The sequence below is a fragment of the Trachemys scripta genome, chromosome 2 (genome assembly GCF_013100865.1).
Source record: "Trachemys scripta elegans isolate TJP31775 chromosome 2, CAS_Tse_1.0, whole genome shotgun sequence".
Taxonomy (NCBI): Eukaryota; Metazoa; Chordata; order Testudines; family Emydidae; genus Trachemys; species Trachemys scripta.
The window spans coordinates 152,140,205-152,265,791 of record NC_048299.1 but is presented as its reverse complement, the minus strand read 5'-3'; the positions used below and the strand labels follow the sequence as shown (position 1 = coordinate 152,265,791).

The 125,587-nt window shown below is 49.0% G+C and overlaps 1 protein-coding gene across 1 annotated transcript; it reads right to left on the bottom strand.

The window, feature by feature from the left end:
* Positions 1 to 22,474: 22,474 nt before the first annotated feature.
* On the bottom strand, positions 22,475 to 122,229 carry GFRA2 (GDNF family receptor alpha 2). Its single transcript, XM_034761938.1, has 9 exons — positions 120,934 to 122,229; positions 106,380 to 106,679; positions 94,374 to 94,457; positions 78,216 to 78,564; positions 39,873 to 39,982; positions 38,306 to 38,446; positions 32,157 to 32,332; positions 25,361 to 25,414; positions 22,475 to 23,928 (listed from the first exon to the last, which is right to left on the bottom strand). Exons 1-9 carry the CDS (start codon positions 120,971 to 120,973, stop codon positions 23,800 to 23,802), a joined length of 1,383 nt encoding a protein of 460 aa, XP_034617829.1. The 5' UTR covers positions 120,974 to 122,229; the 3' UTR covers positions 22,475 to 23,799.
* Between the last annotated feature and the right edge of the window lie 3,358 nt (positions 122,230 to 125,587).

The following is a 125,587-nucleotide window of genomic DNA, read 5'->3' as shown; positions in this document are numbered from 1 at the left end:
AAAAATCCTAGAGCCTGCCCTGACTCCATTGAACTGAATGGAGAGACACCCATTGAGTTCAGTGGACTTTGGATCAGGCCCGCATGCCTCAGTCGTCACGGCCTCTGAGCACCAAGAGTCGCATGCGGCACTTGCAGGCTGTCACATACACACCTTCTGATAGATGTGTAATCACACGCATTCCCACCGCAGCCTAGATACCATGGTGATGGGTGCCCCATGAGCACCCCAGACAGACAGCATGTGGATACCTATGCTCACCCACAGCCTCCGCATACAGAAGTGTCAAATAATTGCAAGGAAGGCTGTGCTGAGTGTATTTCTAACCCAGCCAGAGTAGAGGAGTCTCTTCTCATGGGATCTACAGCCTAAGGATATCTTGGAAAGATTCTGGGAAGTGTCTGAAGTGCCTGAGGTTTTCCCCATCACCTATTAGCTCCTTTCAGGTTTCAGAGTAGCAGCCGTGTTAGTCTGTATCCGCAAAAAGAACAGGAGTACTTGTGGCACCTTAGAGACTAACAAATTTATTAGAGCATAAGCTTTCTAATAAATTTGTTAGTCTCTAAGGTGCCACAAGTACTCCTGTTCTATTAGCTCCTGACACCCAAACAAACTGGGATTTTCAGCAGCACTTAAATGGGCTGGTCCTTGTCAACACCCAAAAATTGCACCTATTTAATTAAATCAGTTTAGAGACCAGTTTAGTAAAATGGGTGCAACCCCTCATTATAGACACTGCAGTTTAACTTGTTATAGCAGTTTAGCTTGTGCCTGGAAGTGCACAAGCTAAATCAAGATAAAGCTCTCAGAAACCGATTTATACCTGTCTACACAAGGGGTTGCTCCCACTTCAATAAACTGCTTTAGTTAAATCGGTGCAAAACTTGTGCATAGGCCAGGCCTTAGGCATCCAACATTTATTTAATTTCAGTGGGATTTCTCCTTTGAAATCTCAACCTCAAACCTGGCACCCTCTGTACCAGCCCAGTCCTCCACACTGATACTTTGGGGAGACCTCAGTGGGGGGAAAAAAGCAGCTGTCTTCCTATTTGCTGGGGTTTCAGGGCCTTAAAAACTGAAGAGCCTCTGCTCAAATTAGGAGCAAGAGTCAAACAAGCAAGGTTCTTAATGAATGCCAAGGAGGAGAGGCGTTTGTATGCCTCTCAGAATTCAAAGTGGTTTTATTATTCTGAAGGGTCCTCCAAAAACTTGTCAGTGTGAGAAGTACAACAACTTGGGTCTTACAGTCAGATCTCATGAATCCCCTTCCCAATGTGAGGTTTGGGCATGATGATTAAAACCCGGCTCTGAGCTGATTAGAAAGAGGAGAGTTTTTTCTCTGCTGGTGGCATGAGGGAATCAAGGCAAAAGGAAGTCCATTGTGGCAGGAAAGGAAGGCTTGTGTGAGCCCCAAGGCAGGAATAGCCTCTGAATAAGTGGTAAGAAAAACTGGGACTCGGAAAAGCTGGGTTCAATACCAAGCCCTGCATTGCAATCAGTGTATAACCTTAGAAGAAAGTGTTTAGCTTTTCTCCGATAAAACTCAGCTTTCTAAAAATTACCATAATACATAAAGCCAGTGATGCCATAAAGGGCAGACTGTGCATATATAAAATTCTCTCCATATGGATTTAATTATGTACAGTAATAAGCATTGGAAAGCTTTAATGCATTGTGTGATATACTGTGTGTGTGTGTGTGTGTGTGTGTGTGTACACACGATTGGACATACAGGCAGCTACAGCGCTTTAAAGTGTTCTCTGGCACCATAGGGTCCTCCTGTGTTTCTTGACAGTGTCATAGAAATTCCTGTCCGTTCCAGCTGAGGAATAAGGAGAGACGGACACAGCTAATCAAGCAAGGAGACCCGGGAGGGGCGATCCATTTATTTCAATTGCAATTGGGTTCGAGCTCATAAGTCAGCAAGAACAAAGAAAACACTTACACCAAAGCATTATATGCAGTTGACTATGATAATCTATCGCTCCATAATTGGTTAAAATTTGCCATCATTAGCGTACATAATTAGCAAGCTACATATATCTGCCCCTCTTATGACCCCTTATTGTTCATCTACTTGCTCCCCCCTTGCGTTATTTTGCAAACCAAGCAGTTAGTTATCTACAGGACGCAGGCACAGAAAGTTCCATTGTCTCCAGGTTTGGAGTTTGGCTACATTTTCTCTTGAAGGAACTTCCTGAGTTAGGACTATGCCTAGCTGTGCTATATATCTTCCATGTGTACGTGACAAATTTGCCCCCTGGCAGTTAAGTAGAATAATAGTATATCAACAGCATAAAGCTTTTTCGAACCACACAGGTAGAATATTCTCTACCAATCTGGACGGCTGTGTGCCCCCCATCACAATGGTATCTGTTCATTATGAGAACTTAGGGACAGATCCCTGCATGGGACAGTGTAGAGCCCTGCAGCAGGACTAGGATCCCATGGGTCCTGCTACCACCATTTTTTTTTCCTCCTGCTGATAGCTCATCTCAATCGATTGGCCTCTTACAGTTGGCATGGCTACTTTCACCTTTTCATGTTCTCTGTATGTATAAATATCTTCTGTCTGTCTGTTCCATTCTATGCATTCGAAGAAGTGGGCTGTAGCCCACGAAAGCTTATGCTCAAATACATTTGTTAGTCTCTAAGGTGCCACAAGTACTCCTGTTCTTTTTGCGGATACAGACTAACACGGCTGCTACTCTGAAAGCTACCACTATAATCAGGGCCGGCTCCAGGCACCAGCCTGGCAAGCAGGTGCTTGGGGCAGCCGCTCCAGAGAGCGGCAGCACGTCCAGGTATTCGGCGGCAATTCGGCGGACGGTCCCTCACTCCCGCTGGGAGCAAAGGACCTCCCGCCGAATTGTCGCCGCAGATCGCGATCGCGGCTTTTTTTTTTGGCTGCTTGGGGCGGCCCTGACCATAATAGCTGGAGAGGGATGGGAACAGGATTAAAAACAGGTCCGCACAGGGCTCTATTTAGGACTACCAAATTATATCAGACCAACTATTCCAGGTTCTCCCCTTCCCAGGGCTTGTACCAGAGGCACAGGTCACAGAAATCCAGTTCTAGTTCTCCTTTCCATGCACTCAGGCTGCTTCGGTGAGCACCAGAGCCCAGCTGTGATCCTTTACTGCCTTATCTTCCCTTGCAGTGAGCAGACTGCCATGCCAGCGCTAAATTCATGACGTCACCCCCCATAGGAAATCTCTGCCAGGATTCTTGGGCTGTCTCACAATGCCTTTTGGCCTTTCCCCTCAGTCTTGTATTCCAAGTTGATTTCACAGCCTTACCCCTTGGGATCGTCCCTTTCCCATATTTGAACGGGAAGGATAGAAGCCCTGAATTAGCTCTGAGAAATACCTCTCATCAGACACTCATGGTCCTGACCTTTTGCGGTTGTACACAATTTTATCCCCCGCCACCCCCTTCCCCTTGATTTAATTCATTGTTAATTGGCTGTGGTAATTATATTAGGAAGCTGTAACGCAGGACACGGGAGTCCTGTGAACGCTGCTAACTGTTACTGGAACGACGCCAGCCAAGGAGTTAATTGAGAGAAATGCAGCAGCTTCTACAGACCAGAGGAGAAAGAGGGGCCTTCTGGGGAAAAGACTGAACTGAGGAAAGTTTCTGCAATTACCTACACAACAACCTGCCCTGTGCGAGCTACAGCCCAGAACTCGTTAGCTGCTTCCCTAATTGGATGCAAAGATTTAGGGGTACAGTTTGAATTCACTGAGTAAATCCTGGATTTGGGGGTTAGTTAAGATTAGGCAAATAGTCACAGTTACAAAGGTGTAGTGTTGCCCAATCTCAATTTCTGGAGTTTCTTTTAATTCCCCAGTTCCTGCAGTCATGTCATTACAGGACAATCTCAGGTCTCTTTGAAACACCAAGAATGTTTCTCATAGAGCTGGTCAAAGAAAATTTGACAACAGTCTGCCATTAAATATCGCAGTTCTGTCAGAATTGAAAATGGTTCAGGGGAACATTGATTTCCATGAAGTTTTCAAGGGGAAAAAGCTGAAAAAAATCATTTCACTTTTCGTCTTTCATGTTCAGAATGTTAAAACATTTTGTGTCAATAAGATAAAGATGTTTCATTTTGACTTGATTGTTCCAAAATATTTCATTTTGACTTTTATACTAAAATATTTATTTTATATTATATTACATTTCAGATAGAAATGTACACCAATGCGATAGGAAGACTGTCATGAGAAGCATGAAGAGCAAAGGTCTGGCGCTCCAAGACGTACAAACACACACTATGGCACCTCTGACCCCATCTAAATGAGAAAAGGAGTCAATAAGCGAAATGAGGTGATATTGCCGTTTATATTTTAATATATATGAAATATGATAAAGTCAAAGTGAAACTAATTGAAATGCTAGTCGAAACATTTTGACTTTTAGAAATGAAATGTTTTGACGTCATCAAATAAAACTATTCTACATTATCAAAACAAAGCGTTTTGATGGGGTCCTGAACCAAAACGTTTGTTTTGTGGAAGAATTTGAAAAATTCAGCTTGTTCCAATTCAGAACAAAAAAAACCAACAGCAGCTAGTCAATTTCCTAGGACACTGAAATTCTGATGTCCAACCAGCTCCAGTTTCTAGCCAGAGTTGCATAGAAAAACTGGAAAAGTGGCTCACAAAAGAGAAGGCACGTTGAAATATATATTTGTAAGTCTCATTATTTGGGGACAGGGAAGGGGGCTGACTCCTGGTTTTTGAACATTTGGGGTTGGCCATCCTGAAGGCACAATGAATATTGCACCAAAGGGCACAGTTAGAATCATAGAACTGGAAGGGACCTTGAGAGGTCATCTAGTCCAGTCCCCTGCACTCAAGGCAGGACTAAGTATTATGTCCAGTTGGGCCTGGGGGTGCAGATAGGATGGCTCCTATCCTAGGCTTTATATACTTGGTTGGGTAATATCTGTGACTTGTATTACCGTAATGTCAGCTGAGATGAGGGTCCCATTGTGCTAGGGAAGAGCCTGAATACAAGTGCTCTACAAGCCTCATATGGGGTGTGTCCACACTACAAGCAGGGGGTATAAATGCAGCACATATAGCCGTACCTGAGTTAGCGTTAATCTAGCTAGCTTGTGCACTGATGTGCTACACTAGCATGGACTTCAGCAGCATGGATTTCAGCATGGTCTAAGCCCTCTGTGATTACTCAGGCTTACGCAGCCCGTGCTGCCGTGGCTTCACTGCTATTGGTACTCGCAATAGCTCGATTAAAGCTAGTTCTGGGAAGTCTGCACCCCCTGCAGTCACACACCGCAATTATAGTGTGCATATATCCACAGAGAGACAGGTCCTGCCCCGTGAACTTATAGTCTAAATACACAAAAGGTAGGAAGGGAAACAAACACAGGGAGGGAAGTGGCTTGACCAAAGTCACACATTGAAGCCAGGAATAGGCCCCAGTTGTTCCAATTCCAAGCCCAGTGCACCATCCATTGGGCCACCCTTATTCTCAGGTGCACCGGCTAAAGCGAGCGAGCTAACAACACTGCTTGGAGCTGGGAATGGTGAGGACAAGTCCTTTGCTAGCGTCTTGCATACACAGCTTATTCATTGCCAGAGCTGCGGCGGGGATAGCTCACCCAACCCTGCGCTTTGCTCCAGCCTGAGCTACCATCCCAATAAAACACTAATTCAACCCATCTTTCAAAACTCCAGCTAATAACACCAGAACTGCACACTCAGCTCTCCCCAAATCCTTTAAATCCCTGGGCCTCCGGAGGCCTTGGGACCTGTACTAGTCCTCTGAGCTCCATTCATAATATTAAAGATAAGCAAAGAAATCGATTCCGCCTCCTCCAGGACCTCATCAGACAAATGATGGCTTCGCCCAGGCATTATCCCCTGGGATTATCCAGAATAGACTCCAGTTAACCTGGCATTAGAGAGACTCCTTCCCCCTAATAAAGTGCCTGCTATGTGCCATCATGCTTAAATCCACAGGCCCCGCTCTGAGCTATAAGCTGCTGCTCTTCCCTTTCATGACCTGTTTGATGCATAAAGGCCCTGTTCCCATTGTGGCACTGACTAAATCCACCCAGCTCCCTTCAATTACATTAAGCAGTGGCCATTATGTCCATGGAGCTGTATGTGCCCTATTCCTTCCTCTAATTACAGCTGGCTTATGGGTACAAAGCAATTGAGGGACAGGAGGAGGGGTCTTTCCCATAATAAGACAATGAGATGGAGCCTCTTGTTATTTCCTTCCTCCTCTCCCAGAGTTTACTTTCCCATTGGCCTCTTATCCCATTCAACGGCTCCTGCTTCATGCATCTCCAGACAGGCATGCGAAACAGCCTTTGTCCTGGTGAAATCTTGGCTGGGTTACTTGGCCCCCAGGGCCAGAAAAAAAAAAAATCAAGCACATAGAGGAGAGGCAGGACTCGGCTGTGATGACTAGAGAGAGGATGCTGTTGGATACAGACATACCATATGGTTCCACCTGGCTTTTCAGCTCCCAGCTGGACTCATGCAGCCCATGCCGCCCAGGGGCTAATTCTCAGTGCTAGCCAAGCTCCATTCCAGTACAGGAAATGGGACACACAGAAGTGGCACGTTTGTGCCTTCCCACATCATGGAAGTGGCTGGCAGTGGGGGGGTGTAGCAGGGTGGACACCCACTCCTGCCCTGAAGGGCTTGAAACCAGCCCTGAAAGAGGGCTGCAGGGGTTAAAAGCAGCCCTGCTGAGGGCTGCAGCTCTAAAAGCTGGGCTGATTGGGGAAGTGGCTGCAGCTGGGCCATGCCCCAATCAGGCCCCAGCTGGCCTGTATAAAATGGCTGTGAGCCAGAGGCCCAGGATAGTCTCTCTCTGTGTTCAGAGAGAGAAGGGCTTGGCTGCAGGGAGCTTAACTAAGTGCCTAGAGTGGAGCAGGGCTGGGGAAAGGCCTTGGGGGCAGGGAAGCCCTTGGCCAGCAACTCCCCAGGCTGCAGGGCCTGGTCCTAGGTCCACCTAGGTATTGGGCTTGCAGGGGGCAGCCCATGGGTAGGCAGAGGCAGCAGGTTGGAACCACTTTGCCTGTGATGAGTGGCTGATACTGCAGTCTGCCCCAGTGAATGGGGGCTAGATGGAGACTGGGCAGTAGCCAAGACTGAGGTGAAGTGGGGGTAGTGGGTGGGGGTTCCCCAGGGAGGGAAGACCCTAAGACTCAGGGGTTACTACCAAGGGGCAGCACCCCAAGTACAAGGGCACCAGCGTCCTGGGAGGGACAGGGGGCCACAGGCAAGGCTGATCACTAGCCTGCAGGGGGCGCTACGGATGCTGGAAGAGCTAATTCCCGAAGTAACCAGCAGGAGGTGCCACAGGGGTGAGTCTGCTCCTCTACAAGGGGTGTCTCACCACCGCCTGACTTAAGTTAGAGCATCCTCACAGCAGCTGTAGTTGATACACTCAACTGGCCACAGTACTAAGGTTTTTACTCACGAAAGCTTATGCCCAAATAAATCTGTTAGTCTTTAAGGTGCTACCAGACTCCTTGTTGTTTTTGTAGAGTCAGACTAACACGGCTACCCCCTGATACTTTAGTCCATACCACACAGCCAACCAAGTCCCGCTGGTGGCACAAACACCACACATCCCTGGGAGCTCGCTGACCCCAATTCTGCCCCCAACCAATGTGCTGCAGTCGATCACTGAAGAGGTGCTCGGAGCCCGGCTGGTATCTCTGCATAGTGCCTTTACACCTTTCACTGCCTCATGTGGGAGTGTGTTCCCATGCCAGGAGCGCAGAGCCTGCACAACCTCCCTATGGGATGTAACGCTGGTTGGCACAGGCCCAAGGAGCGCAAACCAAAACAAGGCTATTGGGAACTTAGCAGCTGCAGCACAGCTGTCTCTTTGTGGGAACGCAAATTGGCCAGTGCCAAGAGAGCTGGCTATCTGATGCTGGAGGATCCTGGAGAAGAAGTTATTAGTTAATATCTGAGCTAGCCACAGCTGGAGACAGGTGTGCAAGAGATCCAGGAAAAAAGGGAATGGGCTTGCTAGGTATATCAGTTGTCCAAGTGCAGCCGGGATGTGAAATATTGCTCATACCAGACCCAGGAGATGGAGCTGCTCTTCCACTTTGTAACTAAAAGATCTCAGGGAAGCACTGCAGATCACTGAAGCGTGGGCTACATTGGCGAGAGGTTGGCCTGGGAGCTAAGGTACATGGCTGGAACTCAGGAGATCTGAGTCCAGTTCCCAGCTCTGCCACAGCTTCCCTGTGATACCTTGGGCAAGTAATTAATCTCTCCCTTCCCCACTTCCTATCCCCACTCTGGGATAACAATACTTCCCTTCTCTCACCCTTTGTCTTGTCTATTTAAATGATAAAGATTTTTGGGCCTGCCTTTTACTGTGTGTCCATACAGCACCAAACAAAATGGGACCCTGTTGCTGGTTGAGGTCTCTGGGTGCTACTGTAACAAATAATAGCATAAGTAAGAGTGACAGAATTTGCCCTATGTAAGTTCTACTTATTTTATATGCCATACCTATCATCATGGCACCTGCGTGGAGCTGCTGTTTACAAGTAACCACAGGTCTTGCTTTTTCTTTAAATCTCTTCAAGGTTTGCAATCTCTCCCTTTCTTTCCCACTGCTTCCCCTCCTGCCCACAGATGGTGGAGGCTGAGAGACAATTACCATAAGGGAAGCAGTTTGGCGCAATAAGCGATTTTATGAAGTTCTGTTTGTTCTCTGCGCACGTTAGAATCTTTCAGTTTCATCGTCCTCCCGAGATTGGATCTATTTCCTTCCTCATTTGGACAGGCAGCTGTTGAGCTCACGTGTAATGGGCATGGTGATTTCTAACAAGCACCACAGCCTGGCCTGTGAAGCCCTTTCGCAATTACCTACCTAAAGAAGTGAGCTCTGATTTTTTTTATTTTCCTCTTAAACAAAATGAGCTACTTCTTCCATTTGGTCTCTTTAACCCTGCTGCTGCTGGACTTCCACAGGGATCATAAAGTAAGCTGCAAGCTGAACTGGTGTGGCCAGGTCAAGTGGGGCCATGTTTTTCTCCCCAAAGAGCTCAGCTGTAGGGCTGGTGGAAACACCTCCCTCAAAAATTCTTCAATGGATTTATTTATTTATTTATTTATTTTTGACAAAATGACCAGTTCCATGGAAAGTGCCTGTTTGCCTGAAAGTTTTTGATTATTCAAAACAGCACAAGAATGTGCGGGGTGATGTTTTCAGTCAAAAACTATTGGATTTATTTATTTTGGTGGGGGAAAAGGGGTGATGAAATGTTAGAAATTGCTGGCGAAAACTTGAAATTGTCTGTGGGGGGAAAAAAACCCTTCTCCTGACCAGCTCTGCTCAGCTCCCAGGGCGCTGAACGGCTGGAAATCAGGCTCTTAGGGGTGTTCTTACTCCTGGGAGGCTATCCAGCACTTTGCAGAATCAAACCCTCAATAATTCTGTGCCTTGGTTCCTTGTGCATAAAATGGGGGAGAATAGTCTGTTCTTAGCCCCCCCCCCCACCTTCTCTATATAGACTACAAGTTTCCCAGGGCAAGGACAGTCTCTTACTGCAGCACCTGGCCTAATAGCTCTCTGGCCTCTTGGCTGAGGCCTCTAGCTACCATTGCAAGGCAAGCAATGCCAACAGAGTGTGTCCCAGCCCCCTTTTAAAGGGCCTGGGCCCAACTTGGGGAGGAATAGCTCAGTGGTTTGAGCATTGGCCTGCTAAATCTAGGGTTGTGAGTTCAATCCTTGAGGGGGCCACTTAGGGATCTGGGGCAAAAAATCAGTACTTGGTCCTGCTAGTGAAGGCAGGGGGCTAGACTCAATGAACTTTTGAGGTCCTTTCCAGCTCTATGAGATAGGTATATCTCCATATTAAAAAAAACAAACAAACAAAAAATACTCTGTCTAGTCACTTCAGCTCAGGCTGCCTCCCAGCAACTCCCTCTGAAAGCCCATTCAACACCCTGAAATCCTGTCCATCTCTGGGCTCTCCCCAGCGGGCACCAGAATCCCATGTCAGCCAAAGAAGAAATAGATATAGCATATGCTCATTGTGCAAAGTCCTTTGGGACTTCCATCACTGCTGTAGATGGCACTAGCCAGTGCCACCCAGCTGAGACCTGTGAGTTAGGATTCATGGGTTAGACCCCAGCTCTGTTATCAGCTTGCTGCATAGCTTTGGGCCAGTTACTTCCCCTTCGCTGGGCCTCAGTTTCTCCCCTTCCGGAATGTTAGTGGTATTTATCTTTTTGCAAAGCAGTTTGAGGCCTGGGGCTGGAAAAAACACCATGCCCATGCAAAAGGCTATTATTGTGTCTTTAAAATTAAACACAGCACAATGGAAAACAGTTCCTGGGAAGTGAAGCAGCTTGGAATTGTTAATGAGGCAAAAGTATCTGCTCACAGGAAAGCGAGAAGTGTCAAGAGAGCCCCAAGGTGATAACTTATGTAATAGAGAATTAAGAACAGGGGGGCAAGAGGGCACCTGTCTCAGCATGCTGGCTCTGGGGTGCTTATTAAAGTCTGAATGATAACATCAAGTTAATTAGAAGGGGGCAAAGGTGCCATTCCATCTATTTTAAGTACCTCTGCATGTTGCAAAGGTCGTCGGCTGTCACCAGTATTGCCCTCACTGTTTGAGTCAGGCCAAGGCTAAGCGCTCTCCGTGGCAGATGAAATAATCACTGGTTGGATTTTGTTTATTTGATCGAAGGAGCTGCCTCCCTTTGCAGGAAGAGGCATGGATATTTCTCCTTCTTACCTGCAAGAGCCGCTGCATCCAAGGTAGCCATAACAAAGGGATAGCAGAGACCATAGAAAAGAAGGGGGGTTGGCCCTTGGGACTACAGTGATGGGTGTGAGATGGCCATCAAAAGAGAGAGGCTGTTCTGTGTGTCAGGCTTTTCATGGGCACTCAAAAAACCTGGGCCCAGGCAAGTCACATGCATCAGATTTTGAAGAACTCAGGGTCCAAATTTCAAAGGCTCAGAACCCACATTTGGAGCTGTGTTTTCAGAGGAGCACAGTTCCCATTTAGGTACCTAAATAAGGGCCAGATTTTTAGAAACATTCAGAACCTGGCAGCTCCCATGGTGACCTTTATGGCCAGATTTTCCATAAAGCCCAGCACCTGATGGGTACACACGTCAAACCTTTTGGAAGGGCTGACCACCTTTTTCAAGTGCAAAAATGAGATGTGATCTCTCCCCGTGACCTCAGTTCTCCAGCTGTGAAATGGGGCTAATAATGCTTCCTCCCACCCTTTGTCTTGCCTATTTCGATTGTAAACTGTTCAGAGCAGGGACTATTTCTTCTAATGTGTCTGTGCAGCACCCAGCACAATGGGCCCCGGATCTCAGTTGTGGTCTATAGGTGCTACTGGAATACAAATGCATAACTATAAGCATTGGGGTGGAAATGCATGCTGTGCTCATAAAGAAGACTGGAAGAGAAGTCTTCTGTTCTCTCTCTCTCTCTCTCTCTCTCTCTCTCATTTCCCTGCCTTTTAAGAGCTGCATCCAAACGAGAATGGTGAAGGAAGATTTCTGTTCTTCTAGCCGAGCTGAAGCTGAAACCGGCTGAAAAACGCCAGAGCATTTTCCCTTCCCTCAGAGGATTTCTCTGAACTGCAGGGCCTGGCTCAAGACGTGAAAATTTGAATGAGAGAGAGAGAGGGGCGAGAGAAATTATGAGGGAGATTCTCAGTGGACTGCACACTACAAAAGCTTCCATTACCAGAGGGAGAGATTTGAAAAGCTGCCTAAACATTAGCCCGAGATGTGGGAGTCTTATCATAGGGTCAGAAGGGACCCCCAAGGGTCATCTAGTCTAACCGCCTTTTAGCCTTCTTCCAGCTCCCTAGGAGATGAGACTAGGCCACGGTGGAAGGGAGAGCTGCTCCACACAGCTTGAGTTCCTTCCATTCATGCCTCTCCTCAGAAAGGACAGTTCCAGAAAGTTTTATGTGACACGTCAACTTCCCATCCCTTCATGTGACATACAGTCCAACCTCATTCTTCCTTGTGACTTCACTTCCCTTCTTCTTGATATGCTGTCTGATATTATTGCCTTTCCTGTGACATCACTTGTCCTCCTGTGACATGGGAGCAAACATCCTTCCCCTCATATCACATGCTCTTTGTCCCATCAATCTAATGAAATCAATGCTGCCAATTAAAAGAAAATAACCTAACCGTGATAAGATCCATGCTCTATAAAATCTGGTAACCCTCCCATCACCAAAGGAAGGGGCTGTGGTCACACCTGCCAATCACCAAAACATACATCAGGAATTTATTGCAAGAGTTTGGCTTAAGACTCACCATCTTTGCCAGGGTGGCTTCACAGTGTTCCATGAATGGCTGAAATACAGCCACTAAAGTGTTCTTCTAAAGGGACTAATAAGCATATGTCCCTTGCCCAAACTCCACTTTACTGCCTGCATAGGATTTGATGTCTGTCATTGAGATAGAGCAGTGTTGAAGTCGCCATGGTAGCATCACAGCCACACAGTTAAAAAATAAAATAAAAAAATCACTCACTTTGTCTCCTGCTACATTAGCTCTGGGGAAAGAAGGAGGGGGGTGTTATATTTCCCCCGTTCTTTTAACAAGAGGGAAGCTGCAAAGTTTCACAAAGGGAGTTATGATGGGCAATTTGGCACCAGGCTCATTACACAAGACAAGGGGTGTGTAGCGAAGCGACGACTCACCGGCGCGGCGCCTCCTGCTGGTCTTCTTGGGAATTAGCTTGTCCAGCACCCAGAGCGCCCTCTGCTGGCCGATGTCTCACTTGCCTCAGGCCCCTGTGTCCCTTCCGAACCCCGGTGCCCCTTACTTTGGGGTTCTGACCTCCGCAGTACCCCCGCTCTGGATCTCCCCTCCCAGGGGAACCCCCAACCCTCTAAACCCACCTTGCCTCAGTGGCTACTGCCAGTCATCTAGCCCCCTTTCCCTGGGGCAGACTGCAGTCTGTAATGGCCACTCATCATCGGCAAGGGGATAGGACCTGCTGCCTTTGCCTATTGCCAGGCTGCCCTCTGCAGCCCCAGTACCTTCATAGCCCTTCAACAAGGCCTGCAGCCTGGGGGTTTACCACGCTAGAGCTCCCCAGCTCCCTTTGCCCTTCTCCAGCACTGCTCCGCTTCAGGTATCTTGCTCCCAGGCAGCTAGCCCTTCCCACTCCAGGACTAGTAAGGGCATGTCTTCGCTACCCGCCGATCGGCGGGTACTGATCAATCTATCGGGGATCGATTTATCGCATCTAGTGTAGATGCAATAAAATCGATCCCCGATCGCTCTGCCGTCGACTCCAGAACTCCACCGCAGCGAGAGGTGGAAGCGGTCGACTCGCTGCCGTCCTCACAGCCAGGTAAGTCGACCTAAAATACGCAAGGTGCGTATCTTAGGTTGACCTCCCCCCCGTGTAGAACTAGCCTAAGACTCCCCTGCCTTCTGGTCCTGCAGCTCTTTTATAGGGCCTAGCCTGGCCCTGATTGGCTGCCTCCCAGCCTTTTCCTATTGGCTCCCCAGGACAGCCCTTTCCCAGGGCTGTTTTTAATCCCTTCAGGGCTGGAGCAGGGTGATGACCCCGCTACAGGGTCATTGAATAAAATTAAAAGGTGGCACACCCAAAACAAATAAAAACTGTGGAACTCGCTGCCACAGGAAGTCACTGAAGCCAAGAACTTAAGAGTCAAAGAGGAATTGGACATTTCTATGGAAAAAAATATCCAGGATTATCATGATTGAAAACAAAAATATCAGCAGGGATCTTAAAACTCATACTTAGGGCTGAAGCCAACTTTTAACTCAGAGATCACTATGAGACCTCTGTGGGGGGCAGATTACCCCACATCTGCTTTGTTTCTTGTATGTGGCCACTGTCAGAGACTGGACACTGGACTAGATGGGCCAGGGGTCAGACCCTATGTTCCTATGCTTCCCTAGCAGCTAGAATGGGTGCCTTCCATCCCTGCTCTTTGTGACATCAGAGGAACACTCCCTTCAGTTTATCTCAGCTGCATCAGGCAGTCAGCACTTTGTTCCTCATGCCGACTCCCTGCTTTGACAAAAAGCAGTTTGTTTAAGAAGAGAGGCTTAGCAAGGCTTCGGAGGATATTGCCAGGATTTTTCATCCTAAACCTGCTGCCGTCAGCCCCACAACAAATATGTTCCGCCTAGAAGCTACAATGCATTCAGCGGCACAGTAGGTATGAGCTACCTGAGTGGAATTGGCACATTCATCAGTACAGCAGATATAGTCTGATCTCGGATATAAATATTTAGCAGTGCCGGTACAACCTGTGTGGCTGGAACTGAGTCAGAGAAGGTATAATTACACCTACATGCATGGGGGGTGTTCAGCTGCACAACAGATACATTCCACCTGGCTGAATGGGGAATGCTTGGCAGCACTGCTGGTGGGTAGTACCTAGTGGTACTCAGAATAGCCAGCAGCACAGAGAGGGTGCATGACTTAGATACCCTAGAATAGTGCTTCTCAAAGCCGGTCCACCGCTCATTCAGGGAAAGCCCCTGGCGGCTCCGGGCCGGTTTGTTTACCTGCCGCGTCCGCAGGTTCGGCCGATTGCGGCTCCCGCTGGCCGCGGTTCGCCACTTCAGGCCAGTGGGGGGCTGTGGGAATGGCAGCCAGCACATCCCTCGGCCTGCGCCGCTTCCCGCAGCCCCCATTGGCCTGGAGCGGCGAACAGCGGCCAGTGGGAGCTGCGATTGGCCAAACCTGCGGACGTGGCAGGTAAACAAACTGACCCGGACCCGCCAGGGGCTTTCCCTGAACGAGCACCGGCCCGACTTTGAGAAGCACTGATCTAGAATGTTTGACATCACAGAGGTGTCTCCCAACTGGAGCATTCAGACAGCACAGTGGGTACAAGCCACTTGGTGTTGGAACTATTAATATTAGATATTATTAACATGGGGGGAAAAGACACTAATTTAACCATAAATTCCTTTCAGTCCAAAGGCCAAATGGCATGCTATACAATAGCTCTAAACATGCCTAACAGCTTAAACATAAGCAGTCACTACGTCCAATACAGTAATATAGTATTCCTAAGCATGTGATCAGTACACTTACAATTAGGCCAGACCTGGGGGAAAACCCTGTCATCCTGGTGTGCGCCAGTATGATCAGATAGGGTTTGACTAAGCACCCTCAAAGTCATAACTCTTTTTAGAGCCTTTAACTAACAAATGATGTCATTGCTAATTACTGACTTCAGCTACAAACCAATTTGAGACAATTTACCCCTAGTTTCCATCTTAATCCAGATAAAAACCACAGCCTCTTTTCTTCCCAAGGCCTTTCCTCCCCTCCTGGTTGCTGTCCAACAGTTTTTCCATTGCGCCTGGGTTCACATAGCCTTTACTTTTAAGAGAACATTGGTAGGTGGGGTGGGAAGGTCCATGTTGGCTCCTTTTGTCTTATTTAAAAAGGCCTGAAGTCACCTCAGAGACCTTCTTTTTCAAACCTTCCCCTTATCTCAATTATGTGAGCCAGGCATCCTCCCTACTCCATCCCTTCTGGCTTGATCACTCATTATTTTCAAGGCCTTCTTTCACTTGCTAATCAGGGTCTTTATTTACAACACATAGCACCAAACTTAAGCTAAACGGTTCTTTAATTTCATATTTTGCCTGCACTCGGGCACATGGAATGTTTCGCAGCAGCCAGTCAGTCAAGACTAAAAACCCAGCGACATTGGCTTCCTTGGCCATGTCTTCCTTTTGGAACAATGAAGATTTCAGCATCTTGCCTGGCACTTTGAAAGGACGGGGTGGTATCTCGTGTTATGGGAGTTGCAGGGATATCTGAAGGAGGCACATCCTTTTTGTTTGGAAAGTTACATAAAACCAATGACATTATCTGGCAGGACGAAAGGGAAGGGGAAAGCCTCACCATGGCTCAGTCAGGCCTCCCCTTGTGAGTGGAGCTTGCTCTGAACAACTGGATGGATGGTCCATAACGTTAACACCAGTTTACTTCCTCAGCTTCCCTTCCACACTAGCTGCAAGCTGCCTTTGATGTGCTACACAAAAACCCCAGCACGTTGTGCCATTGAGTTACAAGCACGTTCCAGCACAGCACCTACCAGCCCCCGCCAGGAAACCACCGCCATGCTGCCAGAGTAATTGAAATAGCTTGAGATCTTTGTTCAGCAACCCAAGGCCGTGCTCTCTGTTTAGGAAAAAATACTCAGTGAGTTTGCAACCTCCTGAACTACTCTGAAGTGAGAAATACAGCCCTGCGGGAACAAGCCTCTCTCTGCAGCAATGCCATCTCAGGAGCAAACAAACCCAAGATCACTTTATCCCTGGGCACATGAGAAAGGAAAAGGGCTGAGTACTGCAGTGTCCATTGACCTCACTGAAAATCAAGGGTGTTCATCGCCTATTGGAAGTGGGGGTCAAAGTTCCCAAGAACGCTGCTCAGCCCAAGTGATTGCAATCTCTTGGGGCAGGGACCACCCCTTTGTTCTGAGGTTGTACAGCACGTGGTTCATGACTGGGGCTCCTAGGCACGACCACCATCTATGCAAGAAGATTCCAGGATTGTCTCTCTGAAGCCTAGACTAGCTATTGAATCAGCGTGAAGCATAATTGGGAGATTTTTTTTTGTTTAAAATAGGACTAGGCTTAATCATCACTGGGCCCTGGAAGAACCAGATGGAACAGAGGCAAGAGGTTCTGGGATGGCTGGAACGTGACAGCTGAGCAGAGAAAGTGGGGTCTGGGGAAGTCATGGTTTGTGCCTTTTGTGCTTCTTCATATTGGATGGAGAAGGCCAGAAAAAGTCAGGGATGGGTTTGGATTTTTTTCTATTAGAAAACAAGACTCTATGGAGGACCAAATTCAATAGGGTTATGACATCAGAAAAGCCATGCAAGTGAAATTCAACTAACCAAGAGAGGGAGTGATTCTTGACTCTGGCTCCTTTAACCCTTATGTTTCCTGGTGATTATCTCTTTAATGCTAATGCCTGAGAGACTCTTAAGGGAAAGATCCTTGTTAAAGACGTGCTTAGGGATTGAGAGAGCTCTCAGTCCATATTTCCAGCTAAGACCCCCTGCAAAAGATAGCAAAGGAGAGTGCACTCACCGATAGCATACTCTCTCGTGGCTGGGCGTTGGCATAGTAGGCTTTTCTCCATCTGGCTCCCTCTGCTGACAGCTGTTCCCGCCTTGCAGTGGTCTCTCTTCCCATAACTCAGCCCTCTGGCAGAGTCACGATTCAGTCCCACCCCAGTCTCACAACTAAAAGTCCAAATGTTCTTTTTAAAAGGGGCTTGAGCCAGATTCTGGGCCTCATGGTCATCACACCCTTCTCTCGGGGCTCTCCATTAACTCCCCCTCTCAGGGCCCCACACGACCAGCTAACAGGGGAATCCAGCCCTCCAACCTCCTCCACTGGGCTCCAATCAAAGGACCCCAGGACAGGCACCCAAGGTTCATGCCACCAGACTTCTTCCTACTGGGCCTTTCTCAAGCCCTCTCCCCCACAACCGCTCTAGGTTCACCCAACTGTCAGTGTTGGGACTCACAGAGCCCTCCCCTGGAATCTCCCAATAAAATCACAAACGAACAAGTGTATTTAAACCTACTGCCACCTTCCTTGGGCTTGACCTTGCATCCCTCTCCAGCTTCCCCTCCTCTATTCCCCAGTTAAACGCCTCCCGGGTTGCTCCCTAGCAGTTCAGCCCCTGCTCTCTTTTCAGGGCAAATCACCAGAGCCTGCTCCACCCTAGATCATTTCAGAAAAATTTGGGGAGGAGGGGAGGGCACAGGGGCAGGGCACAGCTCAAAGTTGCATTAACATAGAGAATATCATATGTGATTATATTACATCCTGCAAGGTCAGCTGGGGGGCACCCAAAATATGGACATAATGGAGAAGATAGGCCTATGAAAAGTCTGGGTGTGGCAATTGCCCCCCTTGTTCCATAGTAAATGACATCACTACACCCTGGCTGCTTGCCAGCCTTCTCTACTCCGGCAAGGACCCCATGATTAGCAACTCTCCATCTGTCTATCCCCCAGTCTTTCTCCTTGACCCACTCTCATCCCCAACACTGCTTGTAAGGTTCCTCTCACTTTCCCTCCAGCCCCATTTCTGTGCCACTCTTTCCCGGTGTATAGTCCTCGCTCAGCCCCTTCCCAGCTGGGCTTCATCTTCAATTAAGCAGCTGTGTGTTAGTTGGCTTGCAGGCTCACTTTAACCCTTTCATCCCTTGTGTAGGGAATACACCCCACCACTGATCGAGATGACCATACTGGCTCAGCCCGAGAAGGTGCAAGCAGCTCTGCAGTGGGCAGATATGGAATAACCTGCCTCTAAGAGAAGTTTCTTTCTGACCCCCCTCTGTTAGGGGTGACAGGTTTCAGGGTGGTAGCCATGTTTGTCTGTATCAGCAAAAACAAAGAGTCCTTGTGGCACCTTAGAGACTAACAAATTCATGCCTGGAAGCAGCAGGGTTGATATTTCCTTCCAAAACTTGGATATTATTTTGAACAAGGCTTAATATTCCTGATATTTCTAGGGTTAAAAAAAAAAAACAAGCAGGGGAAAAATTCAGATTTCCCCAAAAGAAGACCCAATCCAAGTTGTTTTTCCTTTTGAAAATCAGCTTTAAGGGCAAAATCCTTCAGTCCTTTCTGAGGCCTAAGTCCTGCTGATTTAATTGGAGTTTAGCCAGCAAAAGGCACACAAACTTTGGCCCTAAACACCCCACATGCCAGGCATTCAATTACTCCCTCTCCCCCGTCCTCTGGAGTCCTGGATAGCTGTTGATATTTTTCAGCACCAAACTGCTTAGCACATCTGGCTTTCTGTTTACAGTGCCTGTCATTCCCTTAGCTGTTATAGGAGTGAATATATTAAAGAGCAGTCTGGGTTTGCAAAGTGACTTCTGCAAGAGATGTGACATATTTATCTTCCCCTTGGCAACTTCCACATCAAATTTGTTTAGTTTTACAAATTTCAAAGGGGACATTTATTTCTCCCCACTAAATTTTCTGGCTCCAACTCACTCCTGGAAAACTGAGCTGTGCTCTTCTTGCTCTGCTCTCTGCATCATCTCTGACCATGAAGATGAGGATGGGGGAAGAGAATCAGAATTTAGTGGGTAACTGGGTTAATGCAATTGAATCCTGCTTGCTCTGCTGAGAGTGGTAGCTACTGGTTTTGTCAGTAACCGAAGCATATGTGACACATATGGCTCAAATAGTGAGAGGCAGTGTGGTCCAAAGAGTTGAGCACTGGTCGGAGAGTCAGAAATAATGATCTGTTCCTGGCTCCGCCACTGGCTTGTTGGGTGATCTTGGGTGCACCATTTTATCCCTCCCCCCCCGGCCATTTGTTTTGTTTATTTAGCCTGTAAGTGCTTTGGGGGCAGGCACTGCTGTCTCCTTCTATGGGTGCATCTATGCTGCAGCTGGAGGTGTAATTCCCAGTGTGGGTAGATGCACATGCTTTAGCTCTGCTCAGGCCATCTACTGGAGTATGCACCTAGGATCTCAGATGGGTTTGTACTCTGGCAGCTTGCTTGAGCCGCCCTCTGTGCCGATGTGGCCACACAGCTAAGTTGGCTTGTCGACATGTATCCGAGCTGGGAATTACACCTCCCTGCTGTAGTGCAAGGATACTATGTGTATGTGCAGTTCACAGCACAGGGGAGCCCTGATCTGTAACACGGATACTGGCATCCAAGAAATGATCAGTTTCACTTTTTGTTCCTTGGAGGAGGGGCTGTGCAGTGCTTGCTGCTTACTGTTCACAAGGGGATCCTGTCAGCTAGCTTCATTCCACGCAGCACAGCAAACACAGCACTCGGTGCTGAGGGACTGATGCTGAGCAGCTGTAAAGTCCGTTGAAGTCAACTTGCAATGCAGGTGCTCAAGGCATTGTAAGGGGTGAAATTCACCCTGTGCGGAGTGCCAGTGCAAAGCCCAGGCATCAACTAAGTCCCACTATGTAACGTGATGCTGGTCCTATACACCGGAGTGAATTTCACCCTCCCACTACTGCTATGGGAGCTCTGAGCACAGAGCAGAGAGCAGCCGTTTGCTCCTCGTCACAGAGTCCTAGGGTTTAAGGCCAGATGGGACCACCAGATCACCTACTCTGACCTTCGGTCGGGCCACGAAACACCATCGTTACACCGAACCCAACGGCCAGAATTAGACAAAGTATTACAGTCCTCAAGAGAATAACCTGTTGTTTGCCACCGGCAGAGAACTGGAGGGACCAAGGTTCACCAATGCCTGACACCTCTGCAATCGTGAGCTATATCCAGATGATCCCTGCAGGTGAACTATAGCCCACGCTGCAGAGCAAGGCAAAGAACTCCAAGATCACCAACAAGCTGACCTGGGGGAAAATTCCTTCCCGACCCTGAATCTGGTGATCAGTTAGACTCTGAGCCTGTGAGCTAGAATCAGCCAGCAAAGCACCTGAGAAAGAATCTCACTGCCACCTCAGAGCACCAGTCCACCCCATCCATCCAGTGTCCAGGGCCATCTATGTGTACAAGAGATCCCCTTTCTTAACGGGAACTTTGCTTATGAAAAAGCTTGATCAGTTGAGCCTCCCTCAGCTCATAAGGAGTTATAGAAAGCAGGGGTGCAGCCCAAATTGTTCTCAGAGGATGCACAACACGGTGATAAAAAGAGGACTGTGGAATTGTGATTGTGCAGGATTCCATTCCTGCAGGAGGCTGGGGACTTGTGGCTAAACAACAGGGCATCTGGTGTTCAGTGCAGGCTCTGAGAGGGCTTATCTCACTGCTCTTTGCAAAACTCCTCCCCTGGCAAATTTCAAGTAGCCTTGAGGATAACATGATTCTCCTCTTTGGGGGCCTTTGTCGAATGTGTTCATGCTGAGGGTGGGGGCTTGCGTGTGTGTAGTAGGATTCGGGGAAGAATTCTGTGATTTTCTGCCCCACTCCATTGAATCACACAGTTCTGTGTTTCATAAGGAAGGAGCCGTTTCCCCTCCAGTGAAGGGGGCCCATTTCTGCAGAGTAAAGAGTCCCCTTGGCCATAGCAGTGGCTCTTCCTCCCATAATGCAACTCTCTCATTCTGCAGGGAGCCGTCTCTTGCAGAGCTATAAGGTAGCAGGGGGAGACCCAAAGCAGAAGGAGGTTCAGTCTCATCTCGCCCTGCAAACTCCAAGGGAATCCGATAACCAGGACACAGACCTGGCTTTGCAAAAAACCCTCTCAGATCTGATCAACTGTGTTATGCAAACCCTAAACCATGCTTCGTTCTGCCGAATCTGTATCACACAGCTCCACCGCGTCAAGCCCAGGGACTGAAGATAGCAGGCACCAAGCTCTCTCCCTAAGACGGGCACTGCTGAGGGTACTGTTAATGCCATCAGTAACAGGTGTCATTTCCAGAGAGTGCTAGGGATCCTTCACGTACAGCATATAAGTAGGCACGTGCACGAGTAGCTCCTCATCCCCAATCATTGACAGTGGGAAACACCTGAAGCCACTCACACGGGCATTGAGAAGCATCTCTAAACAGTAAACGCAAGGAGATGCAGGGAGAGGAGCTTGACGGATATACAAACCACCCGTACAGGAGTCGTTCTACAAGGAAGGGTCACAGGGAAAACCCAGACCCCTCCAAGCAACGAATCCTGATGGGAAACCTGAAGAGGTAGGGTGGGATTCCAGAGTGGATGGGCCAGTACAGCTAAAGGTGGGGTTATGGGAAAGGATGGGGCAGCATTTAGGTGACAGGACTCAGGAGAGCTGGATTCACTTCCCTGCTCTGTCACAGTCTCCCTGAATAAGTCACTAGAGGCCAGATTTTTAAAGGTGTTTAGGTGCCTAAGGATGCAGCTAGTACCTAGTCAGTGGGAGTTGGGCACTTTTGAAAATCCCATGAGGCACTTAGCTTTAAAAATCTGGCCCTAACTACCTAGCAGACTTAGGAGCCTGGGAGAAGGGACTTGGGCACTTTGAAAGCCAATAGAACTGAGTCTCTCAGTACCTCAGTCAGGTTTGAAAATGAGACATAAGCTCCTAAGTCACTGAGATGCTTTTGAAAAATCTTCCCTTTAGCCTTTCTGGGCCTCAGTTCCTGGGGATAACAGCAGTGCCCAGCCTTATATGGGTGTGGTGAGAATAAATGCATAGAGACTACGAGGTGAACAGACACTGTGGTAATGGGACCATATAAGTACTTAAAATAGAGAGAGAACCTGATCTCCCACGGAACGTAAGATATCTGACTACCGAGTGTGGACAAATGCCTTCTCCCTGCCAGCCCAGTCATCCCTCTGCTTCCAGTTTCCATGAATGTGCCACAAACGGCCATTTAGAAGCCACCCTCCTTGACCGCTGCTGCACTTGGTGGGGGCACTGGCCACAACCAGCACAAGGACATCCACGGAGCAGCAGGGGCCAGGCGCTTTGAACTAAACAGGACACCATTTGCTTCCTATGATGTTTATTTTAGCCATTGGTTAAACTTATGGGTCGCTCTCCTGTTCCCGAAGCCCCATCAGAGGCTGGGAGAATTAAGGTTTCGTTTTTGTTCTTGGTTTTTTTTTTTTCCATTATAGACATTATTAAAAAAAATAAATTTTACAATAATACATTTTTGTTGTTGTTTGATCATTTTAAAAAAAGGAAAGAAAGGAATTACAAAAAAAAGTCACACAGTATATGTATATGGTTATGTATATACATACATATATGTAGATATAGGCTGTCTCTATATACATACACTATATATGTATATATAAAACAAAAGAAAATGGAAAGAGAGTAATATACAGAGGCCTCCATCCATGGATGGCCTCTCCAATCCAACCCAAACCCAACAGGATAAAAGGAAAAGATCCCCATCGAAAGAGCAATTTGGAAACATCGAGACAACCTTTTAATGGTGGAGGTTTTTGTCTTTGATTTTAAAATTTTCGCCAAACCCAGGAAAGGAAAAGATTTAAAGAGACACCCCCCTCCCCTTGGAACTGGCAAAAGAATCCCCTGGGTTCCAAGCTGCCTGCATTCTGATCCAGTGTTCGCCCATCTAGTCAGGGATGCAGCCTCAAAGGGGAGATTGGGGTCTGCACGTGAAACGTTCATTGTCCCCCCACACACACACCTGCCCCACCGTGATTTGAGTGTGGGACGTAAAACACTAGCATGTGGATCTCCCAGGATACAGAATACCAGACTTCATCTGTGGTGGGAATTAAACATAGAATTCTCAAGCAGCAAAGAGAAACTGAACATGGGGAGGGAAAAAAGGTCTCTGTTCTTCGTTCCATCCTCCTGCAAACAGCTATAGTGATCCTGGCACTGCCAGAGTCCATCCAGGAAGTGGCAGGTCATTCTCTGTCCCTTGGCCTTCACCAAAGCTTCAGTAGGTCACCGCCTGTTCCCCCTAGTTCTGTTCACAGCTTTGGATCCATTGTTCGTGTGTGCACGCGTGTATGTGTGTGTGTTCCGGTTTGTTGTGAGTCTCAGGCTCTTGCTTCAGAAAGGAAAAAACCATAAGTATCTATAAAAGAAAATGATCAAAGTTCATCCGCTGGGATGCATGTCCACCCAGAGGTCGGTGCTTCCAGGGCCAGCATTAACTCTATTCTTGCACATTAAGTGTCTGACACAAGGATTCTCTTTTATTTAATTTCTCAAAAGCAGAAACACTGGGAGAACACAACTTGAGAGAGAGAATTCTTGCAAGAGTTTTTGGGAGTGTGCGCGCGCGAGTGTGGGTTTTGTTGGCATTTCCTTCACAATGCAGCTCCTCTCTCCTTTATAACGCCAGTTTCACGAGAAGGAATGGGAGAACAGAGAGGATACCCCTGGCTGAATGTCGGCTGCCAGATGCCTTCTGGTCCACAAAAGTCTTCTGGTCTGGCATAATGTCTGTGGTCAGCTGTGTCTGTGGGCAAAGGAATGGAAAACAGGAGTTTAGTTCAGTGGCAGAGCTCTGTGTTTGCATAAGGGAAAGCATCTGATCTTATCTTGGAATAACGTATCTGCTATAATAAACACTGTTTCATGCATCTGACGAAGTGGGTATTCACCCACGAAAGCTTATGCTCCAATACATCTGTTAGTCTATAAGGTGCCACAGGACTCCTCGTCGCTTTTTACAGATCCAGACTAACACAGCTACTCCTCTGATACTTGACTGTTTCTAACTGCTCATAGATTTTAAGACCAGGAGGGACCAATACATCTTCTAGTTTGACTCCTGCATAACTCAGGCCAGAGAATAACAGCCAGTTATCTCTGTATTGAGCCCGGTAACTTGTGTCTATCTACAGCATATCTTCCAGCAAGGGATCCAATATTAATTTGAAGAGATCAAGAGATGGATAATCTACCACTTCCCTTGGTAGCTTGTTCCAGTGGCTTTTCCCCTCATCGCTGAAAAATCGTGCTACCAACTGTAGCCAGATCTGGTTGGCTACAGGGGTGGGGTGGGGATCTTTGGGAAATAGTTTTTAATTTTCTTCTGAATTTGGGAGGGAGTTCAAAGAAATCAAAGAACTTGCATTTTTCTCTAAAATTGGATTTTCCCCCCACATTTTTGATTTTTTTCAAAACTAAATTTTTCATTTCAAAATTTTGATTTTTTTCCCGAAATTTTTTAGGGGTTTTTCCCCCCCCAAAATTTTGAAAATGTCAACCCTACTCTATAATTTGTTGGGAAAAAAACAACAGGTGATTTTTTCTGTGAAAATTTAGTCCAGAATTTCCCCTTTTTTTGGTATTTAAAAATTCCATCAACATTTCAAGATCTGAAGAGAAAAAAATATCATGTCAACCAGCTCTTCACAAATCTGCCAGGTCACAGCTGTTCTGAGCCAACTCTGCTTCAGCGGATCTAATCAAAACACCCTTTGAGTCTCTGTAAAATTGCAGCGTAGACACTCAGGCTCAGGCTGGAGTCCTATAGGAACACTTCAGATTGAACATATAGAACATTGCAGAGTCGGGCTGTAATTGGGGTTAGCACATATTCTAGAGCCCGCAAAACACAACAGGGGTGAGTAGGTGTTAGGGATACACACATACAGTGCCACTGAGATGTGGAAATGGAGTAGGGACAGGCTCATGGGATTTTAAAAGCTTGGCTGTTTTCTTTAATTCCTTGTCGCCCTGTAGATACAACCCTGGAAAAACAGCTCAGCTTAGAGAAACCTTACTGTCCCAGTAGATATGCTGAGACTCATTTGTAACTCCATCTGACTCCATCTCTTGCCTCTATTGGCATGTATGCATGGCAAAAAGCACCCCCATGCTCACACTTCCATGCTCTCCAGCCTGCCCCTTTCTCTCTTCCCAGGAGATGCCATGACACATACCTCCGAGAAGCAGAGACTGTGCTCTTTGGATTTGTTTAGCTTCGGTCCATGTTCCTGTGGAGGAGAAAGAACAAGCCAGGAGGTCTTGCCAAAGGTCTCAGGGTTTCAAGCAAGCTGAAATCAGACCTGGTAGCCAACTATCATTACCCCCATTTTATAGATGGGGAAACGGAGGCAGAAAGAGCTAAAGTGACTTGCCCAGGATCACACATTAAGTTTGTGGCAGAGGAGAACAGAGCACAGGAACCACTATATTACATTCCTTCACAGAACTGGAAATAGAACCCAGGAGTCCTGACTTCCAGGCACTTGCTTTAAGTAATAGGCCATCCATGCTGCACCGTGGACAGGGCCAGCGCTTCCATTTAGGTGATCTAGGCAGTCGCCTAGGGCAGCAGGATTTGGGGAGCGGCAATTCTGCGGTGGGGGGTCCTTCCACGCTCCGGGTCTTTGGCGGCAATTCTGCGGTGGGGGGTCCTTCCACGCTCTGGGACCTGCCGCCGAAGTGCCCCGAAGACCGGGGGCGTGGAAGGACCCCCCACATAGGGCGGCAAAAACCCTGGCGTCGCTCCTGATCGTGGACAGACTGTGCTTGGTCAGAGATTAACACCTGTAACCGCCATGGAACATCACTGGTCACTCCTCACAGTCTGCGACAGAATAAAGGGGGTGTGAGGAACTATCTTTGTCAGGCAATTCCCGAGCAAGCTTCCTCCTTCTTGTCATTTCTCTTTAATCTCAAAAAAAGCAGTAAGATCTACCTCTGGTGTTACGTTGCGGATGAGACAAATCATTCCCTTTAGCTGGTAAGAAAGGAATGTGCTGGCCTGTTCCGTACCCTGGGTTCTAAAGACCTGACTCATTCCACCAGCCCCGCTCAAACAAGCTGTCCCTCCGGAGCACACTAAGCCCAATTTCATTGGAGCTGAACTTTTGTCGTTTTCCACTGTCCTTGCAGAGCCGGCCTACAAGGGCATCCCGAATTGTTTTTATTCTGATCACAGGCCTGCAATTACCAGGGTTCCACATTTGCATGGGGCATTTGAAGGCAGTTCAGAGTGTGTGTCTGGTGTTGAAACATTAAGTCTCTCTGTGTGCTCTGTGTACGCTGGGGCTGCCAGAAAAGCTTTGAGAAGGAGAGAAGAAAGAAAATTCTCATCCCTCGCTCCCTGGGCTGCTTAGCCTCTCTGCTGGACTCCTGCCTAGATCTGGGCAGATAGTGCAAACAAAATAAATCTGCAAATATTCATTCAACTTCTGCAAACTCGACTGACTACGTGTTCCTTGCCTGAAAGTCTTCAAGCAGATGAATCCAGATATCATTATTATTTTTTATATGGCAATACAGCTACCAGGCCCCACCCGAGTTGGGGGCCCCACTATGTTAGGTGCCATACAAACATCTAGCAAGAGACAGTCTCTGCTCTGAGGAACTCACGGCACAAACACTCATGATGTAAAATTTCACACACAGGGTACGTCCACACTGCAATTAAAAAATCGCGGCTGGCCTGTGCCAGCTGACAGGTTTGCAGGGCTCGGGTTGTGGTTCCGTTTAATTGCAGTGTAGATGTCCAGGCTCAGGCTGGAGCCCGGGCTCTAGGACCCCGCAAGGTGGGAGGGTCACAGAGCTCAGCTGCAGCCCATGCCGAATCATCTACACCTCAAACAAACAGAGCCACAGACCGAGCCCTGCAAGCCCGAGTCGGCTGGCACAGGCCAGCCGTGTCTAATTGCAGTGTAGACATACCCTTTGAGAGGAAATTCTGAATCTGCATCAGGATGGGCTAGTTATCTAAGGGCCTGTCTTCCCAGCAGTGTTATCTTGAGGTAAACCAATTTCCATCCACACACACGCATCTCTAGCTTAAGATAAGTGTTGCTTTCAACTGAGGCTAGCTGGCTTGTTGGATGGGGGCTGGAGTTCGAGCGCTGCAGATGCTGGAGCTAGTGCAACTCGAGCGTTGTTTGCTGTGTGGCCACTTGCACTTGAGAGGCGTTAACTCAAGTGTCAATAGCTCAAGCTAACCCTGCAGTGAAGACAAACCTGGAGAGGAGACCTTGCCTTCACTGGAATGCCAGGTTGTGTTAGAACACATCCTTGACGAGTCATGTTAACTGACATGCCGTCAAACATGACTTTGCTGGGACTATTGCATTCAGCATAGTGTTATGGGCGAACCCTCCTGAAACGATATATAGGCTCAATCTCTGACGTGGTATTAAACACAGAGGCCCCTGTGGACCCTGACTGCAAGATGTGTTAACATTGTGTTGGTTAACGTGACTCCTGATGGCTGTGTTCTGACATCACCTACATTTCTAGTGAAGACAAACCCCACATCAGAATCCAGCCAAGGAGCAGAAGCAGTTCAATGTAGCTTAGGAGCGAATGGCGCTTGTGGCATGCTGCAGGGCAGGGGCTGTGGGGATGGGGAAATAGCCCTGAGAAGAGTTCAGATTCTGTATCAGGTGTGTTGCCCCTACAGACTATTTTATGCCTGGTCTCCCACCAGCAACAGCCCCGACTCAGCCATTATGGGCCAGCACAAGCACACAAGGACAAGTTGGGATTTGCACGAACTGAGCTAACTGGTGGTGATTCCAATTACAAGTTTCCATGGCTTCAGAGGCCTGAGCTAAAAACTGGAGCATAAGTACCTAGAGGCCACTGCCGCTGCTTGTGCTGCACTTGGGTTTGGCAGCGGTGCAGTTACTCCGACTTCGGGCCATCAGGGCTACTCCAGAGTGTACAGAAGCCTAATTATCCTTCCATTTTGTGTCAGTCTGAAAGGGGCTGTGGGTTTTGCCCAATTTCAACCACTGGTTCTAAGCCTGCGGACTGGCCAATCATACATAAGCCATGCTCTCCCATGAAACTCTTGTGAGAGAGATCTGAGAAAGGTAAGCTGAGGGAGGGGAATAAGCCTCTGAAAGGAGCACGTACAGTTCAAGAACAAAAGCACTAACAAGAAGCTCTCCCAATCCCGCTACAATAGGCCTTTTAGTGCTGAAGATGGCCATAAAAGCACTGAAGTCTCTCAATGTGAAGTGAGATGGGGCCATTAGACTCATCTCTTCCTTTCATCCTTTTGCGACTCAAACAGAGTTAAAGGGAAAGTGAACAGACTCAGGAAAGTGGAATTTGTACTATGGAGTGAGTTGCTGGGGCACGGGATTTTCATTCACACTTCAGAGCCCACAGTGCTCCCAGGGAGGCCACCACTGCACAATGGTCAAGCGCACGCACATCCACAAATACACACGAGGACACACACATGGGGCTATCGCTACTCGTCCAAGAAAACCTTTTACAGAATTTCAAAAAATACAAGCTAACTTTTTCTTTTCATTTTCTTGCCTGGTGTCAGATAGTGAGTCAGTAGCAGACCTAGACCTGAATCCCAGGAGTGCTTTCTAGTCCCCTGGCTCTCACCGACAGAGCACACCTTAATTCTTGACAAAGTAGTACGACCTGCAAAGCTAAGTGCATATTTCTCTTCTCAGCTACACTGGTGTAAATATGAGTAACCCCAGTAAGGTTAATGTTGGTGTAACTGCACTGGGCTTAGTTCTATTCTCACTTGCATTAGTGTATATCTGGAGTAACTCTGGTGAAGTCAATGGAGACACCCCAGTGTACATGATAGGAGAAATAGGCCTAATGACTTTAATGGAGATACTCCTGATTTACGCAGCAGGTTGAATCCAGACTTGCTCACTTGGGGTCAGATTCTGATCTCACACAGGTATTCATCAGGAATAACTCCATTGACTTCCATGGAGCTATTCCTGATTTACAAAGGAGTGACTGAGCCTGATTTTGGAGTAAATCCAGTGTCACACCTCTGAAGTCAGTGGAGTAACACAGGCCAAGTCCTCTGCTGGTATATTTGGGGCAGCTTGACTGAAGCCAATGGAGCTGTGCCTGTTTTCACAAGTAGAGAACATGACCCTCCTCACAGTATAGAGGATCAGAACCAGGCCCTGTGTGTTACTCAGTTTTTACTGAGGTATCACTCCTATTACAGTATTGCTAATAATGGGTGTTTTGATTCTCTGGCAATTCTGAAAAAAAAATCAAGAAAAATTGTTCCAGGGCAAACCGAAAATGAATTTTTCAAAAAATGTCGTCAAGTCAAAAAACAAAAAGAAATAAATAAATGTCAGGTTGAATGGAATGTTTTGTTTTGACAAAATCACAATGTTTTGGGTTCTGGACCATTTTTAAATATCTGGAGGTTTTGTCCAATAAAATTACAGGATATTTTGAAGCACAAAGTTGTTCTGAACCCCCCACCCCAAAATAGAAATATTTTGTTTCATAAAATGTCAAAATGAAACATTTTGATTTTTTCTGATTTTTTTAAGGTGTTTTTCAACCAAAACTTGGTTGGATCCAACTCCAATTCCCTACCAAATCTGCATTCTTCACTAAACAAGAGTTACAGCGAAAACATTTTACCCAGCTGAGTTCCCACTGAGTTCTCCCTGAGTAGCAACTGAGCTCAGGGTCTGACCTAGTGGAGTTCACTGGGTTTACTACAAGCAAAACTAGTCCACTAGTAATTGACTCCAGCAATATACCGCCACACCACCACCACCACCAGCACTTCCATCATCAGGTGGCAAATGGAGCAGAAGATGCGGTAACGCTGATAACAACATTGTTTTTCCCTTTCTTCCCACTTAGAAGAAGAACAATTCTGCCAAGTGTGTCTCACAATGAAAAGTGAGCCAAGTGCCCACCAAGGCGGCGGCGGGGCCCTGATGTGCCGCAATTCTAGCATGAAATTGAGCTGCTGATTGTCTCACGGAGTGGTAACTAGAAAACATAAGATGTAATTACTCAAGCATGCCGGATCTAATTAGAGGCTGCCCAAGGGTGACATTGCTGCCTTCACGTGTGCTCGCCAGCCTGAAGGAGAAGAAGAGACTTACTTTGTTTCTGCAGAGGTGGACAGAGAATCATCCTCCGGTTGGGACTGTGAGTAGGAGATGCCTGTCTAGCTAGCTAGCTCTTCGGGGCAGGGACCGTGTCTTTCTATGTGTTTGTACAGTCCCCAGAGCAGATCAGGGCCTCTGGGCATTATCATCTGATAACCATTAAAAGACAGGGGCCAGCGGAGTGATTCCAATAGCTCTCTGTACACCACCCCGATCAGTGTGGTAGCTTGATGCTTCCCCTGCCTTCAGCAACGCTGCTTCAGATGCAGGGATGAGGGGGAGCAGTAATTTCCGGGTGGGTCTGAGGCTTCATCTAGACTAGGATTGAAGGTTATTGGATGGGGTTAGCTATCTCGATCCCAACACCTTCTAAAACTCTAGACCAGACAAGGTAAATTGTACTACAGTACGTGCTAAACGGGTTGAGTTAAAGCCTTGCTATAGTGCAGTTTACCTTGTCATCACTAGAGTTTTAGAAAGTGTTGGATCAAGCTAGCTAACAACACATCTTTCAGTCCTAGGGTAGAGCTATACTGCAATCGTTTGGTAGAGTAGACGTACCTGAGCTGGCTTTAATCTAGCGAGCTTGAGTAGAGTAGCGCACAAGTTGGACAAACCCACCTGGAATCCTGGGTAATTACTTGGGTGGGTAGCCCCTGCTGAAGCACATGCTGCTGCAACTTCACTGCTATCAGTACTCCAGCCAGCTAGATTAAAGCTAGCCCAGGTATGTCTCCACAAACTGCAACCACACCTCGTGACCACCGCAAAGACATATCACTCATCTAGGCAAAGCTGTGAAGGAGAATGCCAAATGGGCGTGGCCAGCTCCTGCTGCAGGATGAGACTAACTCCCAAGCAACTGGAAATCTGCAGGGCCAGAGGAATTTGAGGAGGCCAAGGATGGAGCTGTGAATTGTGGTTTGAGGTTTAAATTCTAAGATCCTTGCCAGCCCATGTGGGTTTTGTTTTGTTTCTGGATTCGATTCAAAAGCAGAAGGGACCTTATTTTCCAGTTCTGGTTCCTGTTTAGTTATGGCTAAAATCTCAGGAGGGCAGCTCAGAAGATTTCAATCCAAGGTGGGGGAAATCCCACAAAATCAACAATAGTCCTAAGAGATTAGCTATTTGGGGTCAACGTCTTAACAGAACCACTTGCCAAGGTTTCATTGCCCTGGAACCTGAGCACAGGCCCCGATTCAGCCTCAGACATAACCTTAATCTTGATCCAGATCCCACCACCTCCTCCCTAGCCCATTGCCAGCAGGATTACATAGCGGTGTGTGCACATAGGAGCATACGTGCAGGCCGTAAATCCACAGGCTGTGTGTGGATACTGAGGGGCACTTTCAGCTTCCAGTGCTCACCCAAAGCAGGAAGGCTAGCCAACCTGGGCAAAAACTGATAGCCCATGGGGCACTGCATGGGAAAGCATGAGCCTGGGAGATCTCCATCCCAAACAAGAGAAGGCGAAAAGAAATCAAACCATCTAATACACATAACAGTAAGCACACTGGGGCTGGGGCTGTTGGGGAGCCCTGGGGGATTCTGGGTAATGGGGATGTATCAGGGGCTGGGCAGAGCCCGGGGAGATTCTGGGTAACAGAGAATATGGTGCTGGGCATGGGCCAAGAGGATTCTGGGTAACAGAGAATTTGGCGCTGTAATAACTCAAGAGGTACACTTGCAAACAGCAGCCTTCGATAGACAACCCTCACTTTCCAAGACCATAGGCTAAGTCCCAGCAGGGACATCAATGTGTGGGAGGCTTTGGCCAAGCTAGGTCCATGCATCAAATTAACACGTGTCTTCTGTGAAGAGCGAGCAGGAGCCGGAGCCGAGGTCCTACCTGAACAGAAGTGCAAGTTGTGATCACACTGGTGTCATAGATGGTGTTGCTGTCATTGATGTCATCTGGCAAAGCAGGGCTCTTTTCTGTCTTAGGGGGCAGGGTGACAGGCAGCGAGGGGTTTTTGGGGGACAGATTGACATCCGTACCATTGCCGAAGGCCTGAATGGCGTTTCCTGCGAGTGGGAAGAGAGACAGGGCTTTGGGGATGTGGTTTCACTATCAACTTCTATGCACACAACTCACAGGGCATACAACAATAACTACTAAACATGCTGTGCTTCCCCATGGATCTGAAAACACTTTACTAACATTAGGAATGGATTAAAGCTGACAAACTCCCCCTCCTCATGAGACAGGTCAGCATAATCCCCATTTTATATATGGGGAAACTGAGGCACCCAGCCAGGCTGCAACGTGCCTGAGGCCACACAGCAAGTTGGCAGTAGACGCCAGCGCAGAGGCCATGGTGGACGTGACATCCTTGCTCCAACCATTACACAGCATTACTTCCTTAGACTGGGAGTGGAACCCAGGAGTCCTGACTCCTGGACCACTGTGGTGATCACTAGACCACAATCCCTTCCCAGGGCAAGGAGTAGAACCAGGAGTCCTGACGGCCCATTCCCTGCTCTAACCACTAGAAATGTTGCTTGCTGTGTTTTAGGGTGGCTCTCAGCTGGTTGTATCAAACTTCATGGTCATCAGGGCTAGGGGCTATCTTAGATAACGACTGAGAGACAGCCACTGCCACCCCACGTCCAGGCTCTCACACCAGCAGCCCGTGAGAGGAGATAGTTGCTGGGGATCTGTTGGGCCAGCCAGACAGCCTCCTCCTTGGGAGGGGGTCTGCTTGCTTCCAGGCAGCTGCGGAAGCAAAAGCCCTAAAGCTTTATTTGCACACATCCCACTTTGAGAAGCATGCCATGGCAGAGACAGCCAGGAGTCACTAGCTGTCAGTGGGAGGCCGGGGCTATGGGCGGGAGTGAGCAGGCTTCAAACAATGTGGGCAAGTTATTTCTCTTCCTGTCAGGCTGTCATCTCTCATTCATACTCTTCTTCCTTCCCGGCCTCGCACCTTCTCTCTCTCACACACACTCTCTCTACTCACCTATCCTCCTTCCCATTCCCTGTTCCTCATTCCAGCCCTCCTTCCTGCCCAGACCTCATTGCTTTGGGACCCAGCCTGTCACCTTGAGGTTCTGCTTCATTCGCTCTGACACAGCCCCTGCAGATCAAAGTGTTTTCCTCTCCTTAACCCCCCCAAACCCCAGCCCCAAGCCTGTTTCTCAAATATGACTAAATTCCACCACAGAGGGGATACGTCTTATGAACTCTCACCTATAGTGGGGACCCCACCTCCTCCCTGAGCCCAGGGAAGGGGATTGAGGGCAGCAGTGCTGGAAGTAGGGGTGAGCCACAGCCCCTGGCTTGAAGCAGTAATAACAAACACCAAATGCATGATAGAGGGGACTCTGTGTCTCATGGATCCCCTGGGACGGTCCTGGAGTCCTCCCCGCTCCAGCCCATTGCTCTGCAGAGGTTGTCAGTAGCTCTCCCATGCAGAAGATTGGGGCTGGCAGCAGTTCTGCTGCTCCAATAGTAACTCCTCCTTCCCCATCTCTCTGTCTCACACAGGAGGCCCTAGCCTGTTTCAAGGTGGCAGCCCGGGGCAATTCTACCCAACGGCGCGAGAAAAGCTTCCAAAGGGGGAGAGGGGGAAGGGGCAATGAGGCACCGTGCGCTGACCCGCTGCTCTGGCTGCATGGGCTCCGTGCCCAGCACAGAGATAAATACCCAGGTGCATTGTCTCCAGCCCCGCTCCCCGCTGTGGCGCCGTCACAGAGAATATGGCAGTTGCTGATGGAAACAGCACAAATTACGCCTTTTCCACTGAGCCCCCGATTCCTCTGCAGCTCTACGAGCAGGAGAGGCATCTTGGGGGCATGGCAGCAGTGTTTAGGGAAGGCAGAGAAAAGAAGAGAGCAATGGGATGGGAGTGACTGGAAACCAAAACTAAAAATACCATCTGGTAGAGGATCTTCCACGTCCACCTCCCCACCTCCATCCTCTCCCTATCTTCCTTCCCCATCACCTCCCATCCTCCTCTACCACCTTCTCATCCTTCATCCCTCCCTGCCCCTTGCTACCCCCACCCTCATCCCCCAAGTTCAGCATCCCTGCTCCCTTTGCCAGGCATCTCTTCCTGCCCATAGGCATTCTCATCGGCCCTAGATGCACCATGGGCAAACCACACCAGAGGCAGAGGTTTCCAACTCCCCCAGACAGGGACAATACACAGGAGCCAGAAACCTGGAAGAGATCAGCTGCCAGCTACATGGTTCAAAGCCACTGAGTTCAAGGTGCTGCTCTTCCCCCCAACACACCTTAATCTTTCCTCTCTCCACCTTCCCCTCCATGACACCCCGATTGCTCATTGCAAAGGAAAAAGAAATGCCAAATGAGCAGGGGGGTAGAAGAGTTAAGTAGCGTTGCCAGCGCGTAGGGTTTGACTGTGAGTTTCATGATAGTCGGTGATTTACTTAGAACCCAGGATCTAATGTAAATGATTGCATGAGAATCTCAGTTCTTTGGAAACAAAAGCTAAGATTCCAGCCCTCCTGGTGTGACAATCACTAGTCAGCCCATCAAGATACATATAACATTTATAAAGTCAGTGTAGTAATCTTTGAATATTCCATGTATCTATAGCATCTGTCACACCTGGTTATAGAGAAAAGCTTGAAAACGTGACCCAAGTGTTCCTTAAAGGCTCAGAAACTAGAAGGCAAAGAAAAAAAGCCCCAACATTGTGTGAGTCTCGGGGTTAAGCTCATGAGTATTAAGCTTATTTCAAGATTTTTGCAGCCCAGACTTGGGGGTTGGGGTTGGCAGTACTGTTAATAGGAGAAATTGAGGAGAGCTGTGGAACTCGGAGTTCACAGACCTGGAAGGAATTATACTTGGAGTGGAGATGGGTTGGGGCTTAAGGACACAGGGTACAGGAAGGCTAGCAAGCTAAAGAAGTATGGATTGGCTGAATGGAATATAAGGTGGATAGAAAGCTGGCTAGATCGTCGGGCTCAATGGGTAGTGATCAATGGCTCGACGTCTAGCTGGCAGCCGGTATCAAGCGGAGTGCCCCAGGATTTGGTCCTGGGGCCCATTTTGTTCAACATCTTCATTAATGATCTGGATGATGGGATGGATTGCACCCTCAGCAAGTTCGCGGATGACACTAAGCTGGGGGGAGAGGTAGATACGCTGAAGGGTAGGCATAGGGTCCAGGGTGACCTAGACAAATTGGAGGATTGGACCAAAAGAAATCTGATGAGGTTCAACAAGGACAAGTGCAGAGTCCTGCACTTAGGATGGAAGAATCCCATGCACGGTTACAGGCTGGGGACCGACTGGCTAAGCGGCAGTTCTGCAGAAAAGGACCTGGGGATTACAGTGGATGAGAAGCTGGATATGAGTCAGCAGAGCGCCCTTGTTGCCAAAAAGGCTAACAGCATATTGAGATGCATTAGTAGGAGCATTGCCAGCAGATTGAGGGAAATTATTATTTCCCTCTATTCGGCACTGTGAGGCCATATCTGGAGTATTGCATACAGTTTTGGGCCCCCCACTATAGAAAGGATGTGGATAAATTTGAGAGACTCCAGGGGAGGGCAACAAAAATGATTAGGGGGCTGGGGCACATGACTTATGAGGAGAAGCTGAGGGAACTGTGTTTGTTTAGTCTGCAGAAGAGAAGAGTGAGGGGGGGATTTGATAGCAGCCTTCAACTACCTGAATGTGGATTCCAAAGAGGATGGAGCTCGGCTGTTCTCAATGGTGGCAGATGACAGAACAAGGAGCAATGGTCTCAACTTGCAGCCGGGGAGGTCTAGGTTGGACATTAGGAAAAACTATTTCACTAGGAGGGTGGTGAAGCACTGGAATGGGTTACCTAGGGAGGTGGTGGAATCTCCATCCTTAGAGGTTTTTAAGGCCCGGCTTGACAAAGCCCTGGCTGGAATGATTTAGTTGGGGTTGGTCCTGCTTTGAGCAGGGGTTTGGACTAGATGACCTCCTGAGGTCCCTTCCAACCCTAATCTTCTATGATTGTATGTAGGCGGAAATAGACCTGGGTCTATCTAGCCTATCAATGGCACGTTGCAACTGCAGTGGCTTAACTGACTTACATGATGAGGTGTGTGGGTGGGACAAAGCAATAACACATTTGATACCTACCTCTGGACTCCAACATCTCTAGCACTCACAAGTGAAATGAGTTTTGGCAGATCTCCGTCTAAACCCTAGCAGCCATTGAGCCGTACAACAAAACGGACACACGCTTTTGACGGGACTGGTAAGCTCTCTGGAGAACCTCAGGTCTGGAACAGTGGAGGATGAAGCCGGTCCAAAAGTCCCATGCATCATGCAACTCACCCAACACTCATGCATTTGGCAGCTCTGTTGTGCCTGCCTCCGTAGTTAGTAAAATGCCGTGTCGCTCTCAAACGTGACATAGCGAGTGTCAGTCACTTTGTGGGCTGAACTGTGCTTGGCTGTGCTGACACCGACCACTAGGCCATACTCTGCTCCCAGAGCTAGGAATCCTGACACCCAGCATTCCAGTGCTGCCTATCAACAAGTAGTATAACCCACTGGAGAAGTGTGTCCCCCTCTATGGACTAGTCCACGTAGAGGATAACAGCCTGCTTAGAGCAACAGCTCTTCTTATACTATAACTCAGATGGCGGAGGTGTATGCTGTGGCACTAAAAGCCCTGCGTTCAAAACCTGTTAACTCATGTAGGGAAAAAGCAGCATGTAGTGGTATAATTAAACACTGTGTCCTAATGAACATGCATAAGGGGGCTGTATAGGTAACCTTAACTCTGCCCAATGCCTTTCACCAGCATGAAATCCTCATGATACTTTTAAGGGGAAGTTTAAGAGTAAAAGCAAACTAGCAGCAAATATGCAAATTTAGCTCATTTGCATAATATGTCCGACATGGCGCTGTACAAAATGTGGCAGCTGTGCAAGTCTGAACTGAGGTGCACTGGTACAGCTGCATAGGGTGAGCAGGCAGGAATAGTGGGGCGGGAGGCTCTGCAGGCCAGGATTATGGGGCACTGGAAACATTGGGGTAGGGTGGCGAATGGGGGCCACGACTGGAATAGCAGGCGATGCTACAGGTCAGGAGTCAGAACTGCATATGGGGAATCCAGAACTGGAAAAACGGGGGTGCTGATGGTCAGGATTGAGGTGCATTATTATTAATAATTATTATATTATTTCTTTATTTTCTATTTGCATAGTACCAGGGGAGCCAGAGCTCCTACTTCCTTCTCTACAGTGCCTCCTGGTGTGAAAGCGACAATGCCTTCTGTTTCATGAGTGTGCCAGGCTAATCCTGCAAGGCAGGACTAAATTGCAATGGCAGAATAATCCAGGCCTGCTTGCACCCAGTTGTTATCCCCAAAACAGATTAAATTAGCTTGACGATTAAGCAGGGATGGGGACATTGTTAGCACTAGGGCGAGAGAGCTTGACGGTAACATTTTCAGATCATTAAATTGAATAACAACGAATTAAATGGATACAATTATAATAAGTAACGGAGAGAATGAAGCTCCTGGAGCTCAGCACACCAGGGCCTCCTTCATCAAAGGGACCTTGTCAATAGCTATCTGCTAGGTTGTAAGGTTTCCCAAAACTCCACAAGCCACAAGGAATTTCCTACATCTCCTTCCTGTTCAGAGACATGGAGCAGGAGCTCTGACAAGGTCTTGTGGAGAGGCCAGAATAGCTAGGAGGTTACAGACACCTGCAGCACCACTGCTGAGAGAAGCTTGCAATACAGCAGTTGTGAGCTCCCACCGACACAAAGTGCTCCTGCAGCATAGCATATAGCACTCCCTGGAGTCCCTTGCATCAGACTGCTTCCCACAGCTTCTGCTGAGAGAGGGTGGGACTGGAATAGCTGGCTGCTCCCCCATAGCTAGCGCTCCTGCCTGGCTCCCTACAGCACTCCCTGCTGGGAGAGAATGTGACTAGAATAAGAGGGAACTCCCCCACAGCCAGAGCTCCTGCCCTGCTCCCTGGGACAGGCCAAAGCCCCTTCAGACAGCCAACGAGTGAAGAGCGGTGCCTTACGGAGACATGGATTTTCCGTGAAGTCTCTCAGGAATTTCTCACACTCCTCCTCCATGTTGCCGCTCCCTCTGCAGGAGCACCAGGGCGACACTGCGATGCTGGTGATGCTCGAGTCAATGTAGTTGGGCGTCATATCGAACCCTGCTCAGGAGGAAGGAAAGGAAAAGGGAATCAAGGGCCAGAAGAGGAAAGTCTGACGGAGAGAAACAGCTCTGTGCTCCCTCCGGTCCCAACAGCCTCCCCTCACAGCAGGATGGGCTTTGCACCAGCTTGGCTCTCATCTTCCATGCCCAGTGGATTCCCCATGATTCAGGCAGAGCTAAAGGGAACTGCAGATGGTTCGTTCCAGCCCCCAGCTCTCCCCAACCCAAGTGGCTCTGAGAGACCCCCGCTACCAGGGACTCTCCCTCCAGCTGCTCACTCAGAAACCAGCTCAGGGTGGGATCTGCAGCACAGAAGGGGAAGCAGGTATCTCAGTGGGAGATGGAGGGAGGGTAACAATTTGGTGGTGGGCGAAAGGCTCCGTGTCCCATAACTAGTCCCTGGTATTGTCCTGTCTAAGCAGACACATGGCTCTTGGTCCCTCTGAGCTGGCCTGGTCTCCTGTTCCTTCCTTCTCTCTGGGAATCTCGGCTGACTCAGACATGCTGCTTGCCTGCTGAACCTGCCCCTGCGTCTCTCTTCAGGTGCGATGAGCAGAGCTGCCCTGACAGCTTCACACGGGGACCTGGCCCACCCATCATCCCCTCTGCATTCCTGGTGTCAGGATTATAACAACACTCCCTGGTTGCCCTCTGCGGCCCCTGCAACACTGCGCAGTAGTTGTGGCAGGGGGAGAGGAGCTCCGGGTCAGAGCGAAGCTGAGAGAAGCAAAACCCTGGACTGAAGAGTGAAACTGAGTCAGAGTGACAAGGCAGCTGGATTTGCTATCCCTGAAACTCACAGCTCTCTCTCCTGCAACCTGCACCCTAGGATCTAACCTACTGCCAAAGACCTCAGGACCACCCTTCTGGGGAAAGGCCAGTCGGCATCAGCTGAGCATGCCAAACACCTCTGCCACCTTCAGTTGTTTTCTCCCACGTGCGCCTCTAGAACCAGAGTTGTCTCCAGTAATAATACATCCTCCTTTAGCAACAGAGCTTGCTGTACATTGCAAGGCCAGCATCTCTATCCCCCTTTAACAGAGGGAAACCTGAGACTTACCCAAGGTAACGCAGCAGGTAGAGGTAGGAATAGAACCCCTCCCCCTATCCACTGGGCCACAGCATCTCCCTATAACCCCACCCTGCAGCAGATTCACAAAGGGGTTTGGTGCTTTTGCTCTTGTGAGCAAAGAGGAAGGTTCCTGCAGATACATGTGGTTGTTCTTGCTGGCTACAGCAGCCTTGCTAAACTTCCGACATCTGCATCCACTACCACCCCTCCAATATGCCCCAGCACTAAGTTATTCTGTCTCTAAAGTGTCAAGTCCCCAAGCCACGATCCATAAACCAGTCCCCCCAAACCCAGACACTGATTGAGAAAGGCAACCCTGCTGTGCTCTGCATGATGAACAAGACAGACTCACCTATCATCCCTGCGTAGGAGCCCAGACACGCCTGGTAATTATCCCCGGGGCAGCTGGTAAGTGACTGGAAAGAGACTTGACAATTTGTGTGAAAATCTGCCAGTCTTGACCTGGTTACAAAACACAAGAGAGAGAACAGGGTTTGGTTGGTTTGTCTGCTTTTTCTTCCCTAAGAACTAGTAAATTCAGTGGTTTTAAAGCAGAGAGAAAAAGAAGAGAAGAGAATGTATTAGAGAGGAGAGCTAAAGGAGAATAATGGCTAGGATCTGCAGCAATATTTTAATGTATATGATCTCATTCTGTAATCGATCACACTCATGCAGTGTCTACCACGGTATGTCAACCATGGCTCAACACCGTTCAGGGAGATTGTGTTACTGCATCACCGTAACAGGGCATTTATGTTATTGGGAGACAGATTTGAGTGCAAACATACGTACAAATAAGTTGACAAACGGTGACTTACATCAACCTCTTTGTAGCGTAGATCCGGGTAGGTTTTGAACATAGCTCACACCCAGAACATGAGGATGCTCTGAGGATCAATTGCCCTCCCCGCTTAGTCCGGCCAGCTTGAGTGAAAAGCACCAGCAGACTCAAGTGGGAGGTTTCTGTGCATGGATGGGACTCTGGTTAGGGGCAACACTTGAGTAGAACTCAAGTTAACTTTGCACTAAAGACACAAACCCTCAGAAGCAAGAATCAGAATGCAGAGAAAGCATGAAGGGGACAGGGTGGGCTGAGGTCCCAAGCCTGCCCCTCAAGAATAAGCAGGTTCCCAGATCTCTTTGCTGATTACAGTCATGCTGATCATCACAACCTTGCAAAATTCCACTCCTCACAGGGAGTAAGATTTCCTGATGGGCGAATGAGCTATTTATAGATGTTGGGTTGGTGAGGGGGTGTTTTTCAGGATCATGCCAAAGGTTGGGTGAGTAGATTCAAAGCCTGGGCTAGTACATTTCCATTGGGCTTTTGTAAGGCTGGATTTACAGTGAGGAAATGATATGACTAAACGCATATGGAGAGAATATCAGAGTGCCTAACCCAAGCAGACCCATGCAAATTTCATATGGCTTCTCATGGGAACATAACAATTACCATAACAGATCAGACCTGGCTCTGACAGTGGCCAGCACCAGCTGTTTCAGAGGAAGAGGTGAGACACCCCAGTGGACAATTAAGGAATAACATGCCCACAGGGGAAGATTCCTCCTGACCCTGATCAGTAGGGTTTGTGCCCTGAAGCAGGAGGATTTATATCCCTCAGCTATTCAGCAGTTCACTGGGGACAGAGTGAGACAAAGCCCTTCCTTTTATACACACACACATTGGGAAACAAAAGGGGAAATATTTCACCCTGTTTCCCCCTCGTTGTTTTAAACAGGCTCTCACAAACACAGGGAGACCCAGGCACGAAGGCCACCGCTTCCCCTGCCAATAAGAGATGCTGGTTTGGAGCAGGAAGGTCTGGAGAAAAGATTCTATGAAGCATCAGTGACCCAGTCTCTCCTGCCCAGCATCCAGCCACTGCACTATGCACTGCGCACACAGCAAAAAGCAGGAGAATTCACAGCAGGCCTCTTGCACCCGTGCTCACAAAGAGAGAGACAGATCAAAGCTCTCCTTCACGGCCTACTTTTTCTGCAGCCCACTTGGCAGCTGTCCTTGGGGTCTCCCTTCCTTGCTGCTGCTAGGGATGGATGACACACCGCCCTAAGGCCCACTGAAGTCAGTGAGAGCCTGGCGCGCTTTTCCCGGCAGTTGATGGGGGAAGGATTTCTGAGCTGTTTACAGTTTGTTCCTAAGCCAGGATGGGAACAGACACTAAGGGCCTAATTCTGAGAGGTGCTGAGTGCAGTCAGCACACCCCGGCTCCAGGGGGAGCAGAGTGCCCAGCACTTCGCAGGATCAAGCCTTAATACTTTCAAAGCCTGACGGGCTGGACAACCATTGAGGGTGTTGGGTGACAGGCACTTCAGAGCCCCCACTCCCCCACTCTTCTCAGCGCAAATGCTCCCCGCCTGAGTGGCTCGTGCTTGCTTGACTTCAGAGAGATGTGGCTTCTGAGCATAGCCGAGGTTGACGTGCCTGTCCGGCTCGTTCCAAGTGGCTGGGTCCTGCCATCCCTCAGCCCCTGGGGGTGACAGAAACAGAAGGCTTCAGAGCCTCGCCAGCCAGAACAGCAGGAAAAACTCCTTCTCTTCACTTCAAACCTCTCTCAACAGCCTGACCTGCAGGCTCCTCTCTGACCCACTCAGGGGATAGTGAGCAGAGAGCTGCGGGGACGTGAGAGCAGCCCTGTTGCAGGGCGTGGGGACGACTTTCCCTGTTGCAAGAGCAAACACTGTGCTGTCATGTTGCCACAAGTTTCATGCCATTAGTATCTGGGTCCACGTACATTGCGAGGTGTTAGCATTACGGATAGGCCGAAGCAATAGCTCCTTCTAGGAACACCCTCGCCCCAGCAGTTGCACCTAGTGGCTGCAGCCAAAACAGGGCTCCCATTGTGCCAGGTGCTGTGACACCACAGAGCGAGAGAAAGTCTCTGCCCTGGAGAGCTTACAGACCGAAGCAGATTAGACAAACAAGGGCAGTGCCATCCCCCTGTTTCACAGAGGTGCAGAGAGACTAAGGGTCACCCAAGGAAGTTTTCAGACATGCTAAGGACTGAACTCAGATCTCCTGCATTCCAGGCCAATGCCCAAAGCACAAGGCTACCCTTTCTTGTGCCTGGTGCTCTGGATTAAATGAAACCTGGATCTAAATCACCTTTTGCTGGTTTACACTGCACTGCTACAATCAGCCAGTTACACGGCTAGCTGTGCATGTTACCCTGGGCCATAGTAGCTACACTGGAAATATTAGGAGTAGCAAAGCCATAGCTACACCATTATACAGTTACATGGGTATCCATGCATGTTGCACTATTATTTACCTTGCATGTACTGTGAGTAACCCTATACTCATTGGTCCTTGCTTACTCAGGGCCCTTCCACTGAGGAAGGAACGATGAGGTGGGGCCATCATTTATGTTGGTGTCCATGTACTGTACACAGATTCCTAGTTACCCTGTAAATACTATCAGGATGGCATACAAGACACTGCCCTAATATGCTTAGCTAGTTACCAGCAGTGGCTGGTATGCTGGGACATTGCTCGCTCTTTAAGTACTGCCTACATTCCGAGTGCTCTGTAAATTTCATATCCTTGTTTGGCCATGCTGCTGCCAGCATCGTTCCAGGATTGTATAATTTCACTGCTGGATCTTATCGGTCCCCTGGAATGTTAGAGGCTGGCATGCAGTTGAAGCGCTGGGGTTGGGTTGTTTTTGTGATTTGCCGGTGATATTGAAATACAAAGTCACAGGTTTACAAAGGGAATAAGAAACCAGAGGCTCCGCTTGCCCATACTAGCTCCCCTCTAGGCTCTCATGCTCACTCCAGTGCACCACTGACAGTAGCTCTAAGCTACAGGGTGGGCAGAATGAAGGTGACAAACAGGCCAGAAGAAAGAGAAAGGATGACAGTGGTGTCAGGGACTAGGGGCGGTGGGGGAGCAGACCAGAACATCCTGCTTCTGAGCATCACATAAAGATGCAAATAAAGCCTCTTCCCTTTCTTCTGAGCTCATCTTTGCTTGGGCTAGTGGCTAAGTCAGCAGACTGAAAGCCAGACAACTTCAGTTCTGTTCCTGGCCCTACCTCAGACTGCTGGATAAGTCACTTTGCCTCTGTTTTCCTTCACACCCTTGTTGTCTTCTCTTGCTTCTCAGTGGCAGGGGAGAGAGAGACAACAACCATAATATTTGTTACCTAATGGGAGATTCTCGGATACCAAGGTGATGAGGGCCATATGGGAGCACAGCTATTATTATTACGTGTGTTATGGTAGTACCTAGGGACCCCAACTGAGATCATTGCATGAGGTGCTGTAAAAACACAGAATGAGACAGTCCCTGCTCTGTAGATCTTACGAAGACAGAACCAAGGGCTAGGAGGAAGGATGGCACATACAAGCAGAGCGAACACAGTGATGGTCTGCAAATGCCGTGTTAGTGCCGCCATTTTGATTGGTGTCTTCCTTCATGTGTTTTGTTTTAATTCCTTTGGAGGATGGGATTTTCTTGGGGCTGGCTAAACAGGGAGAGAAAAGGAGGAAGAGGGGACTCTGAAGAGAGGGAGGTAAGAGAAACATGGAGGATAGATAGATAGATAGATAGATAGATAGATAGATAGATAGATAGATAGATAGACAGATTTCCATAAAGGCCAATAACCAGGAGTTCCATATAGAGTTAAGAAGTTTGCTTACATTACAGCCTTACAGCTATAAGGCTTACTGCCACCAATAGGGATTTTCTTCTCAGTTACATCAAAGCCGCCTTGCAAATCGTATCATTTCAATCTAAAATTGAACTGGCAGCGCTGGGTAGGGAACTTTCTACAGTTGGGAAAGCTGGCCAAGAAAAAAATGGGGTTTCCTCCCAGGAACAGAAGTAATAATTGAACAAGAGATGAGTCAACAGAAAAAAAAATAGCTCCAAACATAGAACAGCTTTGGCAAAGCCAGAGCTGCACTCTGTGGCTATCTAAATGAATACTCTTCTCGATTCAGTCTAGTCAATTCCAGTCATCTAACAAGTGGTGCCTTATTATTATTTGTGTTGCAGTAGACCTGCATACCCCACTGTGCACATACCTATGAGAGAGCGCTCCTGCCCCAAAGAGCTTACAGTCTAAACAGACAAGACCAGCAGAGGAAGTAGTCTACGTGACACACCCACAGTCACAACATGGAATAGAACCTAAGTCTCCTGGCTCCCAGTCCAGTGCCCTAATACCTAGATTATACTGCCTCACTGTAATACCTGGAATAGGTTCCCCACATGCACAGTAAAAAAAAAAATTGCGGAACTCAGTAATAACAACAGACTCTCCCTCATCAGGGTTTGCAACATATTGAGGACTGAATTGTGACTCAGCCAAACTGGGTCAATGTAGCCAGGTCCCCTGACATATTGCTCAATGTAGAGAAGACCTTGACTTTCACAGGGGAGTCTCCCCTGAGCAATTTTTTCTTGCATCTTTCCAGTTTTTTTCTTTTTGCTTCCTTGTTAATTAAATGTCAGCTCTCTATAACCAGTGATTGAATTATCCAATACTACCTGCCTAAAGCCATCCAAATTGATCAAAATAAAGGGCGGAAATTGTGTTATTTTTTAAATAGGAATGATTTGGATCCAGAGGTTTTTGATCATATTAAATGGAGGAAGAAACGAAGCCGTGATTGAATGAAGTGGAAGGATCTGTAGTAATACCCCCCATTTATACATTGCTTTTTGTCACAACGGATATCAAAGGGCTCTACAGAATGAGTGACAGATCCTGCCAAAATGCAGCCGCCCCTGGGGTGGAACTCAACAGTTGCTTACTACACTCAGCAATAACAGTTGAGGACAGGATACAAGTGGTTGGAAAACAAGGGTAAGAGGGAAAGTGATGTAACTTGTGCCAGTCTGGCATTCTGTGTGTGTTCAAAACTGAGTGCGGTTGGCTCTGCTATACATGCCAAAGGATTAGAAGTGAAACATGCAACAGCCGCCAGGAAACTGGAAGATAAACAGTCGTCCCATGCGCTGTATCTTATACCTTCTCCTGCTTCTTATTAAGCCCTTAGCATGTAAGTTACACTCATTTTTGCTCTAAATTAGCACTTACACCAGTTTGCTGACCCACTTACTGCCTATCTACAGACTACATTTTCCAGGGCTATGTTAATAGGATGTGCCAATCTTAATGGGATTGGGGCCTTTAGACACTAGGGTAATATAAATAATTAACAGTAATAAATAATAAAATAATAACAATAGTAATAATAATAATAATAATGCAGATGACACCACCATTTAGTCCACTGATAAATCTGGTCCACAGACCTCCAGTGGAGCTGCATCTACTTTAGACAGAGAGGAAAGCTGGTCTTGTGATTAAGACAGTGGGACTTAAGAGAATGGGGTTCAATTACTGGCTCTGCCACAGACTCCCTGTGTGACCCTGGGTAAGTCACTTAGGGAATGTCTCCGCTGCAAATAGGAGTGTGCCACCGTTCTGGCAAGCTGGGCTGGGAGGCACGCTGCCCGCTGCAGGGCAGACATACCCTTAATCTCTTTGTGCCTCAGCTCTCCACTGTTACATGGGGATACTCATCTTCCTCCTTCCCACTGCTCATCTATTTAGACTGTCAGGTCTTCAGGGCAGGGATTGTCTTTCACTGTATCTGTACAGCACCTAACTCTGGGCTTGCTACTGTAATTACGTAATGTGGACCCAATTTGCCAGGTCTCCCATAAACTCATGAACATCTCTACCTGCAGAACACACAAGACTACAAGACGGGGTATCCTGAACCCCTACTCTCTTGGCTTCCAATGTACCTGGCACAGCCATTCTGTACTGAGAGTAGAGAAGCCCTGACTTCAGCATTAGGGTTAACGATATGCACTGCTATTCAGCTGGATCATGAATTATGGAGCTGCTAAAGCTAAAAGGTCCCAGGGGATTCCTGGATTTGCAGAGCAGCCCTGGTAAAGGGCAATGAAGAGATCTTTCTCTTTCTCTGGATACAACATTCTCTCCCTGGAGTTAGGCAGCCTAAAAACAATAGTTTCCCTCAATTCATTACCAGCCCAGAAACAAACAGCGAGGTATGATACAGCTCACCAGAATTAATGAGCTCAGATATCACCTCCTCCTGCATGTCTCACCCCTGGCGTTTTCAATTCTCCTAAGCAGGCAAGGCGATGCTAAAGGATACAAGTGCTCAGGCAGGAACTTAAAAATGTATCAGGCCTGATTCTCAGTGACGCTAAGGCTCACTCTATGCTGCTCGGGAGCGGAAAGGGGACTTAGCATGGGAATAACTGGTCCCATGAGAATAACCTCTGTGCAGAGTGTCTTCCCCGACTGGTGAATAGCTGGTATGAGGTCCATATGTGGAGCCTGGTTCCAGCCCACTTGGGTTGGGAGGTGTCCCCAAAGAGCAGTATATTACAGCTGTTCTCTGCTTCCCAGGCCCTAATGGGGGCCAGCAAGTATGGTAAAGAGTGAAGGATGCAAAATTTCAGCCTTTGCCTTATTCTGAGACTCAATTGTCCTATGCCCTCTGTCTAGTTAGGTGTCTATATGGCCTTTGCCACCATAGGACCTGAGTGCCTCTCTCCAGTTTGAAGGGATTGCCCAAGAGAAGCATTTTGAATAACAGGTTTCAGAGTAGCAGCCGTGTTAGTCTGTATCTGCAAAAAGAACAGGAGTACTTGTGGCACCTTAGAGACTAACAAATTTATTAGAGCATAAGCTTTCGTGGGCTACTGCCCACTTCTTCGGATGCATATAGACCTGTCCTCGCTTACAGACAACCCCCCAACCTAAAGCAAATACTCACCAGCAACCACACATCACTGAACAAAAACACTGACCCAGGAACCTATCCTTGTAACAAAGCCCGATGCCAACTCTGTCCACATATCTATTCAAGTGACATCATCATAGGACCTAATCACATCAGCCATACCATCAGGGGCTTGTTCACCTGCACATCTACCAATGTGATATATGCCATCATGTGCCAGCAATGCCCCTCTGTCATGTACATTGGCCAAACCATACAGTCTCTACGCAAAAGAATTAATGGACACAAATCTGACATCAGGAATCATAATACTCAAAAACCAGTGGGAGAACACTTTAACCTGTCTGGCCATTCAATGACAGACCTGCGGGTGGTTATCTTACAACAGAAAAACTTCAAAAACAGACTCCAACGAGAGACTGCTGAGCTGGAATTGATATGCAAACTAGATACAATCAACTCAGGATTGAATAAGGACTGGGAATGGCTGAGCCATTACAAACATTGAATCTATCTCCCCTTGTAAGTATTCTCACACTTCTTATCAAACTGTCTGTACTGGGCTCTCTTGAGTATCACTTCAAAAGTTTTTTTTCCTCTTACTTAATTGGCCTCTCAGAGTTGGTAAGACAACTCCCACCTGTTCATGATCTCTGTATGTGTGTATATATATCTCCTCAATATATGTTCCACTCTATATGCATCCGAAGAAGTGGGCTGTAGTCCACGAAAGCTTATGCTGTAATAAATTTGTTAGTCTCTAAGGTGCCACAAGTACTCCTGTTCTTATTCTGAATAACCTGCAGCATAACAAACTTGTCTTTAAAGACCAAGTGGGAAAGGGCAGGACAGAGGACAGCAGGGGAGAAAGAGAAACAGCTAAGGGAATTGAATCTATTTCCCCATGTTAAGTATCCTCACACCTCTTGTTCTTTTTGCAGATACAGACTAACACGGCTGCTACTCTGAAACCTCGCACCTCTTGTCAACTGTCCGCAATGGCCCATCTTGATTATCACTACAAAAGTTTTTTTCCTCCTGCTGATTATAGTTCATCTTAATTAATTAGCCTCTTAGAGTTGGTATGGCAACTTCCACCTTTTCATGTTCTGTATGTATATCTCTCTCCTTACTATATATTCCATTCTATGCATCTGAAGAAGTGGGCTGTAGCCCACAAAAGCTTATGCTCAAATAAATTCGTTAGTCTCTAAGGTGCCACAAATACTCCTGTTCTTATTGCACCTTAGCTACCAATTCCCTGGCTTCCATCTCCTGGCTAACACCTTCCGACATGCTGCAAGCAGACACACCAACCAAGGGTACATCTACACTGCAGCTGGGGGTGGGATTGCGGCTGGGGTGGACATACCCACAGTAGCATAACTAAAACTAGCAGTGGAGATGTGGCAGTGTGGGCTTTGCAATGTGAATAAGTACCCAGCATTCAAGGTGGGCTTGTGCAGCCCACGCTGCAGCCTGCGCCGCTGCACCTACATTGCTGTTTTGAGCCATGCTAGCGTGTGTAAAGCTAGCACAATCACACTTCAGATTGCAGTGTAGATGGACCCTGAGAGAGAGGAGTGCGTGCTGCTTGCATGTCAGGAGTGTTCCATTCAGGAGCCACGGATGTGGATTTTAATTCCCTCTTCTATTGTGGAAAATGTGAGAACAAAAGCAAATCGGAACGGCCTGGCCCCTGATCCAACTCCCCCACCCTTCAGTGAGCGAACTGTACATGTTGTCAGCCCTCAGGAGGGAAGGACGTCAATGCATACATCAGCCCACCCTCTCCTCACCCCCAGTTCAGAGCCAGCTCCCTCTCCTTGCTGGAAACAAACCTCTCCTTTCTGTCATGCTCAGCTCTTTTGTTTTAGTGCCACTCGTAAATCCAACGCAAAGCTAACCTGATAGCACTCCACTCCTCCTCACAATGCAGCAGATTAGGCTTCAGTAAACCTGCTTGTTTATTTCCCTGGTCTGTGATATTATTCTCCCAAAGGGAAAGGCACTTTTCCACAGCCAGCAGCAGAATCAACGCAGTGACAGGCGCCCTGGGCTCCAGCCTACAAGGCTCTGAGCATTCCATCCCATACCCAGGAAAGCACCTACGCACATATAGAGTCTCAATGAAGTCAACTCGTGTGTTTAAAGTCAGGCATGTGTTTAAGTGCTTTACTGGACTGGCTTTGGAGCACTCAGAACCTTGCAGGATTGAGTCCCCCCAGGGTGTGTCTTCACTGAGGAGTTAATCCAGGCTCTTACCAGTGTTTTACACTAACTCTCCCTACAGTCCACACCCAAAAACTGTTTACCCAGGTCTGGAGGTGCTTCAAGCCTGGGCTACCTGGCCCAGCTGGGGATGCAGGGTAGAACCCAGGCTACACTTTCACTTGGGCTAGAACCCGCCTGCTTTGCAATGAGGACACAGGCTAAATCACTCAAGTGCTGATAGTCCTGTAATGTCTTCCCATAATTCCCCCAATAGGACAGACAAGTTGTCCCATAATTGACAACTGGCTGGGAAAGAATCAGAATATCTGCTCAAAGTAACTCAGATAGGGCTTTGCAGCGTAGGTGCTCACACCCGAATGAGGCTAACACACGTGTTCAGGTGGCCATGCAGATCAACTGGACTAACTCTGCAGTGAAGACACACCCTAAAAGGGGAAGGAAAGTTGTGCCACCCCTCTACAAAGATTTCACCCTTTCTGCAAATTTTCTAGCAGAAAGGTACTTTCAAGGAAACAGCCAAATTTAGGAGAATATTCATAGGAAGCAAATTTGGAGGGCCAGATCCTCCCCTGATGTAAACCAGTGTAGTTCCATTGATTATGCCAGTTCACCCCAGATGAGGATAAAGCAAACTGAATTTGCAAACACAGCCATTCACGCTGGAAACCTGATTGTAAGAGTTACACTCCTCCCACCAGGGAATGGAGTCAACACCATGTGACCTAGGGGCGCACGACACTATCTCAGGCTATGTCTACACTGCGGCTGCAGGTGTAATTTCCAGGTTGGGTAGATGCACGTCTACTAATGGTGTGGACAGAGGCATGGACTAACCACCCAAGTACACACCTAGGGTCTTGGATGGGATTGTACTCAAATGGCCAGCTGCTGCTTCTGCTGCCTAGCACCACTCCGGCTACACTGCTATTTTTAGCATGCTAGCTTGATCAAAGCTAGCATGTATCTATCTACCCAAGTTACAGCTGCAGTGTGGACATGCCCTCAGAGTTTGAATACTGAATGGTCATGAAGAGCTGCTCATTAAGAACCCACAGACCAATAATTGTTCTGCAATTAATTTTGAATGAGGGTCTGTTCACAAACACACAAAAAAGTAAGAGGGAAACTCACAAGAAAGAACACAGGGATTTCCAGACTGGATCAGAATTGGGGTCCATCTAGCCCAGTACCCCATTTCTCTCAGGGGCCAAGACCAGCTGCTTCCGAGGCAAGAGCAAGAAACCCTGCAGTAGGCAATTATGGGATAATCTTCCCCCACAAGAAGTTTCTTCCTGACCCCCATTAATTAGAGGTTGGTGAATGCCATGAAGCATGGGGGTTTCTATACCTAACTGAATACATATTTTGGTACAAATCAATCTCCAAAGGCAGCATCTGTGGAGAAAGGAGGAAAGGTTTGCTCTTGCTAGTGGTACAACCAGATATACAACAGCAGGCAGGTTGCAAACAGAAACAGGTCCTGCTGAGCAGTGGCAGCTGAAAAGAGAAGGGATGCCAGGATAGATGCGGAAGGGAAAGTTAAGCAACAAAGCCCAGTACCAATGGAATGGAAAACTGTGGATACAGCACCCCAGGGGGAAATCAGAACACCAGGGCTGAGCCACCTTACAGAGCATCTGGTCAACCCCTTAGAGTCGAAGACATTGAATGTAACCAGCTGTGAGCTTTGTCAGCTCTGGGTGTGAAGAGCCCTGCCTGCCTTCCCCGGAGAAAGAGCATTGGCAAGGGTGAGAAAAGAATACAGTGCTGCTCGGCAAGCCACTGCTGCTAGCACTTGAGAAGGCTGGGTGCCACTCACCGCTTACATCTGGGACTTACATTTCACAGCTGGAGTGTGTGCTCTGCTCAAGGGGGTGCTAATAGGGGGTACTGTGACTCAGAGGACTTGTGCTCTATTCCCTGCCCTATGCCACTAATCTGCTGGGCGACCTTGGGTGAGTTATTTCACCTCTTTGCACCCCAATCTGCCCATTTGCAAAATGGGGATACTACTACCTCCTGGGGTGGGATGGGGGGCATTTGTGAGGGTTAATTCATTAATGTACTATGGTGATGGGCACCAATGCAAAAGCACAGATAGCATGCCTGCAAGGTGCCTGGAGATCCAGGGAGGACAGGGACTAGAGAAGGGCAAAGAATTATTATTAGAGATGATCCTGGAAGAGAAACCTAGATCCAAACCAGCCCTGCAGGGGTTGTGCAAAATCTGCACCCAGATCTGGATTTCCCAAATGGCCCCTATCTTCATAATGGGCCAGACCAAATCCCTGAATCCCAATTGCCACCCAGCTCTGGGCCATTCAGCATCCAGGCAGCTTGAGCCCATCTTTGATGATGCAACATGAGACACAGACCACGTGAATCCAGAGCAGGGGAGACCCGGCTCCCACATCTGCCACCTCTCTTCCAGTACCCATTGCCCTTGGTGTTGCTATTACCACCTCCAGACTGACCTCCATGGATGTCCAGCCTGTGCCTGACTCCTGTCTTCAGTGCCCATCCTAAACACTCCAGCCCTGCTGCAAAGGAATAAACCACCCTGCAGGAGATATCCAAAGCTGTAGCTAGACTGCAGGGGACAGAGTGCTGACTCTGGTGGATGGGCAAAAGGGTGGTGTAAGAAGCTCTAACCCCATTGCCCACCTATGCAGGGAATAGTCCCTGTCCCTGAACTCCCTGGGGACCTGATCCTCCTTGCAGATGTGCTGGTGTAAATCAGGAGTGAATCCACTGAAGTGGCGCTGCATTGGTGTGGACCCAGTGCAAGCAAGCTTAGAATCAGGCTACATGAGTGCAAGCAGCAGGGAGAACGTTAGTGCCGCCAGAGATGCGAGATGCTCCAAAGTGGATGCCCCCACCACTTCTTTTTCACACCAGCTGGCACAGCTGAACTATGCATTGGAAAGCATGTGGCTCCCCTGGACAGGAGGCCACTTCCGAGCATGCTCCTCCTAGGGCATTCATACCCCCTGCAGGTTGTATGTCGCTAGGGGCTGCAGCAATGCCTCCCCATGCACCAGGCAGAGAGAAGGGAGGGAGGCTAAGAACGTAGAGTCTAGTCTTTCCTAGGAATCTGGAGTCCTGGGCTAAGGACTTGATCCAGCTCCCACTGAAGTTAATGGGACCCTTCCCACTGACACCAGTGAAGTTAGATCTGGCCTTAAAAGCCCCCATAACCTCTTGCCAATCTGCAGGCAGAGGGGGACCTGCCCCACTGCAGAAAAACTCTGATGCTTTCTCAACATACTTGTGCTAAGAAGGTACTTGAGCTCCTTCCTTCTTTGCTTCCCCCATCCCCGCCCCCACCCTTCCTCAGGAGATAAATAAAGTTCATGACAGCATCTCCCTCTCCCAGAATTAGAGACAAAGTTATGTCAATTCCCTTAAAGAACTGTGGCAAGTTCATCACCAAGCGTGATGGAAATTTGTCAGCCCACTCCCCGGGGCCCTGCTCCTGGCTTGTAGCATCCTCTAAGGCAAATGTTATTCTTTTCATAATACATGACAAGCCAGCTGGTAATCTTTCCATAATATCCAAGCCAGATGTCACTCTTTCCGTTATATACAATGAGTTCACAGTCGTTGGATGAGATTCTAACTGCCAGGAATAAACCTTTTTGGAACAGTCCCATGGCTTCTCAGATTTCTGCCTTTAAGTGCCTCGGTGAAGAGAGACAGAGCCAAGTCCGTTTTAGCAGCAATGCGGGGAACTCGTGCCAAATTGCTGCTCACAACTCCAGGCAGCAGGTGGGCCCGACCAGTCTTTGCCTAGAAATCTGAGACCTGCTTTGGAGTCAGCTTCCCTGGCAGCTGAGGTCAAATCCCATGAAAGAGGGAGGAGGAGAAGAGAGAAAGAGCGCGCGCACCAAAAATCTTGGCTGTCAAGTTATTTTCCTGAAATCCATCCAAGAAAAAAGGAACAAAAAAAGGATTAAAAGAAAAGAACAAATGAGCCCAACCCAAATGCTGAATTTCAAAGTTAAAATTCTCCGGCTTGTTTCCCCTTTGATGAATTCATCTCGGAAATGTGTTTTCCTTCTGGACGAAAAGGCCGGGACAATTCAATTTGGCTGGGATTCCCTGGCTAAGGTTTCCTTGTGCCCTTTAAAGGAAAACAGGCAGAGCGCTGTTGAATTTGACCACATTAAGTTAGCTCAAGTCACCTGCAGCTGTTCCAGTCATGAGAGGTGGGAAGGGTGCAGTGCCAAGATTTTCCAAGTAACTAGTCATTTGGAGTGCCTCCATTTTTCTATGCCCAATGTGGGACAGTTTGAAGGGGCTTGATTGTCAGAAAGTATGGAGCACTCAGGTCCCTTTAGGACATCTGAACCTGGGCACCAAAAATCATTGGTCACTTTGGAAAACTTGGCCTGCAGTCACTGATATCAGAGACAAGGTGGTAACAGCAAACCACTGCCAATCTGATCTGGGAAAAAATTCCCTCCCGACCCCAGATATGGTGATCTATTAGAACCTGAGCATGTGGGCAAAACCCATCAGCCAGACACCTGGGGTCATCTACCAGGATGATCAAAGGACTGGGGAACCTACCTTAGGAGAGGAAACTTAAGGAGCTTGGCTTGTTTAACTTAATGAAACAAAGGTTGCGGAGAGATATGATTGTTCTCTATAAATACATCAGAGGGATAAACACCAGGGAGGAGAAAGAGTTATTTAAGTTAAGGGCCAATTCTGGCACAAGAACAATGGATATAAACTGGCCATCAACAAGTTTAGGCTTGAAATTAGGGGAAGGTTTCTAACCATCATGTATACAAAAATCTGTAGAAGATCACTTCAACCTCCCTGGCCACACAATAGCAGATATAAAGGTAGCCATCTTACAGCAAAAAAAAAAACTTCAGGACCAGACTCCAAAGAGAAACTGCTGAGCTTCAGTTCATTTGCAAATTTGACACCATCAGATCAGGATTAAACAAAGACTGTGAATGGCTAGCCAACTACAGAAGTAGTTTCTCCTCCCTTGGTGTTCACACTTCAACTGTTAGCAGAGGACCTCACCCTCCCTGATTGAACTAACTTCATTATCTCCAGATTGATTCTTGCCAGCATATTTATACCTGCCCCTGGAAATTTCCATTACATGTATCTGACGAAGTGGGCATTCACCCACAAAAGCTTATGCTCCAATACATCTGTTAGTCTTAAAAGTGCCACGGGACTCTCTGTTGCTTTTTACAGATCCAGACTAACACGGCTACCCCTCTGATACTTGACATCATGTGTTGGTAATTCATCGCTGATCGTAATGTGGAACTGTATCAAATACTTTACTGAAATCCAGGTAGATTCTATCTACTGCATTTCCTTTGTCTAGAAAATTAATTACCTTCTCAAAGAAAGGGATCAGGTTGGTCTGGCATGATCTACCTTTAGCAAAACCATGTTGTACTTTATCCCAATTACCATTTACCTCTAGGTCTATAATTACTCTCTTTCAAATTTGTTCTAAGACCTTGCATACAATTGAGGTCAAATTAACAGGTCTGTAGTTTTCACTCTTTTCCCCTTTCTTAAATATAGGTACTTCGTTTGCAATTCTCCAGTCGCAGGGTACGACCCTGAGTTTACAGATTCATTAAAAATCCTTGCTCTTGGGCTTGCAATTTCATGAGACAGTTCCTTTAACATTCTTGGATGAAGATTATCTCCCTGCCCCATTTGGTCCCATTAAGGTGTTTGAATTTGGCTTCCACTTCGGATATGGTAATTTCTACTTCATATCCTTGTTCCCATTGGCCACCCTGCTGCACCTCCAAGCTCCTAATTACCCCTATTAAAAACTAAGGCCCTTCACAATCTTGTAACATATTTATCCTCACAGCACCCTGTGAGGCAGGGCAGTGCTATTATCCCCATTGTACAGATGGGGAACTGAGACCCGAGAGACTAAGCCCAGAGCTTCAAAGGTATTTAGGCACCTAAATCCCATTGATTCCACTTACATACCTATGAGAATCTGGGCCTCAGAGACTTGCCCTAAGTCACACAATGACCCCACACACACCAGGTCACGTTTGGAGGCAATTCTGGTTTTTATATGAATCAACGTTCTTTGAACCTATGATTAGGCCACAACTGAGATCACAGCCCCATTGTGCGCATTGCAGTACAGACCCAGAGTGAGAGACAGTCCTTGCTCTAAAGAGCTAAACAGACAAGACAGACAAACGGTAGGAGGGGAAACAGGCACTGGGAAGGGAATCAGCTTGCCAAAAGTCACACAGCCAGTCAATGGGATAGCCAGGAATAGAACCCACATCTCTTGAACACTAAGCAAGGACCCTAACCATTGGGCCACACTGCTAACGTGTAGGATTGCTTAGTTACCGTTGTCCCTAATCTCATGTAAGCATTTCGGATGTTGTTTGTCAGTGCCACCAAGACACCCACACTCCAGCATTAAAAGTCTCTTCCAGAGCATTTTTTAGCCAGCAAGAACTCCTGAAGGCTGTAACACTTTGGTCTCATTTCTGTGGTTGGGTTTAGCGTGGGGGTGTAGTGGGTGGCCTGTGATAGACAGGAGGTCAGACTGGATAAGCTGGTTGTCCCTTCGGGCCTTAAACGCCATGGCTCCATGAGAACGGACACCAAGGTGCCTAAGTGGCCCTAACTGTGCTCCTTCCTCAGAGCCTGGCAGGGTCTCGGCACAGCACCAGGAACAGTTTGAGGAATTTGCTGTCCCATGAACCATAATCACGCACTTGAGTATTTCACGCAGAAAATATCCACAACGTGGAAATTACTCAAGATGCATTTTCATGGGCCCTTTACAAGGACCGAGGCAAAATGGCTTTAATGGACAGAGGCGTCTGCACACCAGCTCTGACATGCCCCTCCCTCAGCAGTTCAGTGCCTGTCCGAGTCGCTACGATGCACCATGGAACTCCCATGAGTGCAACCAGAGGCAGAAGATTTTCAGCCACCCACCCGGCAGGCAGGATGAAAGCGCTAGAAAGAGCAATGCCCCCATTGCTGCCTGAGAGCTTCCGCGCTCGGCTCGGCCTCCAGTGCCGCACCCCCCCACCTTTGTTTGGTTAGGGGGAGGGTTGGCTATGTCAGAGCATCCCAGGAGTGTGCACCTCACACAGACAAGCGCTCACCAAGAGCTCTACAACCCCAACAGGCACACACTAAACTCGCAGCTGGTAGGCTGGGCTGAGATTTCAGGAGGGATCTGTAGAGGGAAGAGCAGGACTGCATGGAAGGCCAAGAGTGTAGGGAGCCCTGTGCTTCTGCAGCAGCACTTAACGGGCTCCTCAGACTCTGCCCCCTCTGAGCTCTGGGGCCCAATAAGCCATGCCAGGGGAAACCTTCACATGCAGTATCTATGCAGACACTTGCCTTCCCCTGCTCAGCAGTGGCCCCTCTCATTCACTAACCTATTCCTTCAGCATAGCCTACCCAAATCAGCACTCAACCCGCCTTCCCTTATGTTCACTCTGCCCGCTCCTCCATCACCCTGCTCACCCCTCTCCAAGGTCCTCCAGGACACATGCCTATGATGCTCATTTTGCACCCTGGGTTCACCAGGGTATGTGCGCAGAGCACAAGTGGGGAGTCAAAGGAAGGATGACAGATTGGGTAGGGCCCACGCCTGGGACTTAGAAGACTGGCTTCAGTTCCCTGCTCTGCCACAGCCTGCCAGAGTAACCACGGATGAGTCACCTAGCCCCTCCATGCCTCAGTTCCCTCTCTGTAAAACAGGGATAACAGCACTGCCCTGCCTCACAGAGGTGTGTTGAGGATAAAGAGCGTGAGGTCCTCAGATACCGCTGTAACAGGGTGAGTATAAGTCCCTAGATAGATAGGAACAGAGCTGGGTAGATAACTTACACAAAAATGAAATGTGTAGGGCAAAAAAATGTGTTTCCATTGAAAACAGAAGCCACTAGATGGATGATGCAGTTCCATCAGATAACCCTGGCAAAACATATGACCAATAAGGAGAATGAGTCTTTATGCATTTAATTGTTCGAGTTCAGAAGTGGTTTATGTCTGAGATGTTGTTAAGAATGCATGTCCATGAAAACATGTGTGTGACACAGAGTTTGGCATTTGTGAGGACTGTGGTTGGTTAGCTAAAGGAGTCCAAAGGAAAAGAGAGGGAAGCAGGGGAAAAATCCACAAGAGGAGCATTTATACATGTTTCCTCATCAATATGTCACTGAAGAAAGTAAAATATGGAAATTTCACTTGGCCCATGAAGAGCTATTGGCCCGGATTTGGAGACTAAAGTCAATCATTATGGTGTGACACAGAGGAATCTTAGTCATGCTTTGAGTGCAAATCTCAACTGAACCTTAGCTCTGAAATCTGTGCCAGGGAATATCTTGTAATAAATGTACACACACCTGCCACTTCATAAAAACCTTCCTGTCATAATGGAAGCTGATGATGAATAAAAGGAAAGAGGGGGAGGGGAAAGAAAAGGAGACCAAAAAAACTAAACCCAGTAAAAGCAGCCAAACCTAGAGGCAGTGAATAGCTGTGTCTTTTATGATAAACTTAAGGTAAATTATTATTTAGGGGACTAAGGATTTTGGGTACATTAGATTAGAGAGAGAGAGGAATAAATTAGGTCAGATAGACAATAGGTTGGCTGCAAAGATAAGTCCACTTTGTCTTTGAATTAGAAAATAAAATCACCCATATTTTTTAGGACACTACATTTTGATTCATCACGGATAAGTGCACTTGAAAGATTTTTTTATCCATTCGCCTATGTTCAAAACCTATTATTACCCAGTAAGAGAAGGAAAGAATTAAATGCACACATCATTTGATTTTAATTGAAGGAATGTTCTATTTCATTGAACTGCTAACTAAGCTGAACAAGAGATTGTGTTTACATAAGCAAACCCTGATTCAGTATAGACTGGCTGTCACATTAAGTCAATACTTATGAAGGTTCTCTATTTAATTATTCAGTGAGAATTGACTTATTATTGTGTTAAGAGTGTGGTTAGCCTTGAGCAAGGTAGCCACTGAGCTGAAAGATTTCTTTAAACTTTCTTTGAATGCTGATCTGGTTTCTGCTGAAGATTTGAGGTCTTTTATCATTATCATCTTTGGGAGCAGTGCAGCCACTTCTCTTGTGCAAAGAAATGAATTAGGAGGGAGGGGAATTCAGAGGTTTCTGTTATTCCTCTCTTTCACCACTTCCTTTGGTTCTCTTTATTCCCCTTCAGCATTGCACAGGAGGACAGATCCAACAACCTCTATGCAGAAGTCAAGTGAAGAAGGGACTTTGCATTTTTCTAAAGCACAGTTAGGTAAATCATCAGTTATTGGGAGTTTGGAGGAGAATTTTCCATGGGGGCAGGTCATTCCATCATGGCAGGGTTCCTTGCACCTTCCTCTAAAGCAGCTGGAGCTGACCACCACCAGAGACAGGATATTGGGCTAGATATTGGGCCCTGCTCTGCTCTGGAGATTTCTAGGTTCCTATCAGAGATTTGCATTTGGGCGTGTATGGCTGGCTATGGGGAGCGTAAGGGGCTGTAGAATCATTCATCTCTAGCTCACAAATTCAAACCCAGCCTAGGTCATTACTGGTGCAACACTGCTGCCATCTGACAGTTGTACAGTAGTGTTCATGTGGTGGGACGCCGCCCTGCTCCCAGCAGACAGACATCTGCATTGCAAAAATCTCTGCAATCATTAGAAGTCTCTGCTGACACACCAAGGACTCAGTGCACCTTGGCAGACAAATCCTCTGCACCCCCATGGAAGAGACCCCTCCAGTGAGATTGAACTCATTTGTAGGGGCATAGCACGGAGGAAGATTGCCACACTGCGTCTGTTGTGTGGATGAGCAATGGTTTTTTTTTTCCCCCCCTCTCAAGAGCTCTCAAACCAGTGCCAGATTCACCCTACAAGACTGTAAACTGAAAATATAAATTGAATATAATTTTAACTAGTGACTGGATAAATAACCCCCTGGCTGTCCCAGTTGGGACCAGTTACTTTGGCACAGCGTGAACAGCAAGGCAAGGAGCAAGGCAGAGAATCTGGCCCTCCATGTTTTCCATATACCCATCTGCATCAGAGAAGGGACAATCCTTGCAGATGGATTGAGTGAGACCCAAAGGAAGGCTGAAGGTTTCAAGCATAGCAAGCATCCCGGTACCAAACCAGGCTGACTAATCAGGGAGCAATGCTGAAGGAAGCCACTATGTAGGCCCCTCCTCACCCCCAGGGATATCTAAACCTCAGTCTGGGGCCTTAATGGGAAAGGGAGGATTCCTTTATCACACACAAATTTTACACGACAGTCAGAGCATCCTTCATCTATAGCAGTGCAGGCATAAAACAGGACAGGTTGGATAACAGCCTGACCCCCTTTGGATTCCTCTTCACAGTCACCCTTTGGGACCTCATCAAAAGGCTCATCCCACCAGAAGAGCACATCAGTAGTGGCAATTCAAGTGGGCTTGCTTTCAGCTGGTCTCCACTGGTTTCTACTGGTTCCTACTGATGAAGCAGTAGGCCGAGGGACCAGTAGTCTGACCCAAGTATTCTGAACTCTAGTTGCCAACAGGAAATGGTTAACATTTGGCAACTGGAATTTCAGCAACAGTGTAACTAGCCACAAATGAGTGCTGACCTGGTGGCCTGACAACAAGCAATGGGGAGTTCCCTCCCACTTCACCATGCGGATATAAGCATCCAAAGACACTCGGCCAAATGCAAACCTACAGAGTGGGGAAAGCGACCCAATAAGATCTAGTCGAGATGATAATGTTAAACCATGCCATAGCCCAGAAAGTCCCCAACAGGCGGCCAGCAGGAATGCCTGCTTCCCATCTCACTATATAAATCTATCTATTCTATTCATTTCTTTATTTGTTTTTCAAAACACTCAGTAAGTCCATATACATATTTTTTCCCTTCTTCTTCTTTCTGGGGGAATATCTTGACAGCTAAACAGCAGCACTGAGCCACTCTCATTACATGTTGTAATGAAAAAGTTGAGCTGCTCCGATGCTGTTTATCAAGGAAACATCCATTATAAATGACATTTTGCTTGTACTAGCAAAGGATATGAAGCTGGGGACACAAGTTAAATATATATACATACATGTACCATACATACATGTACTATGTATAGTCAGTGCCAGAATCGAATAATCACCCTCTCCCCATCCCATAAGCCAATTGTTTTAGGGGGAGAGGATTGGGAAAGGGGAAAGAAACCGAAGAAGAATTAAAAGCTGCCCTGCCTTTGGATGCTGTGGAAAGTCAGCCTGTAGAGGATGGGAAATTCTTAAGTACCAGCATCACTGAAGCATATAAGACCAGATTATTTGTGGTCTTGACTTGCTGATGCAAGATGAAAAATACAGCAAACTGCAGCTGCTGAAATCAGCTTTTTTCCTCCCCCTTCCCTTTCCCCTTAGCTGAGGTTAGTGTTTTGCAAAAGGCTTTTATATTCTGGGAGCTAAAACCTGTCCATTGCAATCAGACACACAGCACAGGGAGTTTGTCAGAATTCTCAGTGGCAGAGGGGAAGGCTTCCTGGCACAAAAAGCCTTGCAAATCACAACGCTCCCTCCTCTCACTCTTCAGCACTCAGAGAGCGAGAGAGGGCCAGGGCTTGGGAGCTGGAGGGTCTCTCAGGGGCCTTTCAAAAGGCATCATAATATAAATGAGGAGGAGTGGCAGGATTTCATGCTAAGGCACCTAGAGATCTGGCCTCTCCAACCTCCCCTCTCCACATCCCAAATCTCTGAATCCAACCATCTGGTGAGGAAGAACAGAGTTTCAATAAGACTGAGCAATGAAGAGGCAGTGGCACGCTGCATTGAACAGAGTCTATTTACAGAACAGGCTGAGACTGTGCAGCTCACTTCACCAGTATCCTGGCCAGCATTTCAAGTCAAGTATCTGGTGGCAACATTTAGTGTATTAACCCTAGTACATGCCCAGGCATTCCAGCTTCGCACTGCTGGAACTGAAAGCTCCACTGCAGTGAGAGAACCAGGACTAGACTAGTAAGAAATGCTGCAGTAAGGACTGACCTGCCTCATTAGAAGTGAGAGAGAAGGTCAAGACTAGAGGAGCAGGGGGTACTTCAGGTTGAAAGAGGTGCATTGGCTGAGCTACTGGGACAGGGCTAGAAAAATCAATAGATGTCAGAAAATGAGAGTAAGGCACAATGAGAGACTGGGTTAGTTGTACCAGGGCTGGAAGAGCCAAGGGGACTGCAGACAGGGCCGGTGCAACCTATTAGGCGACCTAGGCGGTCGCCTAGGGCGCTAGCATTTGGGAGGCGGCATTGTCTTCAGCGGTGACCGCGGCGGCCAGATCTTCGGCCGCCCCGATCGTCGTCGGCATTTAGGCAGAGGGAGCTGGGGCAGGGGAGCGCGGGGAAGGCCGCCTGCAGCAAGTAAGGGTGGGGACGGCACGCAGGGGAACTCCCCGCCCCAGCTCACTTCTTCTCCACCTCCTCTCCTGAGCACGCCGCCCCACTCTGCTTCTCTCCCTCCCAGGCTTGCGGCGCCAAACAGCTGTTTGGCGCCGCAAGCCTGGGGGCGGGAGAAGTGGAGCAGCGACGACGTGCTCGGGGAGGAGGCGGAGCAGAGGTGAGCTGGGGTGAGGAGCTGCCGCATGCCGCATCAGGGCGGGGGGGGGGGGAGTGGAAGTTTCGCCTAGGACGCGAAACATCCTTGCACCGCCGGTGCCCTGACTGCAGATCACAATTACAGCGCATTGGGAAAGTTGGACAGGTAGAGGCAGCAGTCTCAGATCTGAAATAGCAGCATGGCTGCAGGTTGGAGTTAAAGTACATTAACAGAGCTGTGGAAGAGCCCAGGACTAGAGTACCAGGGGGTGCTGCAGCTGAGAATCGGTGCAATAGCTTGTGTGCTCAGAATGGGGATTTGGGAGTGTTGGGCCTCAAATAGCACATTGGAGGCAGGTCAGGATTGTGCGACGTCAGCTCTGTGCGGTGTCAAGGCTCTGGCAGAGCCAGAGGAGGAGTGAGGAGCCCAGGCCTAGGATGGTGCTCACCAGAGCGAAGGGTGATCGGTGGAGGGCTTGAGCAGGAAGCTTGCCCAGCACTTATCCATGTTGGCCCTGCTTCCGGTCCTTTATGTTTGTGAGCCCCATACTAAAGAAGAGGTGGTGTGTGAATTACAGCAACTCGGAGACCCAGTTAACAGAAAGTCCTGCTCCTTTAGGGTTTGGCTAGGATTGGTCACTGCTGTTCAGGGTCTTTCATTGGAAGCTGCAGGTTGAAACAGTTCTAGCACATGGCTTAGGGAGGCCTGTTTGCCTCATTCTCCCAAAAAGATCCTGGGACTTTAGGATTTCTTTTACCCTACAGCAGGCAGGAGAGTCCCTTGCCCAAACCATTCACGACCCTCAGGAACAACCAATCCGAGAGGTGTTGGCACCAAGTCTTCGCGTCTGAACTAAGGGAGTGCCCAGAAATCATGGCATCCCATTGCTTCCTCTGCTTGTGTGTTACAGCCCTGAGTCCCCCACCCTGAGTCTGCCCTGCATAGTTCGTTTGCAAGCTCTTCAGGGCAGGGACTGTCTGCTCCTCTGTCATGCAGCGCCTGGCACAGTGGGGACCCATTCTTGGCTGGTCCTTAGGCACTACTGTAATAAGCAGGATTAATGCTAATAATAATGCCGAGGGCGTTTTGCATTTCAGTAGACATCTGCGGCCTGTAAACTTTAAAAAGGTAGCACAGAGGCACAAAAACCTGCCTGGAACAGAGTCTAATCAGAAATGCTGATGGCATGGGCATGGACATTGCACTCCAGGAGAAGCAGTACTCGCCCAGCCACCACAGGACAGCTGACCTGTTTGTATTGCTAGCGTTACAGTGCAAGCAAATAAACATGCTTCAGCCAGTTCCAAAGCCTAGGCTTGTACCCCAGGGCCCTGGGAGCTTTCTGCAAACTTCCCTGTCAACATTCACGCAATGGGCTGATACACAGCTAGAAGCCCAAGTACCTGAGTTTGTGGAGAGGTCTGGCCCCCAACAAAGCCCAGTGGAGTCCCTGGGAACCTTTCCATTGAATCATAAAATATCAGGGTTGGAAGTGACCTCAGGAGGTCATCTAATCTAACCCCCTGCTCAAAGCAGGACCAATCCCCAACTATATTGAGTTCCATGGGCTTTGGATTGAACATGAAGGGGCTGGATTTTTTTTAAAGGGCTCAGGACCTGCAGCTCCCAGTAAAGTCAATGGGAGTTTGAGGCACTTAGCACCTCTGAAAATCATGCTGTACATGCAGAAACAGTGTTGGTACCTTGGGGCATGGTGCAGGATGGCTGCACTCAGGCTGGTATACAGGTGTTCAGTGTCCAGCAATAGCATGAGAGGGACCAGTTCTCCTTGTTGGTCACCCCAGTGTAAACCAGGCGTAACGCCACCAAAATCCACGGAGTCGCATCAGGGTGCAGGTGGCACATAAGTAGGAGCCGAGTCAGGCCCAGAGTGGCTTCTTTCTTAGATACAGCCCCAGGGAGCTTTAGCGCAATCCAAACTCATTTTCCAGGTGAGCTGTTCTCTGGGGTGCTAAAGCACATGGCCCAGCATGCCCGATGTCTAAAGCCAAGTCCCGTATCGGAACTTCCCAGAATAGGGTTGGCTTGGAAATCCAGGTCAGGCTCTGCAGCCTGGGTGCCCTTTCTAAACCCATCACAATTAGGTCATTCAGCAGGACCTAACTTTCAGAAGCGCTAAGCCCCAGGCAGTGCTCAGTGACGTCAGTGGGGGCTACAGATGCAGCTCAGCACTTCTTAAGATCAGGCCACAACGTTGCGATTCACCCCAGCACAAAGACAGTGCACCACTTCAGCCTCCCTGGGCAGCACAACTATAAAATGGGGCTGCTGCATTTCCAGGCCCATTCCAGACAGCAAACTAAATCCAGTTCCAAATCTTCTCCTCCCACCAGGGAACTATACCCAGAGCCAATTCCAGATGGGCACAGAAATCCAGTCAATGTTTCTAATCTCTTTCTTCCAGGTGCATGAATCCTCTCTACCTGTAGGAAATGCATGCCCAGCCTGAGGGCTGCACTGTTTCATTTGTGTCGGTCACAAGAAAATCCAAAGGTGGCAGTGTAGGAGTGTGTGGCTCTCGTAGAGTGTGTGGCTGTGGAAAGACACCAATGACAGCGTATGCAAGCTCACTGCCAGCACAGACTTACATCCAGCTGGCTGGCTAGCAGAGGGGTAGAGAGCGCAGCCTACTGCAGCTCTCTGGGGGAAGTGCAGCTGTGAAGGGCAAAGCCATGGAGGGGGAGCCAACCGCCTGAGCAAGGTTTGCGTCAGCTGCCCCAGCCTCTGATGGTCTTAGACGGGGGAATAGCTGATCACGCCATGGTGGGAGTGAACAGCATCCCTATTGCGCTGGCAGCATTTGGCTTCACCAGTGCAGGGGTGAAGCCGTTACTGATTTTGGGTCCCTGCCCTCTTGGCCACCGTGTTTGCTCCTCTACAGTTTGGACTTTTCTAATCTCACCTTGGCCTATTCGGGGCAGCCTGGGGCATCCACAGAACACAGTGGGTGTCTCTGGGTAACAGCAATCCAGCCCACAATGGAATAACGTTAGCAGAGACTGGAGGTAAAGTGCAAGCGGCACGTTGTTCACTTCACCGCCTCCTCTCATACCCGCAAGGCTGTTTATATGAGCTGCAGCCCTCCAGGCTGGTACATTGTCTGCTAGTTAAAATACCTCAATTTCCAGCATTCAGAAAATAGCTGTCTACAGTATTGCTTTCAGCCATAATGGAAAACTGATAGCTTTTATCTCCCCATCTTTATGACTATTGATGGGACAGAGGCCAGTGTCTGACGACCATTTAAAAGCCAGCCCTGTGCAGTCAGAGAGCAGCAGGAAAAACCAGTGAAATCTCCAGAATGATTGTCTGGCTGAGAATATGCCACCGACATCCAGTAAACAAAGGAACTAAAAAAAGAAAGAAAAGAAAAAAAAACTTTCCATCTGGGGGCAGGGGAGGGGAATCAGAAAAAAAATATTCCAGTATTGACTTCTGCAAGCATTACTTCTCCAAGGTCAGTCTCAGTCCCACGATGTTAGCCATCCTGCCTGCCCAAGCTTCATAAGGGGAGGACAGGAATTTAAGAACATCGGAATTGCTGTACTGAATCAGACCAGTGGCTCACCCAGCTCAGTCTTCAGAGTTGCCCGCTCTTGCAGTTTTATTATGAGTCTTGCAGCGTTTGATGTTTTTTTCTTAAAGCTCCAGCTTCCTGGATTCATGTCATTAAATGAAAATCTCACTTTATGGTTAAAAAACTAAGTTTCAAGACCTAGCAGTTGGGAAGAAAATCTGGAAAATGTGACCTGAGTGTAACGCTAGGGGGTAAGAAATCAGAAGGCAAAGAAAATGAATCCAAAATTATTGCTGTGCATAGGTCGGAAGTTCATTTTTCTAGAGGATTTTGAGATTTTGACGTTTAGCTGCATTCCAAATTGGAGCAAAAATTTCAAAGGAAAGAAAATTCCAAAACATTTTTTTTTTGTTTCTGGTCAATCAAAATGTTTTGATTTTGACATTTTTTTATTTGTATTACAATATATAATTGCAAGACACAAATAGTATGTAACATAATTTAAGGAACTCAGCAAATTGAAGAGACATTTCAAAATGAAAAAATGAAACATTTTTTTCCAAAAATGTTGAAAAAGGCCATTTCAACATTGCTGGAATGCTCCCTCTCCCTCTTCCCCCCCAACCCCCCAAAAAGGAAATTCCAGCAAAACTGACCCAGCTTTGATAAGTGTTTAGATGTCAACTGAACTGCGTATTCTGACCGAATATGGCTCCATTGGAGTTTCTCCAAACAGCTTTAGCTAAAATGTATCTTTTTTAAGCCAATCTCATGATTTGTTGAGGCCTGACCCATGATGTTTGAATGCTTGGGGCTGGTGCTACTGAGCATCTTGTCTTCAATGATGGCCAAGACCAACAGCTTCAGAGGAAGTTGCAAGGACCCTGAAGTGGGCAATTATGGGATAACCTGCCCATCAGGGAAGTTTCTTACTGACCCCATCAGTTATTGGTTGGCTCCTGCCCTGAAGTAAGAGGGTTTACATGTCTTCTAGCTTTCTATCCTCTCTAATGTGGCTGGGGATGTTGTCATTACCCAGTGAAGTCTCCAATCCTTGTTTTGAATTTGCTTCTGCTTGTTTTGTAAGGTTTTCTTATCAGAGCTTAGCCCTGTTTTCTCCCCCACAATCTCTGGGTTCTGCTTGGTTTGGAGGTTCTAGTCTGTGATCAGGGTACAATGAGGAAGTTCTGGGGTAACCCAGTATGTGATAAAGGAAGACAAGTTTCTGCTGGGAGACAGCCAGTCAGTGCACTAGACTTATCACATCTAGAGATCTCAATCCTGACCTTCAGAACCCTCTGCCATCCCAGCGCAACTCTTCCAAACTCTGCCCCCAGTCCTGAAGTACAGTTCTTCCTGGGGTTTGCACACAATTCTGCCAATGCCCTTCCAGCTTGCCCAGCAATCACAGACCTGGGTCCTTCCTGAGCAGAGCCTGCCTCTCTTGCCAGACTGCCTGGTATTTCTGGGATAAGGAACTCCTGGCCACCCAGGCTGCAGGCATGCCTTTGCTATTTTGTAGCAATTGGCTTTGAACAGCTTCTGCTGCGATTCCATGCAGCTGCTTTCTCGCTGGTGGCTGTGCACCAAACCCTCCGAGAATACGCAGAAACCTTTTTGTAGCTACAGCGGTGTCCATAGCCAGCTCGCTGTCACAGCTTGTGTCTGTAATCTAATCTTGTACGCTCCTTCTACTAGTACAGAATTTACACATGCTTCATCACCTAACACAGGCTACGGCATCCAGCACCATAGCAAACAGCCCCATCTGCCTTTTGCCATCACAACCCCGTCCAGTCTGTAAACGCCCCTCCTTTCAGGGACTGGGGCCGCGCATTGCATTAAAACCCAGCCTGTTCCCAAGTGATTGGGGACCTGAGTGAGATTTTCAAAGCTGACTAAGGAAATCAGATGTATAACTTCCATTCATTTTCATGGGAGGAGGTATCTGAATCCCCATGGCAAACCTCAGAGCTGACTGTTGGCAGCCTGACCTGTGGGGGAAGATGGGACTAGAACAGAGACCTGTTGTCTGCAGAGACCTGAGTGGCAGTGGAAGATGAAACTAGAGTTCTGAATAGAGAAACACCAGTGCTTCCCAGGCTGCCCTGAATAACGGCACTGGGTTCCCAGCTGTTTAGCTCCTGTGTGCCTATTTCTTCAAATGCCCACTAATCCTCTCTCATCAGCTGAGCTACAATGCTTTCACCAACTGTTGCATCACTGCTCCAAACACTGGACGGTGTTTAACTGCACATCCCACTCTCCTGGCTTGAGGATGTTTTGAGCTGGGCCAGCCTGAACTTGGGACTCCCTCACTTGCCATTTTGAATCTCTCATCTCTGAACTCTGATTCTAACACTGGAAATTCTGGCTGACCTTCGAAACTGAGCTGCCAGCTGGAATCTAGCCCAGGCCAGATGTAATTATTGCTTGACAGCAGTTGAGTTGCCTGTGTGATGAGTTGGGGGGGGTCTCATTCAGGCCAGTTCCAATGGGACAAATCACAAAACCAAGTATTTTAATGGATGCCTTTGTGGGCAGTCTCAGCAGAGGCCAAAGACTGAATGGATCTTGGAGCGAGAACTCCCCGCTTTGCTCTTACCCTAAAAGAAAGTCCCTCCAAGCCCAGGATGAATCTTGACTGCTGTTGCCCATGTTAGATTTGTTCTGTAAAAACGTGACATCGGAGCCTGATCAGAGACTTTCCACTGACTTCAAGCGGGCTTTCGATCAGACCTCCTGGCCAAGATTTTCAAATCTGATTTGGGGAGCCCAACTGGAATCAGCTTAAAGGGGCCTGGTTTTCCAAGGGCTGGTGCTCAGCGTGAGTTGAAAAAATCAGGTGGTCATCTTAAAAAATAGAGCCGAGGTCTCCAAAATCCCGGCTCACTTTGGGACATCATCTGTTTCCAAGAAGGTGAGAGGCTTCCCCAGCATGATATTCACGAAAGTCTTCCATGAAAAGCACGTCTCTCCAGGTGGCTCTGCTTTTTTTGGTTTGTTGGGCTTTTTCCTCTTACACCAACTGCTGTGAGATAACAGCAGAAATCTCTGCTTAAAGGTTCTCCAATTACAGTCCATGTTGCCTTGCATTAGCAGTGGAAGTTGGAGGCTTAATTACCTCCCATCCTGGCAGAGAAGCTTTATCTCTTCCTTGTGTTGCTATTAGGTAGCATTGCTGCTTGTTGATTTGCTTCAGAGTGCAATCAGCACTCTTGGTCCCATGTAAAGATTAACAAGATGAGCATCATGCAACCACTCAGGACTGATAAGTACAGGCACATATCAGGCTCTCGGTGGTCCAGTCAATGAATTTACACTTGTATGTGGCCCAGTTACCCTCCACTTTCAATGGCAGTTGCGTGATTCTAATTCCATCCTATACAGAAGGTAGTGGTGCATACTACCCTAGCTGGGTCATCATGGCTGGAATTTTCACAAGGGGTAAGCACTCAGTAGTGCCAGTTGGGCATCTAAATAAAGGTCACATTCTCCAAAGGGTCCAGCACCCAGCAGCTCCCATTGTCACATTAATGGCCAGATTTTTAACCAAACCCAGAACCCAACATGCTGAGTTCTTGTGAAAATCTGGCCTCAGTTGTGGATGCTGAGCACTTGGAAATCTGACCCTGAGCTCTGGTCCCAAAAGACAGTGCAACTTTATTTGGTATAACCCAAAGCTTGCACTGCTTCCAAAAGGGGGCTACAGGGAGGGACAGAGGCACCACCCAGACATCACTAGGCCAAGACTGCATCTATTCATAATACAGAAGGAGTATCCACCTCACAGACCCCTTTCTCTATACTCCTTCCCTGACACCTCCTGGCTATGGGTCTGAGAGCCTTCTCCTCTACAGCTCCTGCCATCCGCCTCCCTGAACTCTCTCTGACTGCCCTCTGCCTCTCTTCACCTTTCTTCACTCTTGTCCCATGTACATGCCTCTTAATCTCTTCCCACATCCTCCAATCTCATTACCTCTTTAAAGCATGTTTTGGAATAGACAGCCCATAGAGAAGATGCTCCACTAAACTAACTTGTGGTACTTTATACTGTCCTGGCTAGTGTGTAAGTGTACCACTGCTCTCTACTGGATGGAATCTGAATTCCTCAACTGTGTCCCCCAAGCCCTGTACTGCTAACAGCTGATGGAGATTCTTTCTGAGCTCAGGTGGGTGGCTCTGGGCTTCCTCTGAAGCAGGAAGATCTGTGTCAAGTCTTAAGTGGCTCCCAGTTTGTTAGAGTATCCAGAACTAGCACAAATATCTGGCCGCCACAATGACACCTCTGTGCTATCCACAGAGGATCTAAGAGGAAGCCACGCCAGCTGGTCCTGAAGAACGATGAGGTTGACATCCTCCAAAGGAAGTCAGCTGAGTTTGTTATTGTGGCAGAGGTTCTGGAGCCAGGACTATTCTACACCAGCATAACTGCGCTTGGAGGGGTAACACAGGAGCTGATAAAGGCTGCCTGAGGCTGCAGCCCAATTGAGACAGATGCAAAGCGAGTGAGGCCAAATCCTGCATGCTCTATTTATACACATTCTCAGCATGCTGAGGTTGAATTACAGCCTTGGCAGTGGCTCATGGCTAATGCCTTGTACGTTTTATAAATAACGTACAGCGCCTTGGAGACAAAAAAGGGAGAGGAGACACCATTCCAGCAACAAACAGAACTACAAACAAACATTAGGCTCTTTCTGGTGCTCCCGAGTGAGCGTGGAGCCCGCTTGCCAGCACATCTTGCCTGGAGCCAAAGAGGATGCATACCAGGGGGAAGGTTATCATGCATGGCACCTCACTACCCTACCAAACCCACCAGAGCTTGATAAGGCTCTAATCCTCCAGGGGTTGCTGAGCAATGGCTGCTAGTGACTGGGGAGGCTCCATTCAGATAGGAGCATGGCTCCTTAGCCAACCCCATTAGGTTCCCTTGTAAGGTACCCTGGCTCCAGTTTCTCTCTGTGTGTGTTCCCACTGCCACTCCATCTCACACTAGTAGGAGCCACGTGAAGCAGCTGTTCTCAGATCTCAAAACCAGGCCGGGTCCAACCTTCTGGGGCAAAGGGTCGGGGCAGATTTTGTGTCTGAACCCCGTCCGCCCATCGCTAACAAAAGCCTGATTTGGGTTGGATGCCAAATTGTTACTATTGTAAAGATTGGATGTGGGCTTGCTGAAATGGTAAGGTCAGTCCAGGCTTCCCTGACAAGTTTATGCTGATGTTTACCAAATGGCTCAGCCTACAGTGAGGGCTTGGAACAGTTTCACAGATGTGCTTAGTGATACCTCACAGGCTGGCAAAGCTAGGCTAGCGACGTACAACTACGGTGGGTGCTGGCTCTGTCTTGTGTGCGTAGGAATCAACGGCAGCCAAAGGGACCTTGAAAGGTCATCGAGTCCAGCCCCCTGCCTTCACTAGCAGGACCAAGTACTGATTTTGCCCCAGATCCCTAAATGGCCCCCTCAAGGATTGAACTCACAACCCTGGATTTAACAGGCCAATGCTCAAACCACTGAGCTATCCCTTCCCCCAAAGTCACATGGACTGTTCACAACCCTCACACGGAACTTTCTTAATTCAACGCAAATCCAGAGAAATATGAACTAAATATCTGCACAACTGACTGTCCCTGAAGGAGCTTGGACTCCCCCAGCTACAGTCTATGGGTATGTCTACACTGCAATAAAACACACATGGCTGGCCCGTATCAGCTGACTTGGGCTTGGGCTGCAGACCAGGCTCTGGGGGACCCCACAAGGAGGGAGGGTCCCAAAGCCCAGACGTTAACACTGCCATTTTATAGCCCCGCAGCTCAAGGCAGCTGACACGGGCCAACCGCAGGTGTTTAATTGCAGTGTAGACGTGCTCTTTAGGAGCAGAGATTGATTCTGTCCAGCTTCAGTTCTGTCCAGACGTGTTTTTCTCTCTCTGGTTTTTCTAAAGGTCTCAGTTTTGTCCCAATGTGGAATCAAATCAGGGCATTGCATAGGGAAGTAGAAGTGCTCTCCCCAGCTCCAAATTTACTGCACCATCATGGGAAATGCAAATGACATCCCTAGGTGAGCAGAAACCTCATCTGAACAGCTCCAGTAGATTCCTGGATGCTCAAGACTTAGCCGGCAATGGATAAGCCAGTGCCCACCACAGCCAAAAGGCTAATAGCTATGGGAACAAATCTGTAGGCAAGTGTTTCACTTCAGCCTTTCCAACAGCTGTGAGGGAGACAGAGGGCTGGGTGCAGGTTCCAATGGGAACAGCAGGTTCCCAACCCTTCTGCAGGGACAGTGCTGTAGTTAGATGCCAAAGACAGAGAGTCTCAGCAGCTAGATAGACAGACAGACAAAGTCATATAGACAGGGGCAGCGGGAGACTCAGATACACTGAGACAAGACTATCGCTAATGATGTTTTTCCTTGGCCGGCTCTTCCATGCAGCCTTGTAACATCAGTCAAGATTTTCCTCTCTCTGATCTCAGATGACACTCTCCACCCACTCCCAACACAACAAGAGCGCACAGACCAAAGCAACTCAGCTCCCCACGTGCCAACCCCAATGGTCACATCCACAAAAAAACCCTCCCCAAACTGCCTCTGGCACACAACCCTCACATTGGCCCGACCCCCAAATCGCTCACCCCAAAGTGCCCCTTATGACATTCCTGCCAAATCCTCTGCCCCCACAAATTACCCCAAACACACCAAAGGGCCCCAGCATCCAGATAACCCCAACATGGACCACCCAACCCACACATACACACCTAGATTTATCTTAAGACACATGCACCCCAACACACACCCCTTGGAGAGATAGGAAATGCAGGGTTTGTCCTCCTTTTGGTAGCCTGATGCCCACGTCACAGCTGGCCCTGTGCACTCATGCCATCTGACACCCAGAAGCCTCTTTGCTTCCATCAGTGGATTTTTATTACACTGCCAACAGCTCCACTCTGCTGTTTGTCCCCAGTGGGACTTCATCTCACTTCAGTTTTCCCACCGTAAGACTGGCACTCACAACACTGACGCCCGCTTCTAGCGCCAAGCCCCAAAACAAACAGCACTGAAACTAATCAACCTACGTCCCCCCACCCCCAGTATATTAATAACAGTTTGAAACAACCACCCTAACCCCAAGCAGAGGTTGTTGGGATTTTACCCCAAAAGGGGAGAAGTGCCAGAGACTACAGGAAACCCACCAGGGACTTCACTATTGCTATTGATTTTAAGTGGAAAGTGCTCAGATCCCGTGATGATGGCTGGCACCACAGAACCCCCAGAGAGTCTCTCAGCACCATTAGTGCTCAGGCTCAGACTGGGCCGAGAAAGGCCCCCAGAGCAAGTATCACCAAATCCACAGCTTGGCACAAACACCAGCCTTGTTCCAGGGATAGAAGAGCAAGGTATGAGCTTGGGCAGGGGTGGGGGAGGAGCAGGGCCGAATTGAGGGTCACTGGCAAAGCTGTGGAGGACCCCAGAATAACTGGGGGTGCTGCTGATGGGGATTAAGGCACCTGGGCAGTCGAGTGGATCAGGAATTTTTCAACAACACTTATTGTCATTGGAAAAGGCCAATTTGTCTAAACTAAAACTTTTCACTGAAATGGTGCAGGTTCAACAAAACTTTTCCCCAGAAAGTTTCTTGGGCCCAGGATAGAATTCCTGGTCAAAATGAGAGAGCCCCAGTGGTCAGGGCACGTAGCAGGGATGTGGGAACCCAGGTTCAGGTCCTTGGTCTTCCTGATTTGGAGCAGGGGCATAACCCTGGGTCTCCACCATCTCAAGTGAGTGCCCTGACCCCCAGGGTATTCTGCGGTTGGGGTCTCTCCTGCTGGAACTGTTGCTTGTTGCACTGAGCCAGGGCCAGAAAGGATGACTCTATAGCCCAGTGGTAAGGCCACCAGAGCAGGGACTTGAACCTGGATCTCTCACATCCCAGGTGAGTGCCTGGCCACCTGGCTTTTCTGGAGTGGCACTCTGGCTATGTCTAACACCTAAAAAACCTCAGAGCCCAGGTCAACTGACTCAGACATGCACTGCTGGGATAAAAATAGCAGTGTAGACATTCAGATTCAGGCTGGAAACCTGGCAAGAGGTGAGGGCCTTGGAGCCCAGGCTAGTCCAAGTGGGAATGCCAACATTGCTAGTTTAAGCCCCGTGCACAGACCCCATGAGTCCAAGTCAGTTGACCCAGGCTCTGAAATTTGCTGCTGTGGGTACTTTTTGTCTGTGTAGACGTGTTTTTCTCTCTCTGGTTTTTCTAAAGGTCTCAGTTTTGTCCCAATGTGGAATCAAACCAAATGCCAAAACCTCAACTTTTTTCATAAAGTTCTTTTCTAGGGCTGCCAACCCTCCAGAATGGTCCTGGAGTCTCCAGGAATTAGAGATTCATTTTTAATTAAAGGTTACGTCATGTGCACAGACACAGAGTGGTGCACACAAACACCCACCCACGCATGCACCCCAGCTATAAACTCAGCCAGAGGATCTGCTAGAGCCATTTCCATTTCAAATGCCAGGAACCAGATTTCCTCTCTAGCTCACAGCCTGACAGTTAAAAAGAAAATTCTTCTTTGTTTTTTTCCACCTGCATCCCTCAGGGAAACACAGCTCAGGTGTTGGGCCGCACATGTCTGCAGACAGGTCTCTTCTTCTAAACAGCTTTACAGCTGCAAACAAAAGCAGGTCAAGTGAGCTGCCCAAGCATGTCAGAATCCCATTGCATGTGAACAGGGATACCAGCTACTCCACACTGGTATCTCGGGATGCCTTGGATAGATTAACCCTTTGCAAGGAAGGACATTGTTGTGCAAGACCAGCACTATCCCTTCCTAAAGCCACCAGACAATAAGGAGTCTAAGCAGACAAGCATGACATGCCCTCAGGGCGAGAGCAAGGGACTGGGAGTTACAGCTCCAGGTGCTATGCTGGGATCTGGAAGGCAGTGTAGGTCTAGCAGGTAGAGCAGGGGCATTGGAAACCAGAATTTCTGGGTTCTATACAGGCTGACTTTAACATCTACTTTGTACTTTCTTAGCATAGTCATGAAATGTTCTCCAAGTGTTTAATTCATCACAGCTATAGGTGGGATAGGCCACTATCACTATCTACATTTTACTAAGAGAACAAACAGGCAGAGAGGATAAGCCCAAACTTTTCAAATTCAGTGGCAAAAGATAGGCACCTAAATAAAAATTTAAGTGCCCGTGTTTAACAACTCAAGTTTGAAAATTTGGCCTCAAGAGCCACCCAGTTAGCCCATGGCAGAGCCAGGAATGGAACCTCGGGGTCCTGGCTTCCATGCCCCCTTACTCTAACCACTAGCCCCCACTCACTCGCTGAGGCAGAAATAGCATCCTGCAGTCCTGACTCCCCATCCCCTGCTCTAAGCACTAGACCTGCGCTGCCCTCCACAAGCTAAGGATAGAACCCAGAAGTCCTGCTTCCCCAGCCCTAGGGCTCTGATGCACCATTGTAAATTCTCTTCTTTGCCAGGAACATATTTCAAAGTGAAAACACACAAGGCAAATGTCGCACACTTTCCCGCACTCCTGCTGCTCTCCCTCCCCTTTCAGTCTAAACTTCGTTTCATGCTGGAAGGGGTCTATAATTTGTGCGCTGCAGAGCTACATTCTCTCAGGCACTCTCTCTCAACTCTTTCCTAATGCAGGTTATTTCCCTCTGCGAGTCGGACACATCCACAGCATTTAACTTCTGAGCAAGCGTCGGGCTGGCAGACCTGCTGACAAAGAGCTGCCTTTAATTTGACGCTGCACAGAGCCTGCCCCGTATAATTTATTCATAGACACTGGTTTATTGTATTACTGGTGGATGAAAAGCCACATTCAGAAGTTTCAAACATACTCCTTTCCAAGGAGAGGAGAAGTAGATACAGCTTTATGAGGGCAGGGAACTGGACCTCTGGAGGTCCCTTCCAGTCCTAGGATTCTATTTTGGCACTAAACCCCGAGAGCCTGCAGCCATTCGACTGGAAATGGACCCTCCTCCGATATTAAACAAATTCTTTACGCGGCCAATCTGCCACTGGGGAGAGTAAGGGGAGTTTTTGCTGTAGGAATAATAATGCTCAGAGAAAAGTCTGGAGCGCGCTCGACTTAGTTTGTACACAGGGAAACCAACAGACGTCACTAAGAGTGGAGATAAGGGCGTGGGTTTTTAAAGCAAGAACTTATCTCTGAATGGTATTGAAATGTAGTATCTGAGCAGTGAGCACCTCACAGTCTTTCATGGGCTTATCCTCCCAGCACCCCTGTGTGGTAGCGCAGTGCTTTATCCCCATTGTACGATTGGAAGACTGAGGCCGTGGGGACACGTCTACACTGCGTTTTAAAACCCACCGCAGAGCGTCTCAGCCTGGGTCTACAGACTCTGGCTCGCGTTACAACACTAAAAATGAAGGCTGGGGTGGGCTTCAGAGCCCAGGCTACACAGCTGTATTTAGCACCACAGCATGAGCCCGAGTCTGTAGTTTGGGGCTCTAAGACTCACTGCCGTGGGTTTTAAAACACAGCGTAGACACCCCCAGGAGGCTACGTCTATGGTCAGTCAGAGGCAGGGCAGGGCATTGACTACAGGGGCCCAGGGGCCCAAGCTAACACCCTAACCATCAGGCCGTCTTCCTTTTCCCTACACCTGCCTGCCACTGAAAGGCAGCTCCCCTACATCCCAATCCTCCAGACACAAAGCATCGAATGAGGACTCCTTGTTACTTGCTTATTATTTCTATTACTGCAGTGACTAGGAGCCTGAACAGAGATCCGGACCCCAGCATGCTAGGCACTGTACAAACACACAGTCAGAGACAGCCCCAGGCCCAAAATGCTCACAGTGCATATAGACAAGACAGAGAAAGGGTGGGAGTGGAACAGGAGGCTCAGAGAGGGGAAGTGACTGGTCCAAGATCTCACAGCAGGTCAGTGGCTGAGCTGGTGAATAGAACCCAGGTCTTTGGACTCCCACTCCCTGGCCTTCACCGCTAGAGTCTAGACTGTACTTCCCCTTAAGCCTGGGCTTGTTAGCAGTGCTGGTGAAATAAAAAGCAAGAGGGAAAACTGTCTCTCCCTTGTTATTCAAAATTCAAAATGTAACGAGGAAGGCTGTCACACACAGAAATACTTCAACCAGCTCCCCCCGTAGAGCAGATTCCGTAAAACTCTCATTAGATCTGGGCGCTAAATTCCCTGGCGCTTCCAGCAAGCCAATGACATTAGACAAAAACTTAAAACAAATTCCTAAGTACAGCTGTAGACCTTCCCCATGGAAGGTCGGATGACATGATGATGAGAACGGTGTAAATACCTAGAAAGGTTAGGCTGGGGTAGGCTAGGCAGACAGACAGATTACACATGCCAGCAGACAGACGAAGGAATCTGAACAGCTGCGACAGAACATCACTGCCAAGGCAATGAACCAGCAGAGGGGACACCTCTAGATATCCAAGTCTATGGATAAAGTATAAAGCTCCTCCCCAACAGCAGACGGAGCCTGGACTACACAATCCAGCCTGAGTTCTTCTAGTATCCCATCAAGGAATAATGGAACACTCGGTCTGCAGGCCGTATGGGCAGGCAGCCAGCTTACCCGAGTGGCTATACCTTGGTACAGGATCCCCCAGACACCAATCAGCAGAAATGTGCAGCCATCGGGGATTGTTTACAACACCACACACTCATCCAGCAACAAGGGGGGTGACCGAGAAGGATCTGAGTTAATCTCTTAAGTCACAGGCTCCTCCCGAGGGAGTTAAAACCAGCAAAGAGAATGCACAGCAGATGGATTACATAGCAAGGTGCCTACTGTGGAACATGGAAGCACCATGTCACGACAAGCATATCAGAGACAACTGGCCCATCCTCTGCGAGTAGGAAGCGGCGCAGCTCCATTGACATCCTGGAGTTGCACCGCCCTGGTCTAAGGGCACATGGAACCGTGCACCAGTTCACACCAGTAGTTTAAAAACCTAGAAGAGAGCCAACCAGCCAAATTCAGCATGGGGCCAGAGACCAGCCAAACAACCAGTACCAGGATCAACCCAGCTGCCAGTGGCTAACCAGCTCTGCAAGAGCATAGTGCAGAAGAGACCACTGCAAACATGTACACAGACCAGCTGCACATCCTGGCACTGCCAGGGAGCCAGAGGAGGCCAATCACTGCATCATTGTATTGATGCAGTGCTGTGACTGTTCTGTGCCTCCCTCCACACTCCAGCACAACATCCCCTCTGCCCACTCCTCGGCCTGGCTCATGCGGGTGCGGGTGAGAAGAGTTGGGAATGGAAGAGGAGGCTTCTTTTCCCCCCACCTCCAATGTCCTGGCTGCTTGGAGGTACTGGGAAGGATCCAGGCTTGTTGGGAGACCAGGCAGATAGAAAAGGATTTGCCCTCAGGCCTTTGGACCCCACCAGATCTGCAGGGAACGCCCCATGTGGGTCTGTAGGGCATCCCTATTCTAGTCTTCCCATCATGCCATGCAGGTGGAGAACCAAGACCAAAGCGTGCACTTGTGGATGGCCCGGAAGGGAGGGAGGACAGTTCTTACCGGCAGAGATGGTCCGTCCGGCACATGTTCCGCAGATCCAGGCAGTTGGGCTTCTCCTTGTCCTCATAGGAGCAGCTGGGGACTATGGTCTGCCGGCGGCGCTCGGCACAGGCCTGGTCCTTGCAGGAGCAGAAGAGCAGCCGGTAGGTGTATTCGCTGGGCACCCGGTCGAAGAACTGGCGCAGGGCCTTGTGGCACTTGCGGCGGTTGCAGCGCTCGGTGGCCGAGATCACCTTGCTGCAGGTGGAGATGTAGGCCGAGCGCAGTCTCTTGCAGTTGTCATTCAGGTTGCAGGCTTTGGCCGCATCTAGGCAGTGGTTACTTTTGGAGTTGGTGGCAGGATCCATTCCTGTCCGAGCAGAGAGAGGGAAAGGGGATGGGTGTTACTCAGAGGGATGGCAGAGTGGCTGATGCTGCTGACATGCCCCGAAACTAGGGAAGAGGAGAGGATGTATGTAACTTGGGGAGCCAGAACAGGGCATCACCACCAAAGGGTGGCTACCACATTCTGGCATGCCCCAGCACCGAGACCCAGCTGCAGTGTCCAGGCACACACCGCACTATGCCTATTACGCTACGACTGGGATAGGCATCACCAGAACCCAGCCGAGCCACTCATTCAATGCAGCAGTCATCGGCCACATTCCTGCCAGCCGGGATGCCACACAGCAGCGTGGCAACCGCAAGTGGGGAGGCACCGAACTGATTATTTGGCAACGCTTCCTTCCATTGAAAATCCAGGCCTTGAAGAGACACCTCTACATTGCAGGTCCCTGTGGCAAGGACAAGAGGAGAGCAGCTGCTTGGGTGCCACATGGGGCGAGGTGAAGGGGAGAGGGCTGGGGAAAACAAGGGTCCAACTAGGAATTTATGGCCACTTTAGGTTTCCTGGGTGCTTTGCTCCCCCCTCTCCCAGCATATTCTTTCACTAATGCCGCTGTAATTACAGCTTGGCTCATTCCCAATCAAAGCCTGAACACAGAAGATATTTGCTTTTAAAAAGAAGTGTCTGTATATGGACATATGAGCATAGGCAACAAATTGGTACAACTCCTACAAAGATCCATGTGAAAATGCAGCAGCGGCAATGGTTAACTGCGTGGCTACTGGGTAAATAAACCCCCCGGGGGGCATGTGTGATGCTGGCATCGCTGCACAGCTAGAGGCACGTGGTGAATGACGTGTGTCACAGTTGGTGCTGCTTCACGGTCTCTGTGTAAGCCACTGCAGCCTGACACAGAGGTGCTGGGCCAATTGCTACTATCAGGGGGTCACCTCAAGCAACTGGGTGAAATATTCCCCTTCGGCCAGAAGTGAGATGCAAGGGCCTCACATGTGTTATCTGCCTAGGCGTGAATTGCGCCGTTCATGCAAAGGACAGGGGATGACAACCTGCCGCCCTGCACTGGGCGCAGTCATTCCCACCAGTAAAGTGTGGGTGTAAAGCGCTACCACACTGGTAGCATTTTGCACGGACAGTGCACTGGTGACTGATCACAAGAGGAGCCTGGTTCCTATTTACACTAAGGCCTCAGGCTCCTTTGCACTGCCAAAGCAGTGTCAATAAAAGGGCAAAGGCAGGCTCAGCAGAGCATCGGGCTCAGGGTGTCTCACACAGAGAACTGATTTCCAAGGATGAATAGATGGTTGGATCCCACTTCTCCAGAGAGGGAAACAGAAGACGAGCTGCAGGAGTAGCCCTTAGGAAGGTACAAGTCCACCAACAGACATAGATTTTACCCTTCATCCACCGGCACGGTGGCCCAGTTGAGCAAATGGAGCTTTGGGAAGACTAGAGCATGGTCCATCTGATTGGTCAAGCACCGTAGCAAACCACCTGCCCCTCACAGACCCATTCACCAAGGCAGCACCCCAGAGGCCTAACCCAGACCCCCCCTAGGGTGACCAGATGTCCCGATTTTATAGGGACAGTCCCCATTTGTTTTTTTTTTCTCTTATATAGGCACCTATTATCCCACACCCCCGTCCCAGTTTTTCACACTTGCTATCTGGTCACCCTGCCTGAGCCAGCCTGTCTCTGGAACTCCAGGCTGAGGGCAAAGATGCAAGTATACTAGGTACACTATATGCCCCAGCGGAGAGGGTGGACTAGATGGCCTCTTGTGGTCCCTTCCAGACCTGTGTTTCTATGATTCTACGAGCAGTTGCAGGGTTCATTGCTGTGTGCAGCTCCAACCGAGAACCATTTCCTGGTCTCTGCTGAGGAAACACCAGGCAGTTGGAGCATTTTTTTTTTTTAAGTGTGTTAATACTTCAGAAAACTTGGCACAGGACCCCCCTCTGCCCCCATCTGATGGCAAATTCCAGCCCTCAGCATCACAATGGGCCAGACCCAGAGCAACCTCCACTCCCCCACTGACTTCAATGAGAGTCACATTGTCAGACGCTCTCAGGCATCTAAGTCAGAAAACGTGGGCACTGTCACCCGACTGAGACATTGGCGTATTCACCCCTGCGATCCGCATTACCAATTCCTATTAGGAGGGTCACAGACAGCTGCCACCAGATCAGTGTGTATATCTGCAGCCAGAACAGGACCTGTATTTAACATGAATTTCCCTAAGGTCTGCTCGGACTAGAGGTACGCATCTGGCATGGAAGGGGTTAACCTGAGCCAGGCAAGAAGCAGCAGGGGGATCAGAGATCATCAAATAATATTCAGTGCATAATTTATGCCATGAATTTGCAATATTTTTCTAGTCCATGATTCAGTGAATAGGGATTAATTATTCGCCCAACTCTAGAACAGAATCACCTCCTATGATGTGCTGGGTCCCAGCCAGCTAGCACCTTCCCCACTGGTTCCCCCAGGGGGCCACGTGACCACTGCCCATAGACACAGTGTATCCTAGGTGCTTCCGCAGCAAAGCAGCTGCATCACTGCAGCCCCTCCAGTAGAGATGCACTGCCCTGGTGTAAGACAGGGCTGGCTCTGGTGAGGCATATCTGGAGTTAGCCATACCAGCCCCCCCCCCCCCCCCTTTTTTTTTTTTGCCTGCATTAGTAACTTGCACTAGTATCGTCCCATGGACGTGGACAGCCCCTAGTCTAAGCAAGCTAAGAGCACTGAGCTAGAGACCCAACAGGACCGCTTGCAGCCAGGCAGGACCAGGGAGAAGGGGAGCGGTGCAGTGAAGAGAGCTGCTGGAGAAGCGGAAATGCCGGCCTGCCAAGTGCACAGCTGGATTTGCAGCATCTGCTCCTGGAATCCCAGCAATCAGCAAAAACAAAAAACAAAAACACACACACATATACAAACACACACACACCCCGGAGAAGGAACAAGGGCTAAATTTTTGTCAAAATGATGAATTGCCCAAGGAGAGCCAGGTGCTATTTTAAAGTCACCCGACTGCATCAGTAATTTCTTCCCTAATTTCCCCTCCCCCACAAACCAACCAGGATCCTGGATTCGTCCGCTGTTCCCCAGTTTCCACTGGCAGAGACAGATGGCAGCATCAAGGAGGGTTTCCTAACAGAAGTATTTGCAGAGCCCTGGTAATTAGCAAATGGCAAGCAGCTACCTAGGTGGGAAACCTTGGCTTTGTTTTTTCCCGCTCCCTGCTTTGTTCCATCAGTGCTCACAGGCCCCACCAAGAGCTCCCCCACACCCAGGCCTGCTAAGCTGTTGTCTACCAAAGCAGCTGTTAAGAGAATCAGACAGCTTCTAAAGCCATCTCTGCAACTGAGACATTTCAAGCCTTGTTTGGAATACAGCCTTCCAGCACCTCTCCCTGCAGCACTCCCTGCTGGGAAAGGCCAGAATTGGAATGGCCCTACAGCCACTGCACTTGCACCATTCCCTACAGCGCCTCCTGCTGGGAGAGGCTAGAACTGGTGTAGCCGTGATCACACCCGCAGCTGGCTCTGATGTGCCATGTCAAACACCCTACTTGAAAAGGCAGGGATGGAAGTAGCTACAGTCCCCCCATCCCCGACACATGCACAGCCAGCTATTTATCCCACACCCTTCCCCAGCAGTGGCTTGGGGAGTGTTCTCTGCTGGGACGGTTGCTTGCCAAGCTCTAGACAAGTGCTAAGTACTAACACAGCATATACGTTAAAAACCTACCCTGCAAAATACAATACAGAACACAGAGTTTGCCCAGATTCCTGTCTTCCCAAGCTACATACGTTCTACCCTGCAACTTCCCCTTCCCTAGATACCAGAGTGAGAAGCAATAGACAGATGATAAGCAGGCAGACATGCCTGGGGGCAGCACATATGGTAGTAGGCACATGGCAGTTCTTTCTCTCCAGCTCCCAGGGCCTTTTTTCACCTTGTCCCACACTCGCTGAGCATTTGATCTGGGATCTGGTTTAGACCAGAAGGAATCAGGCACTGGTGCAGCTGGATCATGCTCTCTCTGGCCAATCCTCCTCAGAACACTTAATAGAGCGGAGCGCACGGCATTCTGATGCACCGGCATACGTGTGGGATCAATGCACAGTGCTGGCTTATTGTATAATCCTCGTGAGCATCTGCTTCTGTCCTGCCTGAGACCTGCGGGGACCTGGATGCATTTTAATAGAGCCTGCACTTGGAAAAAGCGCAGTTTCTGGGGAGCTCGTTAATAAGGCACAAGCATTAACATTTCATGAGGCAGAAAGGCAATGGGGTCTGTGAAGCTGGGGCTTCTGAGGGAGCTCTGGGAGAGTGGCAACTCCATTCCCCTCACCCCCTGAGCTTATCCCAACCCACACAACAGGCAGGACAGGGCCCAGGGCCCTCCAGGGACAGGAGATGGTGCAGAGACTTCCAGGGTAGGAAAGGGGAGGTTACCTGCAACCCTGTGTATGCTGCCTACTGTGCACAGATCAAACATACAAGAGCTCGAGCCTGCATCAGGTCCTCCAGCACAGAAGTTAGGTGCTTATCAGCACCCCAGGTCCATCTCCCTCCCCGTCAGCCCATCAGGCTTCGTAGAATCTCCAGTACAGGTGCGTCTGGAAGAATTTTGAGGCAAAATACTGGCTATAAAGTCTGAGTCTCGTATGAATCGCAGCTAACGTCCATTAATGCTGTCGGAAGCCACGTCCGCTCTCCCTAGGATTGCCTTTGGCTCTTGAGACAGATGTGTCATTCACCCCTTTGCCAACAGCCAGGCACCGCTAGCACAGGAAATGAGTGAACATTCGTCACCAACTTGTGGCCTAAGCTCAGAGCGCTTCCTTGTCCAGCATGGGTTCCCTTCACTGCAAACATTGGGCAGAGACAGTATCAGGCAGTAGAACACTGTTCTGGCTTGAGCTAAACCTTGTTATGGGTCAAACATGGCCACTGTCTTTCATTCAGAATAAATGTAAAGAATTCATTGTGATCACGTGACTGAAGCAACAGCAGCAGCACCCAAAACATAGGCACCCGGAAAAGCAGAGCAGAAGCTGAATTATGTGGCTCAAAGGGTTTCAAGTGTATGGACAGGGCTTTGATTGGGGGAACAGTTTCTCTGGTCTGTGGGCGCACGCAAGAGGCACAAGACAAGGAGACAAAAGACACAAGCAGAGAGAAAAAGCCAAGTAGACGTAACCTGGAAGCACAGTAATGTGGTCCTGAGATAAAGCTAAGAGACAAAGCTCTTTGCATACAGAGTGCTGGCTGGAAAGGCAGGCTTGGGACAACCAACAAAGGAAATGTCTGTGGGTTTGTTTGTTTTGTTCCTCCTGTGTTTGGGGAAACAATTTCTCCTCCCAACTAGAGCAACTGCCAGGGTCCCAAATTTTAACCAGCTGCTCAGACCAAAAGGGGTAACAATAAAATGTAATGGTGTCTACTGCAAGGGAGACCTACAGGCAAAGTATGGAAAGCTTTTAATGAAAGGGGAGGAGAGAAGGAATCTGGGATAGAGATAGAGACAGAGGAAAGCTGGTCTTGTGCTTAAAGAACTGGATGGGCACTCAAAAGATTTGGGTGCAATTCCTGGCTCTGCCACAGACGCCCCTGTGTGGCCTCAGACTAGTCAGTTCATCTTTCTGGGTCTCAGTTCCCCCACCCCAATCTGTAAAATGGGGATAATAATCCTCCCTTTGTCTCACCCTGTGTCTGCCTCATCTGTTCAGATTGTGAGCTCTTCAGGACAGGAACTGTCTCTCACTATGTGCGCATACAGGGCTTAGTGCAAGTGGTTTCTGAGCCAAGTTGGGACCACTAGGCATAACAGTAAGGATACCAGAGACAGAGGCACAAAAAGCTCTGGAGGCAGCTGGTCTCCAGAAGGGAAGCTGTGTGCACAAATGGAGGAGAACAGAGCTGAAATTGACCCCATGATGGAAGTGCATTTAGCAGCTTCCCCCACATAGCTAGGCCAACGCTCTCTCACCTGCTCTGCAAGCAACCTGCTGTTCCATGCCTTGGCTCTCCACAAACAGCTCTACTGATGCATATGAGCAGGGCCGGCTCCAGGGTTTTGGCCGCCCCAAGCAGCCCCCCAAAAAAAAAAAAAAAGCCGCAATCACGATCTGCGGCAGCAATTCGGCGGGAGGTCCTTCGCTCCAAGCAGGAGTGAGGAACCATCCGCCGAATTGCCACCAAATAGCTGGACGTGCCGCCCCTCTCTGAAGTGGCCGCCCCAAGCACCTGCTTGGTAAGCAGGTGCCTGGAACCAGCCCTGCATATGAGTCCTGCCCTCTAGCCCCCCTGACCTTCCACCCCCTGCCTCTCCAAAGCACAGACTGCTAATTGTGCCAACTTGGGCAGGGGTCTATTGATGCAGGAAACAAACACACACAAGGGGCTGGGGGAGACCCACCACCAAAGCCATTGGTGATGTCATTTCAGGAGTTCCCAATCAGGTCAGCTGCTCTGCAGCCAGCAAGCCTGGCGTATGCAATATCTCCCTCTTTGCTTCCACAGCCCCTTTTTAAAAGGTTACGGTAATCCCACGGCTACCCCCACAGGCAATTAATGCCAGGCTGGCCCAGCCTTGTTATCGACAAACAACAGTAACAGCTCGTTTGCTTCAGTTGCTTCGGCTTCAGGTCGGGGGGAAGCTTCCGCTCCCTTCGCAGCCTCATTACTGCCATGCATGCATGGACACAGCACCAAGGGTGGAGGGCAGAAGGAATGAAGGGAGGGGCTGGGAGAAGCAGCTGCACCGAGCCACGTCCTCAGCTGCTCTTAAAAGACACCGGAGAAGAAACTTGTAGGAGCGCAGGATAGAGGGAACATCCTGGGCAGGAGGCCAGGACAGGAGAAAAGCCCTCAGCAAACGGGCACACAGGGTGGTGGACTAGGGCAGGAATGGAGATGGAGTGGCGTCTGAGGCAGGACAGGTGGGTGGGGTGTAGTCAGGGCAGGAATGGTTGGATCCTCTGCAATAACAAGAGAAGAGCAGCAGGAGGGTAAGGGATGGAGCTGAACAAGGGGTGGGAAAGGGAAACCGTAAGCAAGAGGCAGTGAACACATGCGTGCGGGCGGATGAGTGGAGGACATTCAGGCTTTAGAGATGCAGGCTTTTCAGTCCCTGCTTCAATCCCCACTGGGTTGGCCAAGATGGTGGCAGTCACATATGCACCACTTAATCCATCAAGAGAAGGCTAAAATGGGACTTGACTGGGATGCAGGCCTAGCGCGGGCTCGTCCACCCAGGGCTGAATCCCACACTATGCACAAGGGAGGTGCAACAGACCAACATACAAATGTCTATCCGCTCCCCGTGTTCCCAAACCGGCACCTCCTGCTCACGTCCCCAGGAGCTAGTGGTGATTCCTCCAGGAGTTTGAAGAGACGCCCAAGCAGCAGCTCTAACCTGCTTTGTGGTGACACTTAGCAGCTCTGACAGCCGTTCGGCGAGGAATCGGATCTTTTTGAAATTTAAATAACATGTTTTCCGCATTTGGCCTGGGAGACAACCTGAGAATAATCACGTTATGCCCCATGCAGCCGTGAAAGCAACACTCTCCTTTGCTGAGCATTTCCCCATCCCATATCCCAGCCTCCCACTCTGGCTAGCAATTCCGCCCCCTCTCCCCTGCCCCCCACAATTGCCAGAAACATTTCCTGTTAATCACGGGTTGGTTCTCAGAGTAGATCAGCCCACGAATTAATAATCCCCGACGCCAGACACTTCACTTTTCATATTTTTCCACCAGCTAAATGTTTCCTTGATGATAATTTAATCCAAAATACGGGGGGAGAAATGGCCGTGCTGTCTGGAACCCAAAGGCTGAGCTCCCTGGAGCACTTTTGCTTCAGAAGTTAAAACCAGGAGTTCGACTCAGCAACAATATGATTTTACTTTCCATTTTTAAATCCTCCCTTTGAGCCACCTCTCAATTAGATTGAGAAGTCTTCAGGGCAGGGATCAGGTCAGGCAAGGCATTTGTACAGCACCTAGCACAATAGGGGTCCTGATCCTGCCTGGGCATTACTTCAGGGAAAACAATCTAGCCGCTGCCTTCAGTTAACCCTTTCAGTGCTGAACAGAGAAGGGCACTGATAGATCTATGATCCTCTCCATCTGTGACCTGTCTGCTGAGCTCTTCCCCCGGCTCCATTGAACTGCTAGATGTTTTGTGAGGTGGACAAAACTGAGAACTGGCAAACTCATTTCACACAGGCCACTGAGCTGACAGACAACAACAGCTTGATCTCTCTGAGCCTGTGACCAAGGAGCATAAATAGGACCCTACCAAATTCACAGCCATAGGATTTTAAAAATCATAAATTTCATGATTTCAGCTATTTAAAGCTAAAATGTCAAGGTGTTGTAATTGTAGGGGTCCTGACCCAAAAAAGGAGTTGTGGGGGGTGAGTGTCAAAAGGTTATTGTAGGGCAGGGGTCGGCAACCTTTCAGAAGTGGTGTGCCGAGTCTTCATTTATTCACTCTAATTTAAGGTTTCGCGTGCCAGTAATACATTTTAATGTTTTTAGAAGGTCTCTTTCTATAAGTCTATAATATATAACTAACCTATTGTTGTATGTAAAGTAAATAAGGTTTTTAAAATGTTTAAGAAGCTTCATTGAAAATTAAATTAAAATGCAGAGCCCCCCCCGGACCAGTGGCCAGGACTGGGGCAGTGTGAGTGCCCCTGAAAATCAGCTCGCGTGCCGCCTTTGGCACACGTGCCATAGGTTGCCTACCCTGTTGTAGGGGGAGGTTGCAGTACTGCTACTCTTACTTCTGCCCTGCTGCTGACAGTGATGCTGCCTTCAGAGCTGGGCAGCTGGAGAACAGCAGCTGTTGGCCGGGAGCCCTGCTCTGAAGGCAGAACCACCAGCAGTAGCGTGGAAGTAAGGATGGCATTGCCACCCTTACTGCTGCCTGCAGAGCTGGGCCCTCAGTCAGCAGCCGCCACTCTCCGGCCACCCAGCTTTGAAGGCAGCAGCACAGAAGTAAGGGTGGCAATACTGTGACCCCCTAAAATAACCTGTCAACCCCATGCAACTCCCTTTTGGGTCAGGGCCCCCAATTTGAGAAACGCTGGTCTCCCCTGTGAAATCTGTATAGTATAGGGTAAAAGCAGACAAAAGACCAGATTTCACAGTCCGTGACGCATTTTTCATGACTGTGAATTTGGAAGGGCCCTAAGCATAAGGCTCTGTGGTCCATTACCAATGCCCCAGAGTAACCGGTCACTTGTTAGTATCTGCCCACCATTCTGTCAAAAGTCTAATGGTGGCAGGCTGTGCTCACGCCTCCCCTTTCCTTCACCCATGCCCTGAGCTGCGGCCCTGGCTGTGGAACGTGAGCCCTCTAAGGCAGGAGCATTCAGCTGGCCAGCACAGTGTGTCACCGTTATAGGCGCACGAGTTACTTCACTGCAGTTAAGAGCATTAACCTCTCACCGGAGCAGAGCAATATGTCACTTCACTGCTGACAAAAGCAGCCATTTATGCCCTTAACTGGTTTTATTTGGAAGCGTCTGAAGGGACATTTTTCTATTAGCCTACCCCATTCCAGGAACGTGCTCTTAAAGAAGCCCTAACCTTCCAGACGGTGCAATGAGCCATGTAATGTACCTCTGAAGAGTAATAAGATTCCGGCCCTTCCACTCCTCTCCTGCCTTGTATATTACCACAACCGAACTCTGTAGCCATAGTGACACGGCTGCTGGGGAGCAGGGTTCGTGTCATGCACAAGGCAAATGGTACGGGCTTGGCTTTCATCTCCAGGGTTAAAAGGAGAATGAGTGAAAATAAGTCAAGGCATTGCAAGTCCTGATTTTAGCTGGCTGGAGATGTAGGGGACTTGAGAAGAGGGAGAAGCCAATGGAAATGCAGCACCAAGGGGTGGTCATGGAAACTGATGGCCAAAAGTTACAAATGGACTGAGACGACGTTCCAAAGGATGCTCAGTGGGTGGCACTGAAGGAAAGACACCTAGACACAGAGAGAAATCTGAGGTTCTCAGATTCCTCCTTGACAGACAGACCACTGAATTCTGTCCAGCCAGTCTGCTCTTACTTGATTTCAGTTGCCAGGGCTAATGAGTGACTTGTGGGTCCCAACTTGAGACTCCTTTAAAGGGTTTAAAGATTTTCCAAGGGAGGGCACTCAACCTTGTCTGAAAAGTCAGACCCCTTTAAATTGTTTTAAGCTGGACACCCCCACAAAAATAAAGATGTAACAGCTTTGTTTGGATCATTGGTAGACATTGAACCTGGGACCTCTGTATCTAAAACCATGAGCTGCTATTGCCTGAACCGGAGGATCAAACCTCTAAGCCTGAAACAAGTAGCAAATTCAAACCTATTTTTCAAGACAGAAACCTACATTACGATGGATGTAAGATGACAGTTCCTACCAGTAGCTTAAGCATAAAAATCCTTACCAGGATGTTGTGATCCCAAACCCAACTATTAAATATTCAGGAAATTCAGTGTTAAGATTATATTAAGGAATTGGAAATGCAGAGTTATAGCACCCAGACAACCTTAACTCCAGGCCCACAGTGACAGACAGAGAGGCCCATGGTGTTAGCGTGAGTTACAACTAGAGCTGGGAGAAATTTTCCATCCACAACTTTTTTCACAAAGGAAAAAAATGCAGATTAGGAGACACCAAAATGCTTCACAAATTCATGTCAAATTCACTGACTTGTTTCAGTTAAAAAACAAAAACCCTGAAAAAAAGACCACCCCAAAATTGAAATGTTTTGATTTGAAACAATTTTTTCGTTTCAAAATTTACTTCAATCTTATATTTAAAAGTTCTAAAATGCATAAAAAAAGCTCAAAAATGAAGCATTTTGTTCAACCAAAAATACATTCTTTCTTCAACATTTTGGTTCACCAAAACATTTTTTAAAAGTTTGTTTCAGGTTGACCAGAATTATTTTCCACCCCAATTTTACAGGACAGCCACAGACTGAAAAATTAGTTACTGACACAGCTCTAGTTACAACTGGTCTCTTTGGCAGACCTAGACCCAGGAGTCCTGACAGACTTGACCTCAGGTAAGGTTCTTCCCTTCTCTTAGCAGCTGTATCCAGAGTCAGTTCCAAATACAGCATGGGTTCTTCTCGTGGGAATCAAGACAAAATTGTGTGCCTGATCCATCTAGTCCCTTTCCCCCTCACTGTCAGGGCAGAGAGCTCTCGCTAAGCAGTAAGGTAGACCCAGGTGTATACAGATGTTTATATCCTGAGTGTATAGCTGATCTGTCTTGCTTTTAAACCCATTGATTGGAGCTGATCAAAAGTTGGAATTTCCGACATATCAACATTTGCTTTCATCCTGAAACAGGATGAAAAGTTGAAATTTTAAAAAATAATCATTATGGAATGGAAATTAAAAAAAAATGTAGAAACTTTTCATTTAGACATTTTTGAAAAACATTTTGACATTCCTGAGGGAGCCACATTGCATTGTGTGAGATATAGTCCCCCATGGAGCCCTGCTCATAGGAGACAACAGGTATCCAAGTGACAACACCCATAAGGCAATGAGCTAGAAAAATGCAGCTTTATGTTATTTTTTAACTGATTCAAAATTAAACATTTTGGGTCACTTCAATAAAATATTCTGATCTGGGCCAAACTAACCCACAACAAATATTTCATTTACTGAAATGAAATATTTCCTGCAGAAAATTTTGATTTTGCAGAAACTTCATTTTCCACTGGGAAAATCATTCAATAGAAGACTCCCACCAGCTCCACCATTTGTGTTTTTTTCATAGAAACAGAGAAATGTCAGGCTTGGAAGGGACCTCGAGAAGTCATCAAGTCCAGCTACCTGTGCCGTGGCAGGACCAAGTAAACCAGGACCTGGCAGGTATGTATCAATCTGTTCTCAAAATCCTCCAGTGATGGTGATTACACAGTCTCCCTTCAAAGCCAATTCCAGAGTTTAACTACCATTACAATTACAAAGTTTTTCCTAATATCTAACCTAAATCTCCCTTGCTGCAGATTAAGCCCATTACTTCTTGTCCTACCGTCAGTGATATGGAGAACAATTGATCACAGTCCTCTTTATAACAGCCCTTAACATATTTAAAACTTATCAGGTCCCCCGCTCAGCCTTCTTTTCTCAAGACTAAACATGCCCAGTTTTTCTAACCTTTCCTTACTGGTCAGGTTTTCTAGACCTCTCATCATTTTTGTTGCTCTCCTCTGGACTCTCTCTCCAGTTTATCCACACCTTTCTTAAAGTGTGGCACCCAGAACTGGACACTGTACTCCAGCTAGGGCCTCACCAGTGCAGACTAGAGAGGGACAATTACCTCCCATGTCTTACATATGACACTTCTGTTAATACACCCCAGAATGATATTAGCCTTTTCCAGAACTGCAGCACATTGTTGACTCATATGCAATCTGTGAACCACTATAACCTCTACACCCTGTCCAGCAGGACTATCAGCTAGCCATTTATTTCTCATTTTGTAGTTGTGCATTTGATTTTGCCTTCCTAAGTGAAGTACTTTGCACTTGTCTTTATTGAATTTCATCTTGGTGATTTCAGACCAATTCTCCAATTTGTCAAGGCATTTTTTAATTTTAATTCTGTGCTCCAAAGTGCTTGCAACCCCTCCCAGCTTGGTGTCATCTGCCAATTTTGTACACATATTCTCCACTCCATGATCTACATCATTAATGAAAATATTGGCTAGTACCGGACCTAGGACTGACCCCCTGTGGGACCCCACTAGATACATCCCCCCAGTGTTCTTTAACCTGTTCTTTCACTATTTTGCCATGGGACTAACATGTGGCTGGATGTTCCTCACTCCTACTCTGCAATTGTGCAATCCTTAGTCAGGTGAGTACTAACTCCACAAGGGGTCTTATGGACTTCCATAGGCAAGTGCTTACCAATGGGACACAGGGCTGCACAAGTTGGCCATCAGAGAAGAAGTCCTTTCTCCCAGTAGAACATTTAAGGCTTTCTGCTTCTTCATACTGGTACCCTTCTTCAAACCCTACCACTATAAGGTCCTTTCATGTCCATTTTGGGCATCTGGAAATCAAGATCCCTCAGGTAAAAAAACAAAAACAAACAAACAAACAAAAAACCAACCAAAAGTCAACTCTGGTTTTTCTCCAGAGCTCTTGCTTTAAACCTGTCAGCTGGACTTGCCTCCACCTCTGGACTCTCTCATAAATCACAGCAAGTCCAGACTGACACAAACGCAGGTGACACAAATGGCCATCTGCCCTCTCCACCCAGGGCTGGCACTTGGTCAAACAGCCTCCTGGAACTCCAGCACAGACGCCCCATTACCCAGTCCCTCATTCCCATTCCTGTTCCCCTCACCACTGACTCCCCTGCCCAAAGCATGGGAGTGGCAGCAGGGTCTCAGCCCCCCAGAGGGAGAGGGGAGCTGTGTCTAAGTGTCTCCCTCTGGGAAAATCTTTGCTTAATGGACTTGACACTCTGCTGGGCGAGAGAACACGTTTTGTGTGTCTACGAGACAAATGAGCAAATTACGAGATCTCCAGCCCACTTTATCAATTCCTTATTATCCGATGCTTGGAGGCAGCTGGGTCCAAAGGAAAAAAAAAGTCAAAACACCAAACCACAACAGCTTTGTAAAAAAAAAAAAGAAATCCACTCCAAGGAAGAGCCTGCGCTCTTCGTGCTGATAGTCATGCCACAGAAGATGAGAAGGTAGCGCGTTCCAGCTTAGTTCTGTCTTGCCAATTTCTTCTCATCTGCACCCCCAAATGCCCCTCTGAGCCCTACTCTGCTTAAAATTTAGATTGACCTAGCTACATCACTCGGGGTGTAAAAATTTTCACAATTTTTAGCGCCATAGTTAAGCTTACCTAACCGCCAGTGCCGATGCGGCTACCACCACTTAGGGAGATGGATTACCTCCATCAGTGGAAAAATCCCTTCCATTGGTGTACGTAGCATCCATGCTACAGAGGCACAGCAGCAGCACCGTATCTGTGTCCCTAGCACCCATAACATAGACATGACCCTAGGTAAGTGACTAACAGAGACAGACCAGGAAAATTCTGTGCTGCTGTAAACTGGCACATCTCCACTGAAGTTAAGGGAGCCCTGCCGATTTCCACCAGCCGGGAATTTGGCCCTGGATTCATTGCACCTTTCTGGCTATTTCCCCTAGCTGTCCTCTCCCAGGGGCATGACCCAAGGCTTCCTCAGTATCTGTTGGTCATCCATTGACTTCAGCAGGAGCAGGAATATGTTGCTTTGCTGGACGCATCTGGCAGATGGATTCCAATGTCAGGAAATGGGAGGCACCAGACACAGCTATACCCCTGCTCCCACTGACGCCAATGGGAATCTTGAATGTCTGAATGGAATGGAGCTAGATAAGAAAGGGGAGGACCCGCAAGTGATGCCTCAACAGTTACACAGCTGCAGCAGGGAGGCCCTTGGAGGTGCATAAATCAAGGAATGCATTTCAAATAGAGAGGAAGAACCAGAGCCACATATGTGCACGTGTGCATTCTGGTTGTCTGGCTTGGGAAAGGGTCCCACAGGCCTGGAGACAATACAGAGGGGGCAGAGAGAGGGAAGAAGAAAGGAGATGAAGAATGGAAGGAGACACAGAGATAGAGGGAGCCCTTGAGGGCCAGGAAAGAAGGCAATATCGGGCTGCAGAATTAGAACTACCCTGAATACCCAAAGGCAGAGAATAGTGCCCAGAGGTCCCATGCTGCTCCCAGACTCCATCTCTGCAAGGTCTCCCAGGACTAGAGCACTCCCCAGAAGATCCAGTTACAAAGTCTCAAGGTCTCACCCAGCCCTGGGATCTCAGGCGGTGGCTCTACGTAACCGGCTCCAACAACTTCACAAAGCCATTAACTTTTTCTAATCCCCCTCACCACAACGGTTAGTTACCAAAGCCACTGTGTGGTTGCAAAGAGGACTCCCCCCTGCTCATTTTTCTGAGCTGTGAGAAGACCCAGGAGATCCAGTCTGGTCTGTCTCCACCAGGGACCAAGATAGGGTCACCCCTGCACTACTCTCTGCATTTGCCTCCTATTGGACTCTGCAGCAGAGTGTTATTAGTTCACTCATGTTGGTCCAGCACTCTGCTCTCAGTTATGCTGATTTAAACGCCAAGTAACTCCACAGAAATCAGTGCAGTGCCACCAGATTGGCACCAGCGTCACTGAGATTAGACTCTGGTGCAACAAGCATTAATTATATATCTATACATGCGAACCCCAAGAGCCTGCTTCTGTTGCCCTGTATTTCGTGGCACCGTCAGCGCACGGTGTATGTGAACCGCTAACGAATAAGAACAGTAAGGCTCAGTTCTGCTCTCAGTCACACCAGCACAATCCAAAGCTCCCCTGACTGGAGCTACTCTCAATTTGGACTTCTACTCGCTTGCTGCTTTATGTGAAGAGCATCTGCCCTGTAGTGTTTCACGCCTGCTTTGCACGGGTGAAAATAACAGCATGAGGTGCAGGGCGATTGAGAATCAGGCCCAGAGCATTCTCAGTAGCAGCGCTAGAGATGTCACCATTATCCATAGCTCCAGGCTGCAACATCTTAGTCACAGAATTATGATTGCAAGGCAGCCAGGGGAAGGGGGACGCAATACGAGATATTATGGGGTGGGAGATATGCTGGAGAGGAAGGGATTGAGGAATGGGAAAGGGAGCTAATGTTTTATCATTCCCCTGGAGGTTGGCAGAAGGTCTGTTCACAGGCAAGAGGAAGAGAATATAAAACAGTGAAAGCATGTTTTGTTTTGCTTTTATTACCTGAGAAAATTGAAGCGAGTCTGAATATATCAGAGAGACGAGAGGTGACCGGCTCGTAAGGGGAAGCTTCATAAAATTCTTCTCCTGGAGTAGGGGAAAAAAATAAAATAAAAGAGATTGAAACCCCACACTGAATCAACCCAACAGCCACCCACACTATTACTGAGCTGCCCCCCAAGCCACTGTGGGGGAAGCCGGTCATAAGGCACTAAGGGAATTAGGTGCTAAATCCCACTGAATTTGAGCCGGTTCCAGCCACGGAAATGCCTTCGACTCCTCTACAAATCCTATTCATCCTGGGAATGTTCTGACCATTCATTTCTGCAGAGCTGGTCAAAAAAATTTAACCATAAAAATTTGCCCATAGGAAAATATAATTGTCAAAATTGACACTTTCCCCACAGGAAAATGTCAATTTCACCAAAGCTTTTTGATTTCCTGTTTCAGGAGAATTGAAATGAACGTTCATTGCAAATGGACACTTCAAAACTAAATGAATTTTTTTTTCAGTTTAAAACATCTCATTTTAACACGTCAAAAATGTTGACGTTTTCCCAGATTCAAAACTTTGGGGGATTTTTTACCCCTGCTTTGCAAAAAGTGTCAGTATTTTGATAGTGCCTTCTGATTCAGAACAGAAAGTTATTTCAACATGTCAAAATTCTCCCCTCACCCCCAAACAGCTCTAGTTCAGGGCTTAGTCTTTATTAGAATTATGGCATTTCCAACCTTGAATCATACTGACAAGCAGTTCCCTACAGTTCCTAGTATCATTGGGTCCCTATCTAGATAATTATAGAGCGTTCAGCACCATCATATCATAGCTCCTCCCAAACATTAATGAATTTACCTGCAGAGCCCCACTATAAATCTGTTGTCATCCTCATTGTACTGATGGGGAAACTGAGGCACAGAGAGGTGGGTTTTTTTTGTGTGAACTCAGCAAAGTCATCTTGTAGCAGAGCTCAGAATAGAATTCAATTCTCTTAACTCCAAGTCCATCTTCTCACAAACACTTTCCCTCATGGCAGAAAAGTGTATATTTGCGGGGGTAGGGGGGATTTGGGTGAATATTTTAATTACAATTTCAAATGTTTTGCTTCCAAGACCTTCACTGGGGTTTAATAACCCCAATCTACAGACCCCAAACAGGCTCAGCAGAACGTAGCAGCCCCTTGCTAACAACCCCACCCATGGACCATAACTCTGCCAACGACCATGGCATATTAACCCTTGGAGCACTGGTATTCAGAGAGCTCAAGAGCTTGTGGCTTTTCTCCAGGGCGGCTTCACATCTCCATGGAACTGAGTGAAGCCGCCAGTATGACCAGTATACATAAAACACCACACTAGGGGCCAAATCTTGGGAGCACTCCCATTGATTTTAATAGGGTCAGATTTTGGAGAATTGCTCTCCAGGGCAATGAGCCCATTACTAAATTGCCTTCAAGCATCTCTAGGACAGATACTAAAATTAGCTCCAGGTGATGATCTCTCTTGCACGCGCACACACACACAAATTCCTAAACCAAACTGCACCCCCAAAGAGCAGCCGTCAGCAAAGTCAAGGATAGGACAACAAGCAGTATGGGCCATGAGAGCATTAGCCCTTCTTAAGGAGAAATTCATGAAAGCACCATTAATATCAGTCCTGGACCCTGAACGCTCCCATTGTGCAGGGGCTCTTGCTAGAGAGAGAGGAAAAAAAAAAAAAAAAAAAAGATCAATGGAAGACCACTCCGAGCTCTCAGCAGAAGACTGACCAACAGCCTCATGCATCGATTTCCATTGTACCTAGCCATGCTTTCAGTGAGCTCCCAGCACATCTCTGTGGTTGGGATTGGGAGAGAGCCAGGGCTTTTGGAGAGGGCCTGTCCGAAGACATTTCCTGCCTGGAGGAAGGGCTGGCAGATGCTGAAGTGCCCATCCTGCTGATAAGTGAGCTGGGGTTGCAGTGGAGGGATTAGGAGCAGATGAACTGCCATGCCACGCATGGTCCCGTAAACCAAGGAGAACACTGGATCTAACCACACTGCCCACACTGGCTTCCTGGAGATGGAGGCTGGGCTGTGGCTGCTCCCTTCCAAGCTAGCTCTCTGCTGATCAGCAAAGGGGATTCTCCAGGAAAGGGGCAGATGATTAAACAGAGCGGCCTATTTCCAAACCCAGCAGCCAGGCCCAGAGCCTGCTCTGGGTTACATCAGTATAGACCATTGTCTTTGGGGGGCATTGACGCCGGCGTAGCTGAGTGGAGAATCTAGTCCTGTCTGCCCAAACTGGTACTAGGAGCTGTGGTGCTAGAGTGGGAGGGTGCCTTGCAGATAAGGCACGGTACCAGAACTCTGGGGAGCTGGGTTCAATCCCTGGCTTGGCCACAGACTCCTTGTATGACCTGGAACAAGACCCTGAAGACCTGATTCTTAAAGGTGTTTAGCTGCCTAACTCCAATAGCAATCAAGGAGAGTTAGGTGCCTAAATACCTTTAAGAATATGGGCCTTAATCTCTCCATGTCTGTAAAGTGGGATGATCATCCTTTCTTCAGCTCTTTGGACTGTAAGCTCCTGAGGCGGGGACTGTCTCTGCTATGTGTATGCGTAGGGTGACCAGACAGCAACTGTGAAAAAACGGGACAGGGGGTAGGAGGTAATAGGCACCTATATAAGAAAAAGTCCCCAAAAACGGGACTGTCCCTATAAAAACGGGACATCTGGTTACCCTATGTATGCGCAGCCCCTGCCACCATAGGGCCCTGATCTCAGCTGGGGCCTGTGGGCACTGCTGTAACACAAATTACAGCTAGCTACTTTTCACTGTGGTCATCGACTTGCACCCGTCACAACAGACCCGAGAAATAATCATGAGGATCTCCAAGCACTTGGCGATCGGTGCTGAATTCATCCTCCTGAATCCTTGCCCGGAAAGTATGTATTATTCATCTCTATTCTACATTACCCACACCACGTGCAGTCAGCAGGGACTGACTCCACCACCTCCAGTGGCAAAGCAGAAGCCTCAACCACTTGAGCTAAAGGAGTCACTATTAACTAGCAGCAATAACAGGCTCTTATCCTCGAGGTGGGCCAGCCACTGGCATGAGAACACAAAATGATTTGGCAGAGCATACAGAGTGGGAAGTGAAGCATGAAGGGATGGGTATGGACAGGTGACTCTACAGCAAACCAAGACATGAGGTTGGTATGACAAGTGGGTGTCAGGAGTAACAGGGGACCTCCAAATTCCACCTGGGTTTCAGGTCTATAGATGTGAAAAGAACCAACTCTTTTTGGTTCACTGGTGATTCCAAAATGTTTGTTTTGAACTGAACCAAAACTTTGAGCAAATCAAAACACAACTTGATTTTTAAACATTTGAGTTTTGACTTTACCATCTTTAAACTGCTTTGATACTAAAATAAAGAATTTGAAACAGTCACTTCAAAGCAAAACACAAACATCGAGATTTTTCACAATTTTTTTTAGCAAAACAAACCTCGCAATCTGTCAGTTCTGGTACACCATATAGATGGTGAAGTAAGGCATGGAGGATTCAAATCAGCCTTGATCTGAGCAGCTGCAACTCTTTGAAATCAATGGAAGTTCCATCCTCTTGTGCCAGAGCTGATTTTGCCCAGATAGTTCAAGTGATTTGCCCACTGTTCTCAAAGGCAGAGCCAAAATCAGAACTCAGGAGTCTCAACATGGGGTTCCCTGCTTGCTCCCTAACAAACATCCACACTCTCGGATCTGCTTTTTCTTTCTCTCTCTTCAAATTTAAATTTGCAAGGCTGATCTGGAGTAAGGCTCCATGCAGAAAAAAGGGGGCCTTCTCCTCATAAGACAAGTGCTGGGATACAGGCCTTTATCACCAGGTCATGGATTCAAATCCAACCTAGGTACATAGCGACCAAAAGCAATCACTCCCATGAGATTTATGTGATGTAACTTGAGCAGGATTCAATTTCATTCCTAGTGTTTTAAATGATTTGTATGATAGTATTTACAATCCCGCATCAAGATCAGGGCTCCATTGCCCTGGGTGCTGTACAAATAGAAAGTAAAAGATACCTCCTGCCCCAGGGAGCTTACAGCGTCACTAGGTAAGACAAAACAGAATTTGTTCCCATCTGTAGGGTGGGGATAAGGCACGGGGGAGATGAAGTGATTTGCCCAAGTCACACAGGGAGTCGGTGGCAGAACTGGAAATAGAACCCAAACTTCCGGAGTCCTAGTCCAGAGCCTTAACCATGAGACCATCTCTCCAACAGCCAGACCTTGCCACCAAAAGAACACTCATCATGCTAATTGTCCTATCTTAGACTCAGTTGCCCTCTCACTCCTGGGGGTAGGAGGGTCTCTCTCTCTCTCTCTCTCTCGTGAAGGGGAACATGGAGGGAGCTTGCTCTGGCCCCCAGGTGATGCACCTACTCTGTGGATGAACTGAGATCTCACACAGTGACCCATCAGTTAGTTCTCTTGACAGGGAGACAGGTGGAGACAGGAGGCTTCTGTTTTTAAAAAGATTTACAAGCCTCCTAACAGACTGTGGCCCATGCCCACTCTTCCAGGCTCTTCTGGATTCTTCAGGATATTATTAGCCTGAGCAAGGCTGCTTTTGTCTCCCATAATTAAGAAGCCACTCAAAACCTGCTGGAAAAGGAGCAGGAATTAATGAGCAGTAAGCAATCAGGCAGGGCCAGCTCCCCTTCCAGCAGCTCCTCCATGGACGGTTATAAATGCATTTCACTACAGGAAATCCTTCAAAAAGGATCGTGAGGCAAAATTGGTTGCCAGGAAGCTGGGACTGAGACACCCTCCGTCCCTGCTGCAGTCAGAGCAGAAGCAAGACTGGGATGGGACCTGGACAGTGGGGAAAGCAGCAAGAGGAGAGAGAGAGAAAGAGGCTCCCACCTGGCTCCAAAAGCTTTCACTGCCGTTTGGTGGCCTCTGAGAAATGAATTGGTGGGTCAGGTGTCTTCATGGCATGAAGGGGCTAAAGAAGTAACTCATGCTTAGACAGCACGAGTGACAACAGCACAGCTATCGCACCGTGAGCTGAAACGCAAGCCCCCAGATTGCGTCATGGTCGCGCTGGCCACTCCAGACCTCCCCATCTCAACTGAGCACAAATCACCTCAGCTCAGACACGGTACAGGCAGTCTCCCACAGGCTGTCCCAAGGCCTCACTCTCTGTCCACCTACCTCACCTCCACTGCCCAGGGACCAACCTGGCCGAAGCCACCCGGAGTACACATTACACAGCACAGACACGCCGGCCCCAGTTCCAAGCTGTTCCCACGGCGACCAGCTCCTTTCGGCAATGGACTCCTGCCCTGCCCACTGAATGTGCCTTGTGAGGAGTCCCACGATCAGGTACCTAGCAGCCAGGGGGAAGGTACCAATCACCTTTTGGGAGGGGGCAGCCGCGCTGCAGGCCCACAGGAGACACCAGAAGGCGCCTGCTGGAATTAAAGACCATGGACTGACCTCCTGGAGGTGATCAAAGCACACTGAGAGGAGCCTCAGTGATGTGAGAGAACGGAATTCCAGCCTCCAGGCTGGAAAGGAGAAGAGCAGGAGGAACACAGAGAAAAGGCAAGCTACAAGGCGGCAATGTCGTCTAGTGCATAGAGCACTGGACTGGGGACTCAGGAGACCTAAATGCTATTCCTGGCTCTGCCCCAGACCCTGCTTTGTGTCCATGGAGGAGCCACTTCTCTCTGTTCCTGCCCTTCCCATGTCTGCTCTAGCTAGATTGTGAGAGCTTTAGAGCAGAGGCTGCCTCTGACTACCTTGGTTGATGCCTCTGCTACAGTACTACAAATGAATATTGAAAACAACAACAACTCCACCCTCCTCATGTGTTATTTTGGCCTATTACCACGGGCCGGTGAAACTGAAAGGCCATTAAAAGAAAAGGAAATACTTACGCTCATCCTGTAAGAGTCCCTCGTTTAAATCGTGCCAACACATTCACCATGCTGGGTTTGCTAATGCTCTGATGACAAATGGCACCTTTATTAAAGTGTGTTTAGGAAACACTAACCTCTCACTATATTGCTTTGCCAATGCAATAAATAATTAAACACCGGCTGAACCTTGCTGCTTGATAGGAAAATTACCCAGTATTAAAAGGGCATTGAACTTCCCCTAAGCTGGCTGAGATGCAATTAACCTCTGGGAAAGGCGCTGGGGTGAAACCAGCCAGGCTTAATGCCGGGGACTAAGCTGCCATGCACCAGGAGAATGCAAAATTTGCTCACTTGGAAAGGTGAGTGGAGAGCAGTCTATTGGCCAGATGCATTGTGGGAGAATCTAACCTCTCTGAAGCATCACATATTGGTAGTGCCAGAGACAGGATACTGGCTAGATAGACCACTCTGATCCAGTGTGATAGGTGGGGGATCACTGCATTGAGAGATCTAAGTTATGGAAGGAGATGGGATACTGGACCAGGTTGCCCAGAGGTCTGCTGCACTACAGTGAGCCTACCTGCAAAGTGAGGTCTCTGAAACAAGGTGGGATTTTGTATGATGGCTTTGGATGGTCCTGCAGCAGCTCCCTGCTATTCTAGTCCTGGGTTCCCCACACAGCTCTGCCAATGCCCCTCCATGCTGGGCATCCGCACAACCTTCTATAGCTGATCTGTTACTACTGGCCACAGGAGTGGAGTCAGGAGTCATCCTGGATTCTATTCCTGGCTTCCCCACCGATTCTGTGCATGAATTTGGGCCCTTTGGCCTTGTCAACACGAGAGGAAAAGGTGTGTTCTTACCCCGTTAGCCAATATGTGGTAACACAAGGTAAAATCTGAGTGAAGGCAAAGCCGTGCAGTTCTCACATGAGTTAACAGGTTGAGGTAAACCTAGGATCCTGGCCAGGGTCACCATCTCATCCTGCTAACCTGTGTGAAAGCTACAGCCTGCCTTCCAACACATGGTAAGAACACACCCTTTTTTCCCTTCTGTGCCTCAGTTTCTTTTGGTGCCTCAGTTTTCTGCTCTGTGAAATGGGGCTAGTATTCTTCCCTCCCTCCTGAAGGTGTTGTTAGGTTAAATTCATTCATGAGTGCAAAGCCCTTTGAAATTGCTGAATGCACGGTGCTGAGGGGCAAATCACCATTAAGCAGAGATTCCTGCTTCCAGCCTGGGTTTCTTGCCATCCAGCAGCAGAGCTGACCTAGAGGCTAGGGTTTACCTCCACCAGCTGACACGTGTTAAAACTACAACTTGCCTCATTTTCACTTGCAATTTAACATCGGGAAAAAGTGTGTTTTAACCAAGTGTGGGTGAAGGTCTAAGGGAGTCACCAGGAGCCAAAGTTTTCAGAGGCACTCAGCACCCACAATCAGGTCCAGATTTTCAGCACGTTGGGTGCTGAGTGCTTTTGGAAATCTGGACCCAATGTCAACACAGACCTACAATACTTTAATTAAATGAGTGCAAACCTCTGGGCGGACACACTTATTCCAGTTTAAAAGCTGGCTCTATTGGTTGAGCTTACCCCTGTACCTTTACCGACATACTCTAAAACAACACAAGCCCAGTTTAACCTAATTGAAGAGCGTACACACATAGAGTTTCACTGATTGAACTAAACTAGTTTAAAAATCACACTGATAGCTGAACAGATGCCACTTTGTGGGTAGGCCGCATTCTATTCTACCTCCAGCCTAGAGCCGCCGGGGAGCCACCTCTGGAGGAGAGACCCATGTAAGGAAAAGAGGAGTGTTACAGTTTTGGTTGTGCTGCATGGCTAGAAAGAGGAACTATTCCCCTTTAACTCCCTGCCACACTCCCTTGGATCTTAATTACATGAGGAAAATAAATGAATTGCTTTCATTTGCAGGATGCACTACTATGACCCTCTCTCCCCCCGACCTCCTTTTATCCTCTCTCTCCTGTTCTACTTTCTCTGCTTTATCCTTTCTTCCTCCAATTTTTCCTCCCTCCACCCCACAATCAGGCCCAGGCTTTCAGCTGTGCTTAGTTCCCACTGAGGCACCTAAATAAGGGCTGGGTTTTTTATGAGACCTACTATATGCTGAATCTGCTGGTCACTCCATTCAGGTGCCTAAGCAGGAGCCTTTGGGTACAGAGCTTTTTGAAAAAATCTGGCTCTGAATCTTTAATGAGGCAGCCTGGTCCAGCGGCTGATGCATCTGACTGGGAGTCAAGAGACCTGTGGGCTAGTCCTAGCTCTGCCACTGACTTGCTGTGTAACCCTGGGGAAGTCATTTAATGTTCTCTGAGTCCGTTAACCCAATCAACTTTAAAATGGGATAGTGATACTCACCCCCACTTTGTAAAACACTTGCAGATCCAACATCCTTTGTAAGTGGCAATTATTATTTCCCCAGGGCTCTTCTGAGTTCCCTACATGCTACCTTACCAGTCCTGCTGGGCACTAGAACGTCCTCACTCTCTAGCACCTGCTTTCTGCATGGAAGACACCCCAGTACACATACACCCACTTTTCACCTCTCTGTTACAATCTGTCTCTGTCTGCAATCAGCATCGTGGGCAAACGTATGGAGGAAAAGCTACAGAGCTCGCTACGGATAGGGCTGGATGTGTCTTGGCTGGCTCATCGTTGCAGGACAGCAAGGATGGATGATGCACCTCTGGCTGGAAAAGATCATCCAGGGGGTAGCCCAGGTGCAAGGGAAATGGGAGGGAGGAAGGAAATTTGCTTGCTACAAAGAGCAGCCTCATGGCAGCTGGGATTGAGGCAGAGACTCAGGCTCATTCTAGTCACCAGTGACACTTTTTCACGTATCACAGAGCAACCAACTGGGGGATGCTCAGAAATGACTGGCAGCCCCTGCTCCACGCAGACCCAGGACAGAAATGACCAGGGTGGCTACAGATTCAGGATTGAGGGGCATGGGCAGAGCTGCATGAAGGAAGCTTGCCAGCACCTGCCCACAATACACAAAATTCCAGCCAGCACTTCCAGCCCTTCAGGTCTGGGGGGAAGGGGGTCCCCAATTCCACACCCTAGCACAGCCAGTCAGCCGAGCCACTGATTGTGATGTGATAGCGATGGGGAGGGGAGGGCCCCTGACTTGCTGATGTGGGGTGGGGAGGGATGGGAAGAGACAGCTTCCTCCCCCTTCCCTTTGATGAGGAGGAGAGAGTAGATAATCCTCTCTCCAATAAACAAACCGGCCCAGCACTGGCAAAATCCAATTTCAATTACCTGCACTGCTCCCCTCTCTGATTTACACCCTCACTGGCCTGCAATCACAGCTGCCTCTGGTGCATCTTGAGGCAGTTCATTTATGGAAACAGCCAGCTCTGAGATCCCCTCATGCCCTTCCCACTGCTCTCACTCAACCCCCACCCTTGCCAGAGAATGGGCAGTATTAAGGAGGTGCCTGGTTTTCTCCCGGACAGTGGACTTGGGGCAGCTGACAGCCTACAGCCTGTTCCCAGCACATGCCCCTCTATGGCATGCACGCAGCATCAAAGGGCCATAAAGAGTCAGCAAAGCCTAATGGCCAAAGCAATAGCTTGGGAACTCCTGAGTTCTAGTCCCCTTCCCCACTCTTCGTTTTGGGGAAACTGAGGCACAGAGAGCAGACGATCAGTCCCATCCTGAACTCTAGCGGGGTTGAGGCCAGAATCATATTGTAACAGATACAAGACCACCGAAAGATTCTTGTCTAGAACAGGGATCGAACCCCAGCCCTCTTGCTCCCTGAGCACAGGCCCCTGCGGCTTGAGCTAAGGGAAAGTCTGCATAAACTGCTAGCAGTGCAGGGCCTGTGGCACACGGCTGCGCAGGTCCAACACCACCCAGCAGTACTGGCACATATCACTGTTAGAACAGTCCTTTCTGCACTTATATAGCCACTTGCACCTGAGGCTCTCAAGACACTTTACATAGAAGGGGAAGGAACTTGCCCAAGGTCACTCAGCGAATCAGTGGCAGAGCCAAGAACAGGAGCCAGGGCCACAGTTTGCTCTCACTGATGCCAGAGTAAGTCTGAAGCAACTCCACTAACTCCAGTGCAGTTGCCATAATCCAGGCTGGAACAGAGCAGAAGACAACAGGGAGTTTGCTTCGCCAGCTATGGGCCCACCCTGCCTGGCAGATGCGAATTCCCAGAGACAGCGAGCAAGGGGATGAGGTGCCGTTCCCACCTGGCAAGCCTGGGCTTCCACTGGACACAGACAGGCAGGAGCCAATACAGTGCAGGGGAGGGAAATGCTCTGCAAGCAAGGCCTGGGGGACACTCATAGATACACCGAGACTAGATTGACAGCCCGGAGCCTGCTCTGAGAGAGGGGCAGGCAAACAGCCCACACACAGACACCAGCTGGAGATCTGGCCCTCTGACCCCACTAACGCAAACTGGAAATTAACTCCCCGCTGCCTGCGCGATGGGCTCCCTTTTCTGTGACCTGTCTCGATGCCCCGACGTGTCTTCTCATTACAGCCCAATCTGCTCCAGTGTGCGCGGCCCCTTCCGGGGTGAGGCTGCCTGGGATCAGCCCGGCATTTGCAGCTTGGCTATGAAAAGGCAGCCGCACCAGAGAACAGCCCAGCCCCACACTCATCTCACCCCCATCAACCCCTGTTCCAGCCCAGTCTGGTTCTTGTGAGGATGCTCCTTCCAGAATACCAATCAGCTGTTTAACATGGAGAAGGAGGCAGTGACAGAGCTAAGAGAGCTGCCGGGCTCTGGGACTGCCCTCTGCATTGGTGCAGCAATCCGAGCTCTCAGCCCCTGCCGTTGGTGATGGCAGTGGGGGTGTCTGCAGGCACTAGGAAGCCTCATGGGCTCTCCAAGTCTGGCAAATTCCCAAGACAGGGGTGGGATGTGCCCGAGTCTAGAGGAAGAGAGTCTGGGAAAGGGGGATGGCGAGAAAGAATCTAGAGGAGGAGAATGGAGAAAAGGGGGAAGAGTCTGGAGGGGAAGGGGAGAGTTTGGTTCCTTCTTCCCCATCCCCACTCATTGATTTGGCTTCTGTTTGATAATGAACAAGGTGAGAGATCTACCTGGGATCGAAACACTGAAACCTTGGGGGTTAAAAGCTGAGACATGCCAGTCCAAGACAGCCCTGCTGATACCCCTCCAGCTCTACCCAGGCTCACACCAGCCCATGCTATAGAATAAGGCACAGAATGAACTTGAACATTCCCCACGTCATTCCACTAATGCCCCTCAGTCCTTTCCTGCAGAACACCCCATGCTGTTCCAGTCCTGGACCCCCGCAACAGCTCTCCAAATGCCAGTCAGTCCTTTCCTGCAACACCCCCTGCTGTTCCAGTCCTGGAATCCCCACACACACACTGCTCCACTAACGCTCGTCACTCCAGACCAGCTGGCTCCCTCTGCCATTCCCGTAGTAAAGCCTCCTCCCAACTACACTAACGAAAAATCTGATTCTTCACTGCCTGGCACTAGTCTCACCCATTATCCCACCTGTGCAGAACAGGTGTGAATTGCTCCAAATCAGGACAACAGCAGGAATGTTTTACTTCCACTTTGCACAGGTGTAAATGGCAACGAAAGAGAGAGAGAGTGGGAGAGTGTGTGTGTGTCAGGCTCTGAACACATCTCCTAACTCACGCCTGCTTCACCAGCTCCCAGGACTAGCCACATGGGGTTCCTGCCTAGCCAGAGTGGATCAGAGCAGTTAGTGGATCAGCACTGTTCCCTCTCCACCCACCTGGCCTTTCACACTAGCCACACACACTACTACTGAGCTAGCAAATCAGAACCCACCCACCTACCAACAATCCAATGGGCCAGAACCACCCCTCCAGCCATAGCAAATGGATCAGAACCACTTCTCCCAAGGAACCAGAACAGCTCCCAGCTACTCCTGAGCAAACAGACTGGAACATCACATAATGGTGCAGAAGGGCCCCTTTACCACTTGCCCATGGGATCAGACCCACCCTCACCCTGCTCCGACTGGGCTAATCCATCAGAACAGCTGCCTATAGGGCACCTCCCTCCCGATGGACCAGACCCGCCCCACGCAGGACGCTTACCCTCCGTCAGCCCGAGGTGTATACTCCAGTAGATCTGAAGGCACTGCAGCTCCTTCTTCATGCCCCGCTTGCAGCGGCAGTCGTAGAGCGGGCTCTCCTGCAGCACCTCGAGAGCCGCCTGGCACTCCTTGTTGGCCAGCATGGTATTCCTGTCCCGGCCAGCCAGGCACTGGCGCAGCGTGCGGTAACGGGAGCTGCAGCTCGACTCGGCAGCGCACAGCTCATTGGCCCGGACACAGTCCACTGGGGTACGCCAGCCATGAGGGTCTTGGCCGGATGCCAGGGAATGGAGGATCTTGTCTGGACAAGGGGCAGGGGAGGGGAAGGAAAGAAAGGCCAGAGCGCGGTGAGTGAGGATAGCCACGTGGCAGGGACGAGAAGCAATGCACCGCCCTTTGACAGCCCCTGATAACGACAAATAGCCCCCCACCCAGCCAGCATCCCACTAAACCTGGGTCCCCTCTCCCAGTCCTGCTGATGCAACATGATCCTGACCCATAGTTCCTACTGCTCCACGAGCCACGTCCGCACACCCCCCCACACACAGCTCTGGCAATTCAGTGGGATCCTGACCTGCAATCCCTCCCCCACTCCTTGTACATCAGGAAGCATTTGGAGGAGAGGAAGGTCATCAGGAACAGTCATAGATTCACCAACAGGAAGTCATGCCTGACCAACCTGATTGCCTTCTATGATGAGATAAATGGCTCTGTGGATATGGGGAAAGCGGTGGACGTGATATATCTTGACTTTAGCAGAGCTTTTGAGACAGTCTCCCACAGTATTCTTCCGAGGAAGTTAAAAAAGTATGGATTGGATGAATGGACTATAAGGTGGATAGAAAGCTGGTTAGATTGTCGGGCTCAATGGATAGTGATCAATTGCAGCCGGTATCAAGCGGAGTGCCCCAAGGGTCGGTTCTGGGGCCGGTTTTGTTCAACATCTTCGTTAATGGATGAAGGGATGGATTGCACCCTCAGCAAGTTTGCGGATGACACTAAACTGGGGGGAGAGGTAGATATGCTGGAGGGTAGGGATAGGGTCCAGGGTGACCTAGACAAATTGGAGAATTGGGCCAAAAGGTTCAACAAGGACAAGTGCAGAATCCACTTAGGATGGAAGAATCCCATGCACTACTACAAGCTGGGGACCGACTGGCTAAGTGACAGTTCTGCAGAAAAGGACCTGGGGATTACAGTGGATGAGAAGCTGGATATGAGTCAACAGTGTGCCCTGGTTGCCAAGAAGGCTAGCAGCATATTGGGCTGCATTAGTAGAAGCATTGCCAACAGATTGAGGGAAGTGATTATTCCCCTCTATTTGGCACTGGTGAGGCCACATCTGGAGTATTGCATCCAGTTTTGGGCCCCCCACTATAGAAAGGATGTGGACAAATTGGAGAGAGTCCAGCGGAGGGCAACGAAAATGATTAGGGGGCTGGAGCACATGACTTATGAGGAGAGGCTGAGGGAACTGGGATTGTTTAGTCTGCAGAAGAGAAGCGTGAGGGGGGATTTGATAGCAGCCTTCAACTACCTGAAGGGGGGTTCCAAAGAGGATGGAGCTCGGCTGTTTTCAGTGGTACCAGAACAAGGAGCAATGGTCTCAAGTTGCAATGGGAGAGGTCTAGGTTGGATATTAGGAAACACTATTTCACTAGGAGGGTGGTGAAGCACTGGAATGGGTTACCTAGGGAGGTGGTGGAATCTCCATCCTTAGAGGTTTTTAAGGCCCAGCTTGACAAAGCCCTGGCTGGGATGATTTAGTTGGGGTTGGTCCTGCTTTGAGCAGGGGTTGGACTAGATGACCTCCTGAGGTCCCATCCAACCCTCATCTTCTATGACCCCAGTTCAGCTCTGCAGCCCACCTGCTATTTCAGGCCTGGGATTCTCTTGAGCAGAATGTCTGTCATGCCTAGCTCACAAGAGACTAAGTTGGTGCCACAGCCTCATTTCTCCTGTGGCCAGGTTCCCAGAGTTCACCAACTCTCATAGCACTTGTAGATTGGTCCTGACAACCCTCAGTTATCCACATTTTCCAGGTGGGTAAACTGAGGCACCACACCATGAAGCAACTCAAACAATGTCACATAGCAAATTAGGAGCAGAGAGGGGAATAGAAGCCTGAAATCCTTGCTCCCAGGCAGCTCCTCTAGCCACTCGGTAACATTGCTCTGCACATATAAAAGCAGTATATGTGTAGTCAGTGATCGCATCAAAATGAGTTTCATTGCTTTTCAGTCTGAAGTATCCTTACAATGTAATGAAAATCCTGCATATTAAAAATATGAGAGGCAATGAAAAGTTGTACCATGCAATAAATCTGGCTTAGCTCTTATGGTGACAGTCACAGAAGGGTTAATTTTTCCACTCTCTGAAGAGCTAGGCAACAGCCTTCCCCGGAGTCTATCAGCAGGGTTTGAACTCCCTGCCTTCAACACCAACTTCTGCCATTTGAGCTAGATAGATAAGTAAGTCCAGTAGCTAGCAGCAGTAGTAAAACTGTCATCCCCTAGGGGAGCAGCCACTACAGGGGAATGTAACATACACTGTGCTAGCATGAGACATTGGGAAACATTAGCAGGTCCTCAGGATCACTGATCAGCTACAGAGAACTGGTTTCCAGGGCTGCAATGTTTGTTATTGACTAGCCTTATTAGCGCTTGCCAAGGAGGTGGAGCAGGCCTAGTCTCTCCTGCTGAAAGAAAAGACCAGCTCACAAACCTGCAGTAAGTCATCTCTCAGCAGACACTAGAGCAGGACTCCTAAGAGTCAACCTCCTACTAGACTCTTCAACCCTCTCCTCCTGGTTATAAGAGTTTTCCTCATCCACTTAGGAGGCAGAAAAATACCATGTGACCAATGCAACCAATTGCAACACAGCTCAAAAAATGAAGGCCATCTCAGTGGATCATGTGCTGTCAATCCATAGGATAAAACAAAGCCCACTGACTCCATAGTGTTACTCCAGGTGTGTCCCAATGTCAGGCTCACAGAACCCAGGATGTTCCACCTAAAAGGGTCTTTTTCTCAGCTTGTGGCTACCCATTGAAATAAGGGCGGGATGGGGATCTTTGTAAATCTGGTCACACTCCACTTCCAGGTCTCTCTGCCCCTCCTGTCCCAGGCTGCACTGATATGTCAAGGAAGGCCCATGTTGTCACCTGTTTATGTGTAACCTCTATGCACATTAAGGGCCAGATTTTCAACAGAGCTCAGTGTCCATCATGCATCTGCTGGTCCCCAACTCAATGGGTTTGTTGGGGTTTAGTCCCCCACTGGTGACTGCAATCACTTCATTATGATGACCCCCCTTTCCCACCAGCATCAAGTTATGGACTAGTGGATAGTGAACCAGACTAGGACTCAGAAGAGCTTTGCTCTGTTCCCAGCTCTACCAGCACGCTGCTGTGGGACCATGGGCAAGGCACATCACTGCCCTGTGCCTCAGTTTCCCCTCCTGCTTTTTGTCTGTCTTCTCTATATAAATTGTAAGCTCTTAGGGGCAGGGACTGTCTCTTACCGTGTGTATATACAGCACCTAGCACAATGCAATCCAAATCTTGACTGAGACATCTAGGTGCTGCCATAATGCAAATAATAGTGATAAATAATCGATCCTGTTGCTGCTTATTACTACATCCCCCAGTGTGGAACAGCCTGCAGCTAAGGCTGAGTTCAGGCATACTGGGAAGGCAAGATAAGCAAACCCCATGAATATGGTGGGAGTTTATTTCTCATCTTCTAGGTTGAAACCACCAGGCTCCTCTCTCCCGTGGCCGGATCTCTAGAGGTACAATAACTCCCAAAGCCCATCCTTGGCCTTTACATAGCCCGTGAACTTATCCGGGAGATAGACAGGCACATGGAATAGGCCCACCATGACAGAGGAGGAAACTGAGATTCAGCAAAGTGAAATGACACATTCCAACCCCTACAGTGAGTCAATGTCAGACAGAACCCAGGATTCCTGACTCCCAGGTTCCTGAGTTCAGCCCACTAGATCACACCTCTTTTCCATATAAGCTCCGATCCTCTATTCCTTCCTTGCTGCAATCCCCAGTGACTTCAATGCAGCATGGTGGCTCAGGACTTCCTGTATCTTAGGGTACATCTACACTACAGGGGGGAGTCGATTTAAGATACGCAAATTCAGCTACGTGAATAGCGTAGCTGAATTCGACGTATCGCAGCCGACTTACCCCGCTGTGAGGACAGCGGCAAAATCGACTTCTGCGGCTTTCTGTCGGCGGCGCTTACTCCCACCTCCGCTGGTGGAGTAAGAGCGCTGATTTGGGGATAGATTGTCGCGTCCCGACGGGACACGATAAATCGATCCCCGAGAGGTCGATTTCTACCCGCCGATTCAGGCGGGTAGTGTAGACCTAGCCTTACTGTTTAATTCCGAAGTCAACAGGGATCCTGACTGGTTGTTTGTAAACCAGCCCCAGCACAGGGATAGCCCAACACCCTGTCTTGTGAATCTAGAATGAGTCTGCTGAAGTGACTCTGGATTTGCAGCACTGTATCCTTGAGCAGACGGTGTCCTGGCTGCACCAGATGGAGGCGGGCGGAAGAGGGGAGAGTCCAGCTCGCCAAAAGAAATGCCTCAAAAAGCACCAAATTCCAAAAGAAATAAGTAAAACTGGAGGATTCTGTGCTAATGGAAAGTCCTGACCTGACAGTTTTCGTGCAAACAGCAGAGGAGCCCTGAGCAGTCCCCCACTGCTAAGAACTGGACCACAGCCTAGAAGGCAGCGCCCCCCTTCTCCTTCCTGCAAACCCAAATTCTGTTTCTAGAGGGCAACCGATGTCTGGAGCTCTCTGCCCCAGGAGCTGCTGGCAGATTCCACCTTCCTCAGGGTTCTGGGGCAAGATAGTTAATATGCAGGTCCTGGTTCTTCTCCCATTCACCCCAGAGGGAATCAGGAGCTGCTGGAGTTCCCAGAAGGAATCAGCTGTGTTGGGCAGCTCAGAGTATCAATGCAACGGACTATAGAACCAGTCTTGCTCAAGCTCACTGCATTGTAACTGATGAGTCGATTTAGGAGTAAGGAGCATCTCCTCCCCCCACACCCAGAACACACAGGGGCTCTTCTCACCTTCTGGAGCATTGAGCACGGCATATCTCACATGACCCATCTCCTTCAAATGCCAAGGGGCCCTGATGGACATCAGTCCTGGCTTCTCTTCTTGCCTGGCTGAGTAGTGCCCTGAGCTTTCTCAGCCGCACGTCACTAGTGGGTGAAAGCATTCAACACCCTCTCGCTTTGAAGGGGTTCAGAACCTGGCTCTGCTTCCAAATCCTGCAGCTCAGCCCTGGCTCTGCTTAAGCCAGCGCCAGGCAAAGGGTTGGGTAACCCGCTGGCTAAGTGTGTGTCCAATCACCCTCTAGAGGCTGGTTCACAGAGAAGATAAGAGTCTACTCCTGCTGCCAGCGAGTGAGTTTCACCTACCGCTCAAGCAGTAGCAGTCTGTGCGGTACCATTGCAAGTTAAAACCCTGCGGAGAATCAGGGCACTGGGTTATTCTGTTTGGATCAAAGCACAAACATGGAGCTCCCACTCAAGTTCGCTAAGGCTCATGCAGCCTCTGAGGCCTGGTCTATACTACCCGCCTGAATCGGCGGGTAGAAATCGACCTCTCGGGGATCGATTTATCGCGTCCCATCGGGACGCAACAATCGATCCCCGAATCGGCGCTCTAACTCCACCAGCGGAGGTGGTAGTAAGCGCCGCCGACAAAAAGCGGCAGAAGTCGATTTTGCCGCCGTCCTCACAACGGGGTAAGTCGGCTGTAATACGTCGAATTCAGCTACGCTATTCACGTAGCTGAATTTGCGTATCTTAAATCGACTCCCCGCTGTAGTGTAGATGTACCCTGATATGTGTACACTGCAGCTGGGAGATGTAATTCCCAGCTCAGGTCGACATACCCATGCTAGCTCTGCTTGAGCTAGCATGCTAAAAATAGCAGTATGACCATGGCAGCTCAGGCACCGGCTCGAGCTAGCTGTCAGAGTATGCACCTAGGATTTCAGATGGGGTTATACACAGGCAGCTCACCCAAGCTGCCACCCAGACCACCACATTCACACTGCTACTTTTTGTGGACTAGCTGTAGCTAGCATATGTACGTCTACTTTACTTGGGAATTACACCTTTCAGCTGCAGTGTAGACACAGCCGAGTGAATGTGCAACTGTTTCACATCAAAATTACATGAAATTCCCCTCTGGTTTCCAAAAAAAAAAAAGTGAACAAAACTTGCCTGTTTCAATGAGCAATCCTGAAGCACCCAGCTGCTTTTATAGAGTGATTACATTCGCAGGAACTTGAAAGGTAAGGAGATATGTAATTATCCAATAAGACTAGTGGTCTGATGCAGCTTATTTGGGGCTCTATAAAAACCCAGGGCTCAGCACTACCTCCTTTCTCTGCCCCAGCCTCCCCTTCATCCAGCCAGCTCCCAAATATATTCCCCAGCAGCCCAAGTTCTGATTTGTTGTGCAAACTGGATCCAAGACTGGCCATCAGCCAGCTGAACCATCTGGTGTTCCCCGCCACAATATCGGGCCACAGCTCTCTCCCAAACTAGTTTTTCCCTGTGCGATTCCAGCAGACCCCACTGAAACATTCACACACATGCTTCATCCCTGACCAGTCCTTCTACCAGAGTGTGCAGGCGTTAAATACCTCACGCCTCTGACAGGTTTTAAAATGGGTCTCACAGCTGTATTGCATCTGTTGCTAACTGTACGGCAAGGTCATGCTGGCCAGTTTGGCTGTGGGGTCTGCTCTGTTAGCAAAGATTGCGCGGGACGTGGATCCTTCCCTCTAGTGCGCAGGGACATATCTCCTTGGACTAGCATCTCTGCAGTCTTTCTAAGCACAGATCCAAAGATGGGAAATAGTACATCCTCCATCGAGTCATTCCAGAAATTCAGCAGCTGCAGAGCACCAGCCTTTCACCCCTGCAGAGTTAGGGGCCAGTTCTAGTTCAGGTCCCCAGTGAATTGAGTTTGGCAGGTTTCATTCTTAGCCCTGGTGAAAGTTTGTCCACCTTGTGCCATAAACATGCCACTGGAAATGTCAGCTGCCAGTCCTGGAATAGCAGAGAGGGCTGCAGGCCAGGAGTGAGGGGCATCAGCACAGCTGCCTGTGGGGGAGCCTAGAGCTGGAATAGCAGCAAGGAGGGGGGGCTATGGGTTGGCAGTGATGGCACCAGCAGTGTTGGAATAGCAGGGGTGCTGTAAGCCACGGCGAAGCCGTATTGAGGGTTCAAGGCTGATCAGTGGAGTATGCTGGAGGTCTACATTGAGCCATCAATCGAGCTTTGGAGGTATAGGGCCTGATTCTTAGTTACGCTGTTGGAGCAGCATAAAGGGCCAGGAAACAGCCCCCTAAAGGAGCCCCAAGTTGGTGTAGTGCTGCAGAGCTGCATAAAAGCAATATACTAGCCCAGCTCCCCAGGAAGGTGGGGACGGGCCAGTGGCAGAGAAGGGGCATGGCTTGCATATTGCACTACGGCTATTCTCTGCTTTCATGGGAAGGAGAACATATGTTAGAGCAGCCCTGAGGCTTTATTGGTTTTCCATAGGCCTCGCCCTGGAAAATGTTACTGAAGTGAGCAAACGAATTTGAGGGGAAGAGAATGTAATCCCTAGCCTAGGGCCAACTCCTGTGATTTTACAATAATTGCTTTATTTTCTTAAAGCACCAGGTCCTGGAGTCAGGTGAATACAGGAGAATTTCAGAAAAGAAAAGAAAGCTTGGTTCTATCCCTACTGGTTGGGAGAAAAAGCTTCAAGATGTGACCTGGAAAGGCTCAAAAACCAAAGGCAAAGAAACAAACCCCAAATGGGATTTTTTAACCTCATGAATTTTGGGGCATCGGACTCAGGATTCTTGAACACTTGGGAGTTGGCGATGCTGTATATTGGATACAGCCATGCAGGGTATACTAGCTACTCAGTTTACACACAGCTATTGCTGACCTTCACATGAGCTGGCAGGAGATCTAATAAAAACGGTGTCTCTTTCCCTTCCACTTAGCTCCTGCCCCTGAGCAGAGTCATGCCCGGACTCCCTGCCTCCCCCGTCTCTCTCTTGCTCTTCCTCCTTCTCCAAACAGTATAATTGGATCCAGACATCATAGTCTCCATATCTAAGCAGAGGTTTCATTGGATTTATTCAGGGAGGAGGGGGTATTTCTTTATATTAAACAACATTCCACCAAATTTAAAACCAGGCCTTGTTGGAAATGAAACCTGCGCAGCCCCGTTGACTGGCGACGATGATTCCATATGCAAATCAGGAGGGTGCTAGAGTCTAACATACGGGTAAGAGTGGAAGAAAAATGCCTCTTTAATGCCCAGCCAGGAAGGCTCCCTTCTTCTCACTCCGTGCCTGGGGTGTGAAGGATTGTACCCCCCCACTTCAGTCCTTCCTAATGCCCATGGGCCTGCTCCAACCCAGCCTTCAAAGGCAAACTGCTGATTTTACAGCCCTGCCTTCTGCACCACGGAAGTGATTATTTCCCGTCGTGTGCTCTGGTAACGAAAAACACTAGATATAAACAGAAAATGTCAGGCTGGCTCTAGCCTCAGTGTACCAATTCCATACTATCCCCCGCTGCGGGTCACTCTGGCCAGGTATGGAAGTGAGACAGTGACACCTAGAGGCAGCTGGGAAGCCCATGCTAGCTTCATTCTGAGAGCAGATCCGATTCCACCTGCAACAAGCAGCAGGGCAAGGAGAGTGAGGGTCACTTGGCTTTGTTTTGAGTTTCTTTACATTGTGTTCACAGCAACCTCTCACCTCCTCGCTTCACCGCTTGGATCTGATGTCCTATTTCAGATTGAGCGCGGAACAGTGCTCATTGCTTTCCTACCGCCCTGCATAGCTGCTGAGAATGAGCTTTTCGTTTGCTATTATGTCCATTGTTTGCTCTTCTTCTCTGCCACTATCAGACACGTGCCGTCCTGGGAGCTGAGTGGTGCCCTAGGTTAGGCACCAAACACAAGCTTTTCATACGTGGACCTGAGATCAAGCCTTCACTTACGTTGCAAGTTAGTGATTTATCCTGCGAGTCCTTTGAGAATATTAGTACACCATTCAGTGCACAGGCAGAGAGAAAGAAAAGATAAGGATTGGGAATAACCAGCATTGAAGGCGAGTTGTACAGTCCAGGACTGAAATAGCAGGAGGGATTGCAGGTGAAGACTGAGGGGCACTGGCAGAGCTAGAGGGTGAGGTAGTAGCCACAACTAGAATAGCAGGGGGCGCTGCAGGTCAGGAGTGAGGTGCCCTGGCAGAGCTGTGTGTGGGGAGAGGACTGGAATGGCAGGGGGTGTTGGAGGTCAGGACTGAGGGGCATTGGCAGAGCTGGGGGAGGCAGCCTGGGACTGAAATAGCAATGGGGGCGTTACAAGTCTGGATTGAGATGCCTTTGCAGAGCTGTTTACTAGAAATGTGTCCATCACTTGCCCTCAGGACAAAGAGCAGAGAGCAGATTTACTTCTGATTTCAGCAGATGTCTGACCTTTGGGGTCATCACTGAATCTTGTTCCATTTGGACAGACATGAAAGGTGTCCCGGTAACTGGCACTGTCGGTACAAGAAATCATCGCTCAAAACCGCATCCAGCCAAGCGATGGGGAGCAAATTTACCCTTGCCGTGCTGGAAGTTCTTCTCATCCTTCCAATGCTATACTCCACATGGGCTGGAGGAGGGATCCATGAGGCATAACGGCACTGGAATATTGCTGTCAGACCTCCGGTTCCATGCACGATCTCAGCGCTGCGCGGGCTTGTTCTCCCCATTCCACAATCGCAGCCATCCTGAGCCAGCCCCTCACATAATGCTTTGCCCAGGCAACCAAAAACTCCAGAAGGGGCTGGTGGAGGGAGGAATAGGAGCCAGCGTCTCCAGGTTCCCATCCTTCTAGGGACCAAACAGGAGCTCATCGTTGCAAGAAGAATGAAGATTTGGATTGGAGAGGTGCGAGGTCTGGAGCTTTGCCAGTTGTGGGATCCAAAGAGCTAGACAAAAAACTACAACAACCCAGGACAACCACACCCCATCCAAGAGAACCCACCACAACTGGCAAAGGCGCTTGCCCCCGGAGATTTAGATCCACCAAATCTGCTCATCGCCCCAAAGCTGATTCTTCCTCCCAGTCCCCCATCTCTGCACACACTCGGATTTACATCAGGGATGATGTTGACACTTGGTTTCTCAAGGACTTGCTGCTGAGTTAAGCCCCAGCAGGCCTAGATCCAGACTCAGGTCTCAGGAGACAAAGGGACATCCACGCTCCAGTCCTTCCCAACAAGGTTCCACAGCTAGGTCTGAAGTGCCTTCTCCATCCTGCCATCCTCACTGGATTCCATCCAGCCATGCTCCTCATACCCCAGATCCCCCTGTAGAGCACAACCCAGCCTCCAGCTTGACTCCGCATGACTCCCGAGCTGCACGCAGATGCATGAATGCATGGGATTGGTTTACATCAGGGGCTGAAGGGCACGCGTGGGAAAGGGGGAGCCAGGTCCGGAGGCCATGCTGCCCCAGAAAATGCTGCCAAGGCAGATGAGAAAGACAAAAAGCCTTGTTCTGATGTAATGAAAAAGAGAGCCTGGGGTTGTACAAAGAGCCCATGGGGAGGGAGGTCCGGTGTGCATATGGAAAGGCATTGCTCCTGCACTGACCCTGGCATGGGCAGAGATGCCCACCAGTGGCAATGATGGGAAATGCAACAGTAAATCTACCAGCTGTGACATGGAGAGCTGGAGATGGGCATGTTTCAGTGGCTCTATCTCTGCTACCTGGCCTGCCCACTCTAGTGCTAGGACCAGAATTTTTCCCTCTGGCACAGCCATCCCAAACCAGACACCACCCCAGCATGGCTCTTGGCTGGCGTATTCGCTGGGACTCTCCTGGTCCGGTAGCTAGTGGGGCACCATGTTGGGGCCCAATCCAGCAAAGCACCAAGCACCCTCAGCTCCCATTGCGGGCACCTCTGAAATGGCCCCTACACAGATAATGCCCCAGCTCCTGCTTCTTAAATCCCATGGAGCTTGTGCATTTAGCTCATTACAAGCAGGGGTTGGAAACAGGAGGGGGAGATAAGGGGGAAGCACTGTTCCCCAAGCCAGCTAGACAAGGGGGAGCCCCCCTCTGCTTTCAGAAGATGACTGGAAGTTGGGTGTCCCTGCATGCCCCCCTTGCTTCCACCCCAGATTATAAGCTCCTTCTTTAAAACATCCCCCTTGTCATCCCAGTGCCAACCAGAATCTGTATCACAAGCATCAATGGTGCCTGTTTCTCTGCTCTGTGCCCCCAGCAAAGAATAAACCCTCCCTGCTCAGCCCATCCTGCCAGAGAGAGGTGGTCTGGGACAATCACAGACCAAACACATGAGGCCAAGTTCACTCCATTGACTCCAACAATACATTGGGCCCTGCCGTCCACCATCCCCAGCCCACACCCAGCTGTTATATCAGCCTGAAGTTATCTGATGGTACCTTGCTCACCTCTCGCATACATAGCATCCTCAGAGCTCCCAGGAGGGAGTTTGCATGGAGGGGCAGGACGAGTGTTTTCCTACACCCGGCGCATACGCACACACTGAACTCATATCAATAAAACATCTGCAGAAAATTTATATCTAATCCCCAGCAGTCTCCAGGGCATCAGAGCACGGTGAGGATTTGTAGCTGGATGCACAAACCTCAGTCACAGAGCCAGCAAACATTCCTCAGTCAGAATATCCCTCTCTCCCCACAGCTTCCCCGGATCGTTACTCGGTCACATCATCTGCAATATGGGGCTAAGGTCTTGGCAAAGCCCATTGGACATGGGGTGCTTTATAAGCAAATATTCACTGCCCTCGCTTAACCCAGTAGTACTGCTCTCTCTTCTTGCTGTACATGTCACCCCTGCGCTCCATTGTTGTGGTGGCATTTGTTGCATCCCAACAGCAATGGCTTTCTTTGCTCATTGGAACGAGGGGACAGATTCTCAAGGGCTCAGCACCTACCGCTGGGGCCAGGCTTTCAGAAAAGCTCAGCTCCCATTTAGGTAGCTAACTAAGGCTCCGCTCAGCATCCAGCGTGCGTGCAGCCTGGCAATTCTGGGCCCCACCGCCTAGAACTGTGCATAAGCGTTGCCTGCAATGAGCCTGTTAGTCCTTCAATTTGCACCTCTCCCTGGTTCCTCTCCATGCCATTCTCCTGGCCCAGTCTGAGCCGCAGAAGATTGAGACCATTACAAAGAAACAAGGACCCAAAGGAGGAAGGTCCTGTTTCTAAACAGCCTCCTCGTGGGGGTGAAATGAAGTGGGCTTGTGGCTGCTCAGTATCCCAGCCCGCTGCTTAGCTGGAGGGTCCTGGGTTGGCAGGGCTGGGAGGCGGATTCTATGACTGTTCCCTCCATCCCCAGACTCTGGTGTTTAGCTCACGGGAGGCCTCCCAACCAGCCAAATGTGCATGCAAATAAACCAGGGGTTAACTCCTAGCAACTACAATAATTTGGTGGCTGATGTTTCCCCCACCCCAACCTCTTCTGTGAGCAGAGCCTGAGTCCCCACTGCACCCCCTGCTCTCAGCACGGAGCCAGTGCGGCAGGGGGATCTGGGCATTCACTTTCTGACCCCTTCCTACTTCCCACTCTCCCATTCTTGCTGCCCGCAAAGCCCCCAAGCCATTGGGAATGACAACATGCCCTACAAGTGGCTACTCCATCTTCCATCATCCCCAGCCCAGAGACATGTCATTCCCCCACACACACACCCTCTATGGAGTCAGGCACTCCCACGTGCTGTCAAAAGAGAACCAGGCAGCAAGCTATCTCGCCTCATACCCACGCTTATCCCAGAGACCCTGCTACAGAGACACTTTGATGTGTAACGCACTGATTGTAAAGGAGACTATCACCCCCTGCCCAAGGCAACCATTCAGACCCTTCTAAGGCAGAGGAGAAAATATCCTTCCATCCGCCTGGGTCCACAATGACATCCTTCCCCCACACCCTTCCCTGGCCATCAATGAAAATAGCCTTTCAAAAGCCATGCTCTTGTCACTGAAGTGTTTGCAAAATTGTGCCCAGCAGCAATAGAGACCAAGAGAGGGGCATTTATTCTCCTACTAGCCAAGGACACAGGGACCTATTGTGGAAATATTAAACTTATATATAGATCTCTTGCTGGGGGCTTCCCATGCTGTGCCCCCCCCCCCAACCAAAACAAAAGTCCGGGGGAAGGATCCTGAAGCAGATTTGCTCTCCTGAACTCCCACTCGTGCCATGGCCAACCTTTAAGTCTCCCTCATCCCTCTTTGCCCCCATTATCCTGAACATCCTTCTGCCCCTTGTCTCTCTCGTCCTCCAACCCTAGTCCACCGTCCTCCAACCCTAGTCCACTCCATGCAGGGTTAAATTCGTAAAGCCAAGGGGATTTCAGCAGAGTTCCCCAGGAGTTCAGTGCTGCAGTGTTGTATGTGAGACCCAGAGACAGAGCTGCAGGTACTGTCTGTAACTGTCTCCATGCGCGAGTGGAATTGTAGCACAAGGGACATTACCTGCCAGATGAGAATACTGGGAAGAACCGAGAGGATAATCTGCCAAGGTGATAACGTGCTTTGGGGAAAAGGGAGCTTTTTGCTTTTATTTAACCTAAAATACATTGCAACTCCTCCCTTGCCAGGGCTGCACCTTCCCCACCTCTGGATGAGGCTGCTCCAGAAATACAAGCTTCCCTCTTGGCAAAATAGCCTGCTAAATAAGTCACACATGATCTAAAACAACAGGCACTTGGATTGCAACAGAGATGGCAATTCCTTCCCCCTCCCCCCCAACACACAATTAACTTTCTAAATCAGTCCTCCATGCACACTTTAAAACCAGCCAGCAAAAACCCCTGAGACTTGCCTCACACCAGCCTGGAATCAAAGGGTCTTGAAAAGTGATTGAATCAGGGGGGTTCTTTTTAAAATAATAATCCTAAAAAGCCTCTACCATAAGGGCTGGTATAGAGGGGAATTAACACGCAGCCGGGCAGCTATCTGCAACATGCTGCGTACCAATTCGCCAGCACTACTCCTGTTCAGATGGAGGGAGAGGGTTCGATCAGGATATCTGACTCAATTCCTCCACAACTTGGAGAGGTGAGGCTGTGCGGGAAGGAGAGGCTTTGGGGGGTCGTCGTAAGTTTGATAGTTTAAAAAGTTGTCCCCTAGATAAGAGCCCGATTTCTGCTCATTTCCCTCCCCTTCCCTGGACCCCAATTCCTTCCCAGTAGGAATCGTTGCTGAGACATTTAGCTGAATTGAAATCTATAAGCGTCTCTCAATCCTTGTATTTCATTCCGGACTGTAGCCCACTTTAAAGTGAGGGTCTGTGCCAAGCTTTGTCGTTGTGTTTTGGGTTTGTCTTTTAATATAAAACATGTCCACTCTTAAACGCTGTCCAAGCACCAGAGCTTCTGGGGTTCGACAAAGGACTCACAACCACCAAACAAACCAGAGAGTAATGATTTGCATCCGAATCAGGATTACTCACCTAAAAAGAGGAGGATGCAGAAAACGTTTGCTAAAATCATGTTAGTAAATCCAATAGTTCCCCACGTGTAAATAGATATTTATATCTCTCTCCCAAATCCAGGCAAAAAGAAATCCTGAGATTTCTCTGATGAACTTAAAAAAAAAAGGTTTCTTTCAGCTCCCACCCCCCAAAAAATACACCCCAGCTCTGCAGCCAGCCAGCTAGCCTCTCTCTCTCTCTTTAGCTCTTCCAGTGATGAACAATTCTGGTTCTATTCCTCCCAAGCATCTTTCGGGGGCGAAAGGGTAACCGAGAGGAGGTGGAAATGGGGGGGGGGGAGAATAGACGAATATCCACAGCGTGATCTGAGTAGACACAATCCAGCGGTATCCTTTAGACAGCGGGGAATGTGGGGCGCTCACGACTCTTGCCTTTCCCCCCTTGACTCGCCCAGTTTGCTGATGGAAATTCCTGCAAACTGGGGATGTCTGCGTGTCTCTCTCTGCCTTCTGGGGGAGGGTGGAGAGAAGGAGCTGCACTCTGATATCCCCGGAGGTGGAAAGCAGCAGCAGCAGCAGAATCAACAAGGGAGCAGCAGCGGCAGCTTCCTCCAGCCCTGCCACTGCCCAGCTCGCCTCTGGGACTGAAACTGACCAGAGCCTGGAGTGAAACGCGCCAGCCCAGAACGGCCCCTTCCCTTCAACTTCGCCTCCCTGTCTCAGCTGATTGTCCGTTCATCACCCCCACCAGCAGCAATCCAGAGAGGCCGGAGGGGTGGGGAGGCAAAGCCGGATGATGGGAGAAGACAAAGGGCAGCCCGCGATGACCAGTCGCCTCCTCGCAGAGCGCAGCGGGCGGGTTGAGGCTGTGCCTTTGCTTGGGGAGGCGGAGAGCGGGTGTACAGATAAGGCAGGCTGCCCCCCCCACCACCACCACATACACACTATTTAAAGAGGCGGAGGGTCTCCTTGCTCTCAGGCAAGACGCAGCCCTCCCGCTCCAAGGAAGAAGCCAGGAAACTTTGCCACCGCACAAGGATGCAGGCGCTGGCCCGCTCCAATCCTTGCTGGGAGCGGCGTCCCCATCGGCTGGGCTCTAAAGTACTTTTCTCTCCCTTCTGTGCCACAGCGAGAGACCCTGTGGCTAAGAGAGCTACATAGTTCCAACGCTGGGCTTTGGGATGGGGCTCCCACCCCACTCTCTCACGGCAGCAGGGGATGGGGCTGCATCCAAGCCGGCTCCAGGGAAGCAGCCCTCTCCTGCGCACACAGTCCCGGCTCGCTGGGAGCCTTCCTCGGTCGGCTAGGGCTGGCTCTGTCGGTGAATGTGCAAGCTCCCGCGGAGCTGCTTTGAACGTCAGGAGGAACGCAGAGATAGGAAACAAGGGAGCGAGGAAAGGCATGGAGGGGGGGGGGGGGGGGGGGAGGGGGGGGGCAGTTTGTCCCAAGGCAGATGCACGATTCACCTGCAAAGTGCATGGCCTGGCCCCTCTTTTGGGGGCAGGGAGGAGGGTGCAACATAAACTATACATTACCCATTGGATTTAATCGGAATTTTAAACATTAAGTAAATGAATTAATTAGGAGCCGTTTCCTTGGGGGGGGGAAATGAAGCGAGCTGCTAGCTGATCTCAGCCTGTGTGTGTAGGAGGAATGTCACACACACACACACGTCTGAGAGACCACTGATAGTGAGATCTTCCGAAGCTCCAGACAGTGCCACACTCAGACCTCGCACTGGGCTTCATTTCTCTTCTTCTTTTACAGACGGACAAAAAGCTTTTTAAAAATACATATATATATATATGATGCTGCAAAGCAAGAGTGCCTCCCACAAGTGTCCCCTACCGGTCTCCAAAGCCTACTGAAATCAGTGGAAACATTCCCAGTGCGCACACAAGCAATCAACTTTCCTGCTCGGGCTCTGCGGGCTTTCAGCTTTGCTGCCCTCTTCATTGCTGTGGGCTGAGGGGACAAGACCCTGTGGTACCTCTGCCTTTGAGAGACCCCGAGGCCTAGGTTCCAATGCCTGATGGTTCTCTGCAGTGGATTGCTCTCTTGACGTCCAGCCCGTTTCTGCACTGGGGGAATGTCCATGTGGAGGGTGCCCTGGACTCTCCCTGCGGCTCAGGGCTGGGGAAGAGCCTTGCTCTCTGGGGCAGGGGGGTTGTGACCCAAACTGCCAAGAGTTGGGAGATTCCAGGTGAATTTAGCACTGGCGAAAGCTGCTGGGTGGAAAGTCCGGGAGACTGTCCCCTCCCCCCCGTTTATGTCAGAGCAGGCAGAGCACAGAAAGGTGCTGTGCCAGCTCCTCGCTGCATGCAACTCTGCTCACCTGGAGCGCCCCCTGCTCTTCTGCTCCTGTTCCTCTCTCAGCAGCTCTGCCAATGCCCTTCAGTATTGACCTGAAGCCAGGACCCCTTCTCTTGTGCCACTCCTGGGCTCTCCACTCACAGCTCTGCTGCTGCCCTTCAGTCATAAGAACATAAGAATGGCCATTACTGGGTCAGATCAAAAATCCATCTAGCCCAGTATCCTGTCTTCCAACAGTGGCCAATGCCAGGTTCCCCAGAGGGAATGAACAGAACAGGTAATGATCAAGTGATTCATCCTCTGTCGCCCATTCCCAGCTCCTGGCAAACAGAGGCTAGGGACACCATCCCTGCCCATCCTGGCTAATAGCCATTGATGGATTTATCCTCCATGCACTTTTCTAGTTCTTTTTTTGAACCCTGTTATAGTCTTGGCCTTCACAACATCCTCTGGCAAAGAGTTCCACAGGTTGACTGTGTGTTGTTTAAAAAAATACTTCCTTTTGTTTGTTTTAAATCTGCTGTCTATTAATTTCATTTGGGTGACCCATAGTTCTTATGTTATGATAAGTAGTAAACAACACTTCCTTATCAATTTTCTCCACACCAGTCATGATTTTATAGACCTCAATCATGCCTCCCCTTAGCTGAAAAGTCCCAGACTTATTAATCTCTCCTCATACGGCAGTTGTTCCATACCCCTAATCATTTTTGTTACCCTTTTCTGAACCTTTTCCAATTCCAATATATTTTTTTTTCAGATGAGGCGACCACACCTGCATGCAGTATTCCAGATGTGGGTGTACCATGGATTTATATAGAGGCAATATGATATTTTCTTATTATCTATCCCTTTCTTAATGAGTCCCAACATTCTGTTCACTTTTTTCACTGCCGCTGAACAGTGAGTGGATGTTTTCAGAGAACTATCCACAATGGCTCCAAGATCTCTTCTTTGAGTGGTAACAGCTAATTTAGACCCCATTGTTTTAATGTAGAGCTCGGATTATGTTTTCCAATGTGCATTACTTTGCATTTATCAACATTGATACACAGTCTTGACACACAGCATCTCTGGCTGCTGCACACAGCTCTGCCAGTACCCTTCAGTCCTGACCTGCCGCTACCACCCTCTGCGCTACTCCAGTCCTGAGCAGAGACTGCCAAGCATGCTGAAATATGCAGTGGTTTCTGAGATGTGGTCCAATATGCAACAGCAAAAATAAAGATCCCTCTTCACCAGCCTAACCAAACTCTGATCCTGGGTCTCCAAAGACAGGTGGCCAGTGCACTAAATCACCGTGTTCCAGACATAGGCGTGTGCACTGGGTGTGCAGGGTGTGCACAGGCACACCCTAATGCAGGGGTGGGCAAATGGCTCCACTCTCCCATCAGCAGCAAGCCGCCGGCCCCTCTTCTGCCTTCCCGGGCCGGCCCCCACCTGCCACCTCCCCTCCGCGGGTCTCTCCTGCCACCTCTGCGAGTCTCTCCCCCACACCCCAGACCGTCCCTGCCTGAAAGAAAGCAGTGTGCGCCTCTCCCTTGCCTGCTTGTGCTGCTGGTGTAGCGCATTCCTGCTCAACTGCTGTCTGCTGCCCCAGGGTCCTAGTGCCCCCCATCCCCTAATGGCAGGGCAGGCTGCCCTTACCCTGCTCTTCTGCCCTAGCCCTGAACCTCTCCAATGTCCCAAACCCCTCAACCCCAGCCCTCATCCCCCCACACCCTAATCCTCTGCCCCAGCCCTGAGCCCCCTCCTGCATCATGAACCCCTCATCCTCAGCCTCACAGCCCCCACCCCTGCACCCCCTCCTATCCCCAAACTCCCTCCCAGAGCATGCACCCCACTCCCCCTTCCTATACCCCCTCCTGCCCCCCAAACTCCTTCCAAGAGCCTGCACCCCCTCCCACTTTCAAACTCCCTCCCAGAGCCTGAACCCCTCACTCCCTCCTATGCCCCCACCCCCAGCACAGAGCCTGCACCCAAATTCCGTCCCAGAGCCTGCACCCCTCACCCCCACCTGCACACCGACCCCTGCCCCAGCCCAGAGCCTGCACCCAGCACCCAAACTCCATCCCAGAGCCTGCACCCCAGACCCCTTCCCCCACCCAAACTCCATCCCAAAGCCTTAGGCAGGTGGGGGATGGATACTAAGGAGCGGCACTCCGGCCGCTTGGGGTGGCACATCTGGGTCTTCAGCGGCAATTCGGCGACAAGTCCCTCTCAGAGCGAAGGACCTGCTGCCAAACTGCCACTGAAGAGTGGAGCAGCACGATCGCACTGATGCGGCTTTTTTTTTTTTTTTTTTTCCTGCTTGGGGCGGCAGAAAACCTGGAGCCGGCCCTGGTTGGATAAGGGGTAGG

What these genes read in the sequence shown, in the direction of transcription:
- GFRA2 (XM_034761938.1), bottom strand. Translation starts at nt 120,973, where the DNA reads ATGATTTTAGCAAACGTTTTCTGCATCCTCCTCTTTTTAG. An exon ending in ACTCGCTTCAATTTTCTCAG is followed by an intron (nt 78,565 to 94,373) that starts GTAATAAAAGCA and finishes CTGCTCGGACAG; the next exon opens with GAATGGATCCTGCCACCAAC. An exon ending in CAACTTGCACTTCTGTTCAG is followed by an intron (nt 25,415 to 32,156) that starts GTAGGACCTCGG and finishes TCTCCTCCACAG; the next exon opens with GAACATGGACCGAAGCTAAA.